Source organism: Siphateles boraxobius, unplaced genomic scaffold, assembly GCF_051911475.1.
Source record: "Siphateles boraxobius isolate OS27281-9 unplaced genomic scaffold, OSU_SipBor_1 25, whole genome shotgun sequence".
NCBI lineage: Eukaryota > Metazoa > Chordata > Actinopteri > Cypriniformes > Leuciscidae > Siphateles > Siphateles boraxobius.
The window spans coordinates 11,857,072-12,001,250 of NW_027508866.1; the positions used below are offsets into that span (position 1 = coordinate 11,857,072).

General features: G+C 38.6%; 2 protein-coding genes across 10 annotated transcripts in view; both read left to right on the plus strand.

Annotated features, from left to right (window-relative positions):
* The first annotated feature begins 9,153 nt into the window (after positions 1–9,153).
* dchs1b (dachsous cadherin-related 1b) lies at positions 9,154–108,939 on the plus strand. Its single transcript, XM_077242657.1, has 21 exons — positions 9,154–9,286; positions 21,840–23,663; positions 81,484–81,672; positions 83,227–83,458; positions 83,941–84,177; positions 85,606–86,652; positions 87,550–87,737; positions 87,971–88,067; positions 88,264–88,421; positions 91,915–92,764; positions 94,301–94,540; positions 96,788–96,913; positions 97,411–97,620; positions 101,242–102,108; positions 102,960–103,073; positions 103,206–103,417; positions 103,728–103,879; positions 104,263–104,393; positions 104,519–104,805; positions 105,181–105,322; positions 105,587–108,939. The coding sequence occupies exons 2-21, from the start codon at positions 21,861–21,863 to the stop codon at positions 108,208–108,210; spliced, it is 9,906 nt and encodes a 3,301-aa protein (XP_077098772.1). The 5' UTR covers positions 9,154–9,286; positions 21,840–21,860; the 3' UTR covers positions 108,211–108,939.
* Positions 108,940–133,817: 24,878 nt separating this feature from the next.
* The window catches only part of arfip2b (ADP-ribosylation factor interacting protein 2b), a 15,135-nt gene continuing 4,773 nt past the window's right edge, over positions 133,818–144,179 (plus strand). Inside the window, exons 1-7 of one of the 9 annotated variants that reach the window (XM_077242709.1) lie at positions 133,818–134,072; positions 136,655–136,765; positions 138,004–138,060; positions 140,536–140,644; positions 142,766–142,861; positions 143,104–143,219; positions 143,317–143,538. In XM_077242709.1, coding sequence (XP_077098824.1) covers positions 136,667–136,765; positions 138,004–138,060; positions 140,536–140,644; positions 142,766–142,861; positions 143,104–143,219; positions 143,317–143,538 — 699 coding nt within the window. In that variant the 5' untranslated portion in view covers positions 133,818–134,072; positions 136,655–136,666. Of the gene's footprint in view, positions 134,073–136,654; positions 136,766–138,003; positions 138,061–140,535; positions 140,645–141,830; positions 141,894–142,765; positions 142,862–143,103; positions 143,220–143,316; positions 143,539–144,179 lie in introns of all 9 variants that reach the window. The other 8 variants (XM_077242701.1, XM_077242702.1, XM_077242703.1 and 5 more) reach the window with 8 other exon arrangements.

The window sequence follows — 144,179 nt, forward strand, 5'->3', positions numbered from 1 at the left end:
GCTTAAAAAAATCTGTCAGTATATGCACAATGGAACAAATATTGTTAAATTTTTTCATCCCAGCAAATTTGATCACCATTGTACATGTCTATAAAAAGCCTATTGAATAACATTTAACTGCTACAGTATTATTACTGGATTCTGAACATGCTCCTTTGCATGCTTCAACTCTTTATGCTTTTTGTAGTCTCTACTGTATATCAGTTTCCTTCGCTCCCTTCAGACCTTGAACATCTTCTCATGCTTAAACACACAGCCCAGGCCTAATTACATCATCTCTTCCAACTTATAAGCAATTAGAATGAAAAAACACCAATGAAGATCTCATTGCTTTGAATTTGATTCTTTTTATGTGCATATTCACACATACATATCCACACAGAATCACAACAATTTGCACAAAGGCTATAAAGCAGTTATCAGAACTCAAACATTTTTCAGTTTTAGGTGATTTAGTATTAGCAAAACCTATTAGAATTGACAGATAAGACACATTTTTTTTCTTGATTTCCTGCCTGACATTTAGTCATGAAGTTCCCTTTCGAAGGGAACTCAACAATACGTCAACGACGTTATGGGGAACGCCTCAGCCGTGACAGGTGTCTGAAATCACTATCAAATCACGTCAATCACATTGACCGGCGACAGCCCGTGAATCATTAGAGTAATGATTAACGTGAGACCTGGAAGTATATAAGGGCGCCTTGCAACATGACAAATCATCTCATCGTCTTCAGGGACTGTTTGTTTGAAAAAACGCTATTCAAGTATACGGGAAGGTAAGAGAAAGATGAAACGCACAGCTAAGGCAGATTGTTTTCGTAAGATGGCCGACCCGTGTCCGAGGTTTCTGACACCGGCCGACACACATGAGCTGTGCGTTTTTTGTGCTTGGGTGAAGAGCACGCACGGGAGGTTCTCGAGGGAGCCCTCTGTGCGAACTGCGAGCGTTTTTCTCTTAAAACGCTCCGCTCTCGTATGGCCCTCTTCTCGAGTGAAGGGGGTTCAGCGTCTGGACCTCATGGTGCGGGTCCCGCTCGTGCCGAGGCCGAGCGGCGACTTACATCTTGGGGGTCCCAGATGGAGCTCGTCGATCACCTCGAGAGGGTTGTTAACCTCTCAGATGATTCGACGGCTGACGAGGGCGAACTGCAGGTCGATGGGGAAGATTACTCACCGACTGTACCTGCAGTTGATGCTCTTCAGGACGCGCAGGAGATGGCTGAGGAGGTTTATGATCAGGTAGATCCTGAACCTCCTCAGCCATCCTGCCCCGTGTATGCAGAGCCGGTGGATGTGATGGAGCGCGCTGCCAACAGGCTGCAGCTGCCTTGGCAGCACGCTAGAGGAGAGATCGCTAGTGGTAGGCTCGACGATCGGTTTCTCCCCGGCCATACACCACCAGCTCAGGTGAGCCTTCCATTCCTTCCTGATCTTCACACGGAGATCGAGAGGGCATGGAAGAGGCCATACTCTGCCCGTATTCACCGACATCAGCGGGCCAGTTTCGCTGATGTCGAGGGGATCGGAGAGCATGGGTACGTGTCAATGCCGCCCATTGACGAGACGTTTGCGAACTATCTCGTGTCTGGGCGGGCAGCGACACTGAAAGCTCCAACCCTGCCATCCAAACCGCTGAGAACAACGGCTCGTTTGAATGGCAGAGCATACACGGCAGCAGGTCAGGCCGGTGCTGCACTGCACACCATGGCAGTATTACAGGCGAACCAGGCCGACCTGCTGGGGGATCTCGACCAGGGGGCAGGGATGTCCCCTGAGGCGGTGGCTGAGCTGCGCCGCACCACAGATCTGGCTCTCCGGGCTACCAAGCAAACCGCTGCCGCGATCGGACGGTCGATGGCGGCGATGGTGGCCACGGAGAGGCATCTGTGGTTAAATCTAGCCGACATCGGGGAGAAAGAAAAAGCCTTTCTCCTCGATTCGCCGGTTTCGCCTTCCGAACTCTTCGGCACCTCCGTAGAGGCGGTGGTGGGGAAGTTCAGGAAGGCGAAGGCGCGCTCAGCAGCATATAAAACTTGTATACCGCTGAGATCCGCGTCCGTACCCCGGCAAGCGGGAGGGCCTGGCCCTTCACGGTCTGAGGACCGTAGGCAGGGCCAGCGAGCCAGTGTCGCCTCTCGTGCGCCCCCACCCTTGAGGAGCAGGTCGCAGAGAAGGCGTGACTCCCGCAACAGAAGAGATTTGAGGGAGGTTATCCAGCGCAAACGCACACAGCGTCGGTAATGGATAACCTCCCCGGAGGGTCACGAAATCTCCCCTCTCTCTTCTGACCCCTAGGCGTTCATAACATCAGGCCTGGGGATGGGCCTATGATGAGAACTATGTTCTGATGGCCCACCTAGGCTTGGTTAGTGGAAACGCCCCTTTCAGGCATGTAAAGTGGCGGATCCCAGGTTTGTAAAGAACTATCTGGCGAGTCTTCACTTTGCACGCCGCAGGTGAGCTGCTGGTCTTTTCAAAGAGTATTTTTTGTGATTAAAAAAAATAATAACATATTTCTCTTTACAGACCTCGTTCCCTGTATAGAGCCATGGGGTCATGTCAAGGTAATAAGGTAAGAGAACTTTATTGGATTATCAGGGCCCTGAAGTTCCCCGTTAGGTGGCCAGAACGGTAACTGTGTTAGCCTTCGGGCTGCTAGCCACCTCAGGGTAGAGTGGTTGGTCTCTCTCTTAAAATTGTTTTACTTAGAGTGTTGACTGACGCTAGAACTTCAGATAGATCTTATGTCCGGCCCACGGGTCCGTTTGACTTCTTCCTGAGTATGTCGCCCCTTGAGCTCTGTTTGGGTTTTCATTAGGCTGAGCGATTCTGCAGCCCTTTGTATGGAATAATACAGACTATATTCTTTAGTAAGGCTGTGGCTCCTCCGAGCCCTCAGATAGATCTATGCTTGCAGGCTGGCCCTCACCAGGGCCGCCTCTGTAGCTGGCCTAGGCTGTGCCAGGGATAATAGAGGCGCTCTGCTAAAAATTTTAGCATTTCTTCCTCTGACCCTTCACTTTGTGAATGTAGGTTTCTAGCATCCCTGTATAAACAGCCTCCTCCCATGGGAGTCGTTTGGCCAAGGCCCGCCCCCTTCTCTGCATTCTTGGGTGACTAGAGTAATGCAGCGTGGTGCAGAGGATGGTTTATAAGGACATGGTAGGCCTCAAATAGGCCTCTGTGGTACATATGTCTTTACTGAGCAGGGTTAGGCCATCTTTCGCTTCACGAAGAAGACTGGGTTTCCTGCCCGACCCTGCCGTGCAGAACTGGCCTACGGATTTAGGCCGCCAGTTTAGGCTTCACTCACCTCGCTGAGCTACTGCTCGAGCGCTAGGTTGTAGGTGGTTGGCTTTCATTCAAGCCCCACTCCCCTAGGTTGGGCACAGATACATTTCTGTCACCCCTAGAGCCGCTGGCAGGCCCGCACCCTGGTAACCTCAGGGTGAGGTGTGAGTATTCCCCTGTGATACAGGTAGGTCTGAGCACTTCACTCCCAGTTCTGTTTTATCCTACCTCGCACCACTATGGCTCGGGTCGAGTATGAAGTAAGCTTCACTTCTTCTTTGGTTGAAGTACGCTCCCCTGAAGCCAGAGCATTGCCCTGAGCTGACGCCCATGCATAGATGGTAGGCCCCTGACTAACTGGGGCCTCCGTTGAGGCAGAGTGGCGTATGTTGTACTCCCCTTGTTTTAAGGGTGCTAGCTTTCTTGCGGAGTACACTGCCATGGGCAATGTGATTAGGCACCAGGATGCTGTAGGCGCTGTGTAAACAGTTTTTCTGCCAACTAAGGCCATTAGGTAGTAGGCCTCAGCAGGCCTCCTTGATTGGACAGCCCCCTAGAGGGCACTGTAGGCCAGCTCACTTTACGTGGTTGGCCTTGGTGGTTCGGGCAGTTGACTCACTGATGGGTAGTAGGCCTTAAACAGGCCTCCTCGGAGGTGAGTCCCAACATTGTGGGACATACCTTATAGCGCTACTGGAAGCCCATTAGTAAATTATGCTTGTGTAGTATGGTTCCCAACAGTGTACTTTATGGCAGAATATGACTTGCTATTAGCTAGTAGTCCCGACCAGGCCTCCCTGATAGGCGAGTCCCCAGCTGGCTGGCCTTAGCAGGCCACCTTATACTATCACCCAGACTCAGGGCTCAAAGCTACCAGTGGTTATCAGGTAGTAGGCCACTCAGGCCTCCCTGAAGGTGAATTCCCACTTAAGATGGTTATCAGGTAGTAGGCCTCACCCGGCCGCCCTGAAGGCGAATTCCCACTTACGTTGGCTATCAGGTAGTAGGCCTCTCTGGGCCTCCCTGAATGTGAGCTTCCAAATATTGTGGCTGTCAGGTAGTAGGCCGCTCTGGGCCTCCCTAGGATGTGGGCTCCCAAATATTTTGGCTGTCAAAGGTAGTAGGCCTCACCAGGCCTCCCTGAAGGTGAGTTCCCACATACTGTGATTATCAGGTAGTAGGCTCCTCCAGGCCTCCTTGAATGTGAACGGTCAGGTAGTAGGCCTCACCAGGCCTTGGTTCTCCCTCCCGGAACCTTTTCTGCCTACAGCCTGGTTTGCCTACCAGGCAGACCTTGTGCTCCCCTCACCGAGGGTCTCTATGAGCATGCGGCTTCCTGAGTCTGGTCAGACGGTCGTAGGCCTCTCGTGAGGCCTCCCAGTTAGATCAGCCCTTAGGCCTTCACAGGCCTCATCAGTATTTTGAAACACAGACACTGGGTTGATCCGTGGATCGAGTAGAGAAACTCCCCTCGCTAGCAAGGGTTGAAAGCACTATGCTGAGTCATACTCTCCGGGATATCCCGTCTCTGAGATCCGGGCCGAGTGGTTCTTTGCCAGCTTCGCAGTCCCTCGGGTTGGATGCCTTACTTAAGGCATTTGTCCAGAGCCTCTGTCTTCAGACAGACAGGATTTGGCCAGACTAAGTGTCTATGTACTGACGCCAGGTCAGGCCGTCCTGGTGGCATTTCGGGGTGAGTACGTTCCCCTGAATAGTGACTGGCTGGGGTTCCTTCGGGTTCCCTAGACACATTCCCTAGAAGGGACCCCTTCTAATTGGAAGCTATGGTTTCAGGCCCGGAGCCGGCCCAGGTAGGCCTTTCATTTAACCATGTTTATGAAGGTTTTTCCTGTGAGGCTGTAGCTTGTGCTATGACCGTAGGGAATGCTGTCACTGACAGCCAAGTGTAACCTGAGGGTGAGTGGTTCTAGCGTTTCATTTGAAGTTGCTGTTTCTGACCGTTGTCACTGCCACTTGGCATGCACTCCCCTTAGCATGGCGGCGTTGGTATATCGTTCCCCATAACGTCGTTGACGTATTGTTGAGTTCCCTTCGAAAGGGAACGTCTCAGGTTACGACTGTAACCTATGTTCCCTGAGAACAGGGAACGAGACAATACGTCTCCCTGCCATGCCTCGGGGCTTGCCTACCGTACAGTCCCTTCAGACGATAAGGTGATTTGTCATGTTGCAAGGCGCCCTTATATACTTCCAGGTCACACGTTAATCATTACTCTAATGATTCCCGGGCTGTCGCCGGTCAATGTGATTGACGTGATTTGATAGTTATTTCAGACACCTCTCACGCCTGAGGCGTTCCCCATAACGTCGTTGACGTATTGTCTCGTTCCCTGTTCTCAGGGAACATAGGTTACAGTCGTAACCTGAGACGTTTTCATGATGTTGTGATGAACAAAATCTTTCAGGATTTGATGAAACACAACTGTCATAGACTGAAATGATTGAACTTGAACTGTGAAGCTTAAATGTGCGCACTCTAAATGTGCGTATTAAATTCATTAATATATTATGAGAAGTAAATAAATACATATGTGGTGAGGCTATACTAAAGGACTTGAGTTTGCTATATTTTGCCATTCAAAAATAAACGTATACTCTGACTTGAGTACGTTTTGAATTATGGGTGGCACTTCCGGTTTGGGGAACTCCCATTCAAAAAGACTGAAACGAATCATTTCAAATCATAAGGTTGCCCTACAAATAAAGCTGATCCGTCAGTTTGACTTAATGAGCTATCAGTTTTCTTTCATGTTTTATCTAAGAATAACATCAGAATAACGTAACACTTGGTATTTTAACGTGACATGTTATAACAAGAATATCTATAGTAAGAGCTCTGCATTCTTTTCCTCATGATTATTTTCTTTTTTACTTTTGAATTTCGCTGTAATAGTATGATAAAGGTCAACATATACTGCACATTTGTGGTCTGTTCTCCCGATTTAATTTACGATGTAGCCTATACCAATTCACTGGAATACTCCCCAAATCCTGCACGTCTCTTTCCAGGTTTGGTTTCACAGGTAAATTTACAATTTATTATCTGTCAAAATGACTGAAATCACTTTAAAATAGTATCACGCAATGCTGAGGTAAAACATTTTTTTTATTATTAAGGCAACGTATGTTACATAATACAGATTACCGCCGATTTTGCTGTGGAAAGATACTTTTTCATAGATTATTCATGGTCTGTTGAACATACCTTGTTTACGCTTTTACACTTTGAAAATGTCCTTTTAATTTTCAATGGTTGAAGGGTAAGTAGAATAATGTAATGTCATCGTACACGGTTTAAAAATATATTATTGCGTCCAGAGCTAGTCTTTCACTGATTGTTTACAGCTTAACGGAAGTTACACCCATAATTCGCGCAAAGCGTCATGGGGCGCAGGAATACTGTGGATAGGCGTGTAGTGTTTCTTCGCAAAGTGACATCGCCAACTACTGGCCTGGCATGCAAAATACAGCGTTTTTAGTCATTTTCGTCGATCCTTGTGAATGGAAAAAATCCAAAGCAAAAAGGTTGTCGTGTAAGCGTACACGTAGATAGTTTTTTGGGGGAAAAGAAACACACACTTAAAGAAAGCCCACTCGTTTACAAATACGACCTTGTTCATGTGTGTTCTACTCGTACAATCTCTCTGACATGACCTGAATGCACCATAACTTGACTTTCATTGTCTTTAAAGTCCAATATCTGACCACTGTAGAGAATAACAGTAAAGGCTGTTATGACTTTGTGAAAAAATACATAATTTCCTCTCCTCACATTATGGAGAGTGACCTCATCCTTTATGTTTTAGGGAACAAAGTGTGAACTAGATGTACCAGACTTTTGGCTAGAGAGGTAATGTTGATCGACAGAATAAGTAAATTATCCAGAGTTTGAATAAATATTTCCACAAAAACATAACGTTACTAAAATGTTTTCCTATGTAAAATTAATAAATGTCCACATTTTGAAGTAGGCTATCACACACATCAAAAATGTCTCGGTCCAAGCCAGTGAAAAGTCTGTTAGGACAGCCAAACTCAGCCTGTGTGAATGGCGCTGGCACCTTAGACAGAAACCCTTATTAACTCTAAATGAGCCATGACAAAATGACTTCACTGTGATTGGACTCACCAAAGCTAGGACATTAAGCTCAAAGATTAAGATGGCTTGAGCACGAGTCTTTCACAAACTTTCAGGTACTCATGTCCCATTTCTCCAAAAGATAACAACAGCATTGGTGGGAAATCAGCAATGGAAAAGCTTCAAACGCAACATACAGTACAGCTCCACATGCTTAGGTTTAACTCTGTGAGATTACATTTAAATTGAGTTTGTGTGTTTTAGTATGGCTGGGAATTTGCATGAGCCTCTATTGGCTGAATTGTATTGCATCTAGACATAAAATCAGAGAAATAGTGAGGCTGATATCTGAAGGTTATGAACAGAGGCCAAGTGTGTCCTAAACCTTGTGGGGAGCCTCTCCCCAAACACTCGCACACTAGAAACGCAACGTCACCATCTGCTAACACTTAGGAGCGTGTATCATGAGTTTTGCGGTAAAGTCTTTTTACAACAGAATGGAACTGCAAAAAATTTACATATAAGATGATTGAATGCTGATTTCAACTCAAGGTTCATAAAGGACCTACATATGTATGCGCAATATTCAGATTACAACTCTGGAGAAAATGGAGAACAGGGATATTTACAGTAAGACTCTTGGATAAGAACACCTTTTAATTTTCGAACGTTTGAATTGTTTAACAAGGAAAGACTGTGTTCTCTTCTGCAGGTTTGTATTCAGGCAGTAACCCATCTCTCTACTTAACGCTTGGGTGCAGTTGGAGGGGGGTTGACCTGAAACCCAGGTTGATAAATGACCTTGCTGTCACACCGATTCTCATGGTGCTGCTGTGCACTGAGACTCCATCGGTCTGCGGGGTGTACGCCCATGCTCCCTATACTACAAATAATGTCCAGCAAGGTCTAGTAGACATTTTTTATGTCCACTCACAGACATTAAATAATATGCAATGCTAATTTATTCTAAATCATCAAAACATCCATCAATCTAAAACCTCAATGAATTGTAGGCTTTCACATTTCACAACCTCTTTTTTTGTACGCCCACAGCCCCAAACCTCATATATATATATATGTGTGTGTGTGTGTGTGTGTATATATATATATATATATATATATATATATATATATATATATATATATATACCAATTAATTAATAACTGTTAGGTTGTTTACATAACACTTAGGTGTTTTATCTTATATAGGCCTTTATATTTAATACTCCTACATAATTATATATATATAATGTGCATATATGCAAATGTAGTCTTTATGCAAAAACATAAGTTACATACACCATCAAACTATATTGGACGAAGGTAGAATCTGGTTCTTTGTCTTCAAGCCATTTCTCCAAGGTAGAGCATGGTGGCACTACAGTCTACAGGAACTAGTCTGGTCTTTTCCTCAGTCCTCCTCTTTTTTCCAATGCTCCCCCTTTTGTACCGCTCCCCACGTGTCGAATATATTTGCAACCCAAATTAAGAGAGGCCGGGCCTGAGGTGGGTGTCGGATTTCACTCGCGGAGGTGCGGTGTATCCACAGAGCGTCCAGTCCATGCAACATTGGATGCTGAGGTGACCGTTATACGGAGGTGCGCGTTACTATTAACACACAGAGGCAATCGTACGATATCCTGATTCCGTTTGGTGAATGGAATAGTGAATGCAGACCCGCTCATAACTGATAGGCTATTATTTGCCGGTGAAAGCGAGGAGTATTTGCTTGAGTATTTAATCTCTTTCCCATGGATTTAAGGCTGATGTATTTATCTTAAAAGAAAAACGATCCGTTTGAGGCTGGGAACGGGCTGGATACATCTGCATACAAATTGGATTTGAGTGAGACAACGGATGCTCACAGACAGCGGCGGAGCTCGATCAGATGAATGTAAGAATCAATGTCGTTATCTTATCTTTCACTATGATTTAAAACTGTCTGCTTAACACTAATTCTGACACCTCATGGGTTTGCTCAAGAGAAAACGTTGGGGGGCTGCACGATTTAGCCACATTTTTATTGATAATTTAATTCATTCACATATCTGTTTGAGCAAAACCAATCGCTTCTTTGTGTATGCAAGAGTGTGGTTTCATTCATTTTCTTTTACCCCGATGAAGTGACTGTATGCGTTCGCGTCTTTCATTTCAGCTGGTTAAAGCAAGCAGCTTGGATGCGTTAAAGACTCAAGCAGGAAAATTAATGTTTCCTAAATGGACCAACACGTAACTCACAAGATATCGCCTCTAGAAACAATGTAAGAGGCGAAACCAAACAGATCTAGACCTACTTAAGGTTTAATTAATTAACAAGTTGAGAATGTACGTTCAGGTGTATTTCCACAGGCAGGGTGCAACAGGGGAGTGGGGGTAGTTGTGGTTAGGCTGTGGAGTCTTACTGTTGGGGTGAATTCAGGTTTATTCTTGGGACACTTTTTCCAGTCATCTCAATGGCAAAAAGTGTCCCAATCAATCTGAATTCACCCTACTTGTTAAAGAATATTCAACAGTGATTTAATTCTCAATTCAATGGCTTTTTCAAACAACTTTTCATTAACAACAGAAATTGCTTTTCCATCAGCAAACATGACATCAACAAAAGTGTTGATAAATAATTACAGTAGGCATTTTTTGCTGCAAAACAATTAGGCCTGCTGTAATTAATCACTTTATTAAACATTAACATAGCCTATGGCCTAAAAATAATCAATTGTTAAGTCTTGAGTTTGCACAAGGGAAGCTTTAAAAGAACAAGATCCAAAAGTCATATAGGCCTATAGAATTTAGGCTACTTAGAAATAGTTGACTCTGAAAGTCACAACTAATGCAGTGGGTATTTTTAAACGTCCATGTTCAAATATGTTTTCTGATTGTACTGTTGGCACAGAATCCTTCCTACCTTCACCCAACCAAGTATACGGTCTTGGATCCTACAATGAGCCATATCTTCACTAAACATGGGATTGCCCAGTGCTATCTATTCCTCGCGCGTAAATTGAAACGTTCTCAGTAAATGGTCAAGCGGAGATCGGGTTCTTCTTGAGCAGCGAGGCGTGCATTCTCCGAAAACAGACTCCCATTTTTAACAAGAGACATATGCTTGAGTTTTTGTAGGATTACCAGTTTTTTTTTTGCTCTCTTTTATCAGTGACTGCGGCTACCGGACATGTAGCTATATTTTGTGCCTGCAGTCAACGTAACTGCACGCACCTCATGACATCAAAGCATGGCTATTATTTGGTCGCTTATTCAAACTACACAGGCTGTAATCAAGTATCATGAGCGTGTAGTAAAAAAAGAAGAGAGCAGTTCTCTCACTCATGTGTAAAAGGCATGTAATAGTGGTGGAACTGACTGAAGTACCACTGAGGGGTTGTGTGCACTGAGTACAGAAAAATAGATGCTACGTGACCGCAGATGTGTAAGAACTTACCAATTTTGCTATGGGACCCCACTGTTGAGTTCTGTGGTGATTTCTTTAAGACTGCACTGCTTTAAAATCCACTTCCCTCAATTTTTTGCGGCGCTTAAAGAGAGACTCTGGGACTTTTCACTGATTGTGTCACTGTATTAGTGGTGGGGATTTTTCAGTGACCTTTCTGGAGGTTATATCATTACACCTTTAGGTGGCAGCAAGCGTTTTTGTAAATGATGGAATGAATCATTGACTAAACCGATTCATTAACCAAATGCTACTACTGTGTGTTGCTTGGAGACACGAAACAGTAAATCCTGCTTTAGTGGTACAAACTATCTTGTTTATTAAATTGTAGAATAAAAACAATCACATCAGTGATATGCGGAACATCATGTCTGCTCGTTTGATGTATCGCTTCAAATAATTTACATATAGGCTACTCTTGTCAATATTTTAGAGGATGAAAGGTCAAAATCACTCAGGATTGTGGCGCTGTTCTCCTGTTCAATCAGCACAAATCTGTGCGTAGGATTCAGCGGACGCACGGGCCATAGAGCCGTGTCAAAGCATGCTTCATGGCAGTCTATGACAGACCAGACACCTGTACCGTTGATATTAATAAAGCAAAGATCAATGTTCAATAGAATGTGGGAAGTGTCACTGTGAGTTTCACTCGGACGCCATGCATTCATGAGTGCTATTTGAATTGTAAGAACCATCTTTTCATTGGACATTGCCCTGTCAGTCATTGATTGACTGTCAGTCATGTAGGGCTGCCACAACTAATCGATAAAATCGATTATAATCGATTATGAAAATCGTTGTCAACGAATGTCATTATCGATTAGTTGGTCTGCTTACGTCACGGGGAGCGTTTACTGGTACGCACACACACGCAAGGTCTCTCTCCCTCAGGCGCTCTGCCGAGCGCGCGCGCTACACGGTTTGGAGCAGTCTCTTCTGTCTCGCATGCGCGCTCTTGCTTGCGCGCTCTAGATTTCGGGAGTTTGAACTAATTCGCGGGCATCAGGGAGCCGCAATCAATATGCGGGAGACTCCCGGCACTTCCGGGATGTCTGTATTTTGTCTCGAGCATCAGGTTGTGCAATCAGTTCGCTCGCAACGTAAGTGATGGATTAAAATAGCGCTACCGCAGAAATAGGTTAAATTAAAACGGTGTTTACAAAGTGAAGCATTAAATACAAAGGCAGTTAATAACAGCAGCAGTAAAATATTGTTTTTTAGTCACTGTACTCAGTGGTTTTCAGCGAATGCTTGTGCACTAATGCATAATTTCTCCTGTCCTTTACTCAAGCCTGTTAGCTTGCTGGGTAACGTTACCTCCGTTCCGTTCTCTTTTTATAGCATTTGTCTACTAAGTTTTAATTGTTTTTCAAACGCGATCTACTGCGGCTCTACATTCACACAATTGTTTTCAGTCTTTCTATATTTATTTAATCAATTTATCCTTATATTATATTATTTTATATATTATATATATAATATATATAATATTCTTTATCCTTATATTCCTTATATATAATTAATTTTAAATAAAAATTAAATGAATTATATATTTAAGATGTTTTTAGTTTGTTTTTAGTTCAGATATTCACATCTGAACAACATGTCTGTGTAAATTTGTTTTAACAAAAATTGTGTTAAAACATAATATGTTGGATATCATTTTTTTAACAATAATCATGTTTGTCAACTTGCCATCAGCAATTATCATTAAAAACAATGCAAATATTGATATTAGTAAAACTCAATGTGTGGCTTTTGCACTTTTTAAAGTACACTTTTACACATAAATACCCTGATTTACGGTTTTATTTAGTTATAATAAAAAAAAAAAACTAATTTAATTTCTATCCGATTAATCGATTAATCGAAAAAATAATCGTCCGATTAATCGATTATCAAAATAATCGTTAGTTGCAGCCCTACAGTCATGATTGGACGCGAGCTCTCGATTCGGCGTGGTTTTGAAGAAACGGTGATGTACATAATTGACAGTCACAGCACACATAATTTCAAATCATCACTGTACACGGATAGCTCGTGATATCATAGACTGTAAAAAAATATGGACGTAGTGTCCGTGACGTCACCCGTAGGCTTCTGAAGAGCATTTTTGAAGCCCAATCGGGCCAAAGCCGGCCAGAGCCATCTTGGCAGCGCATCACTGCGCGTCACTCTCGGATATCCGAAAATGGGTAAAGAGGTGTTATTAGCCTGAGGTGACTAGTCGGCTAACAGACAGCAGACAAACGGCTAGTAGTGACAGCAGCAGCAATCCACCTGTCACTCAAGTGACCACGCCCTTAATTATGAAGAACTTTAAGGCTTAATATAATTTAAAAGGATGAGTTATAAAAATATACAGGCTCTGCTGTAAAGTTGCGCATATTAACATTGGAGGTGTAAGGAATTGACTCTCTTTTGGAGCCTGTCTCTAGCTGCCAGTTGATGAATTGCAGTATAAGTCACTTTAAAGAGAGACCGGAAGGTTGCCACTGAAGTCTGTTGTGAATCGTAACATATTTCATTTGAATTTCATAATCGTATTTCTTGCACGCTTTTTGTAAATATTGTAAGAGACAGTTATGAGCTTGGTTAAATATTCTTACATTTGTTTGGCAGTTTGCTGACAGACAGACAGACAGACAGACAGACACAAGATGTTAGTGTTGATCTAATTATCCATAATAATTAGGCTAAGTGATGTGACATCTGTGATTCCTCTCTTTTATAAATCACACTCACAGGTTTACATTAGTTGAAATATACTTAAGAATGATCCAGGTCTATTGTCAATATCTTTAATACAATCCCTTTTCAGTACCAAATAAAGTATACAAGTTATTATGACTCCTCTGGAACCTCTTTTCCTGCATCACAGATCATAGCTGATGTCAGGAGCGCAGGGCACATGTGCTGCCTCTGCGTGAAACACGTTATAAGGCAGTAAAAGAAAGACATACCCAGTGAGGGGGAGTCTGTTCACTGTTGCCCATCAACACTTGGAAACTGATCAGAAGCAACACATGGGGGGAGAGGAGCTGTTTGATTTAATTAGAATAAGCCAAGAGAATAGAGTGTGTGTTTCAGTTGGAGGGGATTTGAAACCACTCGTGACCACCACATATTGCTTGAGGATCATTTGTGCAGCTTATGTACTTGGTATTTTGTTGAATGATTGCTATTTAATATGAATGTGTATTTGCTACCCTTTTTTAAAGACATTGAAACTCTAAGATTAGAAGTATGGTCTGAACTCTTTGTTGGTCTAGGGGAAACCACGATTAATCTGTTTCCTGCAAACGCCGCAGTCGGAAAAGGGAGAAATAGCCCCTTTGCTGAGTGATTTCTCTGTTTAGATGTTAGATCTCAAGGGTGTATATCCATTTCTCTTTCCTTGTGCTCTTAATTGAAGCCTTATAATCATTCCAGAATTGTTCTTTAGAGGAAATGGTTTGCGTGTGATTTTATACACTTGCCTTATATATATATAAAAAAAGAATGAAAACATTTAATTTTGGAAGTTATTCTTGGATGTGCCACAGATCAATTCTCCCTCCTCCCTCCTTTGAATGGATGAAAAATAGTCAACCGAGGCTCGTTGGAAATACATGCCTCTACCTACATTTTTGAAAAACTTCAAAAACATACCTATATTTACAATTCACTGCAGTTTCCAGCTGAAATGAATTTCCTCCTTGTCACATCAATTCTGATTACAATGGCAGATTATCAATTACTAAAGCCTTATCTTAATTCCTTGCACAATATTAAGACCGCTTAGTGCATGATTTGCAAATACAGTTTGATATTTGCATCTCATAACCGACTCCATTGTTATGGCTTTTCTGACTTGGTAAACTTGCTCAGTAGCTCACCTGGTACTGCACTTGCGATGTGAAGCACTCGGGTACAAGTCCAATGAAAAACTAATCACTATTAAAAAGCTCCAAAGCAAGCTATAATGCAATCTCATTTTTGCTTTTGCTAACACTCTCAGTTCGATTTAGTGTAGGTGTTGCGTTATTTTCAAGTGCAGTTGAGCTAATACCTTTTAGCACTATACATTTCATTTCCTTCAACTGCCGCAATGTGTACAACAACAACCAACATAATAAAACATTTGCCAGATTCACATTCATCTGTTTCAAATGAAACTGAACATGCTTTTTAGTCCCACTCACTGGACATTTCACTTTGAAAGTGTCGCGAACATGCAGGAAGCAAAATTTAGCTGAAATGTCGCCACAAACACTTTTTGCAGATATAAAAACCAGACCTTTTTTCGTTTATATTTACATACTATTCTAACTTACTTTACACTCCAAGATAGGTAACAAAAACTGTCTAAAACTTTGTGTCTGTGTGTAAATGTTCTGTTTTTAATTAGCTTACCTAACGGTCTCTATTGTTAGATTTTGGAATCGGCTCCCTGGCACTTTGGTTAGAGCCAAGCCATTATATCTAAGCGCTCCAGCGGCTCCTGGGAAAGGTTTATTTTTTTCCATCTATGAAGCATGTTCTTGCTAAGTCATTTTACCAGGTGGTGATCCACTCCTCTTGAGTGAGGTTGCTATATACGCTTTCAATGTAAGTGGTTACTGAAGTGCAACATTTAATCTTTGCTCTTATTTGTGTGTCTTATATACAAACCAGGCTTGTGAGATACACAGAGCACTCAAAAGACACTGAATGTTACACTCTGCTCTCACCTGAGCTGCTCATTCACTCAGTAATAATGTCATTGAATCATTATAATGTAATTGAGAGCTTCATTCACAATACTCCTGTGGCGAGCAGGACGAGGCTGAGGGACGTGAGAGAACGGCGCGCATATCTTACGGAGGAGCGGAAGCATAAAAGGAGGAGCGATGACGCTGAAGATCGAGAGAGGAACAGGCCTGATTTTATGTTGTGTTTTGTTTCTGTTTTGTGTGGCCAGCAGTCGTCCGTGAGGGGCTGCTGGCTTATACTTTTGTTTTTGTATTTGTTTTATTTTATTATTAAAACTGTTAAATGTTCGCCGGTTCCCGCCTCCTTCTTCCCTGAATCGTAAACACTGCTACAACTCCAATGGAGTGTTTCTATGTCTAAAATCCCTTTACAGCATATTTATTCAGAGTAGCAAACTTCAGAATGGTGGCACTGTGGCTTTGTGCTGTGTTTTATTTCTCATGGCTAGTAATGGTAGTTGTTCTCAAGCATCAGCACTGTCAAATGGACTGGAAATACACGTTTGTAGATAAGGTCCGAGTTTGGACAAGTCAGTGTACAATTCTACTGAGGCACAGTTCCTTTTCCTTAATAGAAAGGTACCACGGCCGGTGGTGATTGCTCTGGGTGTAGGCTTTCTGTAATTCGAATTTAGACAAACATCTGTTTTATACATTTTAGCATTAACTACCCCATAGTCTAAGGAGTAAAAATATTTTGGTCATTTTTATTGGTCATTTATTTCTTATGAAATTGACACATTTTTAGTATGTCATTAAAATTTTATACAGTAAAAGTATATAGAATATTATTTATATAATAAGATTTTAAAAACTGCATTTCTGCATTTTCTTTCTATCTGGTTTTATCATCTGCATATATTTTAAAATTTTAACATTAATTTAAACATTTAATTAAATTTTTTAGATTTAATGTTTAAATCTAAAATCTGGGTGGAATATTTTAATATAAATTTTTAATGACATACTAAAAATGTGTCAATTTCATAAGAAATTGTGTGACCAATAAAAACGACCAAAATATTTAGATTTCAATTTTATGTTATGTTAATGTAAAATTTTCTGTTGTGATACAGGACTGTGTTACAGCGATTTAACTAATTATGTTTAAATGTTAAACCAGTCGAAGAGCAAAGCATTTGTTTCCTCCAGAGATTTTAACATCTGATGCAATTAGATGTCAGAGATGTTTTATCTCAAGTAGTCAGTTTAGTGTGTATAGTGGGACAGTGTGCTGTAACCTGGGAGACATAGGAACCTGAGATGTGGCATCTCAATGTTCAACGTTTGTTAAACAGTTCGTCACTGCTTATTAATAATTCAGGGAGCTTGTCTCTCTCACAGTCTCTCTTTTCCTGTTACATCCCATTCCTCGAAAAAGAGCATGCTGTACACCCGACCCCGATCATAACAGGGAGACCGCAGGTTGTTTTGCTCATTCACTGAAGCTTTCTCTTTCTTAGAGCACATAGTGTGCTTGGCAGGTATAGGCAAAATGTTAATCTGATTAAAATAATTTCTTTATTTAAACATGGCAAATCACTCAGGGAAGAGGTAAATAGCAATTTACTTTTTTTTTTTTTTTTTACTTGTGTTGGCATAATATGGTTCACATCTATTTTGTGAGAGTAAAAGTCCTTGAAACGGAATATTGTGACATAAGTGAAACGGCTTTTGGAATGAGAAAAAAAAAGTTGGGTGGGACTTGATTTCGTCCTTGGGGATTTGTTAGATTGTAGGAAGTTGGACATTGCTAACTAAATGGAGGCAGATCTGAATGCCAGTTTGCCATCAGTTGTGTAGGATATATAGCCCCACCCTCTGCCGAGACATACGTCATGAAGAGAACAGATGGCAGAGATAAATCTTTTATAATAAAAACTGCCACATTCTGTAAAAATTGGAATTGTCAATTTTGATTACATGGTGACTTTAAGACAAGTTGGACTTTTAACAACCCTATTTTGGTTTACGACCTTGTTTTGTATTTGGTTGGTGAATGTTTGAACATGCAGAGTAGTGTGTAGGGTGTATGTCTATCATCGGGAAATTCTTCTTGACGATTGATTTTTAAAAAATAGGCTATAGTACATATTTTTTTTAAAAACCATGCATGCATTTATATGAATTTAATATATTATTAAGTTCAATCCCATTCATCCATCCATCCATCCATCCATCCATCCATACATACAATTAAATATTGGCTAATAATAACATAAATAAAATAATTAATAAATAATAATTATATTACATGTATTATACATGTATTAAATGATAATGTATTATCTAACATATTTACGCTATTTCAATATATAATTATACGGCATAAAAAATACTAAATATATTTGTAAAACTGTGTAGCTTTCACTAAATTAGGGTTTACTGATGATGATGATGAAGGGAACCTGTGTTTCTTGGGTGGCTAGCATGAGAAAGGTTTCACCTGAACTTGTGGGGTCACTGCTTTAGCCCAAACCTTGTTTTTTCTGGACTTGGCTCTGATTGAAGAAGGAAATTTGGAAACATTTCTTCCTTGCATTTTTGCCACAGTGACAAACTCCATATTTCCAGTTACTTTCTCAGGAAACCACATATCCTATTAAACCTGTGCCACAGGGAGACCATAAAAAACCAAACTAGTATGTGCTTGTGTGGAGAGAAATGTCCGGAAAGCTATATTACACCAGTTACTTAGGATTACATCATTGTTGTCCAAACTGGGGGACAAACTTTTCATTCACTCACCTGATGATGGAGGGTGTTTTTACTCATGAGATCTTTCCTCAGCCCATGTTAGTGTGATATCTGAGAGATTTATCTTTTCCTGGGGCTGGTAAACCTCCCCTGAACCAGTGGCAAATTCTCTAAACGAGATTTAGAGTTGGCATTGGTTTCAACCTTGGTCTTGATGTCTTAAGCTGTTTTGTTTAAATGCCACTGAGGGTCTTTACACACTGAAGAAATTAGTAGTAATTGCCCTCAGAAGTTTAATCTCGGCCTTTATTCAAACGCGGTACAGATGACAGCTAAAAAGCGTGTGTTGGCTACCATGAGCTCAGTGAGTGAGTCACTGGTAAAGCACGCTGATAAGGGATTTTATTGGATCTCATATCTTTAGGGTTTTGCAAATGTACTGTATGAATGGCTATCTTTGTAGAGAATTAAGTTTTCTTTGAGATATAGAGTTTTACAAGTGTAGTGCATTTTCATACCGGGCTCACAAATAGTCTTCATCAGTGGTTCTCTTTGCTTCAGGATTTTACTTTGGACATTATATATATATATATTTTAAGCAGATTAAATTTAGCATTGTTTTTCTTTCCTCCTCCCAACTAGTCCAATAAGAAACTTGGTTTTCATCCAAAATAACCCCCATATTTATTTTACTATATTACTTTGTGGCAATATTTTAAAACATTAGAATTTGTTAATACTCTTTGCATTTTATTTAATGGATGCTCAGTGACCTGATCCTTCATTGTTCATCTGTCACCTGCTTCCTCAGTCTTAGCGTAGCTCAACTGCCATAAAAAACAACTAAGCCAGTCTCATATCAGTTGGAATATTTTACTAAGACCCGCCTGCCACCTTCACCGTTAAATCAACCAACTCCAGCATTTTGACGACAGCTGGACGGCTAAAAGCAGAAAGCCCAAGGAGGTCTGGCACTGTGGTTGTCTAAATACTGAAAACTGAGCGGGAGTGAATTCCATACCCATTTAGCCTGCGGAAACTGTGGCAACTGTTCATCCGTATTCAGTCATTTCAGACCCATCATAAGCATGGGTTTTGGTGAAAGATTTGTCATTCGTCCCTCAAATAGAGCCAAGTTTCTTAAAATTATATAGGCCTATCCTACCCTGCGATGGTTTCTGCATCATTTTTATAGTGCAACATGAATGTAATCCCTCACAGTTTGAATGTTCCAATGCTCTAACAAAAGTAGTTAGGCTATCAAATTAGTTTTAAGATATAAGTTTGAATGTCCATAGGAAGATTCTTAAATCTCTGCGGTCTAACATGGCGGTGAGCTTCGGCTCTGTGCTGCCACAGAAACGTTGAATTGGACAGCCGGCCCCCCACAGTTTTTCCTCAGACGCCTCTGTCAATCACTCAGTCTGGCCTCTGTTTATTCGGAGAGATCGTGATGGAGAAACCGTCAGCTCCACAGGCCCCCTCGACAACCTTTTTATGCTATGTATTTTAATAAGCCGTTAAATAAGAATGAGACACATTGTGTGGCAATGCATTGTGGGCCTCCATGATCTCAGAATCTGTTTAAATTGGCTCAAAGTGGCCCCCAAGTGCCCCACAATCTCTGCTACTTTCATTTGAATGAACATAGGGCCCGCCACACTTCACACAAATACCTATAGGGGGTCCCCTGATCTCAAAATTGTATGTTTGAGGTTTTTATCCCAAATACAACTGTTTTTCTGTCCTACAATGATCACTTAAATTGTTTCGATTTGATTCGTGTGACTCAAACAAGATTTGTTTCAGATCATAGATGTGATAAACAGACAGTCATTCCTGTCTTTGTCCTAGATGTCCTTGGATATGTAATTAGTGTGTAAGTATGTCCCTTTACACATGTCAGGCTAAGGCCGTACTAGGAATCAGATGTTAGTGAAGGTCGCAGATAGTTGATTAGGACAGACCGCATGGAGCCCTGGCGGTCAACTGTGCTTGTGAAGATAATTATTTGTAAATGCCTACCATTAGTGGCACAAAACCACTTGATGTGTCATCCACAAAACACAGGACAATTGGTTCAGACAGTAGACATCTTTGTGATGGACAAAGCTAAAAAGCATTACTTTTAAATCATCTGTTCTACCCCTTTTATAAACCTATTGACTCATTGTGGCCACTAGAGGGAGCCTGCTTGAAAAGCCTTGTAAGGAATGAAAACATTCATGTGGTTTTATCTGGAGGGCTTCTTTCTTGTTAAAAAAATGACACTGAAGTCCAGATTCAATATTTCTTTTCATCCTACATTGAGTTCTGTGCATCTCACTGGAGAACTCTTAAACAGAACTGACAAGGACAAATTGCATTTGTAATCCACTTATGTATAGAGACCACAACAGCCCACAGTGATGATTTGCCATCATTATGCATTGAGGTTTGGATAATACAGACTTTACCAACAGATACTCTACTCAGCGCAAGTGCAAAGACTCCTGAGGTTTGTTGTGATTCCAGCCAAAGTAGTATAATTTTCTAATTGTGCTAGTGAACTTCTTCAGTGGCGTATAAAATATCATCCCAAGTCTGACCATCTTTAGCAGATTGCTTCACACAGGATTCAGCCTTCACACATATGACAAGAGAAGAGATGCTTTCCAAATACATGCTCCAAACTCCTGTCTGGCCTTTTTGTCTGAGTAATGTCTTTCTGTCTGCTCAAAATTAGTGGCCAAGTTTGCTTCTTTAACATGGCTTTAAAAAAAGAGTAATTTTCTTAAAAATCAACTACTGGCTTGTTTTGGTTTGAACTGACTGTACTCAAAGGATGAATAACCTGCTAAATGAATAAATGTACTAGAAGAATATTATATGTCAACGTCTCAACTAAAAGTTTTTTTAACATGTTGGGATTGTAGTGGCAAGTAAGAGATTTTTTTTTTAAGTTGTCACATTTAAAAAAAATCTGATCCAGCTAATGGGCGTATGAGTTCAAGAGTAAACAAATGTCTGGTGGCTGTAGATCTGCCTTAATAGTAAGGCAAATCTACAGCCACCATATTTAGTTACAGTTCCTCTTGTTTAAATATGTATACAAGTGGCTCATCTGCTATAATTTCTCTGATGGTACCCACTCATCTTAATATGACTGGAAAGAAAATTTATTTTCCATTCATTATAGGAAGCAAATTAGGATTTATTGCTCTTTTATATAAAAACAATTTACAAGAGATGTCTTGATTATAATAGTTTTTTTTTTTTTTTTTTTTACGTTTTATACACTGTTATTAAAGCATTTGGGACTATCTGACAGCATCATAGATACATGGGAAATATATGCGTGTGGAGTGTATTCTGAAAAGGCGACGTGCATGAATAAGAGCATGCACAACATCCACATTTTACTGCCCTGACTGGGGAAAGCCTCTCCTTTTGGAAGCAAACACACCCCTTTCTCATGAATTCCAGCTGTTTTTGAGAGATAGGAATTTGCATTGATCTGCATGGGTATCTATGTCATAATAGTGTGCTGTGTAAATGTGATTGTGATGATTTGCTCCCCTCATGTTTTGCAGGTGTGAAGAAACCTTGGCACGATGACTCCGTTGAATGGCTTTGGGAAAAACACATGTGGACAGTCCCGGATGTGGGTATTCTGGAGGCTAAGGATGCTTTTGGTGCTTTGTGTAGTAGTGGAACTATTAACAGTAATGGTCAGCGGAGAGGCCACACCAGGTATTTTAGAGCTCCAATTAGATGAGGAACAACCTGCAGGGACGATAGTGGGTGACATTAGCGCTGGTTTGCTACCTGGAGTTACAGCCTCTCTATACTTCATCTCTGATCATGAAGGCACCGGCATTGGTAGTGATCTCCACATCGATGAAACCACAGGCATTATCAAGACCGCCAGGCGACTTGACAGAGAGGAAAGAGACCATTACAGTTTTATAGCTGTCACTATGACAGGGTTCACAGTCAAGGTCTCAATCACTGTAAATGATATCAATGACCATGCCCCCACATTCCCCAAGAAGAAAGCCTCTTTGAAGATCCCAGAGCAAACAGCGGTGGGAACTAAGTTCTCTCTTGAGCCTGCCACTGATGCGGATAAGGATCAGCTTACTGTACAAGGATATCAGATTAAAGAAGGCAATGTAGGACAAGTGTTTCGACTCGAGACCAAAAGAGCAGCAAACAAAGTCCTTTACCTTGACTTGGTAGTCAATGGAGTCTTGGACCGAGAGAAGAGGACCTCCTACTTCTTGGTGTTGGAGGCCTTTGACGGTGGATCTCCAAGGAAGACTGGACAGATGACACTTGACGTCTTGGTGCAGGATATCAATGATCACGCTCCGATTTTCAACCAAAGCCGTTACAATGCAATCATCTCTGAGAGCCTTCCTCAGGGCAGTAACATCCTGCAAGTTTTTGCTTTTGATCCTGACGAAGGAGACAATGGCCTTGTATTGTATGAGATAAACCGACGGCAGAGCGACCCGGATCGCTACTTCGTCATCGAACCTCGCTCTGGGATCATTACACTCAATAAGCCTCTAGACTACGAGGTGAGGAAGGTTCATGAGCTGGTAGTGCAAGCCAGAGATAATGCGAGCAATCCAGAGATCACCAATGCCTTTGTTACAATACATGTTAGAGACTACAACGATAACCAGCCAACCATGACCATAATTTTTCTCAGTGAGGACGGCTCACCCCAAATTTCTGAAGGTGCTCAGCCGGGCCAATACGTTGCAAGAATCTCTGTCTCGGACCCTGATTATGGCGAGTACTCCAATGTCAATGTGTCTCTTGAGGGAGGGGATGGGAAATTTGCCCTGACCACTAAAGACAGCATCATCTACCTCATCTACGTAGACCAGATTCTGGATCGGGAAGAGAGGGATTCTTATGAACTTCGTGTCATGGCTACTGATTCTGGAACCCCGCCGCTTCATGCAGAGTCCTCTTTTACGATTCATGTCACCGATGTAAATGACAACCCACCTCTCTTTGACCAACAGGCATATAAGCAGACCATTCCAGAAGTTGTCTACCCAGGTAGCTTTGTGCTGCAAGTGACCGCGAGAGACAAAGACCAAGGTCCCAACGGTGATGTCCGCTACAGCATCTTACCAGACAAGGAAACGCACGCCAGTTGGTTCACCATTGACCCTGTCACAGGTATCATAACCTCTGCAACCAATCTGGATTATGAGAAGGACCCAAAGCCAAGTTTCAAAGTAGTGGCCACTGATGGAGGACGGCCCCCATTATCCTCCACTGCTCTGGTAGAAATAGACCTCCAGGATAGTAACGATAATGAGCCAGTGTTTGGGAGCAGCTTCTACAATGTTTCTATCAAGGAGAACACATCAGCAGGGACCTGCTTCCTTGAGGTAGGAATGATTATGTTTTCCTTTTATGTTTTCTACCTCGTTCACCTACTTCACTTGTATTGTTTCTGTGATTTGTATTTCTGTGATTGTTTTGGCCATGATTTTCTTCAGGTTTCGTAGTATTAAATGTAACATTTGATTTGGGCTGGGTATTCATACCGATTCCTGATTAAATTACATTCTGATTCAGAAGCTAACGATTTTATTCCAATTTGATTTGATTTTGATTGATTTGGATATATTTCAGTTATAATGACCATTTTGCTTATGTGATAGCATCTAATGCTGTAAAAGATACAGTGTGGTTTTTCAGACTAATTCAAATTGGTAACTTATAAGAGTGAGTTTTTTGTTGTGGGAATTGAGTTATGGTATACTGATTGCACATTTTTGCTTCAGCAGTTGGTGAATTAATTGGAAAATCAAGATTTTTTTTTACATAGCCCTACTTTTGACTATAGCAGAAATAAGTAATTTACTTACAATCCGATATGTCTTGAAACAAGATTTAGAAGTTTTGTGCATAATTGTTTTGGGTCTTTTATCTTGCTCGAAAGATCCATGGTAGATGTGGAGCAATAAAAACTTGTAATTTCACTCACCAAGACAATTTGTAATTATGACATATGATTAGCAGATTTTATCCTCTCAATTGCAGAATTGCAGAAAGTGCTGCTTGGCAGATGGTAACATTTTGCTTTGTTGTTCTTTTGAAATGTTGGTTTAAGTCTGTTGCCATGATAATTGTTGTCACCATGTGGCAACTGGGCCAACTGTGTTCTCAAGCTGTTGTTACCCCTGTGGAAAAGAAATGAAAATCAGGACATGCTTTTTTCCTTTTTTTTTTTTTTTTTGCACAATAATAAGCAATTCCAGACTTCAAAGGACCTCCATAATGTCAGTTTCCAACAGAAGCATCTGTTGAAAAATACCCTCCAGAACAAACTTTTTAGATAAATACTGGAATTCCACATTGTTGCTGGTTCATTTAACATATATTTGGAAAGAACCGCTGGTCAGTGTTTGGAGGAATTTGGTATGTGGGTTTGCAGTATGAAGAAGACGTAGGAGAATGAATGAAAGAGAGGGATAGAGAGACAAAGAGAGAGAAAGAGGCTTTGCCACACACATAGAGGGATGCATAAAGTCAGGAATAAAAAGGAAGCTGGAAGTGAACAATATACTGATCGGCGAATCTCGGAATGAAGGGGTTAATAGAAAGTATTCTGTGAAACCAGAAGATATGCAAGTTTAGCAGAAAGCTGTTTCAATTTATCAAAACATTATCTATTTAAATCACTCACTCAACACAAATCACAAGACAAAATCCAATGGTTTTTCTGTTGAATTAATCTTTCTCATTATTAGTCAACATTCTTTCAACTCATTTCAGGCAGTTGGTTTTTCAGTACCCTTGTAGCAACATTCATTCCAGCATATTTCCCTTTGGTGTCACTGAAGCAGGTTAGGACACTATATGGGGGTTATTTTTGATCCAGTACTCAGTAGCAGCAGTCCTTATGTTACCATGCCTCACATATTGGCATGTAATACACCAAACCGGCTGTGGTCACAGGTTCTGATGCACTAAGAGACTGGACTTGGCTTGCCTTAGTGTTTTCTACTCTGGACTCATAATAGATTTTGCCTTTGCTCTGTTTGTGTGGCACAATTATTAAATTGTATTTAATAGAGATGTTTGTGTACATTTTCTGTTGATCATGGCTGTAGCTATTCATTACATAATAGATCATATTTTTATATCCAAGGTGGGGAATTGCATTTAGAGTTTGCATAATTTTTCCTGAGATATAAAATCGCACGCTAAATCATCACTTACATCATTTATCTATAAATGCATTATTTCTTAGTGAATTCGCCCTTTACAAAGAAGGGATTTGTGTTTAATCAATGTTTGTATGATAAACTGCTGATACATAATATACATTTTTAGCACACCTCAGAATAAACATGCATTTGTCTATAGGAATTTTAAGACATTGATCAGTGCATGGTCTTGAATGACGGATTGGATTGATGAATGTATATTTTTAATAGTTTAAATTTCAACCACTATCCCCCAAACACAAACACTCACTGCTAGTCCAGTCATTTCCTCCAAAAACATGCCTGTTTAACTAAGCTTATCTATAGAATAGAATGGTGTATTATTTACACACTGCTGAAAGAGAAAACTGCCTTTTATTTGTATTTCAGTTTCCTTTCTTCTCCCAGGAGTAATTTCTCATGGAAGCAGTCTGCTCTAGTTTTCTGTTCATTGTTCTGGTGATCCGACAGATTTCGTGAGTAGGGCGCCCAAACCAAACCCTGTTTGGGACAGTCCCTGTTAAAGCATGTTTGGATAAGGACCTTTCTGTATGTACTGGACAGAGGTATCTCCACCTAATGCACTCATGTATCAACCGTTGGGCTTTTCCATTAGCACTGTTAGACTTGTGCTTTTATGCTGATCTCTGAGCAGATTTTGTTCCCATTGTTTGATTCCTAAGTGTAAAAAACTGATTGCGAATTGTTGTACATTGTCCACCCATAAGTAAGACCGGAGATCAATTCCCTCCTGTTCACATCTGATAATAAGTCTCTCACTGCTGGTCTGATGCATTTAAAGTATCTCTTATATGGTGGTCTGGAACATAAGTTTAATTCAAAACAAATGAGAGAGAAATGGACTCACACCAACTCAGGACAAAATATAGACAAACAAATCTTAAAGTGTCATCAAGAGCATATCATTCTTTCAGTATGTGCCTTGATTACTTTCACATTTAAGAGAAACCATAGTGTTTATATGCTCTTCATGAAGTGAAAAAATATATTTTCCTGAATCGTGCCTTGGCAGCTCAGGGTCATGTTGAACTGGACAGCTCTTCAGTGCTTAAAACAAATCATTTGTATCATATGGATTTATTGTGTACTACGTATTTCTATTTGGCTGGGTAGCGTGTTTATGTTCACAGGTGCAGCTAGTGTTACATTTCCCAAATTAAACTGTAGAAAACGCTTTTCTTCACCTGTTGAAGCAATTGTACACACTGTTGTGTTGAATGATATTTTGTCCTAAAGACTAACCATATTTAATAAAGGGGGAATTGTAGCACATCTGGACTGATGCTTGTAGAGGAAGCTACTTGGGGAACTGCTTCCTGTAACATAAGACCGGCCCCCTGGTGGGGTCACATTATAAAGTGCCCCAACGGAAACAGGATCCAGACTGACTACCTACACATAGTCTGTGTCATTCGGCATTAGAACAAACAAACCCTTTTTGTAGTTGGTAAATGGTGATACATTTATTTAATACCCATGTAAGTTGCCCAAGTGCTCGTTAAATCCTCCTTGAAGTTATTTTGTTTATGCTCAATAAACCTCTTTCCATTAAGACACAACAAATTAGTAAAGTCATTAAACAAACACTTCACAAGTTTAATAAATGTTCTTAATCTCAAATATGGGTTGAAATCTCAGTCCTATGAACATGGGGTGCCAGAATGCCTCATTTGTTTGAATTCTCACCCCATATGGCCTGTGGCTTCAGCCTTTTCTTCATTTCCTCTACTCTGTTTTTCCAGCATTGCATTATGCAATATTTTGGTTCCCTTCACCCTCTTTTTAGTGAAATACTTGCATTATCCTGTTTATTACGTGTCACTCTTTGGAATGCATAATTCTGATTGGTCAATTGCAGCATTCAATGATATTAGTATCATATTGGTTATTGGCTGTTAGCGGGTTTTTTTCCTCCGTATCGGTCGATATTAGATATTTCAATGTGTTGTGTTGGTAATCAGCTGCTATTAGAGTTTTCTAAATAGATATTTCATTGTGCATGCTCCAATTTTGACGTATATATGTGTATGTCTGTAAATAAATAAATAAGGGATGTGCATTGAGTGTATATGTATGTAATAATGCTCTGATGATGCTTAAATACACTTTTTAACACAAATTTGACATTTAACAAAAAATGTGTGCATTTTTTTTTTAGTTATTTAGGTACAATTTTGTTGAGTTTAGAGGTCATTATACAAAAAAATTTTTCGGAATCAAGTATTCCAGAGAGCTATGCACTCCTAATTTTTAGTCTTCTCACTCCTCTGTCATTCCATTTATCTTCAATTCCTTTTGATTTCCTCACTTTTTTCACTCTAACACATTGTTTGCATTTCGTACTACTCATGTGGCTGTTCGACCTTCTCTCGTTTGTGAGCCTGATGTCCACTGCTGTTGTCTCGGAGTAAAGCAGAGCAGCTGTGGCTGTATCTGGTGACATAGTGTTGAGACTGGTAAGCTCAGAGGTTTCTGGGGGCAGTGGTGCTGTTTAAGATCAGCTAATTGAATTCCATGATGTGTTGAGATGACTATTACCATGTATGAATCCTTAGGGTCCAGAAAGTTGCTGTTGGAGAGTTGCTTCATGGGACAGCAGGTGGTTGATGGCTTTAGAGGTGATTATTCCTTTGGGCGGTGAGCTCAGCATTGGGGATAATTTTCCCAGAGTGTCATATTTGATATAATTAGAGTAAAAGTTGAAAAGCAGAGATGGCCCATCATGAATGTAGGAACGTGGAGGCCATCTGGTCTTTATCTGTTGATGGTTAGATATGATCCGTAATATTCTCATAAGATATTACATTATAGTCAAGAAATTCATCTTCAGTCAAGTCATAAAGCTGTCATCTGAGAGAACAAACAAACACAGCAGAAACGGGATACACAAGTTTGTTTAGTGTCTCAACAATGTAAATCTCTTTAAACACTCATATTCTTCCAGTGTTCATTTGTCTCATCAGTATTACAAATGTTCCTGTCACAAAATCTGAAATGTAGACAACCGCGATTTTCCACTGTTGTGTCTTGGCCTCATTATGTCTCACATGTATTATTCTTTGTGGTCTAAAGGAGATTTCAAAGCAGCATTTCTCAAAGCGTCAGGGGCACCCACAGCATATCAGACCAGGCCAATGATGATAATTCACCAAGTAAGAATAATTTAATTCAATTTAATATTTTAATAAAAGCAGACTTAATCTTAATAATGTTTCTCGGCTTAGTGGGCTGTAACTTTGCCTCTGTGATATGGTTAAGTGTGGGAGAAAACGATTTTAGTTTATCATGATTATGCATTCATCGCTTATAGGCAAAATTAAGAGAAACATCCTGTGGATTTAGCTTTAAACTTTTGCAATTTTTTGCACACGCATGAAGCAGTGCTCAAACAACATATATATTTGACTATTTTGCAATAAGCAAGTTTTTTTTACTGTACTGTACTTTTTTATTGCATCATTGACATTGCTTTATGTGTAGTTCATTGGTTCATGAAAGATGTTAAAGGGGTGGTATAATGCCCTTTACACAAGATGTAAAATATATCTCTGATGTCCCCAGAGTGTGTATGTGAAGTTTTAGGTAAAAATACCCCACAGATATTTTTATATAGCATGTTAAAGTTGTCAGTTTTTGAGGGTGAGAAAAACGCACCGTTTTTGTGTATGTCCCTTTAAATGCAAATGAGCTCCTGCTCCTGGCACAGAGGGCGGAGCTTCAAAAGCAGCTTCGATTACCTCACACAGACATATTGAGAGTGAGGAGTTGTCGTCATGGTACAGAGCCCCTCCACTCGATATCACGGGATCTCGTGGGATTCTCACCCTCTCCGCCATGTTGGCAGGATTCCGGCGGCAAAACAAGATTGTTTACGTGTGTTGTTAACTCGGTAGTAGAGGAGGTTCTCGCAATTCCACACTGTTTTACCATGCCTGGAAGTCACTGCTGTGTTAAAAACTGCTCCAGTACCTCACACGATACATTTGGAAAACATAGGAAGAATGGAATACAGTTTTTTAGGTTACCGAAATGGACACAGCATCAGGGAGAGCAAGTCTCTGACTCTGACCAGGAGACGCCGGATTGCTTGGTTGGCTGATGCCTTTGATAAGTTGACACTGTTTGCTGTGCCTTAACGAACATGTGCAAAAGTGTTGTTTGAGTGCCTTGTTCATTACTTTTTTATTTCTTGAAATAAATGCTTGAAACAACTTGATATGGCTTAACAATATTTATCGAGAACTGAATATATATGTATTTTTTTCGGACAACATAAGTTTCATGGACAACATAAGTAATTCTAATAAAATAACAATACTGTTCTTAGTGCAAAAGAACAAATATCTTGATGCTGCTTCTCCAAATACCGCTGTTTTGCGCTTGGTGTGAGCTTGTTCCTGTAAGGTCCCTTTTCTTTCGCCTTATCTTTTTGCATTTCTTTACTTTCTTCCTTTTTTTCTCGTATTCGTAGATCCGTCTCTGTCCCGCCGAAATAATAAATGCGCGAAAATAATAAATGCGCAAAAATGAAAGAGCTCTTGAATGTTTAGTCGCGCTTCTGTGAAGTTCTGATGGCGTTGCCCCTGGCAACCGATAGCGTCTCCTACCATCATGGCGGACCGGCTCAGACCCCGCCCACATCGGCACGTGACTCCTCAATCTCAATACTGAAAATTTCAAAAACCTTTAGCCTTTTATGTTCAAACCAGAGTCAGACAAAGATGGAGAGACCCAAGAAGAACTGACAACGTGTAGACACCATTTCTGATTGGTTAGTTTATGATGAATTTATGTAGCTTATGTGTAGTTATCTTCTAGTCATTGATTAGCATATTTTGTCTTGATAATCTATAAATCATGTTCCGGGGGTGGGATTTCTGTAAATTTTAGTGTTTGTGATGTCACTAACCCAGGAGGAATGTTGTGTAGTCCCTACCAGCCGTTTGTTGTAGTCCTTAAAAAGCTATTTCTTTAAAGTGCCCCTATTATGGATTTTTGAAAATTACCTTTCATGTAGTGTGTAACTTTGCTCTAAGTGAATGAAAACATCCTGCAAAGTTTTAAATCTGAAAGTGCACCGTACATATAAAGTTATTGTCTTTCAAAAGTAAGAATCGACTCTGAGTCAATGAAATGAATCGTTTTTCAAACGAGTCATAAGCCGTTTCGTTGTGACGTCAAGACTAAACATTAGGATATTGCCCACCCACTTATTGTGCGTGCAGACACCAGGGAAAACTTGAACGCCCTCAAACCAGCAGCTGATTCCTGTGGATACTGGATAGCATCATATCGAGAAGACACTGTGCTCTACATACAATGTGAAGGTAAAGCCAGTTTTTCTCCACTGCCCAAGGACGAGCATGTGAAGAATCAGTGGTTAAAATTAATCTTTACCGCGATACCACAGCAGTTTAATCCTAAACTTTTGCTAACTCACATTATTACTGTCTTACTGAAATACTTCTGCTAATCAGTTACTTAGAGGAAAGATAAAGCATGGAGCAAGATTTGTTTTACCAACGTTTATGGTAACGTTACATCAGTCATTCACTCTAGAGCTCGGCTAATGTATGCACTGTTATACAGTTATACAGTTTCCACAGTTTGACCGTAATAAATTAGAAAAATACTCTGTAAATAAATAAGTACAAGTAAAATAATTGGTTTGTTGATGGACATGCACTTGTTAATGCTGTTGGTGAGGAATTACAGTTGCAACATCTCATAATGTACCTCAAACTGAGTAGTGTATAACGGAGAAACCTCCTGTTTGAGTCGTCCTTGCGATGGAGGTTAGGGTTAAATGAATAGTTCTTCCAGTGTTTCATCATCGACTCGTGCTCGGATTGATATGGTAAAATTGACGTCATTGTTCGTTACTGTGTTTAGTTTACGGTGTATGAAGCCCAGGACAGCTGACGTGGTTATGGCAATGGGCGTTTTTGTTTTCGACATGGACGCTGTACGCGGTAAACCAATCACAACAGACTGAGCTGTCTGGCCAATCAGAGCAGAGTAGCTCGTGAAAAGGAGGGATTTAGAGAGATTGATTCATCTGACACGTCGTTTGAGAATCATTGAAAATGTGGTGATGTGCAAATGTATATTATAAGAAAATGAAACAGTTTTTTTACCTTTGATGCATGTAAACCTGTTGTAGGAGACTCCAAAACAACATTAGGAAACCTTAAAATAGCATAATAGTGGCACTTTAAAAGAAAATATCTCCCTTTGCTTTGAACTTTAAGCATCGTAACTTTGCAGATGTTTTTGTGCTCAAACAGCAACATTACACACTAACTAAAGTTAGAAAAGTGAAATCATAATCAATCACCCCTTTAAGTACACACTGTGATGTGTACCTTTTGAGATTTGTAAAAATTGTAATTGAGAAAATAATTTTGGAACCATGATTTTTTTTTCTGTATTTTTTTCTATCAAACTGAACTAAAACCTGTTGATCAGAACTGACAGACTGTTAATCTAAAATATAATAATATTAATAATAAAACTAGAAGAAATTCTAGTCAGAAGGGAGGCACACTGTCTAATGGCCCGTTCACCAAGAATGATAACTATATTAGCATCCACACCTGCAGGCAATAACATTCTGTTTATTAAAAGTGTGCCTTGCAGTTAAGCTCTTATAAAGTCTGTGGATTTTGATTCTCTGCCAATGTTTTTATCGCTCATCAGCTGTAGTACATAATTTTTTAAAGTGATTCCAACTATATTGTTCTTCTGTTTTAATTATAATTGTGGAATGGACTTTGGTATTCTCATAGAATATTCAAACTTTATAGTGATTGGTAGTTCTTGTCTTTGGTGTGAATGGGTCTTAAGATTTTGAAAACCAATTTTTTTCAATTCATAGTTATACAAACTGTTGTAATGTCAATTTCATTGAGCTTACCATGCAGCTGTGATGAACTATTAATTATTTCATTGAGACTTCAAATTTGAAGTAAAGTATAACAGATTATGTACCGCTAAACACTGGATGCTTGTAACTGTGCATTCACACACGTCAAGGCTTGACAGAGGGTGTGTCTGTAATTTGGTGCTGACACAACCGTCATATTGACAACAGCCAATCACATTACTTACAACTTTGCATAAAGGCTATCTGATTAGCTGCTGCCTGCGTTGGCGCTTGAAAAGTTCAACAATTTTAAACGTCTGCAGCAAGCAAGGCCAGTAACGTAACGCAACAGAGCCCAAAATTCAGTTTGGCAACACATGACATCACCCATTCAAAGTAAATGAGAAGCGTTAATGCTAACGCCCCGTGTAAATGCTCTGTAAGAAAGTCAAAATGTTATTAAAGCTATAGGCTAGTTCACCCAAAAATACATAATTTTCTCACCCTCATGTCGTTCCAAACCTGCATGACTTTCTTACTTCTGCAGAGCACAAAAGAAAATATTTTAAATAAATGACAGAATCTTATTTTTTTAGGGAACTGTCCCTTTAAGAATGCCTTCGACAAACACCCCTCAATTTCTTCCCCTCCTGCTAGCTTCTGTAGTTCAAATCTGCTGAGCTAGTGTAGATATACCAGTGCTGTGCTGCACAGAGGCAAAGGTGAAAGGGCAAATTAGAAGAGGTGACTAGAGATGGGTAATTGTACTATTCTGCTTTTATTTTACACATACAATACTCACATTCACTTTTTTTTCGCCATGTGTCACTTTCTACTTCAGACTACAGTTCAACCTATGGTGTCCATCCTCCAAAATAAGCAGGTCTCTCCCTCCTTTTTTTAAAGCTTTTCCCATAAAAGAGCTCAGTTAAATGAAATTTAATTACAAAGCTACTGTGTGCACCAGACTCAGCCAGTAATAATACCTGCTGTATTGATTTAAAGAACAGTCCAATGCGGTGAAAAGTCCATTAAAGCCCGCGGACCTTGAACCACATCATGGCGGCAATAATCTCTATAATTTCTTGCTCACTCCACCTTTACGTTTCTAAACAACTGTATTTATAAGCCGATGTGCCAATAAACTGGGCACATATGCACACTGTGCCATTAATTGTGGTCTTTCTAACCCATCCTTGCTTTTGCAGACTGTCAGGCACCTAGATTATCCCTCCAGCACACCCAGTAATCTTGCCATCACCCTGGTGGTCTCTTCTCTGACCTCCATCCCGCATGGTTGATGCTCTGCCAGCTCGCCTTTGTGAGATCTCGCCACTTTCTGCTACTCATCGAACCCTCTGGCCTTCGCCCTTACTCTCAGGACTGTCATTTCCCTCCATGTGTTGCCATTACATAATGCCCTGTCAGTATTTTTAAGGTTTGTTTGCATTACATTTAAGAGGCTGTACATTAACCTGAGGTTTCTGTTTGATGGGAAAAGGAGCTTACTGCATTTTTCCAAACCTCACGCTGAGTTGATTCATCTATCCTTGGCAGGGTTTGGGTAAACTTGTTTGAGTTGGCATCCGAGCGTGGTTCTGCGAGATTTAACTTCGTGGAAGAGACTCTGCAAGCCGAGGAGAAAGATATGGAGGTGCTTCCACTCAAAATTCACACATTGGCCCTGTTTTATTCCCTCCATGCTGTCATTCTTGCTCAGAGTGACTCATAATCAAGGTCTTGTATTCAAGCCAGATCAACTCTTAAGTACTGATTTATGTGCAGTGACTATCCAAATGATCTTTTGTAAAGTTCATTGCTTCTTATTTTACTTGTCTCCTTCATAAGGCAAAGAAGCATAGAAATGTTGGGAAATTCATCCATCAGTCATTTCTTTCAGCTGATTTGATGCTGAAGTATTTATATTTTGGCTACAGTGGCTTTTTAATTCTTCTGTAGCCAATAAAGTTTTTGGACTGCTTGCAAAGTCATCCCAATTTGCGCGTACCGTATTAACTATACTCAGAGCGGTGTGACACAAATGTTACAATGTGTTTCTTATCCTACTGTTCAAAGCGTTTTCAGTTGGCATGGTCCTTTCTTTTTCAGTCCACATTTGTTTCAGGTCAAGAAAGGACGGCCTCTGTAGGCCTATTGAAAATACCTTGGGCTACAGAGCCTGGAAAAATAAGATTGCCGACCTCACGGTCTCTGTTAGTGTGATCAAACTTGTGCGGGACGCTTACAAGTATTAAAGTGAATAGGGGAGTGAGTTCCAGTAGCTCATTTCGGTCAGTGTGCACCAGGCTTTATGTCTGCCGTCACTCGGGGCCTGGAAGAATAGAGACGTTCATTTGAATTCATAATGCTTTTTCAGATGGAGCCCTTGATTCTCATGGCAAGTCTTAAGCCTTAAGAATATTGGGTTCAGTACAAGCATAATGTTGATTGCCAAAAACATATTTTTTGATTTGTACTTCATTTTCTTTTAGTGTAGCTTACATTACCGTTCAAAAAGTTGGGGTAGGCACATTTTATTTTTTACTTTTAATTAAAACTCTTATTTACCAAGGAAACATTGAATTGATCAAATGTGACAGTGAAGACTTGCATTGTTAAAAAAAAAAATATTTCAAATAAATGGTGTTCTTTTGAACTTTCCATTCGTCAAATAATCAAGCAGCACAACTGTTTTCCACATTGATGATAATAAAAAAATAATTTGAGAACCAAATAAACATATTATAATTATTTCTGAAGGATCATGTGACCCTGAAGACTGGAGTAATGGCTGCTGAAATTCTTATTCTTATTGTAATGTATATTAATACAGAAAACGGTTCTTTTAAATTTGAATAATATTTCATATTACAGTTTAACTGCATTTGTTATTAAAAAATCCAAGAAATGTATGTTTTTTCCTTTCCTTTTATGGTAGTTCTCATAGTTTTAGAGTTTCAGGATTGTTATTTTGGCAAAAAAGTTGTAAAATTGGACATAAATTTAGACAAAAAGTTAGAATGTGTTTTATTCACATTATTATCATGCTTACGCACATATTTTTTGTGTGTCTTGTGGCTGTATATGAAATAGTGAAAAATTAGAGGGACAAGTTGAAATTATTATTATTTATTTTGGTAAAAACAACATTTCCCCGCTATTATCTCACAAACACAACATTACCCCACAATTACTTTTGCTTGAGCTTGTACTGAACCTGGAATAGTCCTTTAACATGGTCCCATTCTGTGGAAAGACGTTTTGCCAGCTGTAGTCCTGTGGTGATAACAATTATTTTCTACACCCCAGGTGATGATTTTGACCCTAGTTCAATGGCCATCTATGCTGTGCTGATCCATTCATCATTGTTTCAGTAGCACACACTGCTCTGAGCTCAAGTGTTTTGCCTCAGGATGAGTTTACCCCTGGAATGCAGTGCACTCGTTGCTTACACTGAGAAAGCGGATATGAGGGCGCTCTGTGATTGCAGTAGAACTTGACCGGATCATCTGGCTCAACCTGCTCCACCTGCAAGCAGAGATCATTGATTTCTAATAGAGAGCCCCGCACCCCTCATAATGAGGTAGAGATGTTTCTTCGGCTTCTTTTCTCCTAAAGATTGTGTAAATGGGCCAGCGCTGATCAAACAGAAACATCTGAATGATAAGATCTCTGGACTCTTGAATGTTCAATAAAAGCTCTCAGCTGTCTTGCAGAGAGGCTGTGCCATTATTTGATGGTTTCCAACTAATCAATTCATATATAGAATCAAACATGGGTCATTCGGATCAAGGTGCTGAAATAGCAGCAACGTATCTGGATAACCCTGAATCTGCACCGACAGCCAGATGGTTGTCCCTGAACTGTTTAAGAGTGTACTCGTATTATGAGAACTCTTATGAGTAGAAGTAAGAAGAAGAGCAATGATGCAGTCAAAGGCAACTGTTTATAAGACAAGTCGATCTGGGAGTTTTGTTTTGGTTGGCTGTTTACACTTTTGTACAGTTTGTACATGCACTTACACCCGTAAATTACAACCCCATTATCGGCATAGTTGGATGTGTGTTCTACAGACAACAAATAATGATAAATCAGACAATCTGGGAGGCTTTCACTTGCAGTTCAGATTTTCTGGGTCAATGAAATTTAAGAGTATCTGTGATTTAAAACTAAAAAATGTTTTTAAAATCTAGTGTAAAACGTGGATATTTCTTAGAAATGTACTCTTTGAAATAAATGTTGGTTTCAAATACTGTTTTAATGGCTCTAAGAAATTCAAAACGAACATTTTCCATACACACTGAATATGAGTGTACTGTACACATCTGAATTATTATTTTTTTTAAATATTTTTTAAGGTAAAAGTATATATTTAAAAATAATATATATCTAGAATTATTAATGCATAAATATCTTTTTTTTTTTTTGGAGAGTTCCTTCACATGACATTTTACCATCTGAACAAACCTTCATACACACGTGAAATAATCTGATATACTAAGATGTTACAATTATCAATTATTCTTCTAAGAATTAGTAATAAAATTTCTTGTCAAACTATTTTAACTTTTCTTTTCAAGAATTTACTGATATAATTTATTTAATTAGACCCCCCCCCCCCCCCGTCATTATCATATCAGAACAGTTGTATAACCCTGACTTTATGCTCCCCAAAAAAAATGTATGTATGTATGCATATGTATAAATGTATGTATGTATGTGTATATATATATATATATATATATGTGTGTGTGTGTGTGTGTGTGCGTATGTGTGTGTGAGAGACAGAGAGAAGGGAGGGAGATGTCGGCATGTGGTGTGAGTTATTAGCAAGGAATTGTGCCAGTTACCATGGCAATCCGACAGGGAGGAGGAGGGAGGTGGTGTATGTCTGTGGTGTGATTTTTGTGTGTGTGTGTGTGTGTGTGTTTGTGTGTGTTTGTGTGTGCGCGTGTCGGCTTGTGTGTAGGGGTAGTAATTTGCTTTCGGCTGATGGTCTGGTTGGCAATGGTCCCTTTTGTCCTTTTTTAGACATTTCTGTGTTATATGCTTTTTTAAGTGTGTGTCTGCAGGTCTGCTTTATGTCTGCCCAGGCTCCCCTCAAAGACATGAGAGGTGGGTTAATAAATTATAAGTGTGATCCTTTGTAAGTAAAACGTGTGCACAAGTACACACACACACACACACACACACACACACACACACACACACACACACACACACACACACACACACACACACACACACACACACACACACACACAAATACGCAACGATAAAATAGCCTTTCGGTGTGGAAACAAAGCCACTCCCTACCATCTCACATTTCTTCCTGGGTTCTCTATCTCATAAACTACACACTCTTATCGGGCCGCCTGAACCAGAGAATTACATGACAAAAGAGAGTAAAATGGAAGCAGACAGTCTGTGGGCATTGAGCCATGCTGGTATCACACTGGTAAAGAATAACACAAGCTCTCCCCAGAGATCTCCTCTCTACCAGAACAAAGAGCTGTCCCTTCCTCCAGAGCTCCTTCACACACAGTCCTCCTTTCCAGTGCCCGTCATCTGTTTCTCCTGGTTTGAGGGATCATTTTTGAGAAGAAAATAGATCTTTGGCTCAAATGTGAAACATTTGCAATGCAATTCTGCACAAGATAGTAATTTTATAGTGTTGAAATTTTAATTTCATAGGGTAATTGTTGGCTGGTTTTCATGTTTATATTCTTGGAATGTTGTGTTACAATAGATATTGGTCATAATTGTTATTGGTGTCATGTCATGTAGAGCTACACACTCAAACATTTATTTTATTTTATTCACTTGAACCAATTTCCCCTCTAACTCATACTGTACATGTGCTTGTATTGTGTTGTTGAAGGGTTGCTGAATGTGGTTTGTGTGGTTGTTTAAGTATCAGCCTGTGAGTCTACATGCAAACGTGTATGTGGGTGACATTATATACCGGTAGGTGTGAAACAATTGCTTAATTGTTACTGTGCCTTAGATAATTATCATGTCTAATTATCATAATCTTGTTAAATCAAGCTTCTGTAAGTATAGAAGAGCCATACTCATAATTATCTAAAAGACAGCTTGATATCTCTGTGGAAACTTTCAGAACCAACAATCTGATCAAGGACAATTTCTTTCATATCCGGATTAATAAAATAAACGGATATAGATAGGTATGAGCTTATTGTAGATCAACATTCTGGCTTTTTACCTTGTTTGCGCTTTGCTGCTGGGTTAAAACATAATTAAACTCAATAGGAATTATTAGAAATTAAAAAATAATACATTAAATATTCTGTATATATATATATATATATATATATATATATATATATATATATATATATATATATATATATATATATATTGCAACCACTGTTATCCAGAACCACTAGCTTCACATCTGTATTTCTATGTTTCTGTAATGTCTTTATGCAATTCTCCCAGGTCATCACTCATAGCCCATAGACACTCCCTTGAGTCATTAACACTTGTCTCCTGCATGCATTTTCACTGTATCAAGGTCATATTAAAATAAGCCGGTGCTTCGCAATCCACAGGCTGCTAATGTGTCTCCTGATGATCAGACCTATGATTTTGATTTGTCCATTGACTGAAACTGGCTGTCATTTCTTCACATAATATCCATTGAGTAAATGGGTGCCTTGTTAATTATTCTGAATTTGGTGTTGGCTGTGTTTGACAGTAAACGCAAAACATGATGTCTGTTCCTCTGTGGATCTCATGGATTTTTGATCTGTTAGGGTAGTGGAGTGTAACGCCTGGGGTGAGTGATGTCTACCAACCAGATTTGACTGAGGGGTTGGTAGAAAGAAAAAGGGGAGGGGGAAAAAGACTAAATGGGACCATTAGCTAGGTTCAGCAACCTTGTTACTATGGCAACCGACACCCATGGTATGGCAGCAGTAGGGAAAAAAACTGATGCAAGCTTTGGACAAACAGGATGTCGGAATGAAGGGTGATTGACTGACGTGCAGTGGTGTTGTTTGTGAATCTTTAAAAGACCTTCATCAAGCGCACCATCTGGACAAATCCACAATATAACTGTGCACTTTTACTCAACTGTTTATGCATGTATATCACTACATGCACATGTATACTATTTCATTGTTTATCAAACATCATGTCACATGGCGCCTGGAAGGTTATTGATTGTTCATAATGATTTAAAACTGGTTATTCAGGCAACAACTCCTTTACATCAACACTACTTTGTGATCCTACTTGTGGCGTAATCAAAACCCGTAGAAATTGTTTGACAAACTAAAGTAACCCATAAACCCATTTTTATTTACCGCAGGGAAATTGACCTTAATCCTCGGCAACCTTATTTTCCACCTTATGAAATCTATGGAGGGAATACTGTACCTCCTGCCACACAGATGCAAACCATTATGAACAGCTAAAGAGAGAGCAAATCACACAACCTGCAACAAAAACAATGAAACTCTGAGTGATACTACAGTAAGTCCATCCGCTTTTCATAATCAAAGATGTTTGAGTTAACAATCATTCTGAGAGTAAAGCGTCCCATCTCTCTCCCACCCCACCCTGTCTCAGAGCTGTGAAGTGCATGATCTAATACAAAGCCCTTTGTCTGGGCGGATGATGATCAAACAGACGAAGGGGATTTCTTGCAGGATTGGTCTCTGTTATATTTTTACCCCGACTCAATTAAAACACATACGCTGTATTATCCGTGACATGGAGTAACGGGAAAATCCAGTCTCCTGTTGGAGAACACGACTTCCTTACCTTCATCTGAATGTTCGGTTCTTCAAACAGCAGCCATGCTTCAGTTGGTTTGCAGGAGCTCATAATTATTTGATGAATTTTCGTCTGTTCTGACTGCATTAAGTAGGGATACAATATATTGGTTCCATATTGGATGATAATGCCGATTTTTCTTTTTATTTATTAGTATGTACCGATAATTGGATATTTATTCCATTGGTCATTGTGATTGAGTCTGGCAAGCTTAGAAGTAATTCAAAAAGAAGGGAATGTAAAACTTTGTTGATTGCTAACATATACTAAATACCGAAAGGAAAACGTACAGACTTTGATGTTTTTATCAACCTATGCGTAATGGTTTCAGACTTTTAGCTTTTCTAATCTGAATAATGGCGCTATCGCAGCAAGGCTGATTCTAAATGGAGCGGTGGACGCCAGTTAAGTCAGATGGTGCCGTAATTTTCGAACTGGATTACCTCATCTGTTAAGGAATCACTTCCTTCCTATAGAGATCTCAGAGCAGGAAGCTAACACCTCATGCTGATCAGAGATATGCCGTCTGGACCACAGTGCTGTTTTGATGCTTATCAGCAATCAAAAACATTTGCATTCCTAATAGGAACATGCATTGTTATACCACAAACAATACAATGAGGGAACTTAAAAGGTGAAACTAGGAAAGCTCACCACCATCTGGATTGTGTTTGGTGGGAAAATATTTTTCTAGCTGTTTGAAATTTTAGATTTTGAGTGAATTAATTTTTTCCCGGCCTCCCCTGTAAAAGAAATCTGCACATGGTTATTTTTTTTTTTTTTTACAGGCTGTCATTTTTATCTCTCTCGCAAATGCATTTGTCACTGTTGCGCTGCAGGGGAGAGAATAAGAGGGGACGAGACGGGAAGAGTGGTGAGAAGAAAGAAAAGGGAATGAGGGGGAGTGCAGTGTGATCGTTCATTTGTCTTTGGTTTCTAACCTCCTGGCTCTGCAGATAATTGAGTTGAGCAAAGGCGCGATTTGACAATGCATCATTAGAAATTTGTTGTCGTTATTTTTTTAAGTGCCATCAGACCAAGACTTTATGCTTCCAGTAGGGAAAGGCATTATGAGCGACTAGTTTCAAAAAACAACTAGTTGATTAATGAGGTTAAGTAGTTTTAGATTTCTGTCTCGGGAGTCCTGCATTAAGTTGTGTTCCGTTACACTTCGTCATGCTGTTTTTGAATGTAAGACCATTCCCTTCTTTACATGACATGTAATAATCCATCAGTAATCAGATTGATGGCTCAACTGAACTGAAAAGCTTTCATGTAAACACCTCAGTAGATCCGATTGAGCTTGACCTTATAAAACTTTGATCGGATTGAAGATATGAAATAATCAGATAAATAGAAACAAATTAGGCATCTAAACTCTTGAATCTAAACTATTTTCTCAATCGTATTTAAAAATACTTGCAGCACATGCTCAATCCAGTGGTACACATTTTTACAGCTTTCGTTTTACGTGACGACAGACACTGCACGTCCACAGAAGTTTTGTTCTGAATATATAAAATGCACATATATATAAATATTTGAATCGGATTTGAATATTCATGGTACATAAACAGCATTTTTGGAATATGCAATTGGAATGAATTCATTCAGATTGACGAAAATGGGTGTATATTAGCATACCTATAGTGCAGTCAGGTGAATCCAGAAATAGCCTAATCATCCAAGGCTATCAGAAGTGTAGTTGTTCAGGCAACCCTCCAACTAGTTGATTTTAAAAAATGTTATTTTGCCCTAGTTTTTAGACTGAGACTCAGTCCAAGGTCACCTTTATGTGTTCCTGTCAGATCTTGATAGCAACTCCATATGATCAAGACTCTAATTCTGGCACCTAGAACTGTTTATCCAGCATTTTCTTGTTGGTCTTACAAAGGTGACGACAGCAACATCCAGAGTTGTATGAATGAGTTTAACCTTGAGCTCCTTTAGACCTTTGACCCCTGAAACTAAACAAGGCATCTGCTGGTTGGGTGTAGGGAACTTCAAACTGAATGTAGAGGTCAAGTCAGAGCAGCTTCTACAGACCAGGGTTCCTGGGTATTTGTAGTTTTTTAAGTAGTAGTAATATGACCACTATCGTGATATAGCACATTTTATAGCAGACATTATTAGTAAAATAGTGAATTAGGCTGCTGCGGAACTTGGGAAATATTGTGGAGTCACACAATAGCCTTGCTCCCTGGAGTATATGCTCTGAGTTGGTAAGGCAGCCTTGAAACACAATGCAAAATTGTCCTCTCACCATAGCCATTAAAACTTGTCAGATAATATTTCTCAACAAGAAAACGGCACATCATCTCACGTCAGTGTTGATGTGGAAGTTTTTTTTTCGGAATCTCCTCCAAACCATCTCCTCTTCCTTGAATCGCCCATTATATGATATAGTCATGGAAAAAATCCAGACTGTTCCCAGCTGCTGTGAACCCTTGTGATATTCTTCTCACAAACCTCTCCCATCTCCAGCCTAGATTAGTCAGGTCTATAGAGCCAATTGCGCCCATTTTTTTTATAGCTTTTTTTATGTCGCTGGGCACTTGTGATTTATTTTAGGCAGGGCTGTGAATAAGGCGATCTCAACATCCCTTTAGACACATAATGTCTCCGGAAGGAAATCTGATGTGAAACGTCTGTGACATCAAAAATGTTGAAGTGTCGCTTAGTCCCTTACCGTGCAGCACACGAAAAACAACTGGATGTTCGGTGTGTTAGTGAGATGACTTTTGTCACGTAAACATCGCAGTCTTTGTCTAAAAGACTGCTGATGGTTAAATGACCCTTGTCATATGGTAACAATCTTTTCTCAAGCTGTTCACATGCCACCAAAGTCATATTCATCCTAAACTGTCTATGAAATATTAAGAGGGTGGGTGGCTTCCCCGAGCTAAATGTTCCCCTAAAATGGAAAAATGCCACAATACCTCCTTTTCAAGGTAATTAGTCTTTTCTATTTATTTGCATAACAGACAACCAGGTCCATGGCAAATTTAGGTTTTATACATCAGACTCCCCATTTGTCTCATGGACGTAGGTTTAGATTGAGTGCCGGACCCATGCCCAGAACGCCTGTTGGACCCCTGGGTGTTACCCCACAATAGTGCCCTTAACGTCAACCGCTGAAAATGGCTCTTAAGTGAAATGGCTTCTTTTTGTTCTTAAGCTGAATCAGTTTTTATGTTGAACTGAAAAGAGAACCATTTCAAGTGTAATAGTGATTGCTCTGGTTTTGTGGGGTGATGTATGGAGTGAGGCTTCAGTGTGTGGCAGAGCTTAATTTATGTGCTCTGTCTGCTGGTAACAATGTGAGCTTGAAAGATTTCCATCCTTCGCTTTCCCTTCCAGGGTCTGGGTTTTAAAGATTAGGAGTAATATTAATCAGGGTGCTGTAGCAAAACTTTCTTTCTTGTTTTCTTTCTTGCTGGCTTGCTTTCTTCTGTCCAACTGTCTTTCTTTCTGTCTTGGTGTATCTGTCCATCTGTGCTTCTTAATTCGGTCTTTTCTTTCTTTTCTTCCCACTATATTTCTTACAGATACTTTTTTCTGTCTTTCCGTTCTTCCCTTCCTCTATCTTTCTTTGTTTGCCTTCCTTCCTTCCTTCCTTCCTTCCTTCCTTCCTTCCTTCCTTCCTTCCTTCCTTCCTTCCTTCCTTCCTTCCTTCCTTCCTTCCTTCCTTCCTTCTCTTTCAGTTTGTCTTTTTAATCTTGCTTTCTTGCTTACTTTCTTGCTATCCGTCTTTTCTTTTCTGTCTTTCTTCTGCCCCCTGCATGTTTCTTTCTTTTTGTCTGTCCATCCTCCCATCCCTACATTTTTTTCTTTCTATCCATCCTTCTTTTTGTCCATTTATCCACCCGTCCATGCATTTATTCATCTTTCAGTCTGTATTTTCTTTCTGCCTTACTTTGTCTGTCCATCTTAAATTTATCTCCTCGGAATGTACAGTTCTTCATCTGCCTATGTTTAATCCGATACTTTATAGTTGTGGTTTAGCGACCGATGCCACTCGACATCTGGACGTGAGGACGCTGGCCATGGAAATGGCAGTATTGAACAGGCCAGCATGCCCTAGGGGACTGTGGGATGCTGAATGTCTCCTCTCAAATAAAGCCTGTTTAAATGAGTCATAGAGAGTAGCATTGGGAGATTTAGTCCCAGTAAAACCCATAGAGCAGACACAGGAGAACTACAGGTGCTCAGGAGTCCAGACAGACACTTTAGGGCTTTCTTTATCTATGTAAAATGAAAGTCCAGAAAGTTCTCGTCTCAACTCCAGCTGATGGTTAGGTGTAAACGTATGTTTCCGTACATTAGTCTCCAGTGATCTAATTTGGCCTAATTCTTGGCATGACGAGTGATAGGCAAAATATATTTGCTTTTGTTGGAATATATGTTTGAAACATATGCTGCCGTTATATTTAAGGTTTGCAGTACAGCAGTGTATGTATGTGCTGCCAAAACAGAGTCCCGGGATTTGAATCTGGGACTATTTTAAGGTCAAAATGTGGCGATGTAGAGAAGCTTGGCAGCTAGGCATTATCGGGTCAGTGCTTGATTTAAGAGGAAACTGTTGGGTCTGGAGTTTTATCTTACCTGTTTGTGCACCAGCGGAAACATTCTCAGTCTCTAAATTACACAAATTTAACAAGTTTAAATGTAATCTTAACACATCTCAATATCCATTTTCCTACTGTACATCATAATATTCTTTTCCAGCATTTGAAACTATTGATATTAGTTTTTAATGTTTTTTTTAAAAAATTATTTAGATATGCTTTAAGTGTTTTTATGGTGTAGATGTTCAGATTTTCTGAAACAAGAACTTTATCCCTTGTTTTCCATGGTGTGGATTTTTTACTGGCGTTGTTTTAGGGAGACAGATTGAAGAGATCTATAGTGATCTGAATTTTTTTTGGTTGAGTTGAGTTTGGCTCAGTCAGCCTGGACAGACCACAGTTTTCAAGGTAGGAAAAGAGAAACATTTCCAAGCGGTAACTGAGTATTTATGGAGCAACCGTTTCCCTTAATGTATCCTTAATGTAGTGAAGGCTTTGTATCTTTAGGCAAGGACCTTTTTGGGTAATTTCTTGAGTCTCTCTAACCATGCAACTTGTATTGACCGTGTGGTCCGAATCGGGAAGAGAGTGTTGAGTTACTCCATTACTCCGTTACATGTCTGTCAACATAGTTTTATTCCATAGTTGGAATAAAAGCGAGCGATCCAAAATAGTGCCAACAGTGGGGATATGGATCTTGTTATATAGCAGATCAATTACTTCTCTTTCTCTGTCATTCACTCACACACACAAAGTAGCTTATTTTGTTTAATATCAGATCCACAATAGCTTCACATCACTTTTGTTAACTGAAACATGCCACACCAGTTATTCCATCAAGTATGGCAGAGCAATATCAGATTTCCTCTTTTGGGAAATTATTCCGATCGGTCCAGTTTGTCATCAGCAATCTGTAAAGACGGAAAAATGGCCGTTAGATTGGACAGAGGTCAGGTGCCCAAATCTGGCCAGTGTTACTCAAGACATTTAGCAGCCGCCTTTAAGCTATAACTCTACCTGACAGCTTTATCCTATGGGCCTCTTTCACTTTTTCCCCTCCACATCTCTCTTTTACTCCACATACAGTGTTCATTTGTCTCTTTTTGTCTGTCAGGGAATTTCAGGTGTGATGGTTTCTTTGGCACAGCATTTCTGGTGCTCCTTTTAATCAGTTCTTCCACTCCTCCTCTCTCCGGCCTCCTTCATCCATTATTCCTCTGAGTGAGAATGAGTCAGGCAGCTGTTTCAGTGGTGGAGAATAAGGCTTTGAGATCTGTGTGAAGGTGAGAAATGACTAAATGTTGTGCCTTGTTAATTCCCAGAGGGACTATCCTCTTTAAACTGAACCCTGCTCAGGGAGAGTGGTCAGTTTCTTTAGCCACATGGAGTGTCTATCTTCTCTCTCTCTCTCTCTCTCTCTCTCTTTTCTCCCGTTATTTCTTTTTCAAACATGTGATACCATGACGGTTGATTAGGACTGAAAAGAACTGAGCGTGACCATGGGTTGTTTTTTTTTGTTTTTCAGAGGTAACCTTAGAGCTAAAGTATTCCACGAAAAAGAGATCCTGTCTGCTTCAGTGCTTCATCAGTGTAGATCTGATTTGATTTCAAAGAGTTTTTATGGTGATTTACAATTCCTGTTGCCTATACTGTAAAGCTGTGGTTCTCAACCTATTTTACTTTAGGATATTGATTTTACACTTTAACAATGGACAGAAAGTGGCAACCCAACACAGTATCAAAATTGGTTATTGTACTAAAATAACAATAATGTCAGTTAAAGATCAGCCAATGTTTCACTACTCTGAAATTGTACCAGCTTAATTGGTGTTCGATGACAGATCTGGGGCAGGACACATCTTCTGCCAAATCAGTAAGCAGACTACAATCAGCTTTTTGCTTTAAACCCTGTTTTCATAATGTCTACTTGATCAACAGATTGCTTTGAAAGCTGAATTTTGAACGCAGTTTAACTTGCCTGTAATGTTTGAACCATTGCTAGACATGTTTGAACCATTGCTAGACACATGTGAGGTTTCTGTAATGAAATACACTTGCTAGTTTTTGACCTTGCAGTCGTGCGTCACGTGACGCATCTTACTAAATGATTTGACATGCAAGTCACAGTCTCTTATATTAAGCAGATTTCTGCTGCTTGAATCCAGCTGGTGACAGATACATTTAGATGGTTAGCGATGAACCCCATGGAAAAGAATGACAGGCTGGTCACTAACATATTTTATACTTTGACCAGCTTAACCAGCAAGGCTTCTTGGTCAACCAGCTTCACCAACTAAGTTGAACACGATGGCTATGCTGGTCCACCAGTCACACTCAAATCAAGCAAACTTATACATATCGATAGTGAAGGATCTCATTGGATGTTAAGAACATTTTCCATTTTAGACTAATCTGTTCAACACGTCAAATGCGCTCACCTTTTTGCGATATCCCACACTGTTAGTAAAAAGGTATAAAATGCCAGATCCACTATAATTGTGTCCTATAATTTTCAGATTGAATGTCACACCTTGCCTCTTCAGTGTGACACTGTGAACGTCAAATTGTGGATTTTAGGTTATAATCTTGGAAAGGAAACTAATGACGATAGATTCAAATATGAATGTAGAGGTATTTGAGTGCCTTCTTTTATAATTGTAGACTTCATAAATCCATGATCGCTAAATGTAGATCCATTTGACCCATTGGATGTTGATAACCCATTCTGTTCAATCAAACTAAGGACATTTTCATTAGTTCTCCATTGGCAACATCGTGTAATGGGAAAATGTGCATTATTAACAACAATGATCTCATTCCAACATGCTCTTTATGCATCTGGTCTATTGATTAATTTGTTTTCTCTGGGATATTTGAGAAAATTGTTTTAAATGCTACCCTTAAACCTCCAACTTTAACTGTTGTTCTTCAGCTAAACTGAGCGAGGGCTTGAGAAACGCATGTTAAACAGAAAGGGAACAGGGGACGGGGTGAGGGGGGACTTGAGGGCCTCTCTCCTGTTTCTCCAGAGAGGGTCTCTCTTGGCAGACATGTGTAAATATCTTAACATGTCTGTTTTATCAATCTGAGGCTCTCCTCACGCGAGGCGCTGATTGGAGACCCAAGGCCATCTGTCAAGCCTGGATTTCAACAATTGGATTTTGTAAACATGTACGCTGGGCGCTAAACACTCTAGCTCCCAAACGTCAGGTACTGGTACATACGCAGAGATCTGTAGCTTAAACATTGCAAAGAAATTAGAATTAAGCAAGAAAAATAATAGTTTAACTCCAGAAATCGATGACCCGAGGTTGGGTTTGATTTAGGGTTAAGTGTTTCACCTCTTGGGTCGGCAAATGGCAAGAGATAGCAGCTAAGCTCTTTCCTGCTGATCGAATTACAATCACAGTTTCAAGGTCAAAGGTTAGAGGTCAGAAAGTGAGCGCAGGAATGCAAAACTATGCCAAAAGAGTCAGTTTAACTTGAACAAATCACAGTACCTTGCCACAAATCAGTACCAAAGACCTTTTTCTGCTAAAAACCTTTCAGTCATTCAGTTAGCATGACAGCAGTGTTTTTGGGTCAGAAGATGCCATTCATAAATGACTCCCTGCTGCTAACATGTCTTTAAACATGGCTGATCCTAATAAGGACCATTCTTTCAGCACAACTGAATCCAATCAGCTAAAGTGCGACGTGGAGGGGAGGCCAAACAGTTTTGGCTGGGCTCACACTCTCTTTTGCTCAGTATAACTAAGAATGGCAGAGGAAACTCAAGCCTGGCCTGCAATTAATCTGTTTTTGTTGCTTGTTTATGAAGTGCGTTCATCTGCAGATGGCGTCTGGAAGCGGTCTCTGTTTTGAAACCTAAGATTTGAGTAGTGGATTGACATTGCTGTCTTGTTTCTTTAATGTGCAGCGCTCATCTCTTTTTTTCATCCTCAGTATGGCATCATTGTCTTCCCATAGCGAAGGTTTTGCTCTTTGAGCAGTACCCATGAATCTTGGACGCGTTTTATACAGAACAGTGTCGGGCTCAGCTGTCATAACTTTGTGACTAATGTAAACTGGAATGCCGCAGCTGAGCCATAAGCGAGTGGAATGGAGAAAAAACAAAACAGAACAAAGTAAAAATTAAACAAACAGATGTAGAGAGAGACAGAGTGCATGTGAATTCCGGCATCATCGGGCAGTCCCTGAAAATGAATCAAAACATTTATGGCCCACATGAAATGATTTAATTTAATTAATGTGGAAGGTCATAAAAGGGTTCCTTGATGTCTATAGTGCTACTCTGAATGCATTTCAGCATTTTAGCATAGAAAGAATGTGTTACTGCTGGTTTTCACATTATGGACTCTGAGAATGTTAGCAAAAGAAACAAAAAAGCAAAATCGTTCTCTTTGCTAAATTCGGGCTTCGAGAGCCATGGTACCCCAAATGCTGAGATGTAGGAAATTATTTATTACAATGCTCGAATGCTTGATTATTAATAAAAAAAAAATGTTTTGTATTGTGATGAGCACTAAACTGAATACCTGACCATTTCACGGATTTCCTACAAAGCTATACTTAATGCTTCTTATATCATTCAGTGGTCATTTTCTTTTCATATAATACTTTTTAGATTAATAATAACAATTTAAACATCTGCCAGATCGATAGCAACCACGTAGTTTAGAGTGTTTTGTAATTTATTACATTTAATAAAACAGCCACAGTGCCATTTTCAATATTTGCAGCTATTTACGTATTTTGAAGTGACGTCATTTTTCTCTTGAACACATGGGATTTAAATAATTATTTTATTTTATTTTATTTTGTTTTTATTAATTTTATTGTATTCTAACGTGAATGAAAACATCTATTGATACACTAGTAATATATAAACAGCTAGAGATAAAATAATTGGTCATTGTTATTTAATTGAATTTCATTTAATATATATTTTTTTACAAATATTTAATTTAATATTTTCTTTTTTATTTTATATTTCATATTCCCTTTTCCCCATATATTTCCTATATTCCATGGTTCCCATATTCTCATCACTTTTTTTCATATTCCCTTTTTCACAACATGGGTGGAGACATAGCAATTAATAAAAAATGATACACATTTCTCAATCTTCAACACAGTTTGAAGTTGACCCAGTCAACAGCCTCATTGACTATTTGGCTTCTCACCTTGAGACGGGCCTTGACTGCCGACAGCTCAGACATCTTGTGTTTGATTGATTAAACTTCTTTGTTCCTGGTAAGAGCCCTTCTCGGACACATACACAGTCCACTGACTTGTTTTCAAGCTTGAGTGTTCCAGTCACTCCTTTTTCTCATTTTACTGCCTCGGTGAAGGCACCTCATCAGCAGAAACCTGAAGAGCTGTGCTGAGCTGATGCCATTGATTTAGCACTTCGGGTGCTGCCCATGCACTTCTAAAACACATCCTTGATCAACCTCTCGAGGTAACATGAGGATAGCGTTTGTTGTTTTTTGGGGGGTTGTTTGCGTTGGTGTTGTGGTGGTGGGTTTGGACTGAGGTGTTTGCTCGGAAAGCCATTCAAGGGCACATTAACATCATGAAAACAAAGTAACCACAAATTGTCAAATGTAGGGAACCATTATGAATGTTACACTATGGAAATTGTGGCTTTGACCAGTCTATATTTTCCATCTATGGCTCTGTTGACCACATTACAGGCTGATGTCATACATTCAATCACTCGATTTCAAAGGCCTGCTTTCAGATGCCGCCACATCCACCCTTTAACCTCCAGAATCCCAGTTGAAGGAAGCCAGACGTGTTTGCAGCGGCAGCTGCGGCATGACTTGTGCCATTACCTGTAGCACAAAGCACGGACTTTATTTGTCTCATCAATTTCTCTATTCGTGTTCACAGCCTAAACCCTCTGACCCCAGTCTCCACTTCTCTGAGAACACAGGTTTGGGTTTTTTTTTACCATGTGAAGGTTATTTCCCCTCCCTCCATGTCAACACCATTACACAAAGGCAAGGCCTGGACATAAGATCAGCAGAAGGGTAAACATACTCGAAACTGCAGACTCTCTGGAAGCCGAAGAGCTAAACAAATAGACTATACTCTTTAACACACAATCCCAGCAGGCCCTGCGTCTGCTCACGTGTCCATCGGTGAGACTAGTATGTTCTTGAGTTTGTGTATGTCTTCTTTTATAAGCACGTATTAATCATCATGTGTGAATGAATGTTTATGTGCAGCAAGTCTTGTGATGCATAATACACAAATTAATCTATTTATCACTGCACCTATCTTGATGCTGACATCATGCTTGGATAAGCAAGTATGTAAACTGTTTGGAAAAGTACTTGTAGATTCTCTTCCCTCTTGGGAAATTTCTTGCCGTTTTGCCGGTTTATCTGTCCACTATCAGTGCAGTCAGGCTTGGGCATCACTGAGGCAGCACATATTGCTGCTGACGCTATCTGTCCATGGTAACCTGTCCGGGGGTAACGGTCTCCCAGGGTACGGTTTCAGTCAAACGCTTCAATAATTAATTGCTCTTCTTGAGCAAACGTTGAAACATTCAGGAGGCCATAGAGGCCATAGATTTTGCAAAGGTGTTTTAAGAAATTGCTATAATGAGCTTTGCCTCCACATCAGTCTGTTTTTTACACTTTGTGAGCGGGTGAATTCATTGGAAGGCCATGATGATCTAATGCAGATCTGATTCTGTTGTGTATCTCTGTAGAGCTGAGTACATCCAAAATCCTTGTTACTGTAATGTGATTTTGCTTAATGATTTGGACTGGATTAAAGGCAGGTCACCAGAATTTCTAAAACTGGCAGGACATTTGTGTTATGACACTAGTAAGCAAAACAATACCATATTTTATGAAGATATATTCAGTGTGTGGTTGAATCTCTCAGAACCATGTCCAGGTCATGTTTTACCTTAAAATTAACACTTGGCAAGTGTCAAATGTGAATTAAAATCTGCATTGGCGAGTATATGAAACGGCGTCAGTCACCAGTTGGCCGGTAACATTTTTATGAATTCTAACAATCATATGTTTCCATCCAAAGTTATGAATTTAATTTTGCGCAAAATTGGAATATCACATAAAACATTTGCAAATAAATCAAATTAAAGTATTGCAGAGAAGCCTTTTAGTACAGCGAATTTTAAGAAATGTAACATTTTAAAATATAAATTTATCAAATTTGTGAATCGATGCAAATCGGTAGATTTAGAATTGCGATTCATATGTGAATCGATTTTTTCCCCCTCCCGAATATGATTATTATTACAAATAATATGATTTAATTTAATTTAAAAATAATAATTGATATAGAAAAATAATACAATTTATATCTAATGTATTTATCTATAATGAAATGTATTTTGCAGTGAGAGTTTGGAGAGGAAATGTGCTGAATTCTCATGAAAATCATGTTACAATGCAAAACATGTTTTCTTGAGATTTCTATGACACAAAAACAAGCATGTTCCTCATCAAGCCGGTTGCATCAACCTCTCATACATGTGTGCCTTCAACCTTCTTGAGGTGTACAGACCCCATGTGCTGGTGATTAGGTATGAGATTGCACTCCGACGGAGGGTGAAGGGGTCAAGTGTGCTGCAGGATTCATGGCTTAACTGCTGCATTCGTTCTGCTCTCCAGCAACTGATAAATCCAATAGCACTGACCCTCAGCTTACGCGATTGATTGGAATGTGTCATGCTGCGTGAAACGATCTTCCTTTGTAATGGCATTCTAGAGTTCAATCCTTCACATTGACAGATGCGTTTAAACATCAACAGGCTCCGTAGGCATCTTGACACCACAGGTATAGGAACGCCACACACATATCAGTTTTGCTTTTACTACAATTTCACATTGTCCCCACTGATAAATTGTGCCAGATTCTTTTTCCTATTGCTCTTATGTTGGTTGATGACCCAGCACATTTCAACCCATGCCGCGTAAAGAGAGAAATAGTTGTTGAGGTGCTGTAAAGGGAACCCTAAGGTCACATTGAAAGGCTGTACTAGTACTGGAAGATCTCTCCGTAACATTCCAGTGACCTGAAACTCACATTCTGGAAGCCATTACCTAAAATTACCTCAGTATCAAAGGGGTTTTTGTTTTGTTTTTTTTGTCTCCTGTCTGCTTTTTAGTGCTAACAGCACTCCCCAGCCGGCACAGACGCAGCACTGAAATTATCGCCTTTGGATCATCTCTACTCAGTGCTCGGTTCAGTGATTTGAATCAAGTGCACAAACTCAAACTCAAGTGGTAAGGAACAATGAGGCTGGTTAAGGTAATTTGGCTGTAAGAAACAATGGTGCTTTTCCTGTTTTCGAAAGCCAAAAACTTAAAAAAAAAAAAGTTCAAGATGATGTGAAATCCATTTCACAACACATTTTACTTTTTGCAAAGTGATGTAGTTCCAATTACATATGAAGGGTACTAAGAGGCAAAATGCACACCTATACACCTATTTTAACACACCTGCAGAATAGCATTCATATAGCGTACAGAAATATTGTGAAATGTTATTACAATTTAAAATAACTTTTTTCTATTTTAGGAAATTACGTAATATAATTTATATCTGTAATAGCAAAGCTGAATCCTCAGCACCATTACTTAAGTCTCACATGATCCTTCAGAAGTCATTCTAAATTGTTGTTTGCTCAATAAACATTTATTTATTTATTATATTGTGGTGCACAACAGAGCTTTTGTTTGAAATAATTACAAATGCCTTTACTGTCACTTTTGATCAATTTATTGTGTCCTTACTGAATACAATTATTTATTTATTTAAAAAAAATAATGACTTCAAATCGTAGTATATAATTAGTTTTAAATAGTTTTTTTAAAACAATATTTAGATTCTATTTTGTAGTTTTACTGATTATTGTAATGCCTCTTCAAGTCAATCTACAAAAGCACTTTTTCCCCACTTCAAGTTATATTCTTTGTGAAGTTATGAAGTTTTTGGTATTCGCAGTTTCAAAAATGCTTTTAAAGCTAACACTCAGTGCTGTTAAATCTTGTTCAGTGAACTTCTCTGCTACAAATTGCATTAATTATAGACATATTTAAAATTGTATGACACATGGCCGGATGTTACTTCACAATACATTGAAAAATGTTGAGGTAAATTAAGTTTTGTTGAATTCAAACATGCAGACAGCATTCTTTGTTTGTTTGTGGTCTTTTGTCTATTATTTGATGTTCAGATACAGTTCCTGTCATTCAAACCAATGTGGTTTCATTGCCAGCCTCCTCACATGGATGTAGTCAAAACAAGTTACTGAAATCATTACCGTCAATCATCCCAGCGACACTGGCCAACACTGACACATACCGTAAGCACAGTCCTCAATATCATATTTACACCCTATCAAGTAATCAAAATTACATGGATTTTAAATTCCTCATTACATGTCACTTCTTTTTTCTTCTTCTTCTTTTTTCTGGTGTTTAGTAATCATCTCTGACTCCTTCATGTCTATCCTAGTGGCTTATCCAATCAAAGTGACGCTCATTCATAGTACTAACAGCCTGAGCACTTGGCAAGCTCACATGGAAGAAACCATAATATGCCAAACCCAGAGGAGAACATTCGTGCCATATAAAACGTCCCTTCACCCACACAAAACACTGTACTTACACCGATTACATGTTGCTTTTATGCCATAGTCTGATGCAGCAGATTGTAAAATAATTTCATTTTTAGTGAAGATTCACGTCTACTCTGAATCTACTTATTTGTGAAATTGGATATGAAAAGACAATTGTGGACTAAGACAAGTTTAATATAGTCTTAAAAGATACATTAGCCTTGCCTTCTCTTTCATGTACTCTGTGAGTATGGAAAAGCCATGTTGTTGCTGTTGTTTGTTAGCATGTACGCTTACATTTACTCAAACATGGCAGTGTGGATCCTAAAAATCCAACAAATCTTCGGTCAGAAAACATTTAGCTTAAAAGTAAGCATAAACACCTCTGTCAGCATCTGTTTTAGGGTGTGTTCATACTTGGCAGGTTTGGTTCAATTTGGTGATGTCACAAGATGCGACCCTAAAAAGGACATACGGCTTAAGGATACGCTGCCCAGTTCGGTAAATGCATCAGAACTGCCATCTCTTTGCAGCAGATCTTTATTCGTGTGTGCTTCGGAAGAATTCCTGGTGCTGCTTCAACTCCTTTACACATCTTATGAGCTTTTCTCAGCTGTCTGTAAGCACTGTACGCAAGCACATTTACCCCAACACACAGCGTTGTTTTGCATGTTCGGTAAGTTTTGTCACAAAATACACTTCATAAAAGCTGTATTTGTTTTGTATCTTTTGGTTTGATGTTAAAAATGAGCGAACCATGACTAAATGTATCATTTTCTTTTTGGTCCGGACCAAAAGAACCAAGAGAACCAAACTACAAGTCTGATCACACCTTGAGGTTTTTAGGGAAGTAAAGGTTTGTCACAGTAATCTCAAACATATTGAGCCATGTTGGCATGTTTTGTGATTATTTTTTATAGCATCAACCTATGAAATTCTGATATTTATTATGCCCTTGTAATTCTGAGTTATGAAGAAAACTGACGTCTGGGCACATTGTTTCTTCTGTTTTATGATACTTTTTTTTGTATGGCAACAAACGTTGACAGTTTGCCATTCAGGTAATGCGTCTTTGCCTCTGAAGTTTACTATGTTCGCAACACGTGAGCTCAGTGTTTCCGCATTGTTAAATTGATATTTGTTGGGAGCCAAACGTAATTTCAGCTATATTAACTGCATTACAACAGTGATTTTGCCATCTGTGCTGTTTGCTCTTACAGAACAGCAGCTGTTCTTTGCTGCCAGGGGAAAATATGAAAAAAAGGGGAAGCCCATTGCATTATGAGATAGTGTAACCTACCGGTTATTAAAAATAGATGTTGGAGAAGATACAAGTGCAAAATTAATGTTTTCTCAGTATGGTTAGAGCACTGAAGAAAGTTAAAGGAAAGAAAACAGCCTTGGTGCTGCAAATGAAGCCAGTATCGCATTAGCAAAGCTTCCGTTCTCTCTCCACCAACAATAGACACCTTTTCCTGGTTTATTACTGAATTTCCTCCAAGGTCACAGACTTCTTTTTTTACCTTCTTCAACGTTTGTCAGGTACCACATTCTTTTCTGAATTACTGGTTCCTTATGTGTTGCTGTAAAGAAGTCCATTTCCGCACAGCACTTTTAAAAAGTTTTGGCTCATGGGTGAATTCATCTAGTGGTACTTTTTTGGAGAGATGTGTGTTTACATGTTAGAGCATTATAACTGGACATCCCAGGTTCAATTCCCAGTTGTAATTTAATGTTTAACATTTTTATTTTAACATTATTATGTGTGGTTTTCTTGATAAAAGATAAACCCGTCTTATTTTGGGTGAAACAACCATGGTCAGTTAAAGGAATAGTTCACTTAAAAATGAAAATTCTGTCATCATTTACTCACTCTCAAGTTGTTTCAAATCTGTTTGAATTTCTTTCCTCTGCTGAGCAAAGAAGAAGATATTTTGAAGAATGTCAGTAACCAAACAGTTGATGACTCCCATAGTATTTTTTCCCTACTATGGAGGTCAATGGGTTCCATCAACTGTCTGGTTACCGGCGACATTCTTCAAAATATCATCTTTTATGTTTAGCAGAAGAAAGAAATTCATACAGGTTTGAAACAATTTGAGGGTGAGTAAATGATGACAGAACTTTTATTTTTAAGTGAACTATTACTTTAATATCAACACATCAAGAAAAAACATCAGAATGAACAAAAAACTGTTTACAGGGGTATTGTCTGATTCTGCTTATGTTGACCTGAAATGAGGTATATGTGTGTATATATTTTGTCGGACAGACAGGAAGAGAGAGGTGGTAGAAGAGGTAGAGATATACTTTGCTGAGACGGAAACGGGAGAATGTCGCCTGGCGGCCCCACATTCCTCCAGGAATCTCACAATCGCACTGCACAGGTCCTGGTCAAACACGCAAGAGTGATAAGTGAAAACTCTGACACACATGGGTAGTTTCTCACACACATAACAACTGGGTGCACAAACTGGCACTGTTGTACTCAGACTGTGCTGCCCTCAAACTTCTTGCTTGTGCCAACACGACAAAACACTTACTAACTATTCTGTAGTCGGGTATGATCGGTGTTCGAAATCACTTTCAATATATACCCAGTATACACTGAAAAAAGAAACCATTTTCGCTTAGGAATTTCTCAAATAATTACAAAGAATTTTCAAGTAACAAGTGGGTTTAACTTTGCAATATTCTTTTATAAATGTTATAAACACAATGAAAATGCCAAACCTGTAAACTTGTTCGCTCCAAGTTGTTCGAGTGACGTTTGTAGGGTAGTTTTTTTTTTCTTTTCTTTTTTTTTTGTATTTTGCAAAACTGCACCATGGATTTGTTTATTGTTCCATGAGAGAATGATGAATAACTTAAGTCTGTGATTCTGTCTCGGATAAGGAGAGGTCAGAGAGTTGCTTGGCCAAGGCTACATATGAGCTAAAACAAACTTACTGTGTTGATCTGTTTATACCTTGACTGTTCATCTACAACACAAAGGTTGCTGGGTTGATAACGAACTGGGCCTGGCAAGAATATTGTGGCTCATTATGAGAGAATTATTCCCATGGTGCTTTGTGGAAAATATTTGGTGGAACACCAACAATTAAATACAATCTTGTGAAGAAAATGTAAGCCATTATTTGATAGAAATCTTGTCCTTTTGCCCATATGCATATTCAAATATACTGCATGAAGACACATGAAGACAGGTTTGACAAATTACATTTGAATTTAATTTGAATACACAAAAATGCATATGGAGATATAAGAACTATTGATTTTCAGTCAATAATGTCTTATTCACTAAGAGTGAATTTTGTGTGTTCAACAGGTAATTCTACAACTTGGCTTTAGCAAACCAACTAACATGGCATTTGCAGAAGAAGCCTCTATAATGTTATTAGCTAATCTAAAATCCTGATTTGTTTGATAGTTGTATTTGATTGCAGACGCTATTTATGGGCTGAGCCGTGTTGATATGTGCAAAAGACTAATGAGAAAAAGTGTGGTAGTAAATGTCTGCGTGCATGTGTTTAGAGAGAGGAGATGGCTGGGGTATTAACTAACCTCATGCACATAGAGGCCATTGTGCGCTCTGGATTTGGTGGCTAACCCAATCTGACGGCCCGGTTTAGAATAGGCCTGCAGGGAACCAAGTGTTTAAGGTAGAAATTTACAAGGCTGTGTTGTTTCTTCGTCCTATGCTAGCCCGTCTCTCTGGAGAGAGATGCTGAAGCCACCCCTCCACATCCCCTAGTCTCCATAAACGTCAGTCTCCTCAATCTCACATCTTCTGCAGTAAATGTGAAAGTTGTGAAGTTCACAGAAGTTGGCAGCTATTTCCTCAACATTGTTTTATTTGACTGTAGCGATGTGAGAACCGTCTGAAAGAGTCATTCGTAGTTAAAATATTGTCGAGATATATCGTTTTGAGTGTTTGATATTGAGATCAATTAATTAACTAGTGGAATGTGCTCACATTTGTCCCCCTACACACACACACACACTCTATCATCTCTGGGAAATTAGTTAAACATGCATGCTTATTGTCACCTTGCTTCAGAGGTCACAGGTCAGACCCTGTAACCGGTTGGTATGAAACTTGCATATTCCATTTCAGAAAGCTATGGGGTTCTTTGTGACTCCTTGCTTAAAATTAGTATTCTTTGCACATGTGTACAGCGCTGATTTACCAGTGGAAATGTGATTAACTGGAGAGATGCTTCCATTAGCCTGAAATAAGATGTATACGCATCTTTTTTATACGTTACTGATACTTAAGGGTGTTTTTTTTCTGACCTGATCAAAAGTTTGCTTTTTCTTTTGCAATAACAATAACAAAGGTACTATTAAAAAGACATCATGGTGGTGTTGACAAAAACATAACCGGGTTATATGGTTATACGCATATATGGTAATGGTATGGTAAGAATAGGTAACATTCAGTGTTGTTATTGTTAACTAAACTACTAAAAATAGTTTTTGGTAATGGAAATAAAGCTGAAATAAAATATAAATATTAGATGAAAAATGTAAAAAAATAAATAATAATTTGAACACGAAAATTAGAAAAGTTGAAGTACTAAATTTATTGAATATTGAAATTATATTCAAGCCATATAGAAATATATATATATATTTTTTAAACTAATATTTATGACAAAAGCACAAACAAAATAACATTTAAATGAAAACTGAAAATATAAAAAAGGTCATTAAAAATATTAAAAATACTACATAATAATAAAATAACACAGGTAACAAATTCAATTTACAATAGTGTTTAATTCATTAAAATGAGTCAATGTAATTGGTATCATGAGCAATTAACTTTTAATTAATACTTGGAACTATAAAGCATGTAATAAAATGATAATATTAAAATACAGCATTTATTAATATAGTTTAATGTTAATTTAATTTTATAAACATGCACAACACTTCAAGTATAAATTAACAATAGTTGGACAAACATGAATTAACAATGAACAACATTTATAAATCAACATTAATGTACATTCATAAATGGTGTTAAAAATTCATTCACTGGTTCGTGATACAGATCTATGAATCAGCTAATGTTTGCAAATCGAACCTTACTGTAAAGTGTTATCAAATAATTAGTTCAAATTTCTAATCATAATATGTTGCAAAGTGAATGCAGCTCCTCACAAGTCAGAACTATATGGGGCTGTGACTGTATTTCGCTCAAGCTGAAGAACGATAATTAGTGTCTCATCACGAGTTCTCTCGCGCTCACACTTTTTCTCTGCCTTTTTTCTCACACCCAGTGCTGAGGTGAGCTGAACATGACCCTGCAATAGACTGCCAGCTAAGCTTGCTTATAGGATCTCTGTCTTTTATCTGGGGGCTCCGTAGGAAAAAGAGAAGTGGCAGGAGTCAGAGAGAGAATGTATAGAAATAATGTCCTTGTAGAGGTCAGGCAATTTTCAAAGAGCCGGTGTTTCAGAGAGCTGGTTTCTGCATTACAACATGAGAGACAGCAGGGGTTTATTTGGGAATGGACAACTAGAGAGTTTCATCCTGAATCTGAAGAGAAATATAGAATAGCTTGATTATGGATGAAACCATTCAAGTGGAATTCATGGACGTGAGGTAAATATCTAGACACGATGCTCGGACATGCTGACCAACACACACAGAAACTCCCACAGGGTCATCCTAGGCTGGAAATACAGTACGTGCTTCTTGGGAGTCAATGAAGGGGCAGTCCAACACTCAATTCCGGGTGTTTTCCTGGGACAGGAAAAGAGGTTCACAGAATGTACAGAGCAGAGACTTTTGGAAGGAAGCATCTATTTGAAACATGCTGCTTTGTATTCTGCTTTTAAGCTAAATATTAAGGAGATGCAGAGCTGTTCCCATTCACAGTAGCTTTGTTTTCACAGGCGGCAGATTTGGAACAATACCATGAGAGACAATTCTTATCAATCTGTTTTCTTGGCCTATATTGGCAGAGTGTTTGGCCTGTGAGTGCAGATGCTGGGCTTAAAGACTAATAATACCTTTTTACAACTATTTATTTTATTTTGCAGAAATATTAAAGAAATATGAAACAAATGCAGTACGTATGTCATTGAATTTGAGCACTTGGTAATAAAGGTCGCATTTATCTTGGAAAGCAGATGGAGCATACACACACAAATATATATATATATATATAATATATATATATATAATATATATATATATATATATATATAATTTAATTATGTATATGTATGATATGTGTGTACTGTATATGAGTTTATGTATAAAATAAGAAACAGCTATTTTCATTATATTATATATTCATAATAATGAGCTCCAATTCGAGATTATTAATTATTTTCTCTCTTTAAAAAAAAAAAGAGATATGATTTTTTTTTTTTTTTAGGAATTCTTTTATCCAAATGCTCATAGTGATGAACACCTCCAGACAGCCCTCCTAAATACTGAAGCATTGCACTTAAAGGTCCAACTGATCTGTTCAGAGCCCACCCTGAAACCAAATCCACTTTATGGAGCTTTGATCGGCTAATCACCTTCCTGCTAGCCCTGCTTGACCGCACATATCATGTGACGATGAGAGCTTTACACCCTGACTACAAGTCTTTTATTTAGCTGGCAGATCAGAGGCCCAGAGGCACAGTGATTTAAAGATAATCTCATCCTCCTCGGCTTATATTGGCACACAGAACAGCTCTACTCTCTCTAATTTTTCCAAAACATATTCCTTAACTCCTTATTTGCATCCCATGTGTGGGAATGTGTGTGAGAGTGTGTCAATCCATGCGCATCTCCTACCTCAATAACACATCTCCTGTGTATGTCAGTGACTGATCTATAGGAACGAGTTCAGTTACACCGTACTGTGGGGAACCAGCAGGTGCGAGAAACGAACATCCACCCAGTATGGGTCCCGTCCCGGGAGGTGACTGCACTGGGGGTCCGTGTTATGTCTACAGGGTTTGATGTGATGGCTGGCTCTGTTTGCAGTGTAGTAACAGATGTGCTTTGTTATAATGGGACTCATAAAGCAACAGTTTTGGGAAGGGATTAATTCTGAGGTATTTTAGTTCTGCTCTTTGTGCAGGAATTCTGGACTGAACCCTATGAAGAAACACTTCAGCGAGAAGAGTGTTTAATTTTCAGTGGATAGGACACGGGTAGCTCTAACCCGGAGGAGAACACGTTAAGGACTGCTACACGTACTTCAAAATTGAAACAATAGGACTTGTAGCGCCAATTATTCGTGCCTGTCATGTCATAGCACAAATATGGCAGTTAAATGCCATGAGGATATTAAAAATCTATGAGGGATTTATTGGTTCAGAGTTGTGGGTGTCATGTACTTAGATGGTATCTTTTGAGTTAATCATAAATGTAAGAAAACAGACAGTGTGAGAGCCTCAAAGGCATCTCTTGTAATTGAGGTCAGGATGATGTCATGCTCCTCATCTCTTTTATGAGACACTGACTTTCTACAGCTGGAGAATTTAAGAGCTCTCCTCTCCTCTCCTACTTTCATTTTCCTTCTTTGGTGAATCTAATGAAAACTTTCATGAACACCAAAATGGTGTTTTTTTCTTTTCAGTGATCAACCTGGGGGAAAAAGGGGGTTTTGCTTCTTTCTTAATATTTTTTTTTTCAAAACAGACAATTCATTTGGTCTGTAAAATAATTAATATAAATATACATTTATGATATAATATATTAATACTTTTTATTAATATAATATACAGGTGAAAAGTTGTAGCAGTAAAAGTTGTATGTACACGGTATACATGTATATGTGTGTGTTTGTGAAAATAATTACTTATTTATTATATATTATATAATTATATATATGTGGATTTACAGTATCATATGCATTGAAAAATGAAACATCTGTAATGGATAGAAATGTATTCACTTCTTTGTGGTTGTTTTGGCGTTTGCTGTAAACACATTTGTTTGGTAATAAGAGTTGGCAGTCAAGGCATCATTTTGTGGTTTGGTCCTCAGGGGACGCTTATGTTAAACACTGGTCAGATAAAAGCTTCCTCTTTGGACCTGATTTCTAATAATCATTAGCAAGGAGAAGACCATCTTAACAAAAACAAATCAGAGCGCTTCAAAAGGCATGATTTATGAGAATTACGCCATTAATTTATCCTCCTAATATGCATACACCACTTGGATCAGTCCGCTTTAAGGTTGAGCGATCCTGCGAGGACAAGGTCTTGATTTAACGCTCCCTCGGACGTTTTCTGCACCCGCTCGCACATACAAACACACGTGCGCTTGTGCATGCGTTACTCATCTCTCTCGCTCTGCTCTCGGCCTGACTCTCTACGTCCCAGCTGGGCCTCACGACCTTTGACCCGTACGCTATCTTGCGCTCAGCCGGCGTGTTTTTCTTGGCCATTCCCAGTGCGTTAGGTAGCCAAAAGTGAAGAAAATAGAGTGCAATTGGGACCAAGCTGTTGTGTGCTGTCTGGAGGATGTTTTTGTGTGTGTGTGTGTGTGTGTGTGTGTGTGTGGCCTGGTAAACCCTACATTATGGGGACAAAATGTCCCCATAAGGATGGCAATATCTGAAATCCTTGTTCGTGTGGGGACATTTTTTGGTCCCCATGAGGAAAACAGCTTATAAATTATAGTAAGTGATGTTTTTTGAAAATGTAAAAATGCAGAAAGTTTTCTGTGATGGGTAGGTATAGGGGTAGGGTTAGTGTAAGGGAATAGAATATACAGTTTGTACAGTATAAAAATCATTATGTCTATGGAAAGTCCCCATAAAATATGGAAACAATACATGTGTGTGTGTGTGTGTGTGTGTGTGTGTGTGTGTGTGTGTGTGTGTGTGTGTTTGTGTTTGTGTTTGTGTGTGTGTGTGTGTGTGTGTGTGTGTGTGTGTGTGTGAGGGTGTGTGTCTTTGCCTGCGAGTGCTTTATGATATGTGTGTACGTCTTGTAAGTTTTGTTATGGATGCATATGTGTGTGCAGGAAGTGCTGTACCACTCTGATAATTTATGACCCATTTTCCACTAGGGAGAGACTTAATTATGTGCTGAGCATGTGGTGTAAACCGTCGTGGTTTGCTTTGATCGCGTCCGTCCGTGTCCAGTGGCTGTGACTATAGGCTGCTTCCTAGACAAGCGAGGTTGTAACGCTTACATCTGGGCAGCTGGGATTCGCTGACAGCTTTATTTCATTTTTTGTGCCCCTGCTAAGCTCCTCGGAAATCTATTCTCAACAACAACAGGGCACCCCTGAGGTAACAGGTGCTTTACAAGTATGAGTTCTTCCCCCAAACCCCCCTTTGGAGCATATCAGAGGCGCATGTGTGAGGAGGTGGGGATTGATCGGTGAGCATGTGTGCTTTTTGGGGATGTGGGGGGCACGGGGGGCTGAGGGGGTCTAAATGCTCAGATCTAATTATAATTTATAGCCAGAGAGAAAATGAGTTCAATTACTCTTTAAAATCGACTGAGTGTAGAGAGAGAGAGAGAGAGAGAGAGAGAGAGAGAGAGAGAGAGAGAGAGAGAGAGAGAGAGAGAGAGAGAGAGAGAGAGAGAGAGAGAGAGAGAGAGAATGATTTTTACTGCTCAAAGGTTGTTGGTTCATGGCTCAGGGGATTTAATTCAGTTTTCAGTATCAGAGGTTTCTCCTGAAAAATAGCCATGAATCAATCAATAGATAACATACAGTAAAGGTCCGTTTGAACCAAGAACAATAATTATAGAGATTACTATAACAATATTAGCATCCACACCAGCAAACGATATTGTTCTGTTTATTCTAAGTGCTCACTGAAGTTTTGTTGTCTGCTGCTTTTAATGCTCAAGCTCTTTAAAAAAGAATGAATTCTGATTTGTAACCACTTTCAGAACATGTTTTTTTTTCCAGCTGATGAATGATTCCAATGATATTGTTCCTCTGTGTAATTTTCGTTATAGTTGTGGTTCTATTTAGAATGATTTTTAGTATATCGTTAGTCCTTGGTGTGAATGGGCCTTGAGAGTACGAAACAAACATACAATTATTATACAATTACAAAATAATTTTAGAATTAAAATATTAAATTAAAATGTATATATATAAACATTTAGATAAATATAAAATTTAGAATATATATTTTTTAATCATATATTATTATCCATGTCCATCCATCCATCCATCCATCCATCCATCCATTTAAATTTCAAATTTGTTAAATAATTGAAGAACAAGAAATATTATTTTCTGCAGTTGTACCTTGTAACAATGTTCAGGGAAGAAGGAGGCGGGAACCGGCGAACAATCAAAATAAACTTTATTTAAAATAAAACAAACAAACTAAAATACCGCCAGCAGCCCCTCGCGGACGACTGCTGGCTACCGAAAATAAACATAACGGCCAGCAGCCCCTCGCGGACGACTGCTGGCTAAAATAAAACACAAAAACCAAAACTCAACTAAAACACAGGCCTGTTCCTCTCTCGATCATCAACGTCGTCACTCCCCCTTTATGCTTCCGCTCCTCCGTGAGAGATGCGAGACCGGTGTGCTTCACAGGTGTTGCTCATTAGCAATCGCACCACCGGCCTCGCGCCGTTCTCTCACGTCCCTCGGCCGTCCTGTTCGCCACATACCTGTTTTAAAATGAATAGCTGTTTTCTAGTGTACATGATTTTTGCTGTCATTTGAATTTGATGAGACATGTTTGAGTTTGCGCTGAATTCTCTGACTTGATAGCAAACTAGTGTCTTGGCAAATGTGAGCTCAGTATGAGAAATTGTTGAGACCTCTTCTGAACCTCTAGGGGAGACATGTGATTGCTGAGGGCTGTTACTGAGAGAATTATTGGGACTAAAGTGAAACTCTGCATTTACTCTCCATTTAATCTCATTGCTGTCTCTGAGAAACCACTGAGATATTAGAATTCTAATTTGTTGATTTTCTTCAATCCTATGGGCAACCTTGACCTGCTTGGAATGTGGTCTGAATAAACTGCAGCTGTTTTTCTCTCTCCGTACCATCTCTGATTCCATAACTCTATCCGTAACTCCTTTCTGGTACAAGATAAGTTCAAATAAATAATGCCTTGCTTATTCCACAATTAGCGCATTAAAACACAGACCTTCAGTAGTCTTAAAAGGGATGTCTTATTGTTTGAAACTGTTTCAAGAGATCTCCCATCTCTTCATCTGTCTCTCCTTTTCTCTTTGCTCCTCAAACAGTCTTTCCTCCATTAATTCACGTTCTCCAGTTAATGTTCCCCAGGGTACTGATCGTCGATTCACATTCACACAGCTCCTTTGGCACCCTGACTGGGATTTTAACCCTTTACATCATGTGTTATTATATATTATGATCAATAAGCTTGGTTCCCCTTTATAAGTCCAGAATAAACAAACAGCGCTTCTATTTCCACACCCACAAAGGTCTTGGTCGGTCAATGCAGTGTAAATTAGGTTTAGCGAACTATACTGCGCCTTTACAAAAACAAAATCAAGTTATTGTTCGACTGAGAGCAATGTGTCACTTTAACCTTGGATTTTGGCGGCTTACACAGTTGTCAGCTATCAATTGGCCAGCATTTATTGTGATTTCTGTGGTAATAAAAGTGTGCGTGAGTCACCTTCTACAATCTGCTGCATGTGTTCACCACGGCCTAATTCAATATGGCTTCCATTAGTCAGATTGGAGGGGTTCTGCTCAAGTGTTTTTCAAGGCCTTAACACTAAGCAGAACTCTCAAGGGAGGTGCTTTTTCTCTCCCTTCCCCCCATTTTAGCCTTCTAATCACCCTTTTTCTTCTATTTTACCCCCTTCTCTATCTTTCTCTCTTTCTCGTCTCCTTTCTCTAATTTGCATTGTATTAGTGAATCTTGAGCAGCATTTTTGCCTGTGACCTTTCTCTCAACCTTGTTAAAGCATGGATTCATTCACACAATTTGACTTCCTTCACTATACAACGAACAAAAGAAATACAAAATGCTATGACATCTTGAAATTTGGGCTATATATATATATATATATATATATATATATATATATATATATATATATATATATATATATATATATATAGAACATTAATGATATACTAACAATGAAAAAAAAAATGGATCAACATTCTGAATATAAGGATTGTTAGAGGTGCTTTAGAGGTGATAAGTTTGTTTAATTCCCATGAATAAACTCAGTCTGTCAGTGTTAGTTAATCAGTTCAAAAAATAATTTGCATAATCACTCGAAAATGTTCACCAAAGGCTCCGTGTGGCATTTTGAAAAATAACAGCATTTTATAACTGCAAGTTAAAAAAAACTATATATATATAATAAAATATTGAATAAACACTCCAAATTACAAATATGGAGATACAATGCATAAATACATTGCTATTGCTCAACCCTAAAGTAAATTAAATTACAGTAAAGTAGATATTGCAATTTATTTTCCTGTGTTGTTATATTGGTACATATAAATTAATATTTGTGATTAAATATTAATAATATCTTTGCTGTAACATTTTGAACAAAAATACATTATATTATATTATATCATATTATATATTGTGTGATATTATATTTTTGGAATATCATTTTTTTGGGTCTGACATTTTTTTATTTAGCTATCTTGCTCAACCCTACATTAAGTACATTATAATGGCACTATATTTTATATGCAATTGTTATATTTATATTATTTCTTAATTATTCATTATTATTTGATCAAGATGGTATGTGCAGTAGGTCTCTATGCTGTAAGCTCACATCAAAGGGCATTTCGCAGCAGCAGAGCTTTGGTTGTGAAATGAGTTTCATATCAAGACTTATTAAAGTAATTTCTGTCCCAGTCAAGGACCAGAGAAACAACCCACAATGCCTGGAAACCTCTTAGACACACTTGCAACTCCATGACCAGCCCTTGAACTCACCTCACAGGTTATAGTAGGTGGTCCCATGACTTCTAGAAACATAAAGTTCTGTTGATGTAGTAGAAAACCAAGAGGAATTCCAGGAATGAAGTGGGTATGAATCTCAAGTTGGTCGGTAGACATTTGTCTTTTCTGTGGTGATACTATGGGAACAAGGTCAAGGGATGTGGTTTTAAAGGATTTCCATCTTTCATGGGCCTCAGTCATGGGGTGGTGATAAGACTTGAGTCATTAACTACATGAGATAGGAAAACGATGTAAAACTGACCTGCTCGCTCCATACTTCGGTCTGTGTTCCCTGTGTTTGGGTAATTTATTTCAGGCCTCAGATATTTTTTTCTTTTCTTTTTTCTTATGGAGCTTAAATTTGTCTTTTTTTCTACATTTTGTCACATGTAGATGGGTTATTGTTAGCATTATTGTTTAACTTTCACTGTCATTTGTTTCATTGTTTAATTGACTCATCCCAGTGATTTGAATCTTTGCAGTCAGTTCACTAAAATGTTCACTGAATCATGCAGTGGCCCTTTCTTCAGGTTCATCAGCAGTGTTTTTTTGTTTGTTTGTTTTTTGCTGTTGAATCATTTACTCAGCTTATTTAAAAAAGATTTTCGACTGAAACAAATTGTATTATCCTTTATTAATTTATTTGTTCCTAAAAAAGGGTTTTGAGAATGCAGAAAGAGTGTTAAGGATCATTTAGCATCAAAATAAATCTATATTACACCCCCCCCCCCCCATTCTTCAACCTTTAGGCACTGACTGTTAGCAAGCTGTAGAAATACTGCCTCAAAAATAGCATAAATAATACTTTCAATTACGCCTTTGTTACATTTTTGCCCATTTGTAATTTATTTGCCTTATTTAAACAAGACTGACTCTCAAACTGACCAAGCATCATGTCTCTTGTTCAGACAGATGGAATGAAAATGACTCATTCGCTAAAAAGATTCATTATGTATTCAAGAAAGGTTTTTAAAGAATATACAAAGTACACTGTGATTATTCTTCACAGAACAGCACATTATATTGAAATCCATGCTCTGATCAGATGCTTTAGCATTTTTCACTGTCATTGTGTTCCCAATTTTCTGCGAGTTGCCCGGTCCCTCTTTTTGTACACAGTTTTCATTTGCAATGCTCGAATGAAACCATAATCTCATGACCTCCCTGACTCGTAGGTGCCCTGCCTAGAGTTCAGCACTACCTCTGAACTCACATGACACTGAAATGGGTTCGATGTTTCACCCCAAATTTAGCAAGCAAGTGTGAGTTTGTATTACAAACTCACACTTGCTTTCCAAGTTTGGGATATGGATATGAAGCCAACATGTTACAGCTATCCACAGTTTAATGAGGTCATGCAGAGCCCCTGACCCTCTGACTAAAGCAAGTGACATCATGCCTCAGGATATCCCTCTTCCTAATTGAATTTATTTGCTCTTATGAAAAGAGATGAGCGGAGGCCACAGAAGTTTTTGCATGTGTTTTATTTAAAGATAACAGGTGGTCTCTCATTGTCTGGCTATGTGGCATGTGTCACAGTCCAAATGAACAGCTCATTTTAGATGTAGTGAAAGGATTGCTTTTGCAGCTTAGCAGCCAGGGGTCAGGGGTCGACCTGGCAGATGACAAAGAACTGGACGACATCTTGCTGACCTATGACCTTGACCCTTAAAAAGGTCCACGGGCCATGACCAGAGTCAGTGTGTGTACCTCTGTAGGTGAAGTATGTAAAGTTAAGTGTTAGTTAAGTTAGTTCAACATGACAGGATATGTAAGATGATTAAATTAGAAACAGATTTGTAATAAAAAATTAAACGGTCACTTTGGACTCTGTTTATACTTTCTGTGAATGATTCATCTACACACATTGTTCAAAATATATATATATTTTTTTTACTTCATAATCTTTAATCAATATAAACACTACTTTTAAAAAGTTTGGGGTCAGTACGTTTTTTTCTATGTGTTTTAGAAAGAAATCTTTTTTCTTCATCAAAGCTGCATTTATTTTATATCAAAAATATAGTACAAATAGTAGTGTTGTGAAATATTATTATAATTTAGAATAACTGTTTTTTGTAATTGTAATGTATTTTGTAATGTGAAATGTTTATTCCTGTGATGCAAAGCTGAATTTTCAGCATCATTACTCCAGTCTTCAGTGTCACATGATCCTTCAGAAATTATTCTAATATGCTGATTTGCTTCATGTTGCTGATCACCTTGCGGAAGTAAAACGGGTAGCAGATAGCAATTCACATTGACTTAGTTTATAGTGGACAGTTACAAAAGATAACAACAGTGTGATAATAGAATTCAGCTTTGTGACATCCAATCCATTTTCATGTTTGAGGGCATATGCTGAACCATGTCTGATCAACTGTTTGTCAGCCGTGGTTGAAACTTGCGACAGGAAATTCGGGACTCTGTCGCAATCAATGCCAAATGTGACTGTCAGCGTATTTCCTCTCACAAAGTGGCTTTATGCTTCATGAATACTTGTATGTAATTTGTAAAATTAAAGGTGAGTGTGTCTCCCATCATGATTTACCCTGTGGCAGAAATTGTTTATAGCAATGACAAATCTTGCTTTTATAGTCTGGGTGTCTGGAGCCTTAAATTCACTAACTTTGCCACGCTCTTGGTTTTGTTTATAATCACTTTTTAAAGAAATAGTACACAAAAAAAATAAAAACTATAATTTATCAACCCTCATGAGGTTCCAACCCTGTATTACTTTTGTTTTGTGGAACAAATAAAAAGTGAGACATTTGAAAAATGTTTCAGCATGTTTTGTCAATACAATGGCAGCCAGTGGGGTCCAATGTTATTTGTTCATTGACTTTCATTGTATGGATAAAAATGGTTGAAACATTTTTCAAAATAACTTTTTTTGTGTGTTCCACAGAAGAAGAAAAAAGAAGGTCATACAGATTTGAAATGACATGAGAGTGAGTAAATGATGACAGAATTTACAGTTTTATGTGAACTATCCCTTTAAGAAGAATCAACCCAGACTTGTGGTCCAGAAAATAATGCACTTTCTCCATACAGTCCTGCAAATAAAGGCCAAATAGTCTTACAGATACTGTAATGCTACAAAAAACTGACATTTTTTAATTTCTTCTCTTGGTGTTCAGAATGATTTACCTGAGGCCTGCATACCTTAATAACTCAATAAGCTTAAAGACTCCTGGTGCTCTGTGTGTTTAAGTTCAAGTGATACCGTATGGAGAACAGGTCCATGTTTTGGGGGAGAGCACAGTTAGTTTGCCCATGTTTATGGGGCTTTGACAGCTCATGCTTATCCACTGAACTCCCCCAGACCGGAGAGGATATTGAGTTATAGCTCCGCCCCTTTTCTTAAACCCCTTCCCTTCCACTCTTACTCAGCCCATCATCCCCCATCCAAAAGAGCTGTTGTGCGGCATATGACTCAGATACTGCTGTCACAGTGGCGACTGCATTGAAAGGCATTGTAGGTTATATATAGGGTCAGTTTATGCTGCACTAATGTTGTTTGGGTTTCGGGCGGCCTTGTAATCAAGACCACACCATCCGAGAGGAGACGGAGAGTGGGGAAGTTGGGATGATGATGCTATGTTTCTTCCCTTCTTTCCTCCCTTCTCCCTTGTTTTTCCACTCCATCCTCATTCCCTTTTCCTTAGGGCTGGGATCACTTAGTGAAATAGTGTTGAGATGTAAGGTTTGTGCCATTCAAGGTCAGGGGTCGGGGGACGTATTGGAAGGAGAACAGCATTCTTCTAGTTTCTGGCCTGTACTTTGTCAGCATCACTGAGGTAATATCAATAAATCAATGGGCTTGTACTCATATTATGGGCAGGAAACTGTTATAAACTACTGTGGGCTTCAAGTATAAGCAATGTTTTCATTGAGCTATGTTTTTTTTTTATCCCAGTAAAACATGTTCCTACAGTAGATCAACATTCATACCTTCATCAAGACATTTATATCTATAGTTTATAGATACCTTGCTTGTTAGCTTAGTTTAGTGAAGCTACCATTGACAGTTTGGTTGTTGGGTCAGTGTTCAACATTCGCTATTGTTCAAAGTTTGGGTCAGTAAGATTATTAGATGATTTTGGTTAATCAAATAAAATACAGTAAAAACAGTAATATTGTGAAATATTATTACGATTTAAATAACCTTTTTCTATTTTAATATATTGTCAAATGTAATTTATTCATGTGATGGCAAACCTGAATTTTCAGCATCAGTATGCTAATATGCTGATTTGGTGCCCAATAATCATTTCTTCTTGTTATCAATGTTGAAAAAAGTTGTGCTGCTTAATATTTTTGTGGAAACAATTATATAAAAAAATCAGGGTTTCTTTAATGAATAGAAAGTTCCAAAGAACAGTATTTCTTTGAAACACAGTATAAATCTTTTGTAACAGTATACATGCCTGATTAATTTATAACGATCAATTTGATTAATTTAATGTGTCCTTGCTGAAAAAGGACAAAGTACAAAAATACATTTCTAAGAACTTAGCACATGTTTTTAAAATACTACATGTGCAAAGAGAAGTCTTGCTTGTCCTAGACACTCTTATTTGTCATTGACCCTGTTATAAAATAGTTTCCCTTATGTTATCCCTGTAAAATATAAGAAATATTTTCCTTGTGATTACATGCTCCTCTCTTGAATAAGTGGTAATGACATTCTGGATTTTTTTTTTTAGAAGTGCTATAATCAGTGTGCATGTATAGATGAGTTTGCGTGCTGTCCCAGGCCAAAACCGGTGAGGAAACCCTAGCCAGATCTGGGAGAGCTCTTGCCTCTCTCACATTCATTAGAGGCCTAGCGGGGATGCTAATCAGCCTACATTTAACGGGATTGGTCCCCAGGCTCCATCAGAACAATCACATGAATCCACTTTACAGTGCCTGGGATAGGAAGGTGGGTGTGCTCGGGTGCATTTTAGGATACATTGTTAACAATTCATACAAAAGACAAGTGAACGTATAAGAGGAAAAATCAAGCGTTTTCTTCCAATGCATTCTGACTTCGCCAGAAAGTTGGAAGTAGGCAGAAAATATTTTCTAAAAGGGTATTGTGATGTACTCTTCTAAACAGAGCACATGACCGTTTCCAAACCTCAGTTGCCAAAGTAGAGGAATGAATTATGTATAACATGTTTGTGCTTTTCTTGTCTGTGTACATACTTCTGCCATGAAATACAAATTGGAAGCAACCAACATGAAATGCATACACTTCAAAAGCATACACAAGTCTGGAAGGAAGACCCAGGCCAGATCCCACAAACTTGTAAAAAGGAAAATAAAACTGTGCCATCTTGCAAAAGCTGTAGGGAAGAAAAACATCCACACTGTACCCTTCCTTCATTGTAAAACCACTAAAATACAGCCTTTTATATTCTCTGTAGTGATGCATAGCTCTGGGCCTCGAAGCGAGATGCTCTTGCCCATAAATTTTCTTAAAGGTGCAGTGTGTTACACAAACAGCACTGAGTGGGTTCGCCAGTGCGGTTTGCAGTTGTTGAGACATAGACCCATTGAGAAAGAGAAGTGGTTGGAATCTGTCTGCTCTCATCTGTTGCCAGTTTAGAGAACGTTCTGGATTGTCCCGGGTCCATCACTGTCCAACTAAATTACAGTTTTCTCACATGGAAATTAAATTTCAATGACAATGTCTTCTGGAAGTAATGAATTTTCATTCACTAAAGAGTCTGGAAGCATTTCTCCTTCTTATTTGGTTTGTCTCTGTGTTTATGCTTTTGTATTCCTAATTTCCCAGCTTACTAACATTCGAGTAGCATTTAAGCTGTAGTACAAGGCAACCTTTGGGTACAGTATGGGTACAGAGAGGAAGGAATACTACATTATATGATTGTAATTTTAGTTTGTTGTTGTAGAAGAAATACAACAGAGTAACCAAACTGTTGGTGTTGTTCCATATTTTATTATTATTATTATACCCGAACTGTCCCATTTAAAAAAACACCATCATTTCCACTACATTTCTTAAATTGTTCTGGTAATGTAACATATTTTTGATATCTATTCTAATAATTACCTTTATCCTTAAAGGAGTGAATCCTGTGCATAACATTAATAGAAAGTATCGTTCAAAAGAACACTTGCACTAATCAATGAATATTGAATGTCCTTTGCAGGGAGCTATTTAGGAAAGCATTAATGAACAGAATGGTTTGCCATCTCATGCCTGGATTAAAGAACAGCTACAGATTTGCTCCAAAATAACCACCTTTCTTTCACCACTTCTTATAATAGACCTCATATTTTAGCAGTGGCATATGTGCCAGACCAACTTCCTCTTTGAACTGCCATTTGCCTTAGTGTGGGAAGTTCTGGTTCCGTCTGGCAACACCATATGCCAGTTAAAGGCTCCTATTTATATGTAAGACTGATGGTGGTTAGTCTGGTTTTAATTTGTCTTTGTGGTGGTTAATGATATATTAAAAAGGTTTTTAATATAGTATGACAATTGAGTCGTCAGGTACTATCTGGCCTCCATAACACCATATGTCAGTTAAGGGATTATATTAATTAAGACTAGTGATGGTTAGTCTGGTTTTATATTCTCTCTGTGATGGTTAATGATATTTTGAATATGAAATGTTAGGGTTTTGATTCAATATTTACTGATCTTGATCCATTATTCATTTGCCAAGGGAACGGACTGTTTAAAGTATTTAAATTACCAAACCAATACATATTTACAGAGTCCAGACCCTCCCCTGTAGGGGGGAAAAAAACTTGTTAGATCTATCTTGAATCATTACTTTTTGTAAATATATTTAAATATTGATCTAAAGATCAATAATGTCTAAAACTATAAATTCTGCAAAGTAGTAAATTATTTGTAGACTGTTTGACTTTTCTTTAGAAGAAGCTTTTTAAGAATTTTTCAACTGTTTTTGTCTATACCCAATAATATTTTGGACCCCATTGATTGTCATTGACCTCTTACTGTTTTTTTGGCTGAACTATCCATTTAAATAAATAAATAAATAAATTGCTGTGCCTCACAAATGCTCAAATTCAATACAGAGACCCTCAAATGTTAGCCTAGAAATCTAGATACACCCTAGCGGCAGCAAATTTTATTTTGCAGCCAGTGTCGTCTAGCAACTCTCCGTTGGTTTGCGAGCTGGAAAAAAAACAACTAGTCCGGCCAATCACATCGTGTATAGAGTCGGTGGACGGGCTTAACATAATGATGGCAGAGTTGTGACGGTTCCGCGTGAATTCCTTGCTACTTGAAAACAAATAAGACGGCCGCTGCTGCTGGCGAACAGCGGTCTTTCAAATCGGCTTTGGCCGCGACTCTGGAAGACTTGGAGTTAAGCTTTTCTTTGAGAAAAGAACAAAGAACGGCACTGAAGTCCGTCGCTCTGGTTGGTTGTAGCGCTATCCTATTGCGTGCAGAGGGAATTTGAAAGACAACCGTTTATCCCACCCCTCGGATTAAGCCCTGCCAATCGTGTGTTCCCAGACCCAACATCTTGATATGGGGTCTGGCTTGTCAGGCTACTCAAATGTTGTTTTCACTGTCTGGATACCTAATCCAGATCTAAGCATAGGTCTAGATACACAGGTATTAAAACTCTGACATATACATGAGAGTCCTTGGAAATTATTTCATCTTGAATCAAACAAACTGCCAATCACAACCTCTCTGAAAAGGATCGGCAGAAAGGTCATGGTGAAGGAAAGGACATCTAGCTTAGCTCTCAATAATCACATCCAAAGCACTACTGCTTATCTTGATATAGACCTGAGACATTGTAGTAGTGGATTTCCTCAGTTTCTTTTTCTTATTCTGACCCCTGCAATTTTAAAAGAGGCAGATTCCCTTGGGAACGAAACGAGAAATCGGAGGTTAACCAGGTGATCTTGAATTACAGATACCAAGGTTGTGTGCATTAGCAAGAAACTCTATAGGTTTGCTGAGCCATGTAAAAATAACAATAATTTGTCTGTTGGACAAGCAGTGACCTGTAATAGATCTATTGTCTTATCTGAAATTGTTTGTATGAGCCTGTACTTGGGTCAAAGGGTTCATGTGCATTTGAAACGGATGTCTTGCTTTCAGTGTTTAAAAAAAGTTCATTTTAAAAATGCAGATAAATTACAGTATCAGTCTCTTGACATTGGATGCTAGCGAAAGATAAACTCAAAGATTAATAATTTAGACCACATGTTTGAGACTGTAAGCAGTGTAATAACAAACCATTTATTGCACTTGCAAAATTGCAGTGACCCTGGGAAAACCTCAGGCAATTTTGTTGTGTTGTTTGCTCCCTAAAATTCACGTACGTACTGTAAACATTTGTCAGCTTGAATTTATTATTTATTATTATTATCCAGGTTATTATATATATTTACATATTATAGATCTTGTTGAATGCTTGTGAAGTTGTTGAGAGAGTTTGAAAAACAAATCTATCTAAATGTCCCCCTAAATACACACACATTCTGCTGTACGCGTTTTGAAGTTTGCCCTTGCCCTGGAAGTAATTCTTTAACTTTTCTTTATACCATGGAGTGCAGTGGAGCGACATCAGGCCAAAGAATATATTGCACATTAGTTGCTGTGATAAATTCAGTAATGTAAGTCAAAATTAATATAAGCTAATTTGAAACTGCTGTTTCATGACTCATGATTTATTGTGCCAGTTCTTGAGAGGTTTTAGCGGCGAGCATCTACTATACCACATGATCATTCAGTATATGCAACTCTTCAATTGCAGTTTTGCTCCTCTAATCAGAGTTCATCTGGTTAGTTATGGCAGTGTTCATCCTCCTGAGAGGTGTGCAACCCAAGAAAGCCATGAATTACGGCATATGGTGTTAAGTCCTACTTTCCGGGAGCACTTGTCCCAAGAGCAGCTTCGGATAGGGAATGGATGAGTCTCTACGGCAGAGCACGGCTTCATCCAGACAGAATTATTGCAATACTTTTGCACAAGTCTCTGATTATACTGTAGAGTTTGGTAATAGCAGAAAGACTAAGTGGTGTTTGAAAGTTCTAGTTGCTTGTTGTGGGCTGAATGTGTCTCGACACTATTGATCTGCTGCAATAAGCATGGCGAGTTAGTGAGTTGTTTCTTGTGACGTTGAGCAACCCTCAGTGTCAGGTCGTTTAATTTATTGATGAATAAGGGATGGAGAGATGCAGATGGGAATTCTGGTCAGGACTGTCAGATTGATTGATGCCAGAATGGCGGATGGATTCTTGCACGTGTGCAGAAATACTAGACAGCTTTACATTTAATTGGAACTGATGAGTGTGCAGAAAATCTTGGCGGCCCACTTTCAGTCTGCAGACTCGCTGACCCTTTCTTCTCTTGTGAAGTATGCAAACTCTGTTCGGATGTTCAGCTGATAAATAAATATTTTATATTATAATGTATAATTTATATTTATTTATTATTTAATGATTTATTTGTGTAATTGTTAATAAATTCAATAAATACATTTGTATAATGTTGTGTTTTATATATATAATATAATTGATATATCATTTATTTATTACAAATACACATGTTTTAAAATGTATTATTACACAAACAGAAAATATTCTACATAAATTAAATTAGTTTGTATAATATTTTGTATGTATTGTAAGGGGTTTTTATAGTCAAAGACCCAGAACCAGATATGATGAATGAAGACCCGGAGTCAGAATTATAATAAATTGAAGAAAAGAAAAATCTTACTGAAGATAGTTTGCAGTTTCATCAGCAGAAGTCAGCTTCAAGACTCAATGGAGTATGTAGGCCACCCAGCTTACAGTTACAAAGATCACAGCAGTTATATCCTTCACCAAAGTCTAAGCTATGTCCTTGCTTCAGGTTGAATGATTCTGAATGGCTAAGAAATGGATAAACACAGTAATTTTTCACACATATACAGATAGACTGAGGTATATCTCCATGTGCAGCTGACACTCGGACCCTGAAGTTCGGCCCGTCGTGACCTTCCAGGTCGCAGATTTGAGTTGCTGTGCGCCAGCATGTCCAGAACAACAACTCAGTCAATCTCCAATAATGCCAGTGGTTCCTTAACCTGTAACCAAAAAGACTAACACACACACACCGACAGACAGCTTTTCCAAGGTTGGATTTGGCCAGGCTCTAAATATAAACAGGAGAGTCTTCTCAAACTTTTAACTGGAAAGTTAAAAAAAATAGTCTCTTAAACTATTGGCTTCAATGACCCCTATATATTTCATTTTTGGAAGCTGGGCTAAATAAGCAAGCACTGTTACTGCATTCAGATATCAAATACAGACATTAAATAATACATGAAAAGAACATTTCAGTAATCACACTGGAAACTTATATAGCAAAGTAAAATCTCCAGAGAAGTCATTCAACTCATTTGATATTTAGAAGGAAACATATTAATTTGTACCTTGATTACAATCTCTCATTACATATACACTGAAGCAGCAGTGGATTCCAATCCGCCCCTTCAGTATGTATACACAAACAAAATATACAAATGAATTTTGGAACCTGCGACCTGTTTATTAGAGGTTTCTTTCACCCTCCCAACCTCACAAACACACATTCAGTTGAACCCTCTAGACCTTCATGCCCCATTACCTCACACACCTAATCAAATCATCCACAGCTTAAACACAGTCTTGATGTTTGAATCTTATAGGATTGCTTTTTTTTCTTATTCTCTAATGCAGTTTAATAAATGATCGCCTCTAGTCTTCTCTGAAAAAAGGGATGGTGTAGAGGTCATGCTCACCAGGTGGGCTAGGCTTGTTTCTATCAGCGAACTGGGACTAAAGTCTGGCTACCACAGCGTCCCAGGGCGAATCATTATCGCAGATGCTTAATCCCAGCCACTTTACCCAAATATCCCAAGAACACAGGCGTAGGGCTTTGATTTGTCAGAAAGATAGTATTTCACCACATGTAATCCCAACAGGAAATAACAGCGGTAATGGTATAAACAGATGGAAAAGAGTTGACCACTGCAGAGCAGAATATGAGCAGTGGTGGTCTCATTGGGGTCGAGATCTGGCTCCTCCACCATCTGGCTCTGGAGGACACGTTCACCTGTTGGTTTATCACTGCACACATGAGCCATTCCTGTCACCAGAACACCACAGCAGGCTGCTACTGCCTTCCAGAATAGTTCATAAAGTGAACATGGGTATGCATTGTGAAATGTGGACAGCATTCTCTGGGCAGGTGTTATTTGATTTGTAAAAAATTGCACCTCAAGATCAGATCATATTTTGGCATTGCATTGTTTTATGTGTATTATTTTGTTTTTTGCATTTATTTTAATGTGATTTTTTAAAATCTTTTTTAAATTAAGGGCAGTTTATCAGTATATATAAAAAGTTTTATTCAATTTATTTTTTTAAATGAGAATGAGATTTTTGCAATTTATTAAGGTTTTAAAAAAATATATATATATATTTACATCTATTTATTTAAACAAATTCAAAGCAGTACAAAAAACCATCATGAGAATCAAAATATTTTACAATTTATATTTTTTCATAACCAGAATAAATGCCCATTCACACCAAGAGCGATAACTTTAATGATAATGATAAAGATATAGTTCTAAAAATCTTTCTAAATATAAGAGTATAGCACACCACAAATATAAAAGTTCAAACCACAACTATAACGATAAACAGAGTCTTATCATCCGCTGTTGTGGATGTAGTTATTATTGTTAGAGTTATATTTACAGTTATTATTCTTTGTGTGAACCAGCCTTAAGATTTTTTCCAACCAGTACTGAATATTTAGGTAAGTTGTGCTTTTAACAGCTGGCAACCGGACAGGACAATCCTCTTGCGGCTTTTATCCTTCCTGTTTTTACAAAATATTATTATTGGAATGGATATGGGAAAAAACATCAAGATCCATAAAGAAAAATTAGCTTGACCTTGCCATTATGGCCAGATTTTGCATCCTCTATATTGCATTAAGGAACAGGTTTTTGCAGTCCTCATAAATGGCAGCAAGCAACGTTACGAAACTTCTTTCAGAGCCAACCGTATTAAATATTTGCAGGCCCGGCAGAGTCAAAGGTCATTTCCCCTTAATGTTTTGCAAAGAGCCCTTTGTTGTGTTACAGGCACTAGGGTCTACAGGTCTTTATGGAGTTGATGAATGGGAAGTTTTGTGGACCACCAGTGTAATATTGTTTACAGAGAGCATCATGGTGGGAGAGGGGTCACAGCATAAAGCAGAGTTGAGGGGTCGTGACCTCAACCTTTCCGGTAGCAGGAGCCGGAGATTCTTAAGTTCTGTATCCTCTGTTTTTACCATGCCAGGATTGTAATGTGTATCAGCTGTACAGCTGCAGTTATACTGCCATGACAATAAGAAGATTATCTGTGGTGGTGTGTGTGAAAATGTGATTCTGGTTTCTTTAAACTTATTCCCTGTTTTATGAGGTCAACTGATTTACTAGCTTCAAAATAGCAATTTTTTATAAACTATAAATCTTCATTTCACGAGATTCTGATTGCTTGATTTTGAGAGTTCAGTTGCTGCAGTATTCTGCAGTAAATCATTTTTTGTAATGACCATTAAACTGTATAATTGTCTGTTTTACCATGTTTCTTGTCTCTTGTATCATTCTGTAGGCCTAGTCTTTTCCTTCTACATAATGAAATAATGTCATATTGAAATGTATTTCATTCTATTTATTTACTTACAGTATTTGATAAATAGCTGTGTAATAAGAAGGATAACACACAGTTAGCCGGTCATTGTCACAAAAAAAACCTCTTGAGCGTGATACGGGTCTCCTGATCCCCGTCTGGGTTTATATTTTGCGATAATGACCAGCGTACTGTATATTATCCTTTACTTAATATCTTCTTAATGATTATATATGAACTGTTGGAGTAGATTTTGGTAGGAAAACGTAAATTGAAACAGATTTTTCCTGATGTTTCCATTTCATTAGTTAGTATGAACTTAACCTCATCTGATTCAAAAATTACATGGGTTTTCACAACTTTGTCTTTCCAGCTAATAGACAGTTTTCAGTTAAATGCTTTTCCTTGTTTTAAGGGAAAAATCAAGCTCTAAAAATCAAGCTTGCACATGCAATGTAAAAAAGAGTGTTCATAAAATTTCTTAATGAATAGACAGAACAGCATTTATTTTAAATATAAATCTTTTGTAACTATAAATATGTACTGTCACTTCTAACAATGTATTGCCTCCTTGCTGAATAAAAAAGTTAATTTGAAAAAGAAAAATATCTTATTTGCCCCAAACTTTGGTAGTGTAATCAATCCTGACTCTTCTTTTGCATCCAGAAGATTGTATTTGTCCCGATCCAGAACGTCTCTTACACGTTTTCCGATTGCTTTCCAGCCTTTACGTTTGTCATATCACCAACATATCATTGAGGTGCATTACAGAAACTAGTAGTGCACAGGGAGGGCAGGATGCCTAGACAAACAAAGGCTTTTATGATTTGTGGAAGCATAGAGGCGAGAGATCCAAGACATTTTCCCTTTCCTAGCCTTCAGCAACTGCTGTAACAACCAGATTCTCTCAGTAACATTTGCCCCTCATGAAAACAGTGTTTTCAGTACTGTATGGCTCCATATGATATGTATTTGATGAATCTATGCTTCGGTCCTCACATTAATGTCACCATAAATTGGCAAAAGCCCCTTCTGAACCCAAGGCCAGATTTTTCCACCTATGGCGAAGCCCAATAGCTTCAACCAGTTATCTCCACCTCATCACTTCTTGGAGTCTCCATCTCTCAGCAACAGTGGCCCTCTTTCCATAGACGTTTACCCAAGCATTCAAGGGCAGGGAATTTGATTCGTTGAGAGGAGACACGTTTCTCCTTTTCTTTCTGCCTTCTCTTGTTTTCAAACTCCACTGTGAGAGATTGATGAGACATGTGTGGCCAAGAACAGACCGACTGGCAGTAAATCCATGGTACAATCAGCTAGAGGACAGAGAGAAAGAAATTACAAAGGGATGGGAATTTATGGGTGGAGTGCCTTGGTTGTTTAACGCTGCTATACCGAAGTCTCAGCATTTATTGATTAATTATTTTAATGAAAACATATTAAGACCTCTGAATCTTGTTCTGCTTGCTCTCTGTGAAGACGAGGGTTTATGACATGAGTCGACTATAATTCTGACAACGTTCTCTGTGTTTGTGCTCCACAGGTAAAAGCAGATGATGCAGATTTTGGGTCATTTGGGGCCATCACGTACTCGATTGGATCCGGGCCTGCTAGCGCTCCACCCAGTCAGTTCATCATCAATAAAGAGACTGGACAGATCTGCACCAGTGTGGCTTTGGATCGAGACGAAGGATCAGACAATTTCGACTTCACTGTCACTGCAACGGATGGGGTGAGGGAATAAGTTTGCACCTGTATTCTGGATTCATTACAAGTTATGCTCAATTGATATTTGTGGCATAATGTGGATGTCACGGAAAAAAAGACTAAAGATCTCGATTTTATTGTTAGGCACTTACAGTGGAAGTGAATGGGGGAATGAAAATTGGGGGGGGGGGGGGTTAAGGCGTATAATTTTATGAAATCACCTTTATTCTTCTTTTAAAGCTTGTATCATTTGAGCTGTGAAGTTGTTCTTATGGTCGCTTTAGTTGTTATATTGTAAAATGGGGAATAACTTTAGACAAAAGGTTGGAAAGCATGTTTTTGTTCACACTGAAATCATACATGCATATTGTTTACCTATTTTAGCTATAAATTGACTATTTTAACATTTACGGATTCGCCCCATTTAGTTTTGTTATTGTTAACTAAAACTATAACAAATTGTTTTCGGTAACTGAAGTAAAACTAATAAATATATTAGTATATATATATATATATATATATATATATATATATATATACATATATAAATTGGTTTTATACATAACCAATGGTTGGTTAATACATAATAGTATTATATACTAATAAATAACTAAGTGCTAAAATTACTTACAAAATTAACAAAACTTAAACTAAAATGAAAACTAAAAATATAAAATAATATATTATTAAATACTATAAATAATACTAAAATAAAACTGGTCTCATTGTAGCTCAGATTTTTAAGAAAAGGAGGGACAAGCCATTTACAAGTATTCAATTATTTGTGTCGTATTCAACATTATGCCACAAGTGCTGTCGATTGAACTTAACCTCAACCCGCAATATTCCTTTAAGACCCACATTGTATGTTAGTGTCCAAGAATGTGAGACCACTTGGAAAAATGCTGGTCATTAATACATTTAATATGCTTTTTAACTGTTTGGGGAAACCTGGTCCATTTGGAATTATACTATGCAGCTTTAAGAGTTGAAAACCCTTTAAAACTCAATGCAGAAGTACAAAGTTTGATTAAAAAAGAAAATTAGTCCTGTTGTGTAGCACCTAGATGCCCAGTCACTCAATTCTTTCTCTCTCAGTTGCCAGTAACAACAATCATGAGCTCTCCAAATGAAAAGGCAATAAACCGCAGTGTCTCAGGGGCACATTTCTGTACACACACAGACACACAGACACACACACACAGACACACACACACACACACACACACACACACACACACACACACACACACACACACACACACACACACACACACACACACACACACACACACACTATTTCCCTTTATAAGCTTATAGCAGTGGCCCGTTTTGTTTCCCATTTCAATAATTAATGCAGCCATAAAATGCTGCCTGTGAAGAGTGAGCGTGCGGACTGCAGTACATACTAGCTCATTGGCCTCTCTTAACCTGGAAAGGCAATTATATCCCTCTGCAAAGTATTTTTCTGCATTATTACACACAAGAAATCATCAAGATTGATTCGATAGTAGTGTGACAGTATCCACATTCCTGTCGTCGTTATCGTCAGTAATATAAAACGATATTTTCCCTGCAGGGAGGCCTTGCCTCCTCCGCCTATGTGAAGGTGTCACTGGTGGACATTAATGACAACAGACCTACATTCTACCCGGTGAACTATGCCGTCAGCTTGAGCACACAAAGCACACCCGGGACCTCCGTTGTCAGGGTAACGGCCCACGACCCAGATGCTGGTGCAAATGGTAAAGTGACATATCACACTGTCCCTGGTGGAGGATCCAATGTCTTTACCCTCAACAAGGACACAGGTAGTTCAATCAAATTAATTATAATTAATTAAATGAATATATATATATATATATATATATATATATCACCAAATATAATATTTGAATTGGTTGAATTGATCCTTTAATATAAATTTAATTCAATATTTTTATATATATATATATGTATATATATATATATATATATGTATATATACACCATAATATATACACCATAATATTATATATTATTGTTATCATTATTATTATTATTGTTGTTGTTAAATGTAATATATTAAATTGTATTTATTTTAAAGGAATAATTCAACCAATTCTCAATAACTTTGAAAAATTTTATTATAATTTTTTTATTTTCTTGTGGTGTATTCTTACTTTTAAGGTGATTTTTAGGTGATTTTTCAGAATTCCCGTAAAAGTTTTTGACCTTTTCAGTATCCACAACAGGACTGATCATAGCCTATATCTAGTTTTACTCTATTCTCACTGCATTTTTTCACTGTTAGGTGTGATCTCTCTGTCACGTTCGCTGCATGGAAAGGCCAACTCCGTCATCACCATGGTGATCACAGCACGGGACGGAGGCGGTCTCACAGCACCTGTCAATGCCAGAGTGAACATCAGCGTTGTGGCTGGCTCAGTAGCGCCCCCAGTGTTCGAGCAAGCGCAGTACTTCTTCACCGTATCTGAGGACGTGCTCCGGGGAACCGAGGTTGGCGTAGTGAGAGCCAGTGGCAGGAACGGTGAGTTTCAGCATGTACCATGTTCCATCTAAAATAAGTAGCCATGTGCTGCTGCATACTTTCGCATAGCTCTGCTAACCTCAGTGCTTTGGTTCTCTGAACCATGAACTGGTGTCTGTGAAACAGTCAAGGGTGCTGAAAAGCCTGATCAGGAATATTTTCACTCTCGCTGAGCCAGTTGTGCAAATAGAGCAGCAGCTGCTGCGTGAACCTCATTAAACAGCCACATCCATCACAGATTCCACTCTACCTCATGTTGCTGGAAATTATTATTTGTTGATGTATATTTTCTGATAGCACAGGCATTTCGTTGGGATGTTTAATGAAAAATAATGGGGGTTTCTATAAGAAGTACCTGTCTGGAGGGATGCACTGATATTACAGGTCTGGCTGATACGGAAGTCAATAATTATTTTCATTCTATTATGGCAAATAACTGATAAATGACCGATATTAAAATGTGATACTATTTTGTCTAAATAAATGGTAAAGTAAAATATAAAAAACTAAAACACAAGTGTATTTAGGCATCATGTCATTATAATGTACAGTATGAAAAATCGATATTCATTTTGAGATATGATAAAGACACAATCAATTTTACAGTGTTGTCAAATTAATAAAATTTTAAAGATTAACTTTTAGTGAGTGTTCGATAATGGAATCTTCCTAATGGAATAATTTGGGGAATGTGAATATGGAAAATTTGCATGTTCTATTAACAATACAATCTGATATATCCGATATAATCTGATAAATAAATAAATGTCTTATATCGCCCAACAACCAATGTAGTACCTACACTACCATTCAAAAGTTTTGGTTCTGCAAGATTTTGTTTAGATTTTTTTTAACTTTTATTCCACATTAAATTAATCAAAAGTGACAGTAAAGACTTGCATTATTTTCAAAAGAAAATAAATACTGTTATTTTGAACTTTCTATTCATCAAAGAAACCTGGTTCCACAAAAGTAAATGTTTTCAACATTGACATTAATAAGAAATATTTTGTTGAGTAGCAAATCATGTGACACTGAAGACTGGAATAATGATGCTGCAAATGTATCTTTACCTTCACATGAATACATTAAATATAAATACATTTTTACTGTATTTTTGATCACATAAATGCAGCCTCATTAAGCAAAAGAGACCGACCCCAATCTTTTGAATGGTAGTGTACTGAATATATTGCGCATCCCTAGTCTGTACCTTTCATTCATTGTATTTTCCCTATTTTCATTTTCATAGAGTAGTGTAATAGTTAAAGTTCTGGGTTTGTAACCAAAAGGTTGAATCACTGAAGAGATGATCCATTAATCATTACCAATAATTCCATAAGAACATTGTCCTTGTAATAAATTTACAAAGTTGCTTTAGATTAAATCACTGCTTACGGATCTTATCCCATCACTCTCTCGCTCCAGGAGTCTCTAAGGATGTCACCTACACTATCTCTGCTGGGGATCCAGATGGTTATTTCATGATAGATCTGGAAACTGGAGCACTTAGAACAAGCCTTCCTCTGGACCATGAGTCACGTCCCTTTTTCGACTTGGAAATTCAAGCGCGCAGCGGTTCCCCTCCAGCTTTTGGAGAGACTCGTGTTCGGGTCACCGTAGCAGATGTGAATGATAACGCTCCCATATTTTTCCCATCATCCTCTGAGTCTCTACTCCTACTAGAGGCCACGAAAATGGGTACTGTTGTGTACCGCGTGCAGGCTGAGGACCGCGACTCAGGCCCTAATGGACAGCTGAGCTTTGACCTGATGACGGCAGGAGGGCAGCGCACTTTTGGCGTGGAGCGCAGCAGTGGGGAGATCCGACTAATTGGGAGTCTGTCGTACGACAGCGTTCCTCGCTATGATCTCCAAGTGATCGCAAAAGACAGCGGCGCGCCTCAGCTTAGTGCTACGTTCAGCCTGGTGGTCCACATCCAGGCGGAGAACGACCAGGGTCCCGTGTTTGACACGATGACCTACCGTGTGGAGCTGAAGGAGAATTCACCACTCAACACAAACTTCCTACAGGTCCGGGCACTCAATAGAGATCCCAATGGAAATGGAGGGTCGTCCAGAGGTTCCACTCCATCTTCCACACTGGCTTACCGACTCCGGCCTGATGGGGACGCAGCAGGATTTGGGATCGCCCCGGACAGTGGTTGGCTGTTTGTTAAGAGCGCTTTGGATCGAGAGGCCAAGGATATCTACCTGCTAACTGTGCTGGCCACGTCTGGAAGCGGGCAGACGGGGAAGACCGGCAGCGCGACGGTCAGAGTTTCTGTGACGGATGAAAATGATAACTCTCCTCGTTTCTCTCAGGAGAGGGTGTTCTTGGCAGTGAGAGAGAACTTGCCTGCAGGAACTGGTTTTGGGAGGGTGTCTGCTACCGACCGTGATGCGGGTCTTAACAGCCGTCTTGCATACAGACTACTTCACACGGATCGTTACTTCCAAATCAATTCACAGACTGGTGAGTTGGAACACAATTCTGACCCTTCAATGACATTTGACATGTATACATTAAAAAAATGTTCTAGATGAGGGTCTTTCAAACTTTTTGATGCCAAATATTTTTTATCAAAAGGCATGTATAAAGACCCATTTATATTGTGAAACGTAGGGGCGAAAATTGGAAAAATATTTACTTTCTATAGAAAAAATTCTACCCACCATTAAAAGTACTGTTAAATGTATACAGCTCTAAAGAAAAAAAACACAACTATGGCTATCAGTAGACTAAAATAATTAGGATTAGGATTAATCTCATCTCAGTCATTTCCAACGGAAACATTTTCTTTTTTTAGAAAGCAGAAAGAAACAGTAATGTTTTTAATTAAGTATTTTTTTAATAATAATTAAAAAAAACAATTTAAATTTTACCAATATATATTTTTTTTTTATGTATTTATTAAATTTTTTTGTAGACTCCTTAGAACCTTCTTGGTCTGGTTGAAAATCCCTGTTGTTGACTCTATACTCTAGTTTTGACAATACATTTTTGAAAAATTAGCTGTGTGTTTATGAATATTTTGAATACATTTTTAATATTTTGTATTAAGTATGTATTCTATTTAATTTTAGTTTAAGTAATTTTGTTGTGTGCTTTTTTTTCTTTTTTAGTATTTCTAATTAAATTAAATTTGTTTTTAATTCAGTTTTTATTTCATTTCAGTTGTTCTGTCAACTTTTCAAATTATATATGAGTTTTTAAGTTTAATTTTTTCATCTAATAGTTATGTTTTATTTTATTTCAGCTTTAATTCAATTTATGAAAATGTTTTTAGTTTTAATAGATAATAGTTTGGGTTAAAAACACCACTGAAAATCAAACTGAGCATTCTGACTAACTCTCAAATTTCATGTATAGGTGAAATCAGTACCAGGGCAGCTTTGGATCGTGAGCACCAGTCCAGTTATCAGCTCATTGTGGTGGTACAGGACAGTGGTACACCTCCACGTAGCGCCACCGGAACAGCCCATATAACCATGCTGGATGAGAACGACAACGCGCCAGCGTTCAGCCACACGCAGCCTGGCAGGGAGATTCTCATTCAGGCAAGTAACAGACTGGCACAGACTATATTCAAAGCCTTAAATCAGTGTCATAACATACGTGCTTGTGTTTATTGAAGCACAGTTTACACATCATAAAAACGTCATTGCGTCTGTACATAATATCTTTCAAAAATTGTTTATGTGACCTTGGATACATTCCCTCTCTTGAAGTTGTTTGTATCAAGTATAAGCAGCCAGACTGGGCTGTTTAAAACTCGCTTTATGTTTTCCAGGTTCAGGAGGGTCTTCCTGCCGGTTCTTTATTAGGAACTCTTCACGCCAAAGACCCAGATGAGGGAGAGAATGGCACTATTTTCTACTCATTATCAGGTAAACAAGAGTCCAGAATATTTCCTATGTGTTGGGTATTATTATTGCCAGAGGATGTTTATGCAAAATGGTAAAACTGTTAAACATAAACATATGTCCTCACAGTTATCTTTGTGCCCAATATGATGTGTAGTACAGCTAATTATACTACCATATTTGTCTATATGTATGCTTCCATTTGTCCTTGCTTTTTAAGGCTCCAGAGCAGAACGTTTCGCCTTGAACCCAAATACCGGAGAGCTGCGCTCCTCTTCCCCCCTGAGGAGGGCTGAAAAGACAGAGTACAGCTTCACTGTCACTGCCTCGGACCGTGGAGCTCCATCTCAGAGCTCTTCAACTGCCTTACTTGTACAGGTGAGACTGTGTTTATATTTTATTTAAAAAAAATTCTGACATTTTTTAGGTTGTTGCTTACTGGCTCAAGTCATAAGCCAACCCTTAATTATTTTTTATTTAGTTAATCTGCCGATGTATTCCAGAGGCCATACTATGCCCCTTAACAAAGTCTTAATTTTGTTTTTGGAGTCTACAAAACATGCTTAAATGTTAAAAAAACTCATGAAGTTTCACATATTTTACATTGTTGCTCTGGGGAGCGTTTCCCGAAAACATAATTGTGTTGGAATGGTTCCGCTCATATTTGTTTAACAGAAGCTATTCTGTTCGCATCGGAAAACAGTGCTCATCTAAAATGAAACGTTCCGCAGGGCTCTATCCTTGAGCCAGAACTATTTAATCTGTATATGTTACCTCAGGGTTCTATTTTAACTAAACATGGGGTTTCTTTTCACCTGTATGCCGATGATACCCAAATTTACTTGCCCCTAAAACGTGATGACAAGTCTGCCTTAAAGCCACTACTGGACTGTATTGATGAACTAAAACTGTGGCTTACTGATAACTTTTTGAGTCTGAACGAAAACAAGACGGAAATTATCCTGTTTGGCCCCTGTGATCGTAGTACACATGCTTGTGACCTTCAAACGTTGTCACCTTTCAGTACCACCTGTATTCGGAATCTAGGGGTCTGGATTGATAACAACATTAACCTTGAAAAGCAGATAAGTGCTGTGGTAAAATCCTGCTTCTTTCTTCTTCGTCTCTTAGTTAAGGTTAAGCCATTTTTGTCTAGTAAACACTTTGAGATAGCTATGCAGGCATTTGTAACATCCAGATTGGACTATTGTAATTCTTTATATATTGGAGTTCCTCAGAAACACATCAACCATCTACAAATAGTCCAAAATGCAGCTGCACGCCTCCTCAAAGGAAAACGTAAATTTGAACATATTACTCCGGTTCCGATCTCGCTTCACTGGCTACCGATTAAATTTCGAATAGATTTTAAAGTTTTGCTCTTTGTTTTTAAATCTTTACAGAATTTAGCTCCCCAGTACCTATCTGAACTGCTTCACCCAGATTATAAGTCAAGATCACTTAGATCGGAGGATTTCCACTTACTTTCTGTCCCCAGGACAAGATTAAAAAATAGGGGTGACCGTGTTTTCGCAGCCTATGGACCCAAGCTATGGAATAGCCTACCTTTAAATATCAGATCTGCCCAAACTCTGACACTTTTTAAAACCTCTCTGAAAACGCACCTTTTTTCATTAGCTTTTAATGTACCTTGATGTGTCCGTCTTCTCTCTTTGACGTGTACTTGTTGGTTTCGTGCATGTATTGTCTATCTTTCTACTGCTTTGTTAAGCACTTTGGTCAACGTCAGTTGTTTTTAAATGTGCTATACAAATAAAATTGTATTGTATTGTATTGTATAATTTGCCAACTATGGTCACAAGTTCCGTCGTTATCAGCATAGTTCAGTGAGATGGTGTTTCCCGAAACCATAGTTCCAACGAACATTCGCAAACCGCATCGTTGTGTGGTTTGAACGACATCTCTCGGCCTGTGGTTAAGAGCATAGTTTCTTGTTTGCATGACATGTGGACTTAATAAATCCTTATCTTGAGCAAAATAAGCAATCTGACATTTAGTACAATCTATATCTTTTATTTCAAATATATACCAATGTCAATTACGTCTTTTAGTTTCTCGAGAGCACTTTTTGAAGAGTGCGTACGTGCTCTAGTACACAGGAACAAGCCTATGATGCCTATGAGCCTATGCCATGTCCGTAATTTATAGCAAGAAATCTAGCATTAATTAGATCTCAAGCGGATTAATTGTAAGTTATTACTCCACCACCTGTTTGACATTATTTACCAACATGGTTAAACAACAAATTTGCGACAATACAGTTTCGGAAAACAGTCGTGAATAGCTAGTTGATTTCTTCAATTACGCAAGAAGCAGTTACGTCGTTGTACGGGAAATGCACCCTTTTTTAGTTTCTGTCTCTATGAAGCCCCTCCTTCAAAAAAGCGCAATGTTCTCTGATTATTCGGCTAGACCAATGTGTTGTGATTGGTCATGAGTTTCAAGCGTGTGTCAGGAATGTCATGCCCCTTACATAACACACTACTAATGCAATTCAACCAGGCATCGTCCCTTTTTTGCATATGCCTAGGGCAGGAATTATTTAAATGATGAATATTGTGACGTGTATGTTCCCAGAAGAAAACTCAAGACTACAATCGAGGCATTTTCAGGGAGTTCAGAAACAGTGCTTACTGATATAGAGAGTAACTATTGTAGTGGACTTTGTGCTTTGTAACTCTACAGACCTTTTTTCATTCTCAAAAAGCCACATTTTACACTCAAGAAAGTAAACAAATAGCAATGGGTCGTCTTTAAAATCTCGCTACATGAGAAGCAATATGGACAAGGCGCCTTTGACTGTGCCAAACTATCATCATGCTCACAGTCCCCTGTGCTATGGTATCAATATTCAAGAAGGGAAATGAGTTGTGAGCCGGAGGCCAGATCCTTTCTACACAAACACCTCAAAACTCCCAGGATTACTTCCTGCTCCAGAGGAACGTACTGTAACAGAAAACCATGTATCAATACCAATGTTTAGCATGGAACGGCGTGAAACAGACATGTCAAACTATATCTTTGACAATAGGATAATTTTCATGGCTTTTCATTCCAATGTAAAAGAATCCGGATTCTAAAGATTTTATTCTCTGCAAAATTGTTCTTGCTGGTTCTTTTTTGTTGTGAAATATCTTTAGTGCTTTTACAGATGTGATTTCAAAAAGGGAATTGGAGGCTAATTGTAGACTGTGCGGTTGCATGCCATTTCTGTACTCCCTGTTTGTGTGGGGAAGATGAGAGTAAGGGAGAAATGGAGTGAGAGAGAGACAGGGGGAGAATGCACCTTTGAATCAAGTGTTCCCAGATGGCTCTGATGAGGCCCAGCTGTGTTTCCCCATGATCAAACGGAAAGCTGCAAACTTCGGTCCCCTAACACGGTAGCGCTAACGCCGATACACTCGCACCACAGAACTTTGCACCAGAGCAATCTCAGGATAATATTTTTCATACCATCAGTAATACCATCTTCATTTTGAAAGTCCAGTGTACTTTGCACCTAAGAGAGAGCCCAGAAATGGATCAATGTCAATCCTTCTGTTGCTTTCCTTCCTGTGATCTGGCATGTGTGTACTGTTTTTTTTTTCATGGAGATATTAGTATGAAAGGCTTCACCTGTCAAAAATGTTCCAGCTCTACTGTACTTCAAAGACATGGGAAATGGCAGGCAGGTTCATTCCATCTTATTTGTTCATTATTGTGCACTCTGTTGACATCTAAAACAATGAGAACACACCCATGTGTTGTAAATTGTGGAATACAGAGTATATTTGGATAATGATGACAAGTAATCCTCTGTTTTTACATTTTACATTACATCTTCTAAATTCATTGTTTTCCAAATTTGTAGGTCATTGGCTCCACAAGGACCCCTCCAAAGCCCAACACCCTATCCATGACCCTCAACTCAGTCGAGGGTACCAAGCCAGGCTCTGTTATTGGCTCAGTTAGAGCACATGACCAACATGAAGTGAATTCAAATGGTCAGGTGACCTACCTGGTAGTGGGAGGCACAGATCATGAAGGAACCTTTATGGTTGACCGTTTGACAGGAGATGTTTACTTGGCTAGAGAGCTGGACTATGAAAAAGGGTCACGGTATACTCTACAGATCGAGGTTGATGATTTCTCCAAGGCCTATCCAAACACTCACATGGTTCATCTGGAAATCAATGTGCTGGATAGTAATGACCACGCACCACAGTTTCCAGAAGATCCTGTCACTATTGTTATTCCTGAGAACATACAAGCCGGTTCCTCCATTTATACCTTCCAAGCTACTGATAAAGATGGTAGTGGCCCCAACAGTGAAGTGCGTTATTCTATCCAACAGCAGTGGCCTGACAACCCAGATCTCTTCAGTCTAGATCCTGTCACAGGAGTCTTGAAACTGGGTCGAGAGCTAGACCATGAGGAGACCTCCAGCCTGTTCCTGGTGGTCCATGCCACGGATTCAGCCTCGGACCCCAATCAGAGACTCTGGGGCTCGGTGACGGCACGAGTTTTCGTCACTGATGAGAACGACAATCCTCCGATCTTCAGCTCCCCGACTGCTGTTAGTGTGATGGAGGATCAGCCGGTGGGCTTTGTGCTGCTTTACGTCATGGCCCGGGATGCAGATCAGGGTGAAAACGGCAGAGTATCCTACAGGGTCCAGTCAGGAAACACAGCAGGACGGTTTGGCCTCAGCCCGAACAGTGGTAAGAATCATTACTTCTCTCTCATTCGCTCAAAGCCAGAAGCAATTTAGCAGAAGAGATCAGTTTCTTGAAGGGTTTATTCAGGGGAGCACAGTTCTATTTTGGTCCATCGACCACACCTCTTTGATTTGGCATTGGAAATATGCATGCAGTTTGAAGTTTGAGTTTGAAATTCCTCTCAACCTCCCAGAATACGTCCATTTACAGCTCACGCAAAATTGGATTAAATTGACAAAATAACCTAATCGACTGAACATCTGTAGACGAATTTCCCTTCCATTATTGTCAGATGGTTTATGGTGTAGGTTAGTGTTTAATTTCTGTTCTAAATCAGGTGTTTCTATATAATACATACATATTAAAGTTGGGTTAAAGCGCACAATAAAGTCACAGCTGAGATTAACCAGACACTAAGGAGAAAGTCTTCACACTGTTTGGACTCTTCAAGGAGGAGGTCTAGAGATGGACAAAACCAGAGCTACCGTATCCAGAAGCAGAAGCCAGCTCAAACATCTCAATGATGTGTTTAAAGCTAGAGTGTGTTAGGTGGGCGATAAATTAAAAAAAGAGGCCGCACACAGACTTCTCACAAACACACAATAATATTTCACAGTCAGCAAACAGTCAGGCTGCCATATCAACCGCAGGGGTGTGTTTATCCTGAGTGACCCTTGCTCGGGGTCTTGCTGATGACAGCATTGCAGAGAGGTATAGCTGGAAAGGATCAAAAATGGATCCATGACAACAACTTTCTTCCCTGGTCTTCATACCAACAAGTCAGCAAAAAGCTACATTCTCAAATTCCTTATAGAGTGGACAGGAGCTAAACTGAGGAGAAAAACAGAGGATGAATAAATCTAAAATGTATGTCAGACTGGAGCTATGGATATTGTGTTTGACTTCTATGTTCTTCTATGAACAATTCTATGTTAAAAAAGCAACAGCAAAGAGGAATTATCCCTTGTAGCATGTAAAGAGTTCTAATATACTTAGAGCAATATACTTATAGTTAATATACTTAGAGCTGGCAACCATATATTATATTATATTATATTACATTATCATTAAATTATACAGCTACCTTTGAATGGCCATCAATGGAGACACATCCTTTTTGTCCACAGTTATGGCATCCACCAGTAAGGACTAACAGCCAAACTTTGGCTTTTTAAAAAAAAAAATGTTTTATGTACTGTGGTAATTTTATGGTATCATCAGTATTATGCTATATGCTATAATATTTCCATTGGGCATCAATATTGTATAGAAACAGTACTTTTTCTATTTGTAATCTCCACATTATTTGTTGTGTTGGGCTACTTTAAGTCATGAATGAACTCCTAACTTCATCAAAGTTACCCAGCCACATTCAGGTAGATTAACATAGTGTCTGGCATGTACATAATGAAATATTACAAATATGCATGGTATAAAACAGTACAGCTCTCTGACCTCGGTCACACGTCTCCAACCACAGGCCGTGCTGTGAAGCGTGCAGCAGATCTACAGATGTTTTTCTCTTCTCCTCTTTTTCAGGCTCTCTCTCCATCCTTAAACCTCTGGATCGTGAGGAGCAGGAGAATTACAATCTCACAATTGTCGCTGAGGATCATGGGATACCCCAACATTCCACCACTCAAGTTCTGTCTATCCAAGTTATTGACGTAAATGATGAAGCACCGTGGTTTGAACGCAGCGAGTTTGAAGCCCAAATCAAAGAGAACCAGCCAGCAGGAACAAGCATACTGAAGGTCTCCGCTTCAGACCGGGATCATGGTGAGTGAATGTTTTTCAAAATCGGCAATAATCCATGTGTTAAATGTTCCTTTACTATTGAAAAGAATCACCTGCATTGTTGGGTATTTCAACCTTTCAGATATACATGACCTGTGTCTGAAAATTTTGCCATCTGGTTAAAGCAGTTATGTTGAGTTGCAGTCAGGGCAGTGTTTTTTTTTTTTTAACGCTTCCTTTGGAGGGTATGTGGGACTCATTCTCAGCCTCCTGGGTTTAGTGAGAGAGTATGAAAGAGAGATTGTAAAGACATTTTTCAGGAAGCATTAATTGAGCGAGCAGGTGCTCGTGCCAAAGCTTGCTCACTTTGCACGCAATCTGGCGCCCATGTGTCTTTAGTCCATGCCTAACACTTGTGTGGACCACTACTAATGAAACCGGTGTTAAATCCGAGATGAAAAGGTTTGAACCTGAATATTTTGACATTTGACATTGCACTTCTGTTTTAATTCAAATCACGTCGTTCACAACTTCTTTTACATCTTCTAACTCAGAATGAAAGGAAAGAGGCTTTAGTTGATTGTTACCAGTCACAGGCTTTGTTTGGATGGCATTCTTATATACTTCTCATACTAATAATTGACCTGACTGCCAAAAGATACTTTTACACAAATTCTAAATAACAATTCCAAAAATATGTCAAGGTTTTGGTAAGGGATGAGACGAGGACTCAAAGATGCAGAGAAATGGGTTTTTGTTGTTATAAAGAATAAAACACAAACTACCCCGTGGGGGAAAACAGGACTATCAGCTTGACTTGGCAGTACAAGACTTGGTAGCAGGACACAACATGGCTTCAGGGATCAGGAAACAAGGAATGTAAGACAACGAACTGGCACAGGAATGAAAACACAAGCAAAATAAATAGGGAGCAAACAAGGTAAGTAACAAAGGAGGGGAGACAAGTGGGGCAAATGAACCAATAATTATAAATCAATTATCAATAAAACATGACAAAAACATAAGCACATGGCCAGTGAAAAACAAAGTCAAGTGTTCACACAAAACAAGAAAGCACGCAGCTTGTGTTTTTCACTGACTGCGTGCTTTCTTGTCATGTTTTGTGTGAACACGTGACTTGTGATTGTTTTTCACTGGCCCTGTGCTTATGTTTTTGTCATGTTTGTTGCGAATACATGGCCTGTCATGAGTGTGCTTGTGCCATGTGCTTTCCTGTCTATTGTCTTGACCCCACCCATCTTACCTGATGGTAACACAGCTGCACAGGTGTAGTCTAATATGTAGTCATTGTTCATTGCTGAAGTATTTTTTGGCACACAGTGCCGCGACAAATCAATCACTCCTTTACGACTTGCACATTCATTCACTGAGCTCGCGGCTGCTGCAACTTGCGCTCTCTTCACGACTCAACCTCCACGGACAGTTTTTAATGTTTTATCAGACAATAACTACTCAAGATTTTGCTTGAGTATAATTTTCGGGACAATCAGGGCCGGATTCGGGACAACAGCATAGATTTCGGGACTTTCACAAATTTTTCGGGACTTCTGGTCTCCCTACTGTGAGAGAGTGGCATATAGGTTAGTTGTCACAACGAGCGAGAAAGTTTACATGGAGCCTGTTTAATCTCGAACCTCAGAGGAATCACCCGTTTTTTTAGAAAGAAAATGTCAAACAGAGGATAGTTTGCTGGCAAAAAGAGATCAAGACAGAGCTCATAATATGATTCATAAAACAAGAATCAACACTGGCTTGGCGTGAGATGTTGAGAAATGAGGGATTTGAAATGCTTTTTAAAAAAAAGATTTTCCATCTAAACTTGTTATATCTCATAAGCCTAGTAGTGAATGTTTTTTGAGCAGTTTGATAACTATATTCATCTGCAGTCAAGCAGAGCCGAATCACAACCAAAACAATGTTCTGTTTTGTTTTTTCTTTTAAAAAGTTACATAGTGTACCTTTAAATTATTTCTCTTTTAAATAATTCATTTTGTAAATGTAATTTATTGTCAATATTTTAGCTCATAACTGGAAGCCATTCACATACAGTACAACCAAGTGAGATTATGTGGCAACAATGTAGTATACTTTGAAATACTTTGAAAGGTTTCACTTACTAAAAGATAGTAGGCAGCATGCAGTGTTTACTGTGCAGTATTCAGTAGATAGATAATAAGCTAGTATTTGATTCTGATCAGAATTATTGATTTTATATTTCTGTTTTTTCTGATCAGAATTATTGATTTTATATTTCTGTTTTTGTTGCAGGCACGAATGGCTTAGTAATTTACGGTGGTCTGACTGAGGATGGATTTACAATTAATCCAGAGACGGGTGTGATATCTGTCACTCGGGTTCTAGATAGGGAACTTCAGGACCACTACACTTTAACAGGTACATAAACACAGCCAGGATCTACACATAATATGGTTGAAATAGTGTTATTTTAGTATTATTTATTTACTATTATTGTATTTAAGATTTTTGAATAATTTTTTATATTTCGTTTTGAAGTTCATTATTTTGTTCTGTGCTTTTATCGTTTTACATGTTTTTTTGTGTGTTTTTCTATTTAACTTTAATTTATGTAATTTAACTTAAATGGAAAATTCAAAAATCTTGCTTTGGCAACTAACTGAAATAAATCGTTTTTATAAAGTTTAAATTGTAAACTGTGTAAAATGTGTAAATTGTTAAATTGTTGATTATTTTAATAGTAATGATAATTTCAATTACCAAAAAGTGTTAATAGTTTAGTTTTAGTTAACAATAACAACACTGGCCTGAAAAAGTATTATGTGCTACTATAAAATATTATTGTTAATTACTATAATAGTATCAAAACTTATACTAAACTTAATAATCCTCTTTATATCTTGTGAATGTGATAGTGTATGCAAAAGATGGAGGAATACCCCCTAACTTTGCCAAGGCTAAAGTACACATCACAGTGCTGGATGAGAATGATAATGCTCCTGCTTTCGGGCGGCAGCATTACAGTCTGGAAGTGCCTGAGAACCAAGAGCCCGTGGAGCTGTTCAGCCTCAAAGCCACTGACCTGGACACCGGAGAGAGCGGACGACTGGATTATAAGATCACGGGTAAAACTATTTTATTTTTATTTTTTATTCTGTACAGGGGAATCTGTAGAAGAAGAGCTTTTATAGTGGATTACAATCCAGATTTAGAGTCTGTAAGTTTACACATATTGCATGTATTAATTATCTGCGGTCAAGGCACGTTACTGTTCCCTTTCGAGGGAACTCGCGATGCGTCGATGACGCTTTGGGAACGTCTTCGCGTGATTACCTCTGAAGCACTTATGTCAACTAGTCCAATGGAATGAATGAATGAACGCCACGGGCGGGTGACGTCATGTGCCTCAGCAAAGCGCTCTGTGTCAAAACTGTCTGTGAATATTTATTGTTGTCTGTCTGATATATAGGCCTACATATATATATATATACACACTATGGAAACAATTGCACAAACTCTGTGTTCTCCCTGCTCGCGTTATTTAACGAGTGGGGACACACACGAGCTTTATGTGATGTGTTGGAAGTGGAGAATGCGGTATCAGCCTTGTCTGATTGCCAACATTGTGAGAAGCTTTCGCTTCGCTCCCGCCTGTCACTTTTCGAGGGAAGTGGCCAGGCTCGCGATCAGGGTGCAGGACCCGCGTTTGCTGAGGCAGCGCGGAGAATGCATTCCTGTGGATCGCAAATAGGATCTCTTTACGGGGTTGGAGACGGGTCCGTGGATCTTATCTCCTCCCTTTCCACGAGGGATCCATTGCTCTCTCTCCGGTCTCGGAAGCCCGCGCTGCGGTCTCTTCCGCCCGGGGAGAGAGGTCAATGCTTCAGTGCTCTACCTTCGAGAGAGGAGGTACGTGCTGGGCATTGAAAGTAACAAAGCACAGTACATGGGGGAAGTGGATTTGCCATCTCTTTCCCCAGCGTATGAGAAATATATATACTAGGGCTGGGAAAAGATTAATCGCGATTAATCACATCCAAAATAAAAGTTTGTGTTTACATAATATATGTGTGTGCACTGTGTATAATTATTTTGTATATAAATACACACACATGCATGTACTATATATTTAAGAAATATTTTCATGTATATACTGTATATATTTATTTATAATTTATATTATATATAAATATAAATATTTTATATATAAATAAAAAAAATTATTATATGTATACATGCATGTGTGTGCATTTATATATATTTGGATGGGATTAATTGCGATTAATCTTTTCCCAGCCCTAATATATACAAATATATAATAGTTTATATATATAAAATAAATGTATATATAAAAAGAGAATTTATATATATATATATATAAAATAAAATAAAATAAAATAAAATAAAATAAAAATAAAATAAAACTGGTGGAGGTGCTTACCATGGCTGTAGTTAAATGAAATATTTAATGGCCAGCAGAAATAAGGGGGAGCTCGTCCTAAAAATAAAGGACGAGTTTCCTTCCCTCTATTTTTTCACCTCCATCACGAGGCATTCCATTTTTTCCCGATCTGCACAGCGAGCTAACTAGATCATGGAAAAAGCCTTACTCTTCTTGTCTTTTAGCCCCCAAGTTCATGTATATTCAGATATTAGGGGGTTAAGATAGTATGGCTATGGGGCAATACCCCGGGTAGAACAGACGCTTGCTAGCTATCTGTCTCTCGGTTTAGTATCGTCCCTGAAGGCGTCGGCTTCTCTCACTAAACCATTAAAAAATATTTTTTTTTTTAATCTAGTGGGAAAAGCATTTATGGCAGTGGGTCTAGCAGGAGGCTGCTTGCACACTATAGCAGTGCTACAAGCATATCAGGCTGACCTGCTGGGGTATTTGGACAGAAGTGAGGGAGTTTGGCCCGATGGGGTTTGAGAACTTCGTCGGGCCACAGATTTATCTCTCAAGGATACTAAGGAGGCCAAGGGACTCCACCCTGAGGCGGTGGAGCAAATATGGGAGTTTTACGGCCAGGCAGAACTGGATCTGTTCACGTCTCAGCATACGACGCACTGTCCACTCTGGTTCTCTCTCACTCAACCAGCCCCCTCGGGGCTGGATGCTATGGTGCAGACGTGGCCGAGGCTACGTCTGTACGCATTTCCCCCTGTTGCTCTGCTCCCAGGAGTTCTGGAGTGAATCCGCCAGGATGGTATTAGCCTATTGTTAGTAGCACCACCCTGTCCAAGCCGAATTTGGTTTGCGGACCTAATTCTTCTCCTTGACGGCCCTACCTTGGAGATCCCGATCAGGAGAGACCTTCCGTCTCAGGCAGGGGATGCAATATTGCAACACCGGCAGGGGAATTGGAAACTGTGGGTTTGGCCTCTGAGGGGGCCCAACTCATAGAGAGTGGTCTCTCAACCGAGGTTGTTGAGACCATTCTAACCTCCAGAGCTCTCGCTACGAGGAAACTATATCACTATTTCGAGAGTTTTTCACTTCTTGGTGTTACCAGTGTCAGTGGAATCCGGTTAACTGTTCAGTAAACACAGTATTTGAGTTTCTGCAAGAACGCTTTGTATCAGGACTATGTCCTTCCATGCTTAAGGTATACGTGGCGGCCATTGCGGCTTTCCACGCCCTGGTGGGTGGTACATTTTTGGGTCGAGACCCCCTGAACACTCGTTCCCTTCGTGGCACTTTGAGGCTGAGGCCTGCAACTTGCACTAGGGTGCAGGCTTGCGACCTTGCAATAGTTCTAGAAGGCCTATCTGGGGCTCCCTTTGAGCCCTTAGATTTGGTCTCAGAGAAGTTCTTTCTTTTAAGACTATTATCTGCTAGCTATTTCGTCCCTCTAAGAGTCGAGACCTTCAGGCCCTTTCGGACCCCACCTGCCTTGAGTGCAACGGGGATGGCCGAGGCAATCTTAACCCAAACATGGATATGTTCCTAAGGTGCCTACCATTATTCCGAGGCCTATTGTGCTGCAGGTTTCTGTCCTCCCCGTTTATCGGACCAGGAAAAGCTGAACCTTTTGTGCCCAGTGCTTTTGAGTCCTCTGGCCAACCATTTGGTGGTCAGGGCTCATTCCACTAGGAGTATGGCTTGTAAGCTTTATTATCTGGAGTTCTCTCCAAGATGTTTGTGATGCGGCAGGCTGGTCCTCACCGATCACATTCATGAGGTTTTAAAGCTTGGACCTGGATGCTGCCCCAGGTGCTTTTTACTTAGTTTGCCGTCAGTTTTATCATCTGGCATTTTGTAAGTACGGCATATTGGGTATTCTTGTTCCCAAAGCGTCATCGACGCATCGCAAGTTCCCTCGAAAGGGAACGTCTCAGGTTACGACTGTAACCCTAGTTCCCTGAGAAGGGAACGAGATGATGCGTCGCCCTGCCATACTTCCTGCATCCCTGCGATCGACTTTGCTTCGGCACTAGAACACCGGATGTGTAACATTTTTAACACACCGGATGTGCTTATATCCTTTCCTGGTCATGACGTCATCCGCCCGTCCGTTCATTCATTCATTCCATTGGACTAGTTGACATACGTGCTTCATAGGTAATCACGCGAAGGCGTTCCCAAAGCGTCATCGATGCATCGTCTCGTTCCCTTCTCAGGGAACTAGGGTTACAGTCGTAACCTGAGACGTTTTTTGCTCACATTGCAGGCTTGTTTCTTTTAAAAAGAAGACCCACTCTGCTTGATTATTAACAAATGTTTTGTCTGTGTTTTGCTATTCTAGCTGGCGACCCAGATGGTGACTTTCGACTTGTCGGTTCCTCTGGAGCTCTGTCTACTTTAAAACCTCTAGACCGAGAGCGGAAGAACAGTTATTCCTTGGAAGTGGTGGTTCAAGACCATGGCAGCCCTTCACTGAGCAGCACTGCCACTGTGGAAATCTCAGTCCTTGATGTAAACGACAACAGCCCCAAGTTTGACAGCAGTAGCTACACCGTCGATCTCTCAGAAGATGCTCCTGTAGGTTTTGGGGTGTTGGATGCAACAGCCACAGATGTGGATGAGGGTGAAAATGGGCAGATCTTATACTTCCTAAGTCAAGAAGCCAAAGGTGCATTTACAATGCATCCAGACACAGGACGGATCACTACCACAGCACTTCTGGACAGAGAGAAAAGAGCTTCTTACACCTTCCAAGTGTATGCTGTTGACCTTTCACCCGCCGCACCCCGCAACGCTACAGCCCAGGTAACCGTTACCATCCTGGACATCAACGACAATGCACCATTCTTCATCCAGGACCCACTGATTATCAACGTGTCCAGTGGTAGTGTGTCCACGCATCAGGTGGTGGCCACCATGAGAGCAGAAGATAAGGACTTTGGAGCCAATGGGTCGGTGTTTTACCGCTTTGCTATGCCAGTCCGAGGATTTTCTATCAACTCGCTAACGGGGGAGATCCAGACCACAGAGAAGCTGCAGACCCTCACGCAAACCCAACGCACCCTCATAGTGGAGGCTATGGACCAGGGCAGCCCTCCTCAGTCTTCTCTAGGTGTGGTGATGGTCTATGTGAAGGAGGAAAATTACAAGGGCATTCGATTCTCTCGCAACGCCAGAGATGTTAGCTTACAGGAGAATGCAGCTAAAGGTACGCAGAGAATTTACAGCAAAAGATTTGGTGTGCTATTATCCTGGAAATTTTTAATTGTTACACAAAGCAATAAATTGTTCCTTGCTGTCCATTTCATAGAAAAAAGGAATGATAACATTGTCATGTTATAAAATAAATCATAAGTCAGCATTAACCCTATTTTACTTTCTTAATACATGCTGGTGGTGGTATTGTGAACTATTCAGTGAATGTTATTCCCAAAAGAAATACAAATTCCTTGAAATCGTTCATGATTTTGCGTTTCAGCTGATGTCATCACAGGCATGCACAGATATGACCGGGGAAAATAATCTTACATTTTTTGAAAATAATTTCAATATTAATGTAATATAGGGGATGGCAATAATTCAAAATGATAGAACTGGAAATATTTATACATTGTCCCATTGGGACAGAGATGTAACTTTTTATGAACCAGTCAATTCCAGATGGATAATATTTGGTCCCACCATACTTTTTACTTAATTTTTTAATGTCCTGTATTAGTAAAAAACACATTACAAATATAAAATGGGTTGAAAATTCCACATGTTGACTTTGAATGAATATAAGTATCTTATATGTGATGTATCTTCTTACAGGTCAAACAGTGCATTGCAAAACTATACAGACCTCAATTGTCACTCTTTTATTATAAATCTTACACTAAAAGTTAGTCTTTGTGCAATTGTCATTTTAAAGTACTGGCATGAGGCAGTTTGAAAACTTTTGCCATGGACTGTATGATGAAAACTGCAGCACTGTATTTCAGCACTTCCAGGCACAGTCAGTTTTGTGAATCAATTTAAGTGACTATTGAGGGTTTTTGTGTGTATTTTTCCCCACAGGTACTGCAGTCGCCCAGGCTCAGGCTCAGCACCCTGACGGCACCCGCGACGGCATCACTTACACCATCTTCAGTGGGAACAAATACCGTTCCTTCAGCATCAGCTCAAGTACAGGTCAGATAGGACATTTTGACAAGATTTTGACAAGATACATACAAAAACTCATCAGAAAGATGAAAGACAATATTTCTTATTAACAATGCCAGTCAATTGAACTACTTCAATACATTATTGGTGCTTTCATAGGTGAAATCTGGGTACAGAGCTCAAATGGCCTGGATTTTGAGGACACTCCAAGACTCCGTCTAGTGGTGAAGGCTGAAACTACATCCTCAAGCTCCTTCATGGCTGTCAACCTGATTCTTCAGGATGTCAATGACAACTTACCCCGATTCCAGCTGCAGAACTATGTTGCTTATATGCATGAAGCACAGGGCTATGATTTTCCAATCCTTCAGGCAAGGGGTCTTTTACTTTTTTGTACTTCTAAAAGGTCACATATAATTGAAAACACATTGGAAAAAAATTTAAACATTAATATTCTACAAACAACTTTCTTTTACATAGTAACTTTTTTGCTATACTAGCCAATCGTGAGTGAATTGAGAAAATGTACTGTAGGTGTCATGAAACGTTTTTTAACCGTTTTTTACCGTTTTTTCCCTCACATATTTCTTACTTGACATCAGCGAGTGTCAGATTTAAACCATGTATGGCAAGTGTTCATTTTGAACACTCTGCTGATTAACCTGTTTTTGCATGAATTAGGTTATGGCAGAGGATGTTGACCAAGGTCAGAATGGTCAGGTGACTTACTCCATTGAGTCTTCGAGTCAAAGTGGCCTTTTCAAAATTGACCCTCTGACCGGCAGCATCACGACTACGGCCATTATGGACAGGGAAATCTGGAAACAGGCACAGTGAGTGTATATTATGTGTACTGCGCTTCTTCGCCCAATGAAGTCATTGGTCTGCGGGTCTTTAATTTCCCTCTGTTCTGTGGAATGTAACTGTCCTCTCCAGCGTTATTTAGTTTGTGTGTGATGTGTTCAAGCCCTTGTAGTTTTACCTCATGTGTTTTGTTTCTAAAATGTTCCCCTACCCCTATAAAGTGGTGTGTTTTTAATTTACTACATTTTTGGTCTGTTAGAGCTTTTGGATTGTTGCACAAATATTTTTTCCATAAATAGAAGACGTCTTTTGTTCTCTCTCTTGATCTTAAAAAACTGAACAGAAACATCTCTCACGTGATATAAGTCAGAACAAATATATCTAACCCTTTATTTTATCTCATTTGCATCAGGTTGGTGATAAAAGCCACTGATCGTGGTAGCCCCAAGCTAGTAGGCACTGCCACCATCACAGTGATTATTGTCGATCTCAACGACAACAGTCCTACCATCCCAGTGCCACGGGAAATTAGGGTGCCAGAGAGTAAGTGAACTAACTGGTGTCCTTTGACCCTTTATCCTGAAAGACTAAATTACAAGCACCTAAAAGACAAGACTTTTATTACTCTACATGTATCTGAATGTTGTGTCCCTGCTTCCCTCTTCCAGACTCTCTTATCGGCACTGAGATCACCCTGGTTACTGGAAATGATGTGGATTCTGGCCCAGTGCTGTCTTACTCTTTGCAGCTGGATGCTCCATCACAAGGAAAATTTGGTATCCATCGTTACAACGGCCGTGTGTCTCTGACAGCACCACTGGACTTTGAGGAGAGGACATGGTACACATTGACTATTCGAGCTTCAGATTCAAAGCATCAGATTGAAGCCAATTTAACTGTGCTGGTGGAGGACATAAATGATAATACACCTACATTTACACAAGATCTATATCAGGTAACTTTTTCTTTCTACCATTTGAAGTATTTTAAAAGGAGTGACACAATTTGTATCTAGTTTTATTAGGATTGATGTAGGTTTATTGGCTTTGTTCTTCTTTTGTTCATTTTTGTGAAAAGTTTTCAGTTTGAGAAAAAGGGTTTAACTCTCATGGATTAGGAAAACGTTATCCTAAGCACTTGATTAGGACTTGGTTAACATAAATGTATCCCAGAATAAATGTACATGCTTCCATTCGCACCAGTAAAAAGTAAGCAGTCATTTATGATTGCATTTATTCGTTTAGCAGATGCTTTTATTCAAAATGGCATTGCTGTAGATACAGGAAAAAGCTTGCCAAATAACAGCTTTGTTGTTGCTTTTGGTTTCTAGGTAACACTTCCAGAACATTCTCCACCAGGCAGTCCTGTTATCACAGTAACAGCAACAGATCGAGATTCAGGAGAAAATGGAAAGGTCACCTATCGAGTATTGTCTTCAACGAAGGACGGGTTTTACATTGATCCTAAAAATGGTATAAGCTTTATACTAAACATATCAGTGGCATTTACTCATGAATATTCTATTTATAACAAATAGCATCTTGCAACAAATAAATTGCTTATAATAAGTGCAATTAGTAGTGGATGATGAAGTGGTTGGTTGAGTTAATAAATCTACCTACAAGGTCAGCTACTTGCATATAGTTTAAATAGCTACTGCCCATAGTTTTAACATATAGTAAACTATAGTATATAGCATTAACATTGTAGTAAAAACACTTCCCATGTCTTTCTAGGTACACTTTTCATCAGACAGAAAGCAGAATTTGACCCAGAGCAGCCCTCTGTAAGTGTAGTCGTCGAAGCTTGTGATGGAGGATCTCCACCTCTATCATCTTCTGCCACAGTCCAAGTTCAGCTGATGGACGTCAATGATAATGCCCCCATATTCCATCAGTTGGAGTACAAAGCCACAGTGTCTGAGGACCAGCTACCTGGAGCCACTATCCTGACCTTAGAGGCAGTAGATGGAGACCTATCTCAGGAAAACTCTGGTTTTGATTTTGCAATCGCCAGTGGGAATGTTGGAAATGCTTTCCAGTTTGAGAGTAGCGTTCGTTTCATAGAGGGCCATGGCTTCCAGACCGTAGGAACCCTGATCTTGGCGGAGCGACTGGATTTTGAGGCGTTATCACACTATAACCTTACCATTGCGGTCTCGGACCGTGGTATTCCACAACGCAGCTCCAGCGTACCAGCCATCATCACAGTCACTGATGTGAATGACAACCCTCCTGTCTTTGGCAGAGCTGAGTACATAGTGGCTTTGAGTGAAGGGGCAGCTGCTGGTACAGAATTCTTACGTTTGACTGCAACTGATCCCGATTCAGCTCCCTATGCTGAGGTCCAGTACAGCATCAGCTCTGGAGATGAGATGAAACTCTTCTCTGTGGATCAGTGGACTGGGGCACTGAAGCTTCAAAGACCTTTAGACAGAGAGAACCGAACTTCCCATGTGGTTATAGTACAAGCTTCAGATGGCCATGGTCATTTTGCCTTGGCTCCTATTAATGTAGAGGTAAAGGACATTAATGACAACAGACCTTACTTTCCCATTGCTATGTTAACGGCCAGTGTCCGTGAGAACCAGCCACCCAACTCTGCTGTGACTGTGTTACATGCAATCGATTATGACACAGGAGTTTATGGACAGCTGAAGTATTTTTTGATGGACCACTCCAGCCTAGGAAAAGACCTCTTCTTGGTAGATCAGAACTCTGGTGAAGTTCGTACCAGGCAGATATTTGATTTTGAGAAGGTAAACTCATTTAACTTCATTGCTTTGGCTGTGGATGCAGGCAACAACTCAGCTACAGTCACAGTGCAGGTCTATGTCACAGGGGAGGATGAGTATGACCCAGTTTTCACATATTCAGACTTGTCCTTTGAGGTACCAGAGGGAGCTAAGAAAGGTCAGAGCATTGGGCAAGTACAGGCCAAAGATGAGGATGGTGGGGTGGATGGGATTGTACTGTACTCCTTCCCCAATTCCTCCCCTTACTTCGCTGTGAATAAGACCAGTGGTGTAATCTACCTAAAGATGGACAGCTCTGGCAGCTCAAGTGGTGGGAGTCGCTCAAAGAGAGAAACTCGCCTAATGACTATGGATGTTACTGCACACAGCCCCCTTGACACATCGAGAGTAGCTTCTGCTCAGCTAATCATTGATGTCACCAACACATCCTTTGGTCTCACAACAGACTTTAATGTCCTCCTTGTGAGCATAATTGCTGCCTCTCTTGGAGTAATAGTCTTGTTAGTCATAATTGCTGTGGCCCTTTATCTAGTAAGATCAAAGCGCAAGAAGAAAGGACAAGACACAGGGAATAGTACTGTATCTCCAGGCACAGCTTTGCAAAACTTGGATGAGTCTAAACCCGCAGGGGGCGACAGGATCTATCATCAAGCACTTCCTGGATATGCAGGTGATGAAGAAGGAACAGGTGGAGGCTCCTATACTCGAGGAGGATCCTTAGATCCTTCTCACTCCAGTGGACGGGGATCCGCAGAAGCGGCAGAGGATGATGAAATCCGGATGATCAATGAGTACCCAAGAGTTGCAAGCATCACCTCCTCAATGCAAGAGCACATCTCTGCCAGGGGCCCTGATTCAGGTATCCAACAGGATGCGGACCAACTCTCTGATATTTCTTGTGAACCAGGGCCACTTGATGCAAGCCAGTGGTTCAAAAATAAGAAACTGGGAAGCATCAGTGGGAGTCTCAGTGGTACCCTACTGTCTGGTCAGCTCCCAGTCTATAGAGATGAAGGTGCGGGCTACCTTGGAGTAGGTCGTGGGTTGAATATTTCCCATCCGAAAGATTATGCTTTCCCCGAAGATGGAAAACCCTCAGTTGATGGCTCCCTCACAGCCATAGTGGCAAGTGACGAGGAACTGCGAGGCAGCTACAACTGGGACTACCTTCTCAACTGGTGCCCTCAGTTCCAACCCCTAGCCAGTGTCTTCACAGAAATTGCCAGACTAAAAGATGAGAGCTTACCTCCCAACAACCCACGTAGACCTTTCCAACCCAAAGTCAAGACAGACCCCAAGCCAAGAATTGACCCTCCACCCCTCATTACCTCAGTGGCTCATCCAGGGGCCAAATCTGTCCCACCCAAACCCGCCATAGCACGGACGTTCCACCACTTAGCATCTCTAAGGCGTTCACCTATAAGCCATGAGGGTTCCATCTCTTCAGCAGCGATGTCTCCCAGTTTCTCCCCTTCTCTGTCCCCACTTGCTGCACGGTCACCAGCCGTCTCCCCATTCGGGGTCACTCAAGGTCCCTCAGCTTCCATCATCAGCACCACAGAGCACTCTCTGGAGCACAGTGATGAGGCTGAGATGAGAATTTAATGCTACATTGCACTTCATTTTGTGGAGGCCATTTTATGTCTTTTGATAAGACATTATATTAGTCACACTTAGCAATGTTGCATACCTGAAAAAGGCAGCATGAAGAATCAGTCGCTAAGCCATGATGGTGACGCAGGTGTCTGGTTACTGAAAGGGTAAAAACATTGTGTAGTGACGTTACCCTTCTTCAGAGCCACCGCAGTGTTGATGTGAAGTGAGTTATGTGTTGCTTTGTTTTGTCTCGCTGGCTGGCCAGGAAGGCAAGACGTTGACTGCTCCTTTTGTTTATTTCTTTTTATATTGATGACTCAAACAGCTTTGAAACTCCAGTGTTAAGTCCATCCAAAATAGCTGCTATTGTCATACTTTGTAGGCCGCAATGAGAACTCTGTAGAAACTCAAACTGATGTCACTATATTTGTTTATTACCAGGAGATGTTATTTTTTCTTTCTTTTCTTTTGTATTTTTAAAAAAAATGCTAATCAGTTTCATTTATATGTTTTTATGAAAGACTTGCCATTGCTTTGAGTGAAGGAGTTCTTACATTTTAGTGACATTTTTTGTATGTATATTTATATGTATGCTAGCCATAATAAGTGTATTATCATTGTATAGTGTCTAGGATCACCATACTTTGCGGTTGTGAAAATTGTGACACTTGTAATGTGAATGATTGGAAGATTGTTGTATTTTATTATTTATAAAGAGAAAGGCTGAAAGTGTTGAAACTTCCCATGTTGCATAGTGTTGTATTATAGGCCTTTTCAAGTTGTATTGTCTTTTGCCCTTTGAACTAGATTGTTAGCATCTTAGCTAATTTATTGTAAAAAAAAAAAGAAAAAAGAAAAAAAGACGGGCCATACTTTTTTCGGCTCATCAGGAGACCTTTCGAGAAATTGGTGAAACCTCAAAGTCTCTTCTGTATATAGATGGGTTTCTTCCAAAACAGCAGCTCTCTCACACTGTTTCTATGCTGCTTTTTCTGACAATAAAAAAAGTTTTGTATTGTCTACATAACTTACGGTTGGGTCTTTAGTAAATTTAGAGTGAAAAAACTTTTGGCCCATCATCTAGGATGTAGTTTATTCACCTTTCAGAGCAAGTCACTAGACAATGGACCTTCTTTTGTAATACACAGTGGATATTTCTCTGTTTCGAAAAAAAGCTTCTGAAGTGCCCTGCAATTTTTTGTTATTTTTTTTATTTTTTATCTAACAATCTCGGTGGAAAGAGATTTAAGCATTTGAATGACCAGAGGGGCTGTTTTGCTACCTGGTGCATGCCTGATACCGCCACTGCCTCAAGTGTAACTGGACTCTGTTTAGCACTCCGAACAAATGCAACTCAAAGAGGGGTCTGACATTTTTGAAGTCTGTCTTGCACAATTCATTTTAAAATTTGACATTTAATTGTGTCATAGTCTGGAAAACAACAGATTCCAAGATGGCTGCCTACATTCCAGCAGCAGTACAGTTTAAATCATCTGTACATATTTAAATCAAACATTAAATTCCTACTGATTTCTGAGTCTTCTGTCTTCCTTCCTCCAAGTTCAAATCAAAACATGGATGGGGAGTTTCAAAGTAACTTAAGTGTAGCAAAAGGCCAATCATCTGGCTTTTAGAAAAAAAATGAAACAGGAGGGGTCAAAGTCAAATTTGTCCTTCATTAAAAAGCAATTTGAAAGGATACAGTATGTTCCAAATACCTAGACTAAAGCCGGGCCTCAGGCTGTGTATAGCTAGACACAGGATGTGCCCATTTTAAAATCGCAGCCATTAAGAAACATTTCCATGAATGTAAAAAAAAAAATGCATATTAACATTTATGCACCATATGAATTAGCTCAAATATCTATGACTGATTATATTTGCTATAATTGTACAGTATCATGTAAGACATTTTAACAGGAATTCACTCATATGTAATTATGTACATATATTTCTCTCCATATGCAATGGACAAAAATACAGGAAAAGGTACATCTTTGTATCTTATGCATATTAGTATACCTTTTGAGGATACTGCCCCAGTAACAAGCTGTTGTGTAGTATTTTGTTTTTTTTACAGTGTATATGAAACTGAAGCACACCTTAGATGCTCTCACATTCTGCCTTTGTTTCTACCGTATTGAGTTTTCTCATCCCCTGTTGTGAAGTTGGTTTTGGCTGAGATTCAGCTCCCCTCCATCTCTGTGCTATGCATGTCTAACTGATTTACACCATCCCAGATATCACAAAGAAATAACAGTCTCATTCACTTGCACAGTCAGTGTTTTATAAACACTGCAATGAGTTGTGTGACCACTGTATAAACATGTTTTCTTTATCACTGATATTATTTTCAGGATGAGATTTAACCTTATCTGTTATGATCATTGTGATGCCATTTACGCTTATCTATGTAGTATGCATCTCTGTGTTATCAAGACATGTTATCAAGTCTAGTTACTACACAGTTTGTACATTTTTGCTGTTGCTTCTTTCTGTGTCAGACATTATAAGTAAAAGGCTGCTGAAGGATTTGGGGCAATTTCTGTTATGTCTTCCCATTTTTCTCACCATCATTTATTGCCAGAGCTGTGGGAAATTGTTTTGCAGAGCAACATTTTTAACTTCCTGTGATTTATTTTATATTTTATTACTATTTTATTTTATTATTTATGCAATCTCATCCATGACACATGAATGTTTATGCACTCTGATCTACACAAAAGTAAAAAGAGAGGATCTGAATAGCTACTTATTACATACAAAAATCGAAGACCTAAAAACGATAGCAGAGAAAATATTACCACATATAAAACCATGAAGCATGTCGCACATGTTTGTGTGGGTCTCTGCTGCTGAAATGGGTTTATCAGGTCATCAGACATATGTCAAGCTTTTCCCATTAAAGATTATATAGATACGAATAATCATGAATGTTCGCCCTGCATTGCACTGTAACACCGTCCTCAGAAAGATACATAGTGTGTCTGCAAATCTAAGAGCTAACCTCTGGTTTTGATATTAAACTGCAATGTTTTTTTAATTAATAACATGAGATAAATGAAAAAGTGATTAGTGGGCAGTTTATGCGTTTTTAAGATTTATAATTTTTTTAACTCTTCAGTAGAAAAACAAGGGAAGTCTCCATAGCACCAATCATGTTGAAAATACACATCAAAGAAAGATTCCACAGTTTTGGACTTGGCTATTAAAACAAGTCTGCTATTCCCATCAGGTCAGTAGTAAATTGAACGATCCCTGCATTCCTCATGGAAAAAAAGTCAGATGTATCTTTCATTGATTAGAATCAATGAATCGCTCTGCATATTTAAAATTAGTGAAGTAGAATAGAAACCAAACGGTAAATGTCTCAGTGAAATTTGAGTTATGCCAAACATACATTTTAAATTACAGGACTGACGTTTTGGCTCTTAGATCTTATCATCCTGAGATGCTATAAATTGTTCTTAAAAAGTGGCTATAAAGTAGATCTGTTAACTAAGACCAGATCTGGCTCAAGCGAAGGGAAGGTTTTTGCATTTTCTTAAAGAGATAGTTCACCTAAAAATGAAAATTCTGTCATTAATGACTCAACCTCAAGTACTTTGTTCATCTTCGGAACACAAATGAAGATATTTTTGATGAAATCCAAGAGCTCTATATTTACATAATAATAATATAATAACCTCCGGTCTTGAGTCAACACGCGTGCGTCGTGGTTCTCCCCCTACTGAATTGCAGGTCAATATTTTCGTACAAAAAGCAGTAAATTGTTTTTGTTTTGTTTTTGTGCAAAAGCACTATGCGTCACTTCATAAAATTGAGGTTAAACCACTGGAGTCACATGGATTACTTAAATTATGTTTTTCCTGTCTTTGTAGACCTTGAATGTGTAAATTGCGTTGCTCCCAGAAAGCTCTCAGGTTTAATAAAAAATATCTTAATTTGTGTTCCGAAGATGAACGAAAATCTTACGGATTTGGAACGACATGAGCGTGAGTAAGTAATGACAGAATTTTCATTTTTGTTTAAACTACCCTTTAAATATAACCTCCTCTGTCTTTAATTTTATTATGTTGACTCAAAGTCACTCTCAAAATCTGATTCAGTGGGGACCTCTCAAATTCAGTCCATGAGACTATAGTGTGCTTTTTTTCAAAATAGAAATTGTTGTTTTGCTCTTCTTTGTTTTTTTATATAATCTATCAATTCTGTCTTTCTGGTTAAGGTATGTGCTGTCTTAGTGCATGTCTGATATGCCGGTTCATATTTGCTCTCTTGATTAACTTAAAATGGTCTTCCGCCATCCTAATCACCAACCTGGAAACTTACCAAAATAATTATTTTTTATGGTCATGAAATATATACATTTTTCGTGGGTTAACCTAGTAGAAGTACCAAAATTCGTTATTTTTTTGTATCAGAAACAGCTTTATTATGCCACGATTGTTGTTTTACTTTAGAAATTCTTGCTTGGGTTCACTGTTTACTTTGTGTTTATGTAAAATTAGATTATAATAACACCGCTGTAAGGAATGCTTCCTCATTTAGGAGGAGATGTTTGTCATCTTTCAGCAGCGGTGATCAATGGTGTTAACTGAAGAGAGTTGGTGGCGAGTGCCCTCTCTCAGGGTCTGTGCATGAACCGGAGCTCAATGCGGAGGTGGACAAAACTATACCAGACACGGCTGATAGATCACATCAACAGCTCCTGATTTATGACAGTCTGGGCTTGAGAGAGAAGGAAATGGCTGGAGAGGTAAAATACAGTTGGACTTCAGCTTGGATTGTGGTCAACAGTGTCATGTCCTCTCAGATGTTTGAGCTAATGTGATTTTAACTCTAACTTGCATGATTATTATAGATAAAATGTGTCTGTTTTTTCAAGGACAGTCTCAGTAAAGAAAGCATTTGATTGGACAAAAATCTTTGTAGGATCTGTATGCATCAATATTATTTCTTTGTTGACCCAGGAAAAAAAGACACAAAGCATAAATATGTGACTAAATCTCATGGCCCTAAAGACACAAAACTTCAATTTTGATTTATATTTATTTAATTTCTTATACAAAAAGTCTCCTATGATCACCAAGGTTGCATTTATATGATCAAAAATAGAGTTAAACAGTAATACTGTGAAATATTACAATTTAAAATGACTGTTTTCTATTTGAATATATTTTAAAATGTGATTTATTCCTTTGATGGCAAAGCTGAATTTTCAGCATTATTACTCCAGTCTTCTGTGTCACATGATCCTTCAGATGTCATTCTAATATGCTGAATTAGTGTGTAAGAAACATTTCTTATTATTATTATAAAGGTTGAACACAGTTGTGCTGCTTAATATTTTAGGACTCTTTCATGATCAGATGCAAATCCGAATCCAAAATTAGCTTCAGTTCCTGTCCCTGTCTCTCCTTGCTGCCTTCCTACAATCCTGTGCAATGAGTTTTAAGCTAAAAAATAAAGATGGCATCTAAAAGGTGCAGTTGTGGTCCGTTTGTGTGTAAATGTTCATTTTTGTCCCAAGTTTTCCACTTTTTTTTGTTCCACGTGAAATTACTGTTGTAGTAATTAAATGTTTGCTTAGTTATAACCAAAGCTTACTCTATTTTGCTGTAAACTGTTATCCTGCCTCAGAAATCTGTCCGAAATCAGTTTCATAAGATACCTTTGTGCCCAAACGCTGCCTGCAAAGCTTATTGCTTGATAGTGCAGTGAGTCGACAAGTCACCTGCCAAACTTTCAGCCCAGAACTCTTTAAGTAATAGAATGTTTAAAAGAACAGCATTTATTTGAAATCTAAATGTCTTTACTGTTACCTTTGATCAATTTAATGCATCATTTTTCACAGTTGTGTGTATATAGAATATTTATCCCTGTTAGCGTAAGGCGGAAGATTTTCTTAGCTCTTAATGCAAACCAAAGCCATGTATCGCTCCTGCTTAGTGTCTTTTCTGTCACCACTCTTATTATAACTTTCCATTTCTGCTGGTTAAAATCAAGGGAGATCGAAGCAGTGAGAGTGTACTGTTGATTCAGTTACAGGTTGGGGTCACAGCGTTCAGTAAACAGCCTCTGTGTTTCCAGTCAGTTGCTGAGTCACTGCAGCTCTATATTAGCATTGAGTCACAGGCCTGCGGCTTCTGCTCATGATTACATCTCTTCCCCAAAGCTTTCACATCTCCTGGGGTGTCTGGAGGAGATACACCCGAGAAAAGCATGGGATCAAGTAGGGTGTTGTGGTTTGGCTCTGGAGCTGCTTTTGGCAAGTAATTCATTTAAATGTAGTTTTGTAAAAAAAAAAAAAAGAAAGAATCGCACCATTCAGATTTCTGTTGGCGCTTTGCTGAATTAAATGACTCAACTGTTGTTTTGGATGCAGAGATGTTGAGTTACAAATGAAGATGATGAATGGACGTGCTGAAACTAGGATGTTGTCAACGTCTTTGTGTTGTTATGTGGCTGTTCATAAACAATTGCCTCCAAAGCTCTGACAGATTTTTTCCATTCAAGTGAATAAATGGCAGCATTTAGAGTTAAGGAGGAAGATGGATTATTTCTGAGGATCTAATAAGCCAAACAGTGTGACAGCAACAGTATCCCACCTGGTTTTGATTTATCCACCCCCACTGACGGATCTTGCATTTGTGTAAGTCGAATGTAGCTCTGAAACTCTGAATATCTTACATGAACCCTGTATCGAAATGTGGCAGAAAAGCTAATTCAGATCTAATCCTTAATGTCATGTGAGAGAACAAAATGAATTGCTGTTAACAGAGGCTCTGTATCAGTGAATATGTCCGCATTCTCGTCACCTCTGGCCTGAGTTTACTTCGACAGCAGGAAACAGGCCTAATCCATAACCTTGGGAAAAGAGCCTCCTGTTGTCCCCTTTTTTCAGCACTCCTCCTCAGAAGACCATGTTTACTTTATTGTGCAAAAATCCGTTAGGAATACGATTTTTCATTCCCCCTCCCTTCCCCTTTGTTTTCTATGGCATTGCCACTAAAAATAGAAAAACTGAATTCTTCCTCATTAACTGGAAAAATGTTATAATGATGAATCTACAACATGTTTGAAATATCACCTAAAAATGTGTATTTAGTTTACATGTTTCATCAGCTTTAATAAATATACTTTTCTGGACCAGGAGGGATGTTGATCCAGGAAAATGTGGTACTTGGTGAAATCACGTTCACCATTATGGTCTAGAGCCACCTCAGTGACATTTCATATGCTGTTCTGCCCGGTAATGCCCAGTCCATATGTGTATCCACCACAACAGAGGTCTTCAATCCTGCTCCTGGAGGGCCGCTGTCTTGCAGAGTTTAGTTCCAACCCTAATCAAACACACCTGAATCAGCTCATCAAGCTCTTCAGGATCTCTTGAATATACAAAGGCAGGTGTGCTGAAGCAGGTTGGAACTAAACTCTGCAGGACAGTGGCCCTCCAGGAGCAGGACTGAAGACCTCTGCTCCACATGTTACTTCCCTACGGGCAAAATGTGGCTTCCGCAGCGTATTCCTTTCCAAAGAAAGGGAACGCTTTCCCAGCGGTCTTCTTGAACAGCAGTAACTTCCTTGGCCTAAACCCTATCCCATCTCGTTCTCAATCCCATCTCCCTATCCCTCCCTAAACCCTATCCCATCTCCTTCTCTATCCCATCTCCTTCAGCACTAGTGGCGTTTTAATTGGGATCCCAATCAGTCGACTGAAAGGGAACGTCTCGGTTACGTATGTAACCCTCCTTCCCCGAAGGAGGGAACGGAGACGTAGTCCCGTCACCACTATTCTTGGACCACTGCTGACACCGGGCTCCGCTCGGCTACTCATCGAAAAACAACTGGTGCACGCATCCACTTCCGTATTTATACCCACGCCGCGGGGCGGAGTGTGAGATGCGGATCTCGCACGCCAATGTGCATTGGCTCGTTTTAATAGTACTCGAAGATGACAGGCTCCCTAAGCGTGATCCCAATCAGTCGACACGTCGACTTTGTCTCCGTTCACTCCTTCAGGGAACAAGGGTTACATATGTAACCGAGACGTTCTTCACAGGAAACAAACAGTTGTTGAGGAGGGAAACTTATTCTTAGTAGTTTTAGTTAATTTTAACTAAAGCTTTAAAATTTTAAAGCTTGCTTTGTCTTATTTTTTTATCTTTTAAGTCATCAGCTAGGTCATCTTGAGGCACCCTTGGGTAGTAAATCGAGGGCCTGTAGTGGGCCCCAGCCTCCTGGTTGAGAAGCATTGTTCTACATGGTTTGAACTCTAAGACTCTTAAGAACTCTTAAATAGGGCATTATTTGAAGGGACAGCCAAAGTGGCATCAAATGTACAACCGGTGTACACTCAACGGCTGGATAATACCCATAATGCACTGTGACAGTTGCACCGAATGAATTCCTGCATCTCGCCAGATGATGGCGCCCGCAGTTGAATCATCCATCCATCCATTTTCCACACCACTGGTTCAATGTGGCTACATCTTAATATCATACAGGTATAAATTCCTTTTTACTTGATTTTTAAATTGTTCCGGCACACTCAGTGTCCAAATTAACTCACTCGTTTTCTTTCACTCCTTCAAGTGGACTACATTAGTGGAGTAATAAGGGGCGATTTCGAACACAGCCTAAGACTTAATTCAGGAATAGAGCTTCTGCCCCTCCTGTACCAAGAATGATGGTGTTTTAAGTGTGCTTCCGAATTGAGACTTAACCATAACAACAAAACATATTTCACCCAAGGGTTTGGATCTGGATATCAAATGAAGAAATTCACTGTATTAAGTACAGGAATTAAAAATGAATTGCATTAGTAGCTATAGACGGATCTCATACACTGCAGGTCTTAAGGGTTTGTTACAGGATTTTCTGGTTCTCTCCAACTGTTACGCCAGTTTTTTTTTTCTCCTGGTCTGTCTGAAAAAAGACAGTGTGCTGTTGCTGTGGATAAAGCACCTCAGGAAAGAAAAGATGTACCTTAAATATTATCTCTTGAATGTGACCTTCTCAGACAGGAATGGGGGTTCAGGTTTAACTATGGCTCTCGGTTTCCTCTCTTAGCACAGTAGTTGGACTTTTGGCAAGACACTGAGATTGTCAGCAATATATTTATGGCAATGTTACACTACTGAAGAGGGAAGTTTTGTGTACACTGCGGTCAGTGTAAGTCAAAGTGAAGTGTTACGTCGAGTTGTTGAATGAGGCAAAAGTGTTAAAAACTTTTTTACTTGCTCAGTAGACTTTAACCCAAAAAAGAGACAAATTAGGTGGAACCAAATATTTTCCAGGTACTGAAGGTGAGTGTTTGACATGTGTTGAGATATTTGCTGTCAACAAGTAAATTCCAGGGCTAAAAACTTGATGTGTGTGTGTGTGTGTGTGTGTGTGTGTGTGTGTGTGTGTGTGTGTGTGTGTGTGTGTGTGTGTGTGTGTGTGTGTGTGTGTGTGTGTGTGTGTGTGTGTGTGTGTGTGTGTGTGTGTGTGTGTGTGTGTGTGTGTTTTTTTTAATGTAAAACCCTTTATATCATGGTAATATTATATAAAACCTGTACTATAATATAATATGATATGGTCTCGTCAGTACCTAAGAGTATAGACTCTTCATGTTGTACTATTGTCTTCGATCCTCTGCCATTGGTCTTCATCCAGTAATCATCATCCGTGAAAAACATAGAATGTTCAGTACTAAGTTAAGTTTTCTTCACTTATCTCTATATCTGATTAATTTCATGACATTATAAATTTGCCTTTGAGTTCCGAGTGATACTTGGTAAATGTAATTATGATCTGTCTGTTTGTCTGTGTGTCACAGATCAGGGCCTTAAACACCCCCTCAGAGCTGTTTGGACATTCAGGCAGAGCTGTTTGGACAGTGCCAGAGATGTTATCTTAATGCTCCCATACACACTGACACAAAGCTTTGAGTGAATTCCAATGCATTGCATTTTAAAGCTCCCCTTTAAACTCCCAAAAGGAACAGCAGATAAATTCAAACAAGTCATTTTTTTGTAAGAACTCTTAAGTGTGCCTCAGCATCCATCTCAAATGAATGGTTTAACTGTCCCACGATATTGTCCATGCATTATACTGTTTCTGTTTTATGAAACTGCGGAAGATGATGTAACATCTAAACTGGTTTTCCAATCAAATCATCCAATCAAAACACTGCTTTGTGCATGATGACTTCATATTAATGAGACACTTGTCAGTATTACCAAGTGCACTTTTTACAGCAGGACCATTGATATAAATGAGTGAATAAACTATTGATGAATAATCAATATTAGTCCTGGATTAGTCCTGGATCTGATTTACATGTTTTTCGTGCACAGGCCTGAATGCTGTCCCCAAAATCTGTCTGAGCTCCAGAATCTGGGTCGTAGAGATCTGAAGTCGACCCAGAGTAGTTCAAACAAGAGCCACATACTTCAAATGGAAAGTATTCTAGACCATAGTACCATCTGCTTTCACTTTAGAGTCCAATTCCACACCTAAATAAAGATCCCTCCTGAACACTTTTATTGCTCTCCAACCCCCTCTTGTTCAGTTTTTCTTTTCTTTCTTTATTTTTCCACGTTTCCCTCTGGCTATATTGCAGCAGGCAGACGGTGATGTTAGAGCTCACCTCTCTCTCCCATTGACATAAAACCTGTCCCGTATCAGATCATATTGCTTGAGTGAAACATGAGGGGTTTTTTTTATTGGTGTGTGAATCCTTTGAATTAATTCTCTTTTCCCGCTACTCATTTGACTCAGTTGACTTATCTGTATTGCACCGTTTTATGTACAGTAACTGACAGGTTAACAGCTTAACAGCTACTATAAAAGTACCTGAGGCAAAAGCTTAGTATGTGTTTTTTTTTTTTTTTTTTACATTTTATTGATGGAAGCAAAGGAGGTACTGTATATAGAGAAGGAAATCTAAATTGATCGGCTCAAGAGGTCAAAACACTGCTTGACAAGCTTAGAAACCTTTACAAATCTTTATGAATCTTCGAATCTTCAGAGTCAAGTGATTTTAGCAAATGAGACTTCAAGGTGGTTTTGGTGGTTGATGTATGGCTCTAGTTTTATAATTTAATTTCATAAACACGAATCTTCAGAATCTTCTATAGTCTTAAAACTTATGTCTATAGAAATGTACTTGTTGCTACACAAAATAAGCTACAAATGCATAAAATGCCACATATTACAAATATAATTATGAACTGATATTTAATAATATTATAGATGATACTTTGTAGATTACTCTTTAAAGAAAACATTTGCAAATGTTTTTGTAGAGTATGTCGTTGAAAATATTTTTGCTGCATTTTCATTGCATTTACATGGCTTTAAACATCAGATGTCCAAAGTTTCGAACAGCTTTGTGAAATGGAATTGGGACATGACAGGTCTGGACTAAAACTTTCCTGGATGACGTGTTGGAGCACACAATAAAAGCAAAAGGCTACCCCTGCAACATTTTCTCACTTCATTGAGAATAATAACTTTTCAACAGATGAAGATGAGAGTAGTTTTAGTAAAGATCTTAATTCACATTGTGTCATCTTGTCATCAGGCAATGTGCTCTGCCAGGCTGCTAGCCTGTGCTTCGGCATATAGCCCTCCCATATGTTCTTACTTTCCAGTCTTACCCATTATCATAAGATGTCCTCATTGACTTTATTTGCTGCACTTGGCCTGATATCCACAAAGAGGGAGAAAGATGTAACATGGTAAAAAATACATTGCAAAAATAACCTAAATGTTATTATCTTGTTTTTCATCTGTGATTAAGATGATTCAGAATAGATGATTGCCACTGAGTATTTTTAGTTTCAATCACTGTAGGGGGGTGTAATCCTGACACATGTGTACATAAAATACTCGTTACTTAGATCATTGATTTTTGAATTGCATGCAAGGCACCATTGCCTTGCCAAGTAAACTTAAAGTTTTCCCAAGTATTAAAGGGGTGATTGATTATGATTCCACTTTTCTAACTTTAGTTAGTGTATAATTTCGCTGTTTGAACAAAAACAACATCTGCAAAGTTACAACACTCAAAATTCAAATCAATGGAAGATATTTGCTTTTAAATAAGTCGTTTTTTTTAGGACTACAACAAACGGCGGGTAGGGACTACACGACATTCTTCCCGGGTTAGTGACATCACTAACTAAAATTTACATAAACCCCACCCCCGGGAACACACAGTCCATGTTGAGAAGAGGAAGAGTTGTTGTAGTAGAGCACATTTGTGAGTCTGCTCAAGCTGTCACATTCGTCTTTTCACATGCAATACAGTACGTTACACAAATGCAATAGCATGCCTCTCTTACAACAGTTCCCACACAAGTGATTTATAGATTATCATGATTATCAACTAAAGACTTGAAGATAGTTAACTCCACATCAGTAACATAAATTCATCAACTAACCATTCAGAAACATCCTGTTGCATTCTACATGTTGTCACTTCTTCTTGAGTCTCTCCAGCATTGTCCAACTCCAGTTTAAACATAAAAGGCAGAACAGTTTCTGTTTGTCTGTGTGAGGTACACACACAAGCTCATGAAGCTCCGCCCTCTGTGCCGGGAGCAGCAGCTCATATGCATTAAAAGGGACATATATGAAACGTGTTTTTACTGACCCTCAAAAAGGAAAAATTGTAACATGCTGTAAAAAAATAGCTCTGGGGTATTTTAAGCTAAAACTTCACATAAACACTCTGGGGACAACAGAGACTTATTACACCACCCCTTTAAAGTTTTGCTATTAATTCAGCCCAAACCACATTTGAAATCACCTTTGTTTGATTTCTACCTTTGGTGTGTTGTTTGTTTGTTTGTTTGTTTTTGTAAACTTTATTCTTTTTTATGAATTTTAAGACTGAAACAGACACCATTCTACCATGTGACTGGCATTTTCTTCCTTGCATATACTTAAAAGTGCATTTTTTACACTATATTAAAGGTTTAAGTTACTATATTTTACATTTTGTGTACAGCTGACAGAGAACAAGAGGCACTGATTATCATACTAATGTCAAAGCAAGTACTTCCTTACTTTATGCTAATCCACAGTATTTATGATTATAAAGGCAGTTTTTTGGTGTGTGATTCAACCACAGGAACCATTGACCTGGTCCACCTATGCTTCACTATTATAACCCGCACTCCTGGGACACGGTGTTGAGAGATGAAGTTGCCTGAACATGAATAAAGGATGAACTGCAAATCTCTTATTTTTACAAGGTGATGCTTTACCTCCTTATGGCACCAATGGTTCTTCTCTTTAGAAGTGGGTGATTTATTTAACCATCAGCATATTTATTTGGGTTTTTGGACCTTTTGTGAAATTGATTTCCCCCTGGAGAGTGCTGGATTTGACCTATCTATGGTTCCAGACAAGCCTCCTGCGCACTATCACTGGCAGATCAGGTTGCTGGAGAGATCAGACCAGGCATTATGCTCTGGAAGTCACAAGAGACTTTATCCAGAGCCCTGCCAACCTGATCAGCTCGCAAATATGATAAACACTGACAGAAGGAAGAAATGACTCCATGTTGGGCTGAATAGGGAGTTCAACACATTGCCTAAATCCATTAATTCATCTGAAGTCTGCAAGAGGTTTATAGGGTGGGGTGATGGGGCTTAGGTCTGAGCGGTACTGGATCATGCTTTTAAAAAAAAGCCTGAAATGGATGTAAAGGTTGCTGGGAAAGGTAAAGACAAAAAAGGGTGCACACTTTTAAAGTCACGCAATCTAAAAGGCTTCACCTATAATATTTTCAACTGTGTAATTTCATCCAAGTGCAAGTCACGCACCTCTGCAGTTTTATCCGCTAATAGTCATCAACGCAAAAAGCATGATTCAGCTCCAGGGAAATAAAGTCCATCTGTATGGTCACAAGACATCAGAGATGTAGTGTGAATCACTGACAGGTTGCATGCTTTGATTTCATTTTCTCATGCCATTGCGTGCCAAACAGCCTCTTGTTTTTCAGCTGACACACAGGAAAGAGTTACTGATTTCCCAAAAGTGACGTGATTCTTGTTTGGCAGAGTATACAGCAAAAAATAACTCTGTACAAACACAACTATGAGTTTTGTTCAAAACAAAGTAGAGAGTAGAGTAATGCTCTCACTCATTATAGTGAAAGATTTCTGGCAGAGCACTTGTGATGTGTTACAGTAAAATCGCCTCTTTGAGAACCAGAAATATAAATATATAACAGAATATAAAAATCAAGAATAAAGATTGATATGTAGGACGTTGTTAAATAAATATCAGCTGTTTTATTGTATGAGTAGTGTAGATGGATGAGGTTTAACTTCTCTGATGTTTGCATATAGTTGATATTTTTTATCACATATAAAAAAGTAAATAAATTATAATAATAAGTGACCACCACTATGCAACCCGCCAGACACTGTGCTGATTAGTAACTGGTTATTATATGCCATCTGGGTTATGTAATCAGATTCCAAAAATGAAGTACTTGTAATTAGATTATATTACATTTTAAAATACTTGTAATCAGACTAAAGTCAGTTTTTTATTGATTACATGTTGACAAAAAAGAAAATATTTTCTTTCTCTTTATATTTTTACATCAATATGGTACAAGATTATCCTATTCAAATCTAAAAGTAGTCAGATTATATTACCTTAAATGTACTGTATAATGTAATGGTTACTTAACTACAATTTTTGTCATGTAATTTGAAATCAGTAACCGACCACAATTTGTAAGTAATTTACCTAGCACTGCCAGGCCACATCTATGACATTAAACTGCTTTTTCAAAGAATGTAAAGTGGGTTTACACCAAATATAACAAAATAATATCCCAAGTAATCCTAAATCCTAATCAAAAAGCAGCAGAAACAAAAACAAAAAAATCTGCCTTTTTATCACAGAATAAGTGGACATCTATAATCATAATTAATAAAAGTTTTTTGATCTGTTCAGCAACCTAGATCTGTATAATTTTTAATTTATCAATTAGCATTAATAATGCTAGGGAAGATAAGAAAGATTGCTGCTTTAATTTCAGAAATCAGATTAAATTTAGACTGTGATTTGTTTTTAAGGATTTGTTCAACCAAAATATTTCTCTAAAATTCATTCTTTCAAAATGTTAAAGTTTAAATGAATATTATTGTTATTGCTTTTTTTGGAGCTTCAAAGCTCTAGTCTTTTGTGTTTCATAGAAGAAAGAAAATCATTCAGGTTTGGAAATGACATAAGGGTAAGTAAATGATGATTTTTGGGGGGTATAAATTAACTATTTAAATGTGAAAGTTAGTTTTAATCTGACAGGTTTTTTAATTTTTTTATGTGCCCTCATTAATACTGATACTGTTTCTCCCACTCTCGCCTCTTAGCCTGTGTATATCCCTTCTTTGAGCCGGTATTACTAGCTGGCTAAGAGGAGAGAAAGTGATGGAATCCAATAAGAACATTGATGCTGGGTCGGGGAGACAAGCATAAACCAAACACTCGGTACCCTTATAAGGGCTTCACCATTGTGATTATAGCTTTGCTGACACATTCGCTCAAGATATGAGCTGAGCTGGGTTTCCTCGGGATGGTTTCCTCATGTAGAGTGCTGCATAATGAGAGACTGTGTCTTGACGGTTTATGAAAGCTGAACGCTTGAACGTTCTGGTGGTTTATTGTTTGGGATTGGTCACAGCTCACACCTTACAGCTATTTCTGCATGTGCTCAACATGTGTGTGGAGACTCAAGCACAGCGCTCTCTCTCTCTCTCTCTTATTGTATGTTAATTTCAGATCTGAATATAATCTCTTAAAAAGGTATTTGTTGAAAAAATCTGGCAACATGATGCATTAAACTGTCATGCCAATGTAATAATTACCTGAAATATTCAGTTTAGTCTGTGTATTTGTTCATCCACTAAATGCTATATTTGATGTTCAGCTAATAAATAATTTCGTCAAAGGTAATTATTGTTCAGAAATGAGTGATGATTATTTTTAATATTATTCTTGTTTTATGTTTATTTTAGATTGTCTTTTGTTTTAGATTTATTGTTAAGAAAATCAATTAGCTAACACAAACATAACATTTCTCACTTTTTGATTTGGTTTTACCGTATACTTTTATATGAAAACTCGCCCCTAAAGAAGAGAAACTTGCAAAGCAAAAACATAGATATAAAGACCTCACTTAAACTTTTAAGATTAACGAGTATGCCAATGCAAACCTGAATGATGGTGACAGTCGACATCATTAAGCAAAATGATGAGCTCTTAACATCACCACAACTAATGAAAACAGCAATAGTTAGCAAAACGATGAGACTAAAACACTAAATGCATCATTTATTTATGCTGCAATACATGCAGGGAGCTTGGAAGTCAGTGACATTATTCAGTATAAATTTTTGTTTGTCAGACATTGTGAGGCTATAAATATTTAGGGTAATATTGTTGGTCTACATTGGGATTTTAAAATGAGGTACTATAATGGTTTTATTAATATTTTGAATTAGTTTTTATTTTTATATTTACATTTTAATTTAGAAGTTTTTGTAATTTTGCTGCGTTTTTATTAATTTTAAGTTTTGTTGTCCATATAGTTATTTTTTTATTAAATGTGCAATGTTGCAATGTTGAGAAAACACTTCTAAAAAGTGAAATGATTTCTGTAAATCCAGTGCTGCAATTGCACAAAACTGGAAGACTTTAAAGGTGCCTTGTGTAATATCCGCAAAAAATATCAATTCATACTGCCCGTTTCACACCAGATGGGGGCAATATACCTCCAGAAAGGGAATTGATCTACTCTAGAGTAACAAACGACAAACGGCATAGCTCTATACTCCGCCCCGACCTTCACAACGACCCTAGAGCCATAGCCGAAGCCGAAGCCGAGCCAACTCCTAATAGAGGACGTTTTGACTCCAGAGGAACGTTGGTTGATGTCAATTGATTTTTAAATGACATCTTCAAGCTACTCCCCTTCACAAGTGAATGTTCATATTCGTTTTGTTCATATTACATTTTTATTGTTAGTTTGAATTACATTAATTTGACAGACAGCATTCGCTGCTGTTGACCAAGCTAGCGCCATTCAGAGCTGCCAACTCTCACGAATTCACCGTCACCGATTCTGTCAATGTTATTACGCAATTCAAACAAAAAATACGTTTTGGCGCTTGTAAATGTTAACGTTACACCACAGATCCCTAGCGCACGTGAACCGATCATCTCTACTAGCTAAAAGTAAAAACACACGAACACTGTTGAAAGATACAGTATGCTACAACTTAACAAAATGTATTCTTTATACATAATGCCGACCAATCATTTTTTTAATCAGCGTGCAGAGGTCAATAACATAGCTGGAGAACAAATATGTCAGATTTACCTCAGGAAAGCAATTTAGTAAACATAATATAGCTCACGTAGTCATCATAACACCTTTCAACGTAGCCATCGCTAACTTTAGAACTTATATCGAACAACCTTCGATACATTTCTATGTTATAACTTCCCGAAAAAACTAAACAAACATATAAAACAAACTTCTAGCGAAATACTAACAGCATCTTACTTACCAATCCAAAAGAAATGTTGCAAGTTCGGAGTCAAACCTCATTTCTTTCATTTCCATTAGTTGTCTCCAACGATGGAAAGCAGTGCCAATTTTAACTCTGGTTCTGCTCCTTTTTTTACCCGATTTTATTTGTGATTCCGAGCGTTTTTTTTCTCCCTGCAGCAGGTGGTTGTGGTACCTTGCCAAGGGCTTCAGCCATTCTTCCGCTCTCTTCCCTGAACTTAACTGTAGTGGGGTGTACTTTCCACACAATTGACATCAGGTTCAAGTACGCCCACAAGCCGTGCGACTTATTCGTGTATTGAAGTTTGGCTGGTGTTGCCCGCATACCGCCTCCCATGGCCGAAACTGGTATTATGACATCTGTCGGGCGGGGCTAGTAAATTAGCATGCTAATTCAGGTTGATATCTCTGCAACACTACAACTTTTCATTTTTTTTAATGACATCATCACACTTATTTCTTCTCATTCTTTTGATCCGTGTAACTCATTTTTTGTATATTTTTAACTCAATTCTGACAATTGGCACCTTTAACGTATAAGCAGGACGCTATTTTTAGGAAAATTTAAAGGATAAAAGAGTAATAGTAGAGAGAATCAATGAATTACGAATAATTTACTGCCATTGTGAGAATAACATGTAATCATGTAATCAACAAAAAGTAACTCTAGTCTGATTACGACTATTTTAAAATGTATAATCTAATTACAAGTCCTTAGTTTTTGGAATCTGATTATGTAATCCACAAAATCCATCATAAAATCCAGATTACATGTAATCAATTACTACCCAGCACTGTATAAATGTAACATTAGGCTTTTAATGTCAAGCTACAGTTTCTAGATATATTTGCTCTAGACAACATCTTTTTATTCTCAGTATTCACTTAGGCAGAATTTATTTTATAAAAACAACAGACTGGGTGAACATATCTGAAGATGTGAGAAACATTTCTAAAGTAATTTTAGATATCTAAACCCGAATAAACAGAATGGCTATTATAAATTATCTCTCTACAAAACCTGTGGCCTATAAAACTAAATTTAGTGGCTGCACTTTTCATCATTGTGCTTAAAGCAAGAGCGGGAGAGTTTAGGCAATGAGTAGTCTGGAAGAGAAGTGCATGCTAAATCTAGATGATTTATATACTCTGTGTTTAGTCGAATGGCTGTGGGTGCAAATAACCGAAGAAGCGAATCGTTATTCACTTACAGGTGTTCACACATTATAAGAGACTGACCTTAAGCGGTGCCTCCCTTCAATTCCCAAACCACTGAGGCCAACTGTATCTATAGGACCCCAATCATGGGTCAAATGTCACCCCTTTGCATTTATTTGTCAATACATCTTTCAGAAAGCAGTTCCGGATCAGATGACATCAGAGAGGAGTGTTCTGGAAAAGTTATTTGTTTTTGTCCAGCTACGTGTTTTATTTAGAGAGAGAGGCTTGTCATTTTAAGAGGGGCTAAGGGAATGTTTGCCTACCCTCTTAATGACTTTGTTGAGGAAGACCATCCATCTTTCTCTCTGCGCATTACAGGACTGAACTCCAGGAGGTGACCGCTTGGCAGAGACACACGGTTTACACAAAGCCGTGCTGGAGACAATGCTATGGGAAACACAACACCAAAAGGAGTGAATGCCTTTCAGTTTAAGAATAATAAATATTAGCAGATTTTGAATATTAGTACGCAAACACTTAAATCTAGATTATTATGGCTAGAGGCCTGAACATGATCTATTTAATAGGCCTACTTGATGAATCGAGTTGATTAATTTGAAATGAAACAAAAAGAGGGAGTCATGCTCATCTAGTGTGCCATAACATTTTAGCATAGCATTAAAGCAAGATTTTAATTGAAAGCCCTATATTGTGACAAACAGGGCTTGACATTCACACCTACCAACCCACCGAATTCGGGTGTATTTCAGCAGTGGCGTTTAACGCAGTTACTCCAACTGGCCACTTTGGCGGGTTGAATTTTATATATACATTTTTCAATTGTAGTCTTTTAAAAAGGCACCTGAATTAATAAACGAAGTGCAATGTAGTGTTGTCAGAACTACTAGGCTATATTGAAATATCTGAAAAACGTGTACAATACTCATTTTCCACAGAATAGATACACGATCCCAGCTGCGCTTTGTCACTGTCACGATTACCAGTGAGAGTGCCCATCATTACCACCAGAGGGCACTCCACCCCGTACTATTGTCATTCCCTAATGAAACTACATTTCCAATAACTCTCTGCCTGGACTCATGATCCCTGATTGTATCCACCTGTGTCTCATTACCTTGTTTAACTCACCCTATAATAGCCTGGTTTTCACATTTATTCCCGGCGAAGTCTTTTATGTATAACACTGCCTTTCTTAGCGTTTCCACTGTTTTCCATGTTCCTGGTTTTCCCGTTCCTGTCTCACCCTTTGGATTGATTTGTCATTGTTTGGACTGATCACCCTGTGCTTTTGACCACTGTTATATGGTTTATGATCTTGGATTTTCCCATTTAAAGGGACAATGTGTAGTTTTTTAGGTATTTTATTATCTAAATATGTATTTGTATTCATAAATATGTCTTCAATGGTGTACAAATACCTCTGCCAATTATCTGAAATAAACCTCATAAACGAAGAATTTATTATCTTTATATACATGTGACGGGTAGGTCCACGGAGGCTTCCATGTCGTTCCGCCATCTTGAAAAACTATAGGCTAATAGCAGATAGGGTCAAAAAGTACTAGGACGACGCGTTTCCACAACGTGTTTTCGTTCAGAGCCAACGTCACGTAACTGAAAGCAGCAGAAACGGAGGAGCAGAGCAGTGAGAGGCGCTTGTCACTGCCCCGGCAAGTTCAAAAGATTTTGACTCCAGTTTGGTTTCAGCCCTATGGTTTTGATTGAATGTGAAATGGTAAAGCGGTGACAAAAGATATTCTGACACAAACACACCATACTTTCACTCGCTTTTCACGCTTGAGTTTCTTGAGACAATTTATTGATGGATCTCACAGGACACACCTGTATTCACAGCTGTAAATCTGCTCTTTCCTTCTCTCTCGCCCACTTAGTATAAACAAATAACATCTACCATGTGAATTCCCTCTTAATTTAGCGTGTACTGAAGCAAATTAATTACAGATCTCTAATGATAAAGGCTTAGATAAATTAAGTCTTTTTTGGGTCTAGATTTGGGTCCACACTCCACAGATATGGTTAGGTGATTTGAGGGGAACGTTTAGATTCCTTGGGCAGAGACAGCTCTGTGGAGAAAACAAGCAGAATTTCTGCAGCTGGCTGCTGAGTTGCGTGTGAACACTTTGTGACAGAGTAATCTCCCACAAACACAGATGCACACACACATGCGCAAATACTCTCTCCTGCTATGCTCACAGAGAAAAACTTCAAACTGTGGAGGGCAAAGCCACATAGACTTTTACCTCATGGTGTTTGGAACGAGCGAGAGTTCAGTTCTTCTAAAATACAACAGCCCTGTTTCTCGTTTAACTTTGCGGTTTAGATGCCTTGGCAATGTATTTGCGGCCTTTTGGCAGCAGTTTGGCAACCATGTACTGTTAAATGGGTGAAAGTGAAAGCTTCTCAAGACATCCTTGAGAGTTGAAATCATTAAGGAAATTGTGGTAAGGCGCTTTGTGCAATTGCCTAGTAGGTGCTGTAAATTATTTAGATGCTGTAAATGAAATTTCTAACATAAAAACAGGATAAAATGTGTATATATCTATATCATTTAACATATAATAAACAAACTATATTTAAAAAAGTACATTTTTGCAAGGGCGTGGTTAGCTGGTGCCTGCTTATGTCACGCAGTACCACAACATCCAATAGGAATATTCAACTGCAGTAGCCACCGTTCAACCTGAAGAGGGCAGCACTCAGACGTTTTTACACCATTTATTGTAGAATTAAAACACTTTATACCCAAATGTCACAAAGTTTACTCGAATCAATGAACAGCATTAATAAAGCCCCAGTCTTACAGATCATTAACTAAAAAATAGTTGTTTTAGGGTTTAGTTACCCTTTAATAATAACAAAGCCAGAGCGGAAATAACTGCTGTATAATAATGTGTATTATTTAATTACATTCCCTTATTAATTTACATAATGTTATCAGTATAATTTGCTCAGAACTTTTTGATTTAACTTTGGCCAGAGGAGTTTTAACAACAGCCAGCTCTGACATACGAAGACAAACTGGTGCTGCGTCTCGTGGGAGCTGGTTTGGATCAGTCAGCAGCCTCTGATGTACCATGTCTCTGTGCTCTCTGGAGGGTGATTTGGGGCGAGAGCTGTAGGCCGAGAGCAAGGGGCTCCAGCAGCTGCTTCTATTTGTGCTTCTTTGTGCAAATACACGCATATGAACATACATACCGGTATGTCTATGTTCATACACACACAGTCCGAAATGGCATCTGGTTCCTCATGAAAGATATCGAGGTGAGATGTTGGGGTCATCCGTTGAGCCAGGAGAGCAGTTTGGTACTTAATCTCATAAACATGATTCTGGATTCCCCACAAGTGATGGCTGCATTCCAGAGCTGATCCCACAGGCTGCCGTAGCACTCGGCATCCAGGAATCAGTCATCTGTGCTTTGGTCCGGACCCAAGTAACAAGAACCACACTGAGGGGAGATCAAGTACATACACAAGGTGTGATGTGTCTTCTTGTTGCTGTAGCTCAGCTGGGAGAGCATGGCGCTAGTAACTCCAAGGTCATGGGTTCAATTCAACATACACTGCCAGATAGAAGTTTGGAATAATTAAGAATGTTTTTGAAATAAGTCTCTTCTGCTCACCAAGGCTGCTTTTATTTGTTTTAAAAAACAGTAATATAGTGAAATATTACTAGATTTCAAATGAACTGTTTTCTATTTTAATATATATTAAATGTAATTTATTCCTGTAATGCAAAGCTGATTTTCAGCGTCACAACTCCAGTCTTCAGTGTCACATGATCCTTCAAAAATGATTCTGATTTGGTGCTCAGTTATCATCAATTATTATTGGTACTAAGTTATTAATAATGTTTCTTATTATTGTCAAACTGTTTTTTTTTTATCATAATACTTTTTTTCAGGATTCTTTGGTGAATAGAAAATTTAGAAGAACAGAATTTATTTCAAATAGATTTTTTTGCAACAATAATTGTCTTTAATTGCCTTCTGCCACTTTTGATCATTGCAATCAGAAGTTAATTTAGATAAAATGCAGTGCATGTGTCAAACTGATAAAACATGCATATAACAATATACAATATTGGAAAATAGTGTTTTCCAATCACATGCACAAATAATAAGCTTTTCATTCGCAGATAAACAAAGACATGAATTATTTGAAATGTGAAGACTAAAAAAAGGTTCAAATAATGCTTTACAGTTTGCTAAATATAATCAGCTGATGTCAACAATAAATCTTTTATGCATGTGTTTCTGCCCAGTCTCCTCCGTGACCTTAACTGTTTTTCAGAGTTCATTGTTGAGAGAGTTAGTCAAAACCAGATTACTCAGTGGATCAACAGCTCTTGTTTGAAAAATAGCTTGATCAGGATCCCATTAGTGACCTTATTAGAGGTTTTATGATGAAGGACATAAACAATTTAGCAGTGTGGGAAGTATTGTGCTGATGTGTGGCAGATGGATTTCACCTGTTATGATGAGCATCTGACTGTAAACCAAAACTCACACACACACACACACACACACACACACACACACACACACACACACACACACACACACACACACACACACACACACACACACACACACACACACACGTCACACATCTCAAGACGAATGCAGCTATTTAAGGTGAACAAGGTTGCAGAGAGTTGGTGGCTAGTTTTAAAAACATACATTCTCGTGTTATCATGTGGTCATCATCTATGTAGGTTACAGCGCCACCAAGTGGTTCATTTAAGAGCCGTTGACAAATAAGGGGGTTCAAAATACTAAAAAGGTATATTTTAAAACGCATGTGACAAGTTCTTAAAAATATATATAAAATTTAATTTTAATTCAAACATTTAAAAACATGTTTATTTTTGAAGTCTTTGTCTGTAAAAGATCCAGAATAAAAAAAATAAGCATCTCTTCCCAAACAGCAACATGTCAGTCCAAATCCGGGCCACATCTGGTGCATGTGGATTCCATGTGTGGGCCGGATCTGGGCGACACTATGTTGCTGTCTGGGTTTGACCATTAAGTTCAGGTCACCAAATAGTAAATAGTCTGAAGCAAGCAAATATAATAATAGGATTTCCTTTAAAGTGCGTATATATTTGTTATACACTGAGGTTTGAAACACTTTTCTTTGTAGAGCTTGTTTTATGTGTGTAATGACTGTGGGTATTCACAGTTTGTGTGTGGGGAGGGTTTACAACATCACCGTGCAAATGACTCATTAAACAAAAAGTCATACGTGCAAGCTCCACATTACAGTGCTGTTACAGTGCGGTGAAATATAAACCAACAAAAACAGTAAAAGCTCCACTTTGGCAGCTGAGGGAAACTTCTGAAACACCTCTAAAGAATGGCAGGTTGTCCTGTTAACAGCCTTCACCTGCCAAATTAAGTAGCTGCTTTACAAAACCATAGCAGGAATGCATTTACACATGGTGGAAATGGCCAGCAATTGCATATTGCATCAATAACCATAAAAATATCCCTTTATGTTTTGGATGGTTGTTTGCTTTTCTATCAGAGAGGTTAATATGAAATGCAGAGCCCCCCTGCTGAGATACTGAAGCACCAGGACCCACCACAACGCTGGAGACAAACTCTCTTCTCGGGTCTGTTACAGACATTCTCATAGCACTTTGAGTGAGAAGCTTTGAGAGTAAGTATGTCTAGGTGATGGGTGGAATGAAAAAGAAATAGAGTGAGTAGAACAATCAAATCTCGTGTGTGTAATATGTTTGCACACATTTTAAAATAATAACCATACTGTTTAAACACATGTTATGATTTCTAATGAGTTCTGTTATTGCAAGTTGCTGGAATCATATCAGTGAATCTTCAAGTAGGCCTATGAGTGATAAAGAAAGTAGGAGCGCAAGTCAGAATGGGAGAGAGGAGCCTGGCAGAGAAAACAGTAGCTAGGCTACATGGTTCAACCACTTTAAAATAGAACTTTGTGCCTTGCATCATGGTAGCTAAATTTTGCTGTCCCAGGGCAAGCAACTATACAGTCCTGCAGCATTTCAATGCTGGGTGAAAATGGTTGAGGGCCAGAAAAACAAAACAATAGTCCTATAATATCTTGCTAGAGAAAATAATTGTGTGAATTGTAAGCCTATGTGTGAAGTTCTTTCAGCTACATGTCATTGATAATCATTTACATTCAGTTCACATTTATTTAGTTTTATTTTATTTATTTCATATAATGTTTTTTTCACAATAAAAAGCAGCTTTACAGAAAACTACTATTTTTTTAGGAATGTCTCTAACGGCAGCTGCAGTGACGCAATAACGATTGACTCTTTTATTGAGACATTTCTCCTGTTCTCTGCTTATAGTGCCTTGTCTGGCCTTATACTGCCACCCTTTGACCAACAGAGGATATCACTGGTTGGTGGATCTAGTGGTTTTCTTATGTTAGCCTATTTATGTGGTCTTACTATTATTGTTGTTATCAACCATTAAACATATAGTTAAGTAGGCAAGATATTTAAAGAATTCCCACAAAGGTAACACATCAAGACAGACTGAAGAAATGTATTGTTTTGTAGGTTATTAGTCTTTCAGAAGCTAGGATAAAACTGAAAAGATTTAAGAAACAGTTCTTAACATAGTTTCTCTTTTCTGCTTTTATATAATAATAATAATAATAATAATAATAATAATAATAATAATAATAATAATATTTATCATCATCTTATTCTTCTCTGTACGTTTATTTTATATTCATCGCCTCCTCTCTTCCCTTCTAATCATGGCTTCTTTCTTGCTCCTGCTGCTTATTCCACGCATGATTCCACGTCGGCTAAAGGAAGGTCGGCGCCTGTCGTCAGATCCGCAAGGCATTTCGGGCTACTGGAGGCTGATTCGCCCAATAATACAAACAAGTCGCCGGACATAGTGGAATCGGTTGAACATGAGGAAAACCGCCTGCTTATGAATTAACATAAATTCAGCCTCAATGAATGCATGCTTTTATAATTTACTCACTCTTTTGGAAGTGTCAGTATTTGATTGCGCATGAACTGGGATACAAAATTCAGCACGCGTGTCAAATCGTAGAATAGGAAGAACAGGTAAGATAACATTTATGTATTGATCTTTATTAAATGCAGTCATTATCGCACTAAGCAGTAAGCAGACATCGAAATAGCCATCATGTACATGTACATGTAGGCTACTGCATGCATTGTTGTGAAATATGACTGCAAAAATTAATATGTGGCTGTATTTAGCGATCTCACGGTTCAAGTGTGTTTATCTGTCTTGATGCATGAAAAGCGGTTTATTTTAATGAAAGGCCCTAGGGCGACAAGGACCGTCAATTTGACAGTGGATGCTTGAGTCAGCTGACTGTACCTTACACATTATGACAATGATGCTTTATGAGAAATAAAATGTTGCATGGTTGAACGAGCCATAAGGTCGATGATGGATTCATGTTTTATATCGTAGCTGCCTGGTTAAGTATAGCATGAGCCAATGCCATTTGAGAGCTGTCTGGCTGTAAAGGAGCGTTTGTTTGGTTGGACGTATTGAAGATTCATTCATTGAACGAGTTGCTGTCTAGGCTAATGTCTTTTCCCCCAACAACAATAATAGCCTTAGTGATAAGTGTCATTGCCAACAGTTGACAAAATAGAGGTAGAATTGCTTTGTTGTTGATGAGGAAAATGCCTGACACTGTTGAGTGTATTAGTAGCTTTGTAAGCATGAACATTTTAATCAACGATAAAAATAGTTGTTGTTGACTGACACGGTTGAGTGAATGGTTTAATGACTCTTCATAACACACTTGTAGCCACCTACTGACATAATGCAGAACTGACAACTGAACGAATAGTTTTAGTAAATAAATTCAAAATAATTAAATTCACTGGGATGGATTAAAATCCTCACCACTAGTGTTTGTTTTAAAGAGCCTCTTGTTACCATGCTGGTCCCTTGAGACATATTTTTAGGAAGGTGCTTAATGAGAAAAACACCACCTCAGCCTGCTAGCTTGAGTCTGTACTGTACCTGTTGTCATAGATGCAGCCTTGGTTAGATGGCATGATGCCTCCGCAAATCCAGTGGAAAATCACTGGGAAAAAAGGCCAAAGTCATTGATGTATGTTGTAGTAGTATTAACATGGCTGTCAAATTACAGGCCTATCTGTTTTTCTTTCAGATTATTTTGTAGATCCTTGAAGCCATTGCAAAGTTCTCCATAAGTTCACACCGTCCATGTAGCAAGGTAGAGGAACATAATTAATTACACTAAAGGTCTGTAAAATATCCGTCCATAGGCATCCACACATGCATGTATTCATCAGATGAGCTGTAATTGAGAGTTTGCATGTTTGACAATAGGTTACTTACATGTCAACCAAATTGATCCCAGATATCCTTCTAAATAATAGCATTTCTTCTCCGGATCATTCAAATGTGCAGCTGCACAGTACGAGAGAGAATGTAATTCACATCAACAGGTAGTTGGTAAAGCAAGGGTCATACTGCAAGCCACAAATTGAATCGTTTTCTCTCGTAATGACATTGCCACAATTTAATTATGCTAAGTAAACAGTGCTTATTTTAATGTTTTCAATAAGGTTTACAACATCCCACATCCCATGACCATAGTCCTATCCCCCCCTTTCCTTCGATAGTAATGGAGCATTTGCACTGGCTCACCGCCATCTCAACTGCTCACTGAGTGCAAATTTATTAATGCTACTTTTCCATTCCTGTGGTTTACAGATAAGACTTGAACCATTAGCTTTTTTTCCCCTACCTAAATTTCATGCTCCAGCACTCAGGAGAACTAAATGGCTTTTATTTGAAGGAAGGCTATGATGTCTCCGCTCAGATCGGCCCTCTGAGGACCGAGGCTCACTCTCTGAGCGCCTGTCTAAAGCTGAAGCTTAGACAAACTTGCATGAGTCACATGATTGTTACATAGCTCCCTGCATTCCTATATTTTCCTCTGCCCATTGAGGAGGTTGAGCTTGGGAGCTTAATGAGAGCTAACAATTCAAGCCTGCTTGAGAAGTTGCTCACTCATTGCAGTGAAGCCCCTCCTGCAGTGGTGAGAGGATTGAGCTCTGAAGGAGTAACCAAAGCAAGTATCAATGGAAATATCACAGAGGTATAGAAACTCACAGGGGTTTTTAACCGGGTTAATTGGTTTGAAGGGAAAGATCTAGTCCTTGAACAGTGGCCTCCATGGCAGTTCCTTTTGTTGTAATGACTGGATTGGGCTCTGTCAGATCTGATAAGTGCTTTTGAACAGAACTTTCCTGTGTATTTACTCTTTTCCATGTTTCCACCAAATGTATGTGGAGTATAGAAGACCTTGCATATTTTATAGTTAAAGGAATATTTTACGTACATTGTCATCATTTATTCAGCCTCATGTTTTTTTTTACAAAAGGATGTGTCATGTAGAATGACAGCCAGCCTTGGTTACCATTCACTTTGACCTTGTGAGTTCGATTGTAATATTCATTTATTCTCTAGTGCTCGTTGTCTGAAGTGAGTTCTGGTCTATGTTGTTAATTGGCAGCTGTGAATTCATGAATATATTATTCTGAAATGTTACAGACTACCTTTTGTAATACAATGAACAGCTCTCTCTTTTTAATCTTATCTTTTTTCCTTATCTCACTCTGTCTTGCAGCAACACTCCAGTATGGCGGAGAGTATGATGAGTAAAGCAGCCACTATGGAGATTCCTATTAACAGTAATGGGGACTCTAGGAATCTGGCAGAAGATGACAGCCTGGAGCAGGTGAGTGATACATGTGATTCAGATGCATTGGGCCACGTTTTAATAGTGATTTCAATGTCAAAAAGTGGTCCAGGTTACCTGAACCCACCCTAATGATTCAGTTGTTTCCTCTGTTTGCAAAGCTGAATCAATATAAAAAGTATCAAAGCATCAAAATGTTGGTCATAGCGTTTAGGTTTATATATATATATTGTTAGAGTCTGAAATCTAGCTGTCTGGCAAGTTTGTTTAGTTTTGTTTTGCAATATCAACCATGAGAAAAAAACTCAAGGTAGCAGGTGATGCAAACATTGCAGTTCATAATTTTTCAGCTTTTTCTTGTAGATTTGAAATAAGCAGTTACAATTTAAGGTTAAGTAATAGTAATATGCAGTTTTTTCGTAAAAATGACTTAATTGGAAGTCTAGCATGTGGCTTCCTTGTCTTTGTGTTTCAGGAGTAACAGGCTAATGCAGCCAAGCACAAAGTGTAAATCTCCTTATTGTTCAAACCACTGTAAATAGTGGTAATGTTGTCACAAGACACACCTCTGTAAGACAACTAAACTGTGGCACTGGATCCGGGAGAAGACGTGTTGGGCAAACACAAGCGAGATATTTGCTAAGAGGTTTAATCATTCCTGTAGGGAACTAAAGGTTATTTGTTTTAAAAATAGGTACATGTGTGTGTATATATATATATATATATATATATATATATATATATATATATATATATTGGTCATTCTCATGTTAAGTCCATTTTAAAAGGTCCCAGGAGGACCACATCTGATCATGTTCACAGTTGCAATAATGGCAAAGATAAAAGATGGCACTTTGGCATTACATTGTGTCTTTAAATAGATCGGTAGCATTTGTGAAAACAGACTTTTTAAGTGTTCTTGTCTTTACCTAGAGAGAGAAAGAGCGGAATTTTCTTTTTTTTAATCCCCATCCATTTGTTCACTGATGTTTAGAGTGACAAGGATCTGTTCGCAACCCACTTGAGAGTTTATTCATTGAAATTATGCAAAGTAGTGTAACTCAATGTATTCTTTTTTTATTGTCAAGCCTTGAAGTCTGTCATTGTTGTATTAATAGGTGCTAATCAACCCTAAAATATGGATTCCATTGTGTTTGATAGATTATTTTATCATCACTGTTTTCAAATTTGTTTTTGTTTCACATTGTGCTTCATTTTTGGTTTGTTTTCTTTCTTTTGTCTTTTTGTTGTCATGTTCTTCCCTGATGTCTGTGCAGGCTCCAAAGATTCAGTGGAGCTTAAGAGAGAAGGTAGGGAGTCCCGCAGCCCTCAGGGTGAGAAGGAACACGTGTGTGTGTGTGTGTGTGTGTGTGTGTGTGTGTGTGTGTGTGCACGTGTATGTCTTTCCAGCAGAAAATGGTTTTAGTTCTCCCCATAATCTTGTCTCAATAAACAGGATGTTTTTCAAATCGCATGCATTATTTCTGTCACTCCATATTAATCAGTGTTTGAGGTTAAATACAAATCCAAATTATACAGATTTTGTTTGTTTTGAAAAACGTCCTGTTTTGTCGCTTTGTGGTATTAACCAATGGCTAGTGACCTTTTAGTACATATTAACTCTATACAGAATGTTCAGTGGATTTTGTATTATAATAATAAATTCTGTTTTGTTATTTAAAGGGGCCACTGCATACAGTACAGAGCATACTGTATACCAGCATATGTAATCCCATGAGCCTGTTTATGTCCTGGCAAAAACAACAATTTCATTTGACATTTGTTTTACAATGGAAATGAATGAAATTGTATATTTTGTCAGTGAAAAAGTACTATTCACTATAGTATTACATAGTCATATACTTGTACATTACATGTACTGTATAAGTGTCCATTATATAAATGGACTTTGTTCCTCCCTCATTAAAATGTATAATAATTAGTGCTGTCAATCGATTAAAAGAAATAACTAATTATTTGCACATTTTCTTTGTAATTAATCACGATTAATATATAGGCTACAGAAATTGAATAGTTATCAAACACTTCATGGTTTTCACTGCATAATTTATAAATGTAAAATAGATACATTTTTATTAAAGCTACAAAAGTTTTTCAGTCAAGAGCAGTGAGTGATTTTTCTCTTTTTCTTTTGTTCTTTGCTTTACATTAATGACACAGACAGGAGCAGGTTTATTAGGCTGATGTCACTTTAAGATCTGCTGCACATGATGTTGATCTCACACGCATCCAATTTTCATAAATCTTTACGTTCATTGAGGACTGTCCTTATGAGGATCCTCGACAAAATGGGTATTTTGGCATAATTTAGTGGGTTTTTTTGTCTGTTCAAACGAGAAAGAGAACTCAATGCGGCATGGCACACGGCAGTAACACACTGAGTTTGTATCTTATTGCGCTTGAATGGTTTAAAAGCATTTACATGAAGAAGAGTGATCATATAATGTAACTAACGGTAGCTATATTAAAAAACGGATGTTCCGTTAATTGAATTAAATATGTTTAATGCGTTGAACTGAAAAAAATAATTGACAACTCTAATAATGATACATTTAATTTAACTTTCTTCTTTAACTAGTTAAAGGTACAGTATGCAACTTTTGTCCATCTAGCGGTTAAAAAACGAAACAGCATGTATTTTGCATAAGGACATTGTTTTGGTTGTTCTTCGGCTCTGCGTGACTATGTGGATGAATATGGTTATCATACTGCTCATAAAACATTCACTACTAGGCTGAAGAGATGTAGCCAGTTTAGATGGAAAGAATCTCAAGCTGACTTGCTGACGATGTTACGGTAGCTTTACCCATTAATAGACACGGTACTTCCTTGTAAATAAATTCCGGCACAGTTTTACAACAACATAATGAAATTAACCTTCACAATAGATAATTCTTAACAATGAACTCTGTCTGTTAGAGAGCTACATATGGCAAATTATAAGTTCAATAAAATATAAAGTATAAAAACACTATCTCCGTGTCACTTTTACAACATTTCAAATCACTCAGTTCTGGCCATCTCCAAAAAGCCAGGCCAATGTTGATTCTTGTTTTATTACAAGCTCTGTTGCATTCTCTTTTTGCAAGCAGAAGCTCCTCTGTTCGCCGTTTATTTAAAATTGTTGATTCCCCAGAGGTTTGAGATTTACTGTGCTCCATGTCATCAACCTTTCTTGCTTGTTGTGACAACTAACCTATGCCAGTCCCACACAAGTCGCTTGTCTGCAATTTTGCGCGAAAAGCATCCCTCTTGGTCTATTGATGGTGTATTTACTTTTTTTTTTTTTTTTACACAAAAAAAAGGTTACATAGTGCACCATTAAAGAAACTTGACTTAATATTGTGATTGTTTAAAACATCAAAACAATTATTTGATCAAATCAATGCGGATTTGTTGTTTATTTGTAAGAAGGCTCTATTTTGCAGTTTATGGTCTCAGATGACATGTATGCTTTGGTGTGGGTTGTTGACCGCTTTATAGTCACTAATGACTTGTTTCAGATAACTGTTCAGACTGTTTCCTTCCTTGTGCTGTAATTGCCTGGTAAGCTTTGGTGTCAAATTCCTTTACTACAACAAGGAAACGCATGGATTTTTCAGAGGGTTTATTTTCACAGGAAGTTACATACTGTATGAGGTTTTTTGTCTCACAGACACATGATTCTTATTAATTCCAGATCTAATGTGATTCTAACCCTAAAATGTTCCTTCTAACAATAACAACTTTTGCCTGTTACGCCAGTTTGAATTCTTAAGACCATTTCTTTTCTGTTTCCATGTATGTAGGACTTGCAACAGGTCATGGTGTCTGGGCCCAACCTAAATGAAACCAGCATCGTATCAGGTGGTTATGGAGGTACGACGGAAGGCATCATTCCAACCAGCTCTATCAAAGGTATAAGAAACCCTGTCATTCTTTAACTCTTCACTGTTCTTCACATCTTCTTCCAAAACCCAATTGCTACTTCTGCAGTGAATACGTAAATTACAGTCTCACCTAGCAATATGCAAAAGTCTTTGTCGAGGAAATGTTTAGAAAAATCTGCTGCAGAATGGCTGGGTGTAAAATATGTTTGGAAACTTTCTGAACAGTTACTGTCTGATACTCCTAGTCACACTCTGTTTCTGTGTAAATGAACACTAAAAATAAATGATCAGGCATATTGTGTTTTCAAAAAACAGTTATGTGTTTTTGTGAACTTTATTTATTTATGTTTTGTGAATTTAAATTTTTGACATAACCTTGTGTGTATTTGACAGTTTAAGTGCAATAAGAGAACTTCGTTTAATACTCATGGGACACGCCGTCTGACTCCAAATAACCTATTTGGCTTTATATACAGTAGTCAACATTTAAAGACGATCAAAACCTTCAAACTTAAAGGTTATACATGAATTACCAGTTCTTGTCTTAGGACAACTTTGATTTAACTTTTTTGATCCACTTCAAATGTTGACTACTGGATATTACAATATGGCTTTAAAACACATGCAGATAATAAACTTTCATGATTATGACGAACTTCAATGTCACGTGAGCGTGACCACGATAGAGATGATAATCAAAACCAAACAGATGTTTTAGTTTTTGGAAAAGTATCTGAGGCATGAGCTGTAAAGGCTCCTCCCTCTTCTGAATGCGGGGTAGGGAGCAGCAGCTCATTTGCATTTAAAGATACATGCACGAAAACGGCATGTTTATCCTTCTGCTAAAATGGGCGTTTACAACATGGTATAATAAATGATCTGTGGGGTAGTGTGAGCTGAAGCTTCACACAGACACATTCTGGGGACAACGGAGACCTATATTACATCTTTTAAAAAGGGGCATATTAGGTCCCCTTTAAATTAATGTCCTCTGTAATGAAAAATTAGTCTAACTTTTGCAAAGTATTCTAACCAAAACGGACTGCTTTTGATTTGATTTTAATTTAGTCTCATGTATCTAACAAAATGACTTTGTCTGGACAGGATATGTTGTAGATCTGATTGTAAGGTGATCACCTGGGGCCTTAATATCAGTGTAAATGTAATCCCTTCTGATTCAGTGATTACCTTCTGTCTCCTTTACCCTTTCTCAGGCCCTGCAATCTGTCTTAACACTGACTTTCTAGGCAACAGACGCATTCCAAATGAAGGGCAAGGTCATTCATCCCTCATTCGTACCCAATCTCAGTTTTCACTCTCTTTTTCATCTTCCCATGATGCCTTCTATTATTGTCCTTTTCCAAGCCATTTTGTATTTTCCTAGGAAATGGGATGCTGTTCTGCAGGAATAAATTTAATCACTTCTGTTTTTCTGGCTTTTATTTTCTCTCTAAATAGATTGAAACAGGCTGCATTTTTATTTCTCTTCTTTCTTCCAGGGTTAAGGTTGCTTTTTTTCTCTGGGAGGACTTTTGTAATGAGGAATCTTGTCATTTTGCTTCGGAAATTAGTTTTGAAACTTTAATCTGGTTTTAATCTTGCTGACTTTGTAGAGGAAATGTTTAGAAAAATCTGCTGCAGAATGGCTGGGTGTAAAGTATGTTTGGTAACTTTCAGAACAGTTACTGTCAGATACTCCTAGTCACACTCTGTTTTTGTGTAAATTGAAACTTGTAGTTAAAAATAAATGATGAGGCATATTGAGGCTTAAAATAACAGTTGTGTATTTTTGAGTGAACTGTACATTTTCTCCATCTGTTTGTCATGAGGCAGCAGATTTAACAAAACATCAGTCATGTGCTTTCCTGTGTTCGTTTCATCTCGTTACATTATCACCACCTCTCTCTTTTCCTCGCTTTTTTCCCCTTTCCCATTCCTCCATCTTCCTGCTCTTCCTTCACATTCACACACATACACACTGGCATTATTCTATACACTTCTCTCTCATGTGGTGCAATCCATTCCATTGTAAAACGTAATTTTCCCAATTGCCTGAACTTCTTAACATATCCACCACTCACTCCCTCTTCCCCATAACCCTATTTACCCCCAACATCCCCTTCTATGACCTGGCCATGACCCCCTTCAGACCTGCAAATGAATTCCAGGGGTGTTAGCATTGCCCCAAGCGATATTGCTGCCTGCCGAATAGCCAGCCAATCAGATGACGTCCCCTGTATCCCAGGTATCCCAAGTGGAGCTGGATCATTTAAGTGCTCTTTCGCAACATTTCCCCCCTATTTAGTAAAACACATTCATTTATACTCTCATCTCATCTGTTTCACTTACAGCTGATACACTATATGTCTGTCTGTCTCTCTCCAATTAATGATGGTCACAATATCTGAAAATGTGTAAATTATTGTGGAAGTCTAGACATTTGTTCAGTGTATGTGTGACTTACTGTAAGCATTTTCTGTGTATCAGGATCCAGCATGCATCACACCAGTAGCAATTCCAACATGACAGCAGAAGAGGCCACAAGAGGCGTTGCTGTGGAGAAATTTGACATCGTGAAGAAATGGGGCCTGAACACATACAAGGCTTGTCAATTAACTTTTTATCTTTTCTGTTTAGATGTTATGTGCTGTTAGCCACTCCAATTTTGAAGCCTTTTGTATTTATGGTTCTCTCCCTTAGTGCACCAAACAGATGATCTCTGAGAGGTTTGGCCGAGGCTCACGTACTGTGGATTTGGAGCTGGAGGCTCAGATCGAGGTTCTGCGGGAAACCAAACGGAAGTACGAGAGTGTGCTGCATTTAGCGCGAGCGCTAACCAACCACTTTTACAGCATGGTGCAGACGCAGCACGCCCTTGGAGACACTTTTGCCGACCTCAGTCAGAAGTCTCCAGAACTCCGGGTGAGACGGAATGGTCATCTCTAGATTTAGGACATTGTTGTGATTGTTGTGCCTGCCATGCAAAATTATGGGACTGGTGTAAACCTACTCATGTATTTACAAACTCTCAGTGGTAAAAATAACTAGTGCTTACACACATAAAAAACTGTCATAAAGCACTAGAAGTCCACAATTGTTTCTGAGTTTACTTTAGCTTTTGTGTTTTGCTACTACACCAGACCAGTCAAGAATGCATCTAACATTACTGGATGGATTGTCTAAGACTAGTTAAACAATTGAGCAGCCAACAGTCTAAACCTAGTTAAACAATTACGCAGTCAACACTACAGACATACTGCCAACAAAAAAAATCACCATTGGCTTTTTTTATTTTACTCTCCAGACTTTTGACACGCATATTTATATAGGCTATATAGATACATCCAAATGGGATATCATTTGAAAGCATAGCAACTAAACATATATAATACAATATAGGAATTTCATATTAAACAGAACTTTCAGAATTAGGGGGGTTGAGACATCTATATAAATTCATGTTTTAGCATTTTGTCATTTCTATTAGTTATTTTTTACTTCAGTTTACAACAATTTTAGTGCTTCAACTTAAACTTATTTTATTTCAATTAGTCGCCAAGCCA

Excerpts from the sequence above, each read along its gene's own strand:
- dchs1b (XM_077242657.1), top strand. The coding sequence starts at position 21,861 with ATGACTCCGTTGAATGGCTTTGGGAAAAACACATGTGGACAGTCCCGG. Across the intron at positions 86,653-87,549 it reads CCAAATCAATTCACAGACTG|GTGAAATCAGTACCAGGGCA; the intron begins GTGAGTTGGAAC and ends TTTCATGTATAG. Across the intron at positions 105,323-105,586 it reads TTACATTGATCCTAAAAATG|GTACACTTTTCATCAGACAG; the intron begins GTATAAGCTTTA and ends ATGTCTTTCTAG.